The 108,437-nt window shown below is 49.7% G+C and overlaps 6 protein-coding genes across 12 annotated transcripts; 2 read left to right on the plus strand and 4 right to left on the minus strand.

The window, feature by feature from the left end:
- Positions 1–3,438: 3,438 nt before the first annotated feature.
- On the minus strand, positions 3,439–9,789 carry P3H4 (prolyl 3-hydroxylase family member 4 (inactive)). The gene is made up of 8 exons (XM_061144002.1): positions 9,263–9,789; positions 8,980–9,132; positions 8,672–8,843; positions 7,612–7,740; positions 6,579–6,724; positions 5,660–5,743; positions 4,161–4,305; positions 3,439–3,857 (listed from the first exon to the last, which is right to left on the minus strand). Exons 1-8 carry the CDS (start codon positions 9,737–9,739, stop codon positions 3,835–3,837), a joined length of 1,329 nt encoding a protein of 442 aa, XP_060999985.1. The 5' UTR covers positions 9,740–9,789; the 3' UTR covers positions 3,439–3,834.
- A 1,066-nt stretch (positions 9,790–10,855) lies between these two features.
- Positions 10,856–18,831, plus strand: FKBP10 (FKBP prolyl isomerase 10). Its single transcript, XM_061144003.1, has 10 exons — positions 10,856–11,175; positions 13,742–13,887; positions 14,210–14,399; positions 14,512–14,657; positions 15,393–15,582; positions 15,709–15,854; positions 16,427–16,619; positions 16,947–17,089; positions 17,333–17,496; positions 17,799–18,831. Exons 1-10 carry the CDS (start codon positions 10,928–10,930, stop codon positions 17,982–17,984), a joined length of 1,752 nt encoding a protein of 583 aa, XP_060999986.1. The 5' UTR covers positions 10,856–10,927; the 3' UTR covers positions 17,985–18,831.
- A 1,462-nt stretch (positions 18,832–20,293) lies between these two features.
- NT5C3B (5'-nucleotidase, cytosolic IIIB) lies at positions 20,294–28,483 on the minus strand. 4 transcript variants are annotated; one of them, XM_061144038.1, is made up of 9 exons: positions 28,409–28,483; positions 28,087–28,185; positions 27,413–27,482; positions 27,280–27,326; positions 24,760–24,845; positions 24,160–24,249; positions 22,939–23,101; positions 21,627–21,827; positions 20,294–20,495 (listed from the first exon to the last, which is right to left on the minus strand). In XM_061144038.1, exons 1-9 carry the CDS (start codon positions 28,418–28,420, stop codon positions 20,412–20,414), a joined length of 852 nt encoding a protein of 283 aa, XP_061000021.1. In that variant the 5' UTR covers positions 28,421–28,483; the 3' UTR covers positions 20,294–20,411. The 4 variants fall into 4 exon arrangements, with proteins under 4 accessions (XP_061000021.1, XP_061000019.1, XP_061000018.1 ...); XM_061144036.1 differs by having other exon boundaries at positions 20,294–20,816; XM_061144035.1 differs by having other exon boundaries at positions 20,294–20,987.
- Positions 28,484–29,394: 911 nt separating this feature from the next.
- Positions 29,395–41,779, plus strand: KLHL10 (kelch like family member 10). Its single transcript, XM_061144034.1, has 5 exons — positions 29,395–29,588; positions 38,266–38,755; positions 40,145–40,762; positions 41,046–41,195; positions 41,405–41,779. The coding sequence occupies exons 1-5, from the start codon at positions 29,395–29,397 to the stop codon at positions 41,777–41,779; spliced, it is 1,827 nt and encodes a 608-aa protein (XP_061000017.1).
- A 209-nt stretch (positions 41,780–41,988) lies between these two features.
- KLHL11 (kelch like family member 11) lies at positions 41,989–52,703 on the minus strand. The gene is made up of 2 exons (XM_061144004.1): positions 52,141–52,703; positions 41,989–47,523 (listed from the first exon to the last, which is right to left on the minus strand). The coding sequence occupies exons 1-2, from the start codon at positions 52,683–52,685 to the stop codon at positions 45,942–45,944; spliced, it is 2,127 nt and encodes a 708-aa protein (XP_060999987.1). The 5' UTR covers positions 52,686–52,703; the 3' UTR covers positions 41,989–45,941.
- A 1,315-nt stretch (positions 52,704–54,018) lies between these two features.
- Positions 54,019–96,881, minus strand: ACLY (ATP citrate lyase). Of its 4 annotated transcripts, XM_061144007.1 has the most exons (30): positions 96,761–96,848; positions 96,043–96,088; positions 92,089–92,275; positions 90,733–90,855; positions 88,826–88,888; positions 88,201–88,391; positions 87,659–87,738; positions 86,550–86,680; positions 85,669–85,787; positions 84,736–84,872; positions 83,991–84,052; positions 81,652–81,769; positions 79,557–79,711; positions 79,002–79,092; positions 77,992–78,021; positions 74,669–74,810; positions 74,217–74,385; positions 72,446–72,550; positions 71,340–71,536; positions 68,226–68,307; positions 67,632–67,742; positions 62,370–62,497; positions 61,726–61,819; positions 59,711–59,865; positions 58,267–58,417; positions 57,925–58,068; positions 56,296–56,409; positions 55,855–55,937; positions 55,521–55,597; positions 54,019–55,003 (listed from the first exon to the last, which is right to left on the minus strand). In XM_061144007.1, the coding sequence occupies exons 1-30, from the start codon at positions 96,846–96,848 to the stop codon at positions 54,909–54,911; spliced, it is 3,468 nt and encodes a 1,155-aa protein (XP_060999990.1). In that variant the 3' UTR covers positions 54,019–54,908. The 4 variants fall into 4 exon arrangements, with proteins under 4 accessions (XP_060999990.1, XP_060999988.1, XP_060999991.1 ...); XM_061144005.1 differs by lacking the exon at positions 96,043–96,088 and having other exon boundaries at positions 92,089–92,270; positions 96,711–96,881; XM_061144008.1 differs by lacking the exon at positions 77,992–78,021.
- Positions 96,882–108,437: the final 11,556 nt, after the last annotated feature.

A 108,437-nucleotide genomic window follows, 5' to 3' on the forward strand; every position in this document is an offset into this window, starting at 1 on the left:
TCAGGGCTCCCCCAGTGAGGTCATGCAGTTGCCTCCAGTGCCAACTGGATACAGCCTCTGACAAAGGAAGGGGTCATTCTTTGTCACCAGGGGAACCCTACTCTCCCAGAGAAAGGGAACATTAGGGTGAGACTTCAAGAGCTATTTCTCAAACCTAAGCAGGGAATTTTTTCCATTGGAATTTACAAGAATTTGGGGGGATCCCATGGGACTCCCCCACCCCACCCCCACTAACCCTGGCCATCATTTCTCCAGATTCAAAAAGAGGCTGGTCCAAATGACCCCGAGCTTCCCTGGATAGCGCTAATGGTAAAGAATCCTCCTGCATATTTGATCCCTGGGTGAGGAAGGTCTTCTGAAGGAGGAAACGGCAACCCACTCCAATATTCTTGATTGGAAAACCCCAGGGATAGAGGAGCACAGGCTGCAGTCCAGGGGGTCACATAGTTGGCCATGATTGAGGGACTGAGCACACACACTCTCTAAGTGATCCCAGCAAGTCTGTGTGATGATCCCAGGCCCACTAACATTTGGTCCAATCTAGGGAGCTGACCATGGGAGGTGGGACCCAGCTATGGAATCAGGCTCAAGAGTGAGACTGGATGGTCTACTTCCTCCCTTCCTCCCTACCCCTCTCTCCTTTCCTCTCTCCTTTCTGGAACTCTCTGCCTCCCTCAGCTGACAGCCTAAAGGGACAGAGAGACCAGAGCGTTCCTTCTCTCGCTCCCTTCTCTGAGCAACATGGATTTAGGGAGAAAAGTTTCAAACCCAGCTCAGTCACCCCTCACCCAGAGGGATCTTGGGCAGGTTGCTTCTCATTCTTCAGCCTCGCCTATGGCAGAAGGGAATTGATATCTATGTTGCAAGACTTTTTTTTTTTTTTTGTATGTCCTGCATCTTCATTGCTGCACGGGCTTTCGCTAGTTGCAGTGCACTACTGTTCACCGCAGTGCTTGGCCTTCTCACTGCGTTGGCTTCCCTTGTTTCGGAGCACCAGCTCTAGGGCACAGGCTCAGGAGTTTTGGCACAGAGATTAGTTGTTCTGTGGCAAGTAAGATCTTCCTGGACCAGGAATTGAACTTGTGACTCGCAGCCAGATTCTTTACCACTGAGCCACCAGGGAAGCCCCTGCAAGACTGTTCTGAGGCTGTAAAGAACTTGCCAAGAGCCAGGCACGCAGTATACATTTGATACATTGCAGCAGTGATTCTCTCTTCAGGATGGGGGCTTTCTGGGTCCAGGACACCTCGGTGGCATCTGAGTCTGGCCCTATTGTGTGAGGTCGTCATCCCCACTGCCCTTTTGGCCGCGTCTTTAACCTTCTAGCCACTGTGCTACATGGTAGGACGGCTGAGATGCCTGGCTGGGGAGTTGGGGGCGGGGTAAGGAGAGTGCCGAGGGAGGTGGAGACGTGGAGGAGGCGAGGGCAGGGCGTCTGGGCTGGGTGGGGTTAGGAGAATGAACTGCAGGGCCCCAGAGGGCCCACGCTGGGACTCACTGGAACTCGGTCTCACCGGTTTGGGAAGCTGGCTGGGCAATGGGGAGACGCTGGCATCAGAGAGAGGTGGGAGGGGCTGGTGGCTGCCTGGGATGGAGAAGCTGAGTAAGGCCCCCTGGAAGGGCAGGGCCTGGGCTAACGCAGGGATGGGGGTGAATGCTTCGAGAGGCGCGGCTTTCTGCTATCAGGGGACACACATACACAACCCCTCATCCTCAGACGCCACACTTCGATGCACACGGACACACACACATCAACACACTTTTTAAACTGCATTGCCCCCCTCCCCCCTCCCGGTTCCCCTGATCCTCTCACCGTGTTCTGTTTTTCCATATCATTTATCTTAGCCAGATAACTCATTTGTGTAACATTTATTGTTTATTACCTGGCTCCCCGCAGGGATGCAAGCTTCACGAAGGCAGGGTGCTGGGCTGGTTTTGACCACTATTATATATGCTTAGCACCTACGGCGTATCCAGCATACAGTAGGTGCTCAACAAATACGTGATGAGGGGGCGAACAAACCCTCTTGAACCACCGTCGCGAATGCACGCACCTTCAGGGACGCATGCGCAAACTCGCTCAGACGCCCACCCCGCCCCGCCCTCCCCACGCCCGCCCTCAAGCTGCCACGGACACTCTCAGACACGTGCATACAGGCACACGCTTACACTAACACAACACACAAGGACACAGTACTTCTCGCTGTAGCCACACAGGCGCTTTCAGACTCACACCCAGCCCTCTGGATTCCAGAGCTAGTAGTCACGCAGGCACGCTCCAGCTCGTCCCCGCTCCCCACCCTCCGCTGGGCCAGCCCCTCCCAGAAACAGGGGGCGGGGTCTCGGTGGAAGCTGACAACACAGCAGCTTGAGAGGGTGGGGTGGGGCGGGGCCGCCCTGGCACCTGGGAGCTCTCTGGAGACGCTGCCACTGCAGACTCACCTATGGGAGGGAAGAGTGAGATCACCGGCGCCCCCAGCCTTGACCCCGCCCGAGCTCCAGACTCAGACTCTGGCCTTCCTACCCTCATCTTCACCAAAGGCCCAGGGGAAGGGCATGCAGTGGGGCAGGGAATCCTCCTGGGCACCGAGATGGGCAGGAACCTAGGCCAGGTCACCTGGCACATCTGGGCAGGGGTGTAGAGGCCGAGAACCGGGCTTACCAGCTTCAGCTCCACCCTCCAGTAGGAGGAGAAAGCTCTTCCACCGCCCTGCCATTGGGAGACATATGGGCAGTGGGGCCCAGTGTCACCTAGCTGGCCCCAGTCTAGGGTCTCTCCCCAGAGAGACCCCCCTATTGCCCCCACGTCCCTGCTCTGGAACATGGAAACATGGATGGGTGGAGACACTGGTGAAGCATAGGGCTGGGTGGTAGGCACCTCCAGATGCTCTGCTCACCGCCCACCCCCCCAGTCAGTGCAAGTTTGGGCAACACGGTCTGGCAGCCCCACTGCCACCACGAAGTCTCATGTTATCAAGCCACGTTCCTAGGGCTCCTCTGGCCACTGAGAGGGCAAGTTCCCTTCGGTGTGAGCAGAGAGGGCAGGACAGGGCATGCTTGCGCTAGCTCTAAGGAACCTGGGTCAGTAAAAGCTTGGAAAGTAAAAACCGGAAGTAAATGTCCTTGGCCCCTTCCCCATACTCCCTGAGGGAAGTGATGCTGAACTAGGAAAATACCAGACATCCCACCTTAGATATCTGAAACGGGCATCTTCCCAGGACTCACGCAGAACTTCATCCTTACGCCCCCTAGCGGCAGATTGCTGTCGCAGGCGGATGCTCCTAGCAGTCACAAACACCCAGAGTCCATAGCGGCCAAATTATGGCCCCTCACCTGTCTCCACGTTTATTGATGAGGTGAGATGGGTGCAGAGGGCGGGAGGGAAGGACCTGCACCGTTACCACTCCGCCCAGTGAAGTCTGGACCCTAATTCTGTGATTCATTCAACAAGAAATGTTTATTGAGCACCCTCTGCCAGTGTGCCAGGAACCAACCGCGGGACTCCTGGTCCAGTGCTCTTCATGATGCCAGTTGCCCCTCTGCTGTGTGTGCAGTTCAGGCTGAGACCCAACTCGGGAGAGCTGGAATCTTCTCCAGGAGACTGTCCCCACTGGGTGGGGAGGACACTGGGAGGAGGGCAGGCCTTCAGCAGCTGCAGCACCACCATCCTGTGGTCCAGAGACCCAGAGAGGAGGCAGGAGGGGTCTGGGGAGCAGTGCTCACAGGTGGGACAGGATGGGGCCTGGTCAGCTCTGTCCATTTTACATGTTTAATAAATAGTTCTTGTTGGACCCAGGCTTCCCAAGCTCTTGAGGGGGGCAGGGGGGCCTCTTCTCATGGTAATTCAGGCTCTGGCTCTGAAAACGAAAGGAGAGGGCATTGGGGTTAGCCTTCCCATCGTCAACAGGTATCTGGGTACTGTCCTGGGGAGAGGTAGTGCAGGCAGGAGAGAGGGTCCCCGGGAGCAGGTCTCAGCTGGTTCCTGCTCCAGGAAGGATGCTCCCCCACCCCTCAACCAGGTGGGACAGGGGTTGCTAACAGGCCGGAAGCCCCCAAAGGAGGAGTGCCAGCACCCTCTGTATTCCAGTGCTCAGAGCCTTCTGTCCCTCACCTCCAGCCCAGGGTGCACCCCTACCCATCCACCAGGACTAGTCACTGACCAGCCTCAGCCTCGTCGCCCTTGGCATCTGGCTCCTGCCACCAGTCAGCATAGATGCTCTCCTCGTAGTCACCCTCCCCTTCAAACTCAGCATCAGATGGGGGCTTCTCAGGCTCCATGGGTGGTTCTGTCTCCTCCAGCTCCATCTAGAGCAGCCCAGGATGGGTGGAGAAACCAGGTCACAACAGGCACAAACCCAGATCAGCTCCCTTCCTGGCCAAGGGGCCCTCCCATCCCGTCTCAGTCCCAACCCCCCACCCTTCCCAGCTTCACTCAAGATCTCACACAGGAATGACTTGAGGGTTTCTCCCAAAGTCCTGATCCCAAGCCGCCCCCTCCCTGAACTGATGCATGAGCTCCACCGGCACAGCTTCAGGGTTAGTGGAAGCATCTCCCTCTCCACAGCCCACCTTTTAAGCATAAATACTTGGGCAATACCGCTTGTCTGTGAATACTGTCTGCTCAAGCTGTTTTGAAGCCAGGAACGCCTTTACTCCCCTGTGCTCTTGTTTATCCCTCCAACACCAGGCATCAGCTCCAGGATGTGGCCCTTGCTGCTGATGCTGGGTTGGGAGTGCCCCGAGCATCCAGGGCCCCAAGCTGACCTGTCTCATTGCACTACACTAACTGAGCTGCTTAGGCGAGGGGCTGTGCCTTTCAGCCCCAGTCACAAAGTCTGGCAAACAGCAGACAATAAATAACAGTAATCAAAATGGCTACTAGCCCCTGAGCACCTACCACGTTCCAGCTGTACACTAAATGCCTCACATCCTGGATCTCATTTAATTCTCACCACAACGGTATGAGACGGGCATTATTCTCCCCATTCAATGGATGAAGAAATGGAAGTTTGAAGGCTACTTAAGCCTGGCCTGGAGGCTGCCCAACTAGGATGTGGTGGAGTCAAGTCTGGTGAGCACCAAAGCCTGGGGACTCACAGTGCAGACCCAGCCCCCTGTTTGATGAGGGGTGGGGGGCATGGGTACATGAACAGTGGAGAGGATGGATGAATAAGTACTGGGCAGCAACGTCTCAGGATTCAGACTCTCAAACCCTCATTTAGAATCAATGTGATAACACACTGGGGGTCTTTCCTTCCTGGTGTACTGTGTTCATTCATTCATTCAGTGGTTCATTCAGATTCAGTTTCTGAGAACCAGCCGTGTGCCGGGTGCTGTGGGAGGACTGGGAATGAGGGCTGCAAATAACTCTGGTCCAGGGAGTCATAGAGGGCTAGAATGGCCACAGCAAACCCAGAAGACAGAGCCAGGACATGCAGCGAGGGCTTCCTGGAGGAGGCACCATCAGACCTGGGTCCAGGAGAAGTGCGATTCAGACATGTAGAGAAGTGGGGCATGAGAACATGGAGCAGGGAGAGAAGGGCAGGTATAAATAAGGCACAGGTGAAATGCCCCTGCCTCACAACAGCTGACTGCCAGGAGCTGTGGCTGAGCTTTGGCACAGCGGCCCACCAGGCCTGTAGGGCAAAGGCCGCCTTACCTCATCATCTGACTGCAGGTACATGTGTGCGAAGTCTAGCAGCTCTCGAAGCTCAGCTGTCTGGTTGTGGTAGAGTCTAGCCTCCTGGGAGGAGGGAAGAAAAACAGGTGAGCCAGGCCTCCTGCTGCCAGATGGTGGAGGAGCCAGAGCTCCTAGACTCTGAGTCCTCTGGTCCTTTTCCAGCTCCAGAGCAGGAAATGGGTGTCAGTTTACATGTTGATCAAAAAACTGCAGTTGCTTGATGCTGGGTTAAGAAGGATTCTGAGGGCTCAGGGAGAAAGAGCGCCTCAATCGCTTAGCAATGTCTGCCACTGACAAGGAAACCGAGAGGTATTTTTGCAAGTCATGCCCAGACTCCCAAGGGGTTTCCTCAGGTGGTTCAGGTTAGGAGGTCCCTGGGGAAGAAGGGCAAAGGCGAGCAGTGAGGGTGGGGAGGGTGGCGAGGCAACAGGCAGGGACAGACAGATACTTTTTTACCTCCCACATCCCAGGTGCTGTGCTGAAGAGGTAGGCTGGACCACGCCCATTTTGCAGGTGAGGCAACCGATTCAGAAAAGGTCGTAATAGGGGACTTCCCTATGATCCAGTGGCTAAGACTCCATGCTTCCCATACAGGGGGCCCAGGTTTGATCCTTGGTCAGGGAACTAGATCCCACATGCCGCAATTAAGAGTTCATATGCCATCACTAAAGATCCCGCATTCCACAACCAAGACTCGGCACAGCCAAATAAGTAAGTAAATAAATTAAAAAAAAAAAAATCAGTAGTGTTCTCAGAACCACACAGTTGGTGGGTCTGAACCTAAGACTCCAGCCACAACCCAAATTCTTTCTTTTTATTTCTGATCCTGCCATTGGAGTAAGCCAGGAATTTTAAAAAATCAAATCATAGGTTCTGAGAATGCCATGGCGATGCCCACCTCCCGGGGCTGGAAGTCCTCCTCCTCCAGGCCCCAGCGGGCCCTGTGGAAGCGGTAATACACCAGGTTCTGCTGCATAACATTATCTTCCGGGTCGAAGAGCATGTAGCTGGCGGCACTGCGGGCAGCCTGGCGCACATCGTTCACTGCAGGTGGAACAAGAGTGAGGAGTGGCCCCTGGCACGTCCCCCTCCTTCAGGGATGACCCTCACCTAACCCATCCCCAGCTCCCGATTTAGTCCAGTGCCCCTGGATCCCCAGCTGCCTCCCAGAATATCCTACTCAATAACAACACAAGCTAGAGTGTATTGAGCAATTACCCGATGCCCTGTGTAACTCACTCAAGCCTCACTGTTATTGTCATCCCCATATTACAGACAAGAAATCCGAGGCACAGAGAGGTTAGGTAAACTGGTCAAGTTCACACAGTTGGAAAATGAAGGCACTGGGGAATCAGAGGCTGTTGTCCCAGCCTCCAATCTCTTTGCCAACGGGACCCCAAAGGGTCTCCTGGCCCCTTGTCCTTCAGCTCTTCCTCTCCAACTCCAGCCTGTCTGAATTTTGGCATCTCTGAGTTGCAGACACCCTGGAGACTGACCTTCTTAGCCTCAGCTGATGCCAAAATCTCCCTCAAGTGAGAAGAGCCTTAGGCCCTGGTGCTACTTTTTATTAGCCAGGTGACTGACTCATGGCCCCTTGCCCTCTGTGAGCCTTGGCTTCCTCATCTGAAAAATGGGTCCAGTAACATCAGCTACTGGTGGATTGTGAGAGGATCCAGTGAGATAAACAGATGTGGCAGGGCTCTGTAAACTGTTGAGTGCTGTGCAGTTGTTGACTATCTAGTCCTTCATCTAAGAGGCCCTCGAATTCTCCCCAGAGAATTCTGTTCTCTGTTCTCCCAGGCTCTCTGTTCCTTCCTGCCAGCTTCTCACCTGCCCCCACCACCCTCCCATCACCAGGGATCCTCAATTCTGACTCAGTTTCACTCCTAGTGCAGTGCTTCCCCTCACCCCAAGCCCACCGGGAGGCTCACACTTGTAGTAGGCAAACTGCAGGTAGTGATACATGGTGGCCACGAACTTCTCCACGAAGTAGCCGCCCACATTGGGGGTCAAGTTGGCCTCACAGTCCACCTTACACTGCAGGGATTCTGCAAAGAGATCTTTGGGGGTGGGGGGGAGGCAGCAGTGAGGAGCTGGTGTGCTGAACAGCTCCAGCCTGCAGACGGGGATGACAGAGATGACCGCCAACCCCAGCTCTGTCCGCTGATGTCACAAGACAGGAAAGTGACAAGAGATGCTGAGGAAGACTACTGTGGACTGGGCTGACTTACCATGCCCACAGCTGACCTGCCACCCTAAGGCCACAGGAAGCCAGGGCTCTCTGGAAGAATGGCAGGTGAGGTTTGGAGGTGGGACTAAAGCCCAAATACAGAAGCTCAGGACAGTCCTTTCTGCCCCTGCTGACGGACTCCACCTTTAGGGATCCCCAGACCAGCTGTATTTCTGGCCCCAAACTGCTTTCCACACACCCCCGCTATGCTGATTGCCACCTTGGCACCAACATTGCCCTCTGTCTGGAAGGTCCATGGACCCAACCTCCCCAGATCCTTTTGGGAAGTCACTCCTCGCTACACCCAGCCTTGGACACTCCCCGCTGTGTCTTCTGTACCCAGGGTGGCAGGTGTCCTGTTAGCCTCTCTCAGCCAACTGAAGGCTCTGAGGGTCCGGATAACAACTTATGCCTGTCTGCCTCCCAAGCACTTAAGTGTTAGCCACTCCGTTGTGTCTGACTTTTTATAACTCCATGGACTGAAACCCTCCAGGCTCCTCTGTCCATGGAATTCTCCAGGCAAGAATACAGGAGTAGTGGGTTGCCATTTCCTCCTCCAGGAGATCTTCCCAACCCAGGGATCGAACCCGGGTCTCCTGCTTTGCAGGCAGATTCTTTACCGTCTGAGCCGCCAGGGAAGCCCTAAGCACTTAGGAGGCCTCTATAAATGCGTGTGTAAGGAATATTTGTGTCAAGGGGCCTCAGGAGTTCTGGGCCCTGTGGGTGTGAGGGATGCTCACTGGGGTCTGGGTGGGATGTACCTGCTATGGCTGGGTAGAAGTCCTTGAAATCCACCTGCTCGTGGGCCCCCTCGCAGCCAGCCAGACAGCGGGCAAAGACAGCCAGGTACTCAGCCAGGGCCCGCTCCATGTCCTCGGCACTCCCGCGGAAATCTCCGCTGTTGTAGAGCTTCACAGCCCGGAGGAACACCGCCTGGAGGGAGGGGACGCGCAGGGTGGTCAAGGGGATTCCAACATCCCGCCCCACCCCCCTCCACCGGCGCTATGCCGAGACGCAACGCGGGACTCAAGGAGTTACGTCGGGGCCGGTCCTACCCCCGCCATCCCACCTCGTAGGGCTGGGCCTCCAAGTCTGTGAGAGGCTCGTCGGCGGCGTCCAGCAGCCCGCGATAGTAGCTGAGATACTTGGCGGTGAGCTCATGCTTAGGGTTCCTCTGGAGGAAGGTGTAGGCCGCGGCCACAGCCTTCTCCAGCCGGTTAGCCTGCGGGGTGGGGACCGAGCGGGTCAGCAGAGCCGGAGTCCGCCGCCCGGAGCGCGCGCGAGGGATCGGCGGTCGGGCTGCTGGGTGAGAGCCGCGCTCCTCGCGACCCGACGGGGCGGCCGGCGCGCACCTTGAACTGAGCGTAGTGCAGGTACTGGTAGGGTAGGCGGCTCTGGAAGTCGCGCAGCAGCTGGCGCGGCGGGTAGGGCACCTGGAAGGCGGGCAGCGAACGCTTGCAGCGCCGCAGGCAGGCGGCGCGCTCCAGGACGTGGCCGAAGAGCCGCAGCTCGCGGGCCCACTCGTCGCCGCCGTCGGGCTCGGGGGGCTCGGGGCCCGGGGGCGCGGCGGCGGGCGGCGCGGGACCGCTGCAGTTGGCGTGGCAGAAGGCCTCGCTGTCCCGCAGCAGCCGGTGCAGCCGCAGCGCCGCCTCGAGGTAGCGCGCGCTCTCGCGCCAGCTCTCGCCCTCGTACTGCTCCAGCGCGTGCCCGTAGGCCGTGGCCAGGGGCATCAGGTCCTCCGGCGGGAAGCCCCGAAAGCTGTACTTCTCGTACTGCGCCCCGGCGCTGCCCAGCAGCAGCCACAGCAGCCCCCACGCCGCCCGAGCCATGCCCGCTCCGCGCCGGCCGGCTCTCCCAGCCGCGAGCAGGCGTCCAGGTCCCGCTGGCGGGCAGGCGGGCGGGCTCTGGGGCCCGGGCCTGGCCGGCGCGCCCGCTGGGTCTTAGCGCCGGGCACTGGGGGGCGGTGGCGTGGTGGGGGCTGCGAGGCGGGGTGTAGCTTGAGTCAGATCCCCCAAGGGGTCGAGGGATCTCCACTCTTTTCAGACAGCCGACACTATTCTGAGTCCCTGACCTCCTGCCCTTGGGGGTCCTCCCCTTGGCAGACGGTGTGAGTCTGCGGAAGGCTTCCGGCAGGGATGGGGAGCCCAGAAAGCCCCTCCCACGCAAAGGCGTTCCCCCACCCGGCCCCCGCCCTAAGATAGAGAAATTGAGGGAAGTGTCACCTCCCTCTAGTTTGCCCAAGCCCTGAAACCTGCTCTTCCATTCATCACAGTGGTCCTTCTGCTCACTCCCCACCCCCAGCCCCCAGGAAGTGACCCCAAGGGTACCCTCCAGCCCGCGACAGGGAGGCACATCCCTGGTTTTACCTACACACCCTCCACTCTCACCACCTCCTATTCGATCCCTATCCCCACGTCAGAAAGTCCTCTGGCAGTCCAGCTTTTGCAGGACAAAGCAGCGCGTTTCGGGAGCGTCTGTCCCTGGGACAGAGGGGTGGGAGGGAGCACTGAGATCGCCTCCCCGCCCCCGATTCTGGAGCCTCACCAGTCACCTGGAGAGGCCTAAATTGGGGGTTGCCTTCCAAAGAAACAAGGAATGCCTCAGCCCGGCTTTAGGACCCGGGGGGCTCCAGGGGAAAAAAAAAAAAAAGACTAGGAACTTTTTTATTTTTTTCTGTCGGCTCCGCGGTCTCAACTTTCCCGAACTTCCCTACCCTTGCAGGCCCCAGGTCTCTCGGCCCCCGGGGCGGGGGGGGGGGGGGTGGGCGCAAATCTGGAGGGCTTAGCGGTGCTTTCCTCCGACTCCAGCGGCCTGGGCCTCCTCCTCCTGTTCCACGCCTCTTGCCCCCGCCCCGCCAGCTCAACCTCCCCAGCCCCCATTCCACGTGGACCAGCCAGGGCGGGGGTGGGGATGGAGCGCAGGAAGAGGGGGAGCCAGCTCTGGGAGGAGGGGAAGGAGTCTGGCGGCCGTCGCGCTCTCTCTCGCCCTCACTGCCGGCCGTCCCAGCTCCAGGCACCATGCTCCGTGCGGGCCCCCCGAGCCACACCCTCCTCCGGCTCCCCCGGCTGCAGTTGCTGCTGCTGCTGCTGGTGCAGGCCGTGGGGAGGGGGCTGGGCCGTGCCAGCCCGGCCGGGGGCCCCCTGGAAGATGTGGTTATCGAGAGGTACCACATCCCCAGGGTCTGTCCCCGGGAAGTGCAGATGGGGGATTTTGTGCGCTACCATTACAACGGTACTTTCGAGGACGGCAAGAAATTTGACTCGAGGTAACGACTTGGGTGCCCCCAGACTCACCATTTCTCTTCCCCGAGCTTGGGGCCAGGATCTCTCAGTCTTAGGGTTCCCTTGTTGCCGCCTTTAAACTGTGTCTGCATGCGCCTCCTCACACCGCGATCCCCCAGCCCCAAACAGGACCCTGAGTGGGAGGACTCCTAGACTTCCCTCTCCCCTGATATCTCTGCCCTCAGTTTGAAACTTTCGCCTCTCAAAAGACCTCACTTGCTTTCACACCAGCCTCCTCTGTCCCCCAAAGTGCTTGAGAATCGATAGGAACTCGGCGTTTTATTTAAAGCCAACGAGGGGATGTCCTGGTTCATAGAGGTGGGGGAAGGGCATGGTCCCTGCTGCATGCGAATCGTCCAGGGATCTCAGCCCGGGACCCTCTACCTTTCCATCCACGTTGACTCCCTTTGTGGTTCCAGCCCCAGGTTTCAGTGTGTTTAGAGAAGGAGTAAGCAGAGGTTTTCGGGGAAAGGAGTGGGGGTTTTCAGCGGGCCAGTGGGGGTAAAGCAGGTGGGCCTTCTAAGACAGCAGGATGGATCAGGGAGTGCAGGGCACAGATTGGTGTGGGGACCTGTCCGTCTACGTGTCACACAGTCACACAGGCCACCCTGGGCTCCTCTGAGGGTTTTCATGCCTCCCTCTCCACCTGAACCCGCACCCCCCCCTCTCCCTCCATCTTGCCTCCACCAGGTCAGTGCTGCCGCCCATCTTGCCAGCTTTGGGGTTTGAGAGACTGGCTTCTCATCTGGTCCAAGCCTCTGGTCTACTCTAGCAAGTTCATTTTTCTTAGTGGGGGCAGGGCTATACACCAGGTCAGTCTGTTAAAATTAGGGTCCTGGTGGTCACACACACAAGCCGCCACACCACACCACAAGAAGTCAGTCAGTCCCTCTTAGAGACTTCACCAAAACACACACTTCAGCCTGCAGAAATTAGTGGCCCTGGGAACTTACCTCGTGGTCCAGTGGCTAAGACTCCATGCTCCCAATGCTGGGGGCCCAGGTTCTACCCCTGGTCAGAGAATTAGATCCCACCCACTGCAACTGAGTGTTCGCATGCCACAGCCTGCATGCTGCACCTAAGACCCAGTGTAGCCAAATTATAATTAATTAGTTAATTTTTTAAAAAAGGGCCATGGCTTCGGAGCCAGGCAGAACACGAACTCCTGAGACCAAGACCTTGAATTCAAACCCAGACTGTAATCATGGACAAGGAGTCTTGCCTCTTTAAGCTTTACTTCCCTCATCTGAAAAATGGATATCAAAAAGCGTTCTGAAAAAATGAGTCCCTACTTCCTAAGGCTGCTGTTAGAACTCAAGATGATAAATGAAAGTGAACTTCACACAGGACCTGATAGTCTGCAAGCAGCTTCAGCACACCTTAGCCTTGACTCTGGGGAGAACTCTGGTTTAACTGGTAGAAACTTCTTGCTGTGCTCAAGCTTTCATAAGGGCTCTGTGACGTGAGCAGGCCAGACATGCAACCATCTCAGTGGGCAAAATGAGGCCTGGGGAGTAGCCAGAAGTACAGTTCTGAGCCTGTGGCCACAGAGTGGAAGAGGGTTTGGGAGTTGGGGAATGACCTCCCTGCTGGGGACTCTGCTGGGCCCAGTTCATGAAGTGCTGAGTTTGGAATACTTTCACCACTCAGGACACCTTCCATCAAAATGCCAATCTCTCATCCTTCCTTAATTTTGGAAAACTTGTAAGTTAAAACTGTAACCAAAAACAAAAGCTGTGGCAATTTTAGAATAGGCCTTTTCAAAATTGAAAACCAATTCCTATCCCTGGCCAGCTCTGCTTCCCCTTCCTTTCCTCCGTGAATTGATGGTTCGGTGGCCCACATGTGGGCTGTGGAGGTCAACAGACCACACATGTGTGACCTTGGGCAAGTCACTTGGTCTCTCAAGTCTCAACTTTTCTCCTAAGAAAGATGACATCAATAAAGCCCATTTTGGAAATTCCCCACTGCCATGGCCAGGGTTCAGTCCCTTGTTGGGGAACTAAGAACCCACAAAGCATGTGGTGCTGCCAAAAATAATAATAATGCCCACTTCACAGGGGACAGGATTAAATAACATAATGAATGCAGAATGCCAAGCATTTTGAGACTTTCCTGGCTGTCCTGTGGGTAAGACTTCAAGCTCCCAGTGCAGGGGGCAAGGGTTTGATCCCTGGCCTGGGAACTAGGATCCCCCCATGTCCCCATGCCCCATGGTGCAACCAACAACAACTAAAAAGCCAGGCATTAGCATTTCTTCCTGCTGGATAACTGGTCTCCCCAACCCCAGTCCCCTGCTCCGCCATCCCCCACCCCCTCATGTCTGTACTTCCCACTCTGGCCTCCTTGGGGACCTCCTTTTGTCACAGCCCACCCTGTTGAGGTGGGAGTTGCGGCCGACCTAACAGGAAGGCTTGAAGAGGAGACAAAGAACCTGTGGATCGGCACGTGTGTGTAGGGAGGGGGATTGTGTGTGTGTATGTGTCTCCCTGGCATGTATGTGATCATGAGCAGAGGTCACTGCATCGCATCTGTCCCCTCCCTCCCCAGCTATGACCGCCACACCTTGGTGGCCATCGTGGTGGGCGTGGGGCGCCTCATCACCGGCATGGACCGAGGCCTCATGGGCATGTGTGTCAATGAACGCCGCCGCCTCATTGTGCCTCCACACCTGGGCTATGGCAGCATCGGCGTGGGTGAGGAGGGCTGGGGCCCGGACCTGGGGATGGAGGAGATCAGGAGGTAGAAGCAGGGACCCTAGGGCCAGAAAACGGAATCTCAGAGAGGGAGAGTGACCTTCCAAGGTCACACTGCATGAGCAGACTGAATAGCAACAAGCCTGGGACTCATGTTTGGGTCCCCTGCCCCTGGGGTGGGAGGAAGGACAATGAAAGGCCTGGGTAGGATCCTCGCTTGACTCAGGAGAAGGGGACCTATGGGTGTTGGAGGGCAAGGCCAAGCCCGGATGCTGAGACCTCCACTCTACCCCCTACTCTGGGGGCTGCTTCACCCTCACAGCGGGGCTCATCCCCCCCGATGCCACCCTCTACTTCGACGTGGTCCTGCTGGATGTATGGAACAAGGAGGACACCGTGCAGGTGAGCACCTTGCTGCGCCCACCCCACTGCCCCCGGATGGTCCAGGACAGTGACTTCGTGCGCTACCACTACAACGGCACGCTGCTGGATGGCACCGCCTTCGACACCAGGTAAGGGCTGGAAGGAGCCCCGGGATCCAGGGGATTGTGGCATGCAGTGGGAGTCGGGGCCATCCTGCCTCTCCCACCAACAGCAGCCTCACCTCTGCCTTCTTCTCTGCAGCTACAGTAGGGGTGGGACTTATGATACCTACGTGGGCTCTGGCTGGCTGATCAAGGGCATGGACCAGGGGCTGCTGGGCATGTGTCCTGGAGAGAGAAGGAAGATCATCATCCCTCCATTCCTGGCCTATGGCGAGAAAGGCTATGGTGAGGATGGGCAGGGACTCTGGGATTCTCTATAAGTGGGCTGCCATGTACAGTTGTCCAGGTTGAATACTGCACAAGGACACCCAGCCAAGGAGGCAGATTGGGATGAAATCTAGCCTTGGGTGATCGCCTCACTAAGAAGGGGTGCATCAGAATTCCCTGGTGGTCCAGTGGCTCTTTCACTACTGGGGCCCGAGTTCAATCCCTGATAGAGGAACTAAGATCTCGCAAGCCATGGAGCATAACCCCCCCAAAAAAAGAGAAGTACTTTATTCTCTTAAAATTTTATTTATTTATTTATGGTGTGCTGGGTCTTTCTTGCTGTTCACAGTCTTTCTCTAGTTGCCTCAGGTGGGCTTAGTAGTTGTGGAGCACGGACTTAGTTCCTCACAGCACATGCAGTCTTCCCGGACCAAGGATCAAACCTGTGTCACCTGCATTGGTGGCCAGATTCTTAACCACTGGACCACCAGGGAAGTCCCCATATTCTGCTTTATTCTGCTTTACACAAAGGCTCATATGGGCTGGTGGTGGCCTTGGGGAAAACCCAGCTCCAGTCTCACAGGGGAAGAAGCAGGGCTCCAGCCTCACAAGGGAAGAAGCATAGGAAGAAGCAGAAAGGGCTCTGGAAAGCAGGGTTGGCACCTTTTGGGGTGATGCTCACATAGGCCTTCCTGAGTCACGAAGCCCCGTTCTGTTCTCCACTTGTATGGTTCAACCCTATCCCTCCCCCAGGGACGGTGATCCCCTCGCAGGCCTCGCTGGTCTTCCACGTCCTACTGATTGATGTCCACAACCCAAAGGACACTGTCCAGCTGGAGACACTTGAGCTGCCGCCTGGCTGCGTCCGGAGAGCCGTGGCTGGGGACTTCATGCGTTACCACTACAACGGGTCCCTAATGGATGGCACTCTCTTTGATTCCAGGTCTGGGGTTGGGGGGCAGGCAGGGGGTCCTGAGGAGGATGGTGGGGGCTGGGGCAGCTTGGAGCTGCCTGGCAGGGTGGGGCCCCTGTGACTCCCTTGCTGGCTCCCCCCCACCTTGTATTGCAGCTACTCCCGCAACCACACCTACAATACCTATGTGGGGCAGGGTTACATCATCCCTGGGATGGACCAAGGCCTTCAAGGCTCGTGCATGGGGGAGCGCCGGAGGATCACCATCCCCCCCCACCTTGCCTACGGGGAGAACGGGACTGGTAGGCTTGCTCACAGTTCCCCAAGCCAACATCTCAACTCCTCCTGACCTACCCCTAATAAGGGTGGGGGGATTCCAGCCACTGCTCTGCCCCTCTCATCGCAAAAACTGGTTCCCCACCCAACTCTTGATGCAAGGACTTTATCCTTTCCTCCAGGGGCAGTCCCCTGCTTCTCCCCTTCCACAACTGGAAAAAGGCAGTTCACTTCTGAGCTTGGGGAGGGAGGGTGGTATAGCCCTAGGAAGCAAACAGACCTGGATCTGAGTCCCAGCTTTGCTGGAAACCTGTGTGCTCACTGGTAAAATGGAACTAATCACACTGATCAGCAGAGTAAGTCACTGGGAGGTTGCAAGATATACCTGTAAAGGGCTTTCTAATTGGCATGCCCCCTCCCCTCTCCTGCCCTGCCTCCTCACCCCTACAGTGTATATGATGAGAGTTGACCATGTGGACAAACATCACATCCCATCCTTGCTTAGAATCCCAGGACAGGGAAGTCTAGGGGCCTCTGTGGAAAGCTGGAGAAGCCCCTCCGTGACCCCAACTGATCCACGCCTCCATTCTGGCCCCAGGAGACAAGATCCCTGGCTCTGCTGTGCTGATCTTTGACGTCCACGTGATCGATTTCCATAATCCTGCGGATCCAGTGGAAATCAAGACGCTGTCCCGGCCCCTGGAGACCTGCAACGAGACGGCCAAGCTCGGGGACTTTGTTCGCTACCACTACAACTGCTCTCTGCTGGATGGCACCAGGCTCTTCTCCTCGTGGGTCCAGGGCAGGGCCAGGGCTGGGCAGGTGGGTGGGCATGGGCCAGGCGTGGGGGGGGGTCCTCCTAGGAGCACCCCCTAAGTTCCCACTGAAGCTGAAATTCCTAACTCCAGAGGCAAAGGGAGGGTGAAGTAGGTAGTAGGGGGAGCGGCTGGTTCCACTCTGCGGAGGGCAGCGGGAGCAGGGGCTGCCCTGCAGGACGGGGCCAGGAGGAGAAGGGGATCGCTCCTACCTCCGCTCGCCAGGCCCCAGGAATGACTCAGGAGCCAGGCCTGCCGGGGACCAGGGCGAATGCTGACCTGGGAATCTGCTCTCCCTACTAGCCATGACTACGGGGCCCCTCAGGAGGCAACTCTGGGGGCCCACAAAGTGATCGAAGGCCTGGACACGGGCCTGCAGGGCATGTGCGTGGGAGAGAGGCGGCAGCTGGTGGTCCCCCCGCACCTGGCACACGGCGAGAGCGGAGGTGAGGGGCCGAGACTGGCCTGAACTCTCCTCCCCTCTGCCCCTGCCCGCCTGGGGCCTTGCTGGCTGGTGGGAGGAGTGAGGGGAGCCTTCTGGGTGGTTCTGTAGGGTGGTTCTGTAAACGTGCCCTGCCCCACTCTCCAGCAACCCCAGCGGGCAGCTGAGGCCTGTGGGCCGGGTGTACGCTGGGCAGGCTATGAAGCGGGGCCCGGACCCTCCCCTTCTCTGCTCCCCACTCCTGCAGCCCGGGGGGTCCCTGGCAGTGCTGTGCTGCTGTTTGAGGTGGAGCTGGTGTCCCGGGAGGACGGGCTGCCCACGGGCTACCTGTTTGTGTGGCACGAGGACCCTCCTGCCAACCTGTTTGAACACATGGACCTTAACAAGGATGGCGAGGTCCCCGTGGAGGAGGTGGGTGACGAGTTCTCGCCTTCTCCTAACTGCACACTGTCACCCAGCAGGAGCCCCCAGCATGGTGGTGTCTAACGAGAACACAGCACGTGTCCACTGCACCCCTGGCCCTCAGTGGCTCACTGTGCCTTAAGCCCCTTGTCCCCGCCTTTTCCTCTGGCTTCCTGACCCCGAGCATGCCCAGCACCCCCCCCACGCAGCACCAGCTCCTCTCAGTCCTCCTGGGAGCCCATCCCAAGGCCAGCCCGGCTGCTCAGGCAAGACGCTCTCCCCCACTCCCCTTGGCTCTCCCCTCTCCGCAGTTCTCCACCTTCATCAAGGCTCAAGTCAGTGAGGGCAAAGGCCGCCTCCTGCCTGGCCAGGATCCTGAGAAAACCATAGGAGACATATTCCAGAATCAGGATCGCAACCAGGATGGCAAGATCACCGCTGAGGAGCTCAAGCTGAAGTCGGACGAAGACCAGGAGCGGGTCCATGAGGAACTCTGAAGGGCAGAGGCCTGGGCCTGGAGGCAAAGGCCCACGTCGAAGGGGACAGTGGGCAGTGGGCTGGCTTCCCAACAGCCACCCTCCCCTCTGCCGGGATGAGGTCTGGAAGCATCTAGAGAGTGGCCAGAGGGGACCACTCTGGTCTTCCCACTGCCTGAGAGTAAAATCCACAGCACAGACCTCTATTCGGTTTTTCTCTCCCAACCCCAAGCCCCTTCCTTAGAAGTTTTGGAATTACAAAGCCACCCGGGGGGATGGTAGACTATGGGGGTTGGCCGCCCCTCACTCAGACCTTCCCTCCTTGTCACCACTGAGCAAGACCAAACTCATTCATTTCCAACTTCCCCTTTACCTGTATTTACCCTCGCCATCTTCAACCCCCACCTGCAGCCTGCATTCCTCTGTCCTGGCATCTCCCCAAGAACATGAACCCCCAGCTTTCCTCCCTCAGCTCTGGCTGGTTCCTAGGGAAAGGGGGCAGTTCCAGGGGGGGCAACCCTACCTCACCTTCACCTGTCCCATCCCCCTTCACGGTGTGGTGGTGGCCGAAGTGCTCCCAGGGTGCTATACATCAGAGCTGGGCTTTGGGTCACCTTTCATCCCTAAGGAAGGTTGCCTTCTCCAGGGACCAAGGGCCAAGAAAAAAATGAAGGGGTGGGGATGAGGGAACCTACTTGGATGGATCTGAGAGCTATGAAACCCTTGGTTTAGGGCTGAAAGGTGGAAGAGGGGCTCATTGGGGACTGAGGGGTGACAGGGGGGGTGGGCAAAGCTCTGCACACTCTGAAGACTAAACTGTTGTCAGACCCCCCTTCTCCTTTGTGCCAAAATAAAACACTAAACCAGAGGCCTTGGCACGTAGTCTTTCTGGGGGAGGGGCCCTTCGAGCCACGCGTCCAGAGGAAGGGGACCAAAGCAGGCTGCCTCCATGGCCCTTCACTTCAAGACGCTGTCCCCGGGTCTGTGCCTCCTGCCTCTCTCAGGCTCAGCTGGGGCCCTCACCATGGAGGGCTAGGTGTCCAGAGGAGAGGAGCCTGTGGGCCAGGCCTGGGGATAGGATCCTGGTCTCCTCACTGCCCCAACTCAATGGGAAACAAAAAACAAGGTTCCTGAAGTAAAACACGATGTACAAAGCTCAGGGATTGAATTAAACCACACAGTTTGGGTTCTCCTTTTCAGATCAGTTCTCATACAATATTCCCACCTCTCCCTCCTCCTGGCTGCCAGCTGTTCCCATCTGCCTGACACGTCTTCCCCTCATTAGAAAGGTAAATGAGTTCAAATCTCATGTCTTTTTTTTTGACTGCTGTGGGTCTTAACTGTGGCTTGTGAACTCTTAGTTGCAGCCTGTGGTGGGACCTAGTTCCCTGACCAGGGATTGAACCTAGGCTCCCTGCATTGGACGCAGAGTCGTAGCCACTGGGCAAAACCTCATGTCGAGGAAGGAGTCGCTTCAGTCACCAGTCAGGCCATCTGTCCTCATCTGCTTGGCTGGACTCTGGCCAGTGCGAGAGATGACCCTAGCCATCTAAGGAGGGGGTGAGGTGCATGGGAGAGAAAATGAGCAGCCTGGACTCACACCCCACAAAAACCACAAGCACAGAGTTCTCACCTAAGACCCTCCGAGAGACAGCAGCTGCTCCCCACGGCTGCAGTGACTGATATTCCCTGGTCCCAGAGCATCCAGCCCTAGCCTTTGGGCAAAGGACTGGTCCTTCCTAAGTGGACCTGCACTCCTGCACGGTCACAGTGAGGATGAAACAGCACCTGTGGCTTCTGGGAGCATGCAGCCAGCTCTCAGTCAACACTCCCATTACTCTCCTTTTAGAACTGCAGATAAACATGACTTTCCAGCAGCTGGGCAGGCGGGAGAGGGAATGAAGTTGACTCTGCCCAGAGTACTGTCAGCTCCCCAGGCTCAACTCCTGGAAGTCATCTATTTCAGTGGCCCCAGAGGAGAAGGACAGGAGCCACGGGTACCAGGGAAAACCCACACTCACATGGATCTCTTTAGGAAATCCATAAAGACGGGGCTCTGCAGACAGTACCGGCCAGATCCAGCTGACCCCACGGAATCTCGTTTAACTGCTGCATGAGAATCAAGTCAAACCATCTTAGGTCAGAATCATACCCTTCCAACCCTGCCTGCGCCCCTCTGCCGACCCCCACAGACACACCTGGGTGTGCTGAGGGTCTCCTGGGCGAATTCAGTGGTTTTCAAACTGTGTTCCACGGTCTTGGAGATTCCTGCACCTTGGAGCCAAGAGGTACAGGCTCTGCTCCGCCCCAGACCCCCAAATCAGATCAGCTGTTTTTTCTTTTTTTATTTTTGATCTGTTTCGCATATTAGACTTAGACTTGTTTGAAGAACAGCTTCACATGTTTAAAAAATTCTGGGAAAAAAAGATTCCCTGGACCAGCTGATTCCTAAAGTGCTAACACTGCGTAGGTCCGCAGTTCGCCTGGAATAGCTTTCGCTGTCCTCCCTCCTGGCAGGGATCCCTCGAGCCGCTGGAGAACACAAAACCAAGGAGCCGGGGAGAGGAGGAGGGAGGGGTGTGAGCCAGCGGCTCCCGGCCACTGGCAGCCCAGAATGTTCTCTGGAGGACTCTGCACGCACAGGAGGAGCAGAGCTCAGAGCAGAGCGGCCTTCCAGGGAGGCCCCTCCCCACTGCAGCCTGCAGGCCCCGCCTGCGCTCAGGAGCCCTGCATCTCTGTCCAGTCACCCTGTTGCAGGATGTGCTGCAGCAGCCCATTGACCACGTCCAGCGTCTCGTCCCTCTCCAGCACGATGTCATATGAGTCCATGTAGCGCTCCCGCCGCTCCTCCACCTGCCCGGGGAGCAGACAGCGAGAGTCCCCCAGCACCCTGCCCGCTGTTATGCACCAGGGGCTGGGGAGGAGCACCTTCAAGCTGCGACTCCCCGAAAGGAGTTCAGGTTTACCGGGCCCTGTCCTTTGGAGACACACATGGTTGCGGGTGCAGTTTGCCACAATTAACCCCTGGGTCAGTGTCAAAAGGAGAGTCACAAGGATCAAGAGACAGAAAACCAGATGTTACCTCTAATCTATGAGGCAGATTAGACTGAATTTTTTAAAACCTTCAGCACCTGCTGGCCGAGCCTGACGCCGTCCTGTGCCCCTTTAAGATCTTGTTTTCATCCATTAACCCCTTGTCTGTTTCTACGTTTTCCTTCTCTAAATTATAAACCCACATCTTGAATACCAACATCCCCCATCTCAATCATGCCTTTACAGGTAAGATTTAGGACTGGTGATCAGCCCAACCACTTTCTAAACTATGTCACCTTGGGCAAGTTACTTAATCCCCCTGCCTCAGTTTCCACACTTGTAAAAATGTAAAACAGTCACTACCTCAAAGTATGACTATACAGATTAGCTGGATTGATGTTCCCGGCCCAAGGTGAGCACTCAGTAAGCGTGAGCTCTGATGATGTGCTCTGACCTCCAGATCATACCTTGTGCTGTGCATACAGCTCTGACCACTGGGTATCTCTTGTTTCCTAGGATACTATGGCTTGTGTCTGACCTCTGTGCCTCTAATACTTCACACAGTGAAGTACTATATCCTGTAACAGGAATGAAGAAGCCAGCCATGAAGAGCCCGGGTCTCATACCTACCTTGTCATTTAGGAAGCCAACTTTGAGAATGTTCTCCACGCCAGGAACCCCATCAGCCATAGTGAGGTCCCCCATGGAGTCTCCCAGCAGGAGGATGTTGGTTTTGCCCTGAAGCTGCTGGAAGTAATCGGAGTTCTCACACACAGAGCTGTTCTTGTTGTAGGTGTGGATGAGCTGGCCCTTGAATCCCTTTAGGAAGCCCTAAGTAATCAAGATGAGAGACAGACAGAAGGGCTACAGGGACCCATCCAGGGCCAGTTCTCCAGTCTGCCACGAAAGCCACAGATGGCAACACGTCACTGTGGTCCAGACTAGTGGTCAGCAAGCTAGGGTTCGTGGGCCAGATTTGGACTACTTTTGTAAATTAAGTTCTGTGTGTGTTAGTTGTTCAGTCACATCTGACTCTGTGTGACCCCATGGACTATAGCCCACCAGGCTCCTCTGTCCATGGAATTCTCTAGGTAAGAACGTTAGAGTAGGTTGCCATTTCCTTCTCCAAGTTCTACTGGAATTTAATTTATAGGCCCATCTGTTTACATCTTGTCTATGGCTGCTTTTTTGTGTGACAGAGTAGTTGCGAATGATCCTAGTAAGATATTTACTATCTGTTCTTTTACAGGAAAAGGTTTTTCCCTTTGGTTGGGTTTTTTTCTTTTGGCCATGCCACAAGGCTTAGGAGATCTTAGTTCCCCTACCAGTGACTGAATCCAGGCCCCCAAAGTGGAAGCACTGAGAATTAACCACAGGACCACCAGGCAGTTCCAAAAAAAAGTTTCCAGCCCCTGGTTTTAACAGAGGCCATCAAATATCGTAGATCACCCACTCTGGTGGAAGCAAGAAGCTGGGATACAAGCATTGCCCAGGCTACACGTGTGCTAACCTCAGCTGTGGGCCGCACCCTAACCACAAGTCAAAGGGACGAACATTCCAGCCTTGGTCTTAAGGGGAAGAAGTCAGAACATGGGTGAGTCAGTGTAGCCTACCTCTGGCTCAAGCAAAACAAGTCCAAGTCCAAGCTCCTGAGTACCTAGGATGGCACATGACCCATGACAGTGACACAGGGCCTGGCTGAGCTCTAAACTAGGTCCTCCCTGGCAGAGAGCCCACTGTCAGCCAGACACTCAAGAATGGGTCTTTCAAAAGCAACTATCTTTAGCCATGTTAATAAATAAATAGCTGCCAAGGGCAACGAAGCCAGCATACCTTCCCCTCCCTCCTCCTGCCTCCCATCCCGGTTAACATTCAGGGTGAAGCACACTGGCTGGCGGTCCCCACCCCTCTTCCACCTCTGCCCTAATGAGATGCGGCTCACATCTTCATCAAACTCCATGTAGTTAGACACGATGTGGATGTTGGGGTGGAACACTTTCCTCTGCCGGATAATTTCTTCCAGGACATCCCCAATGCCCGCAGAAAAGATGAAAAGGGGAATGTTGTTCTGCGAGAGGGTGTTGAAGAATGTCTTGTATCCATCCCTGAAACCAGATGAATGGTTCTGAAGCCACATCGCCTCTGTTACTGCCCTTTATTTTCTATTTGGGTTACATCTTTTAAATTTTTCTTTAAACATTTTTTTTTGGCTGTACTGCTCTGCATGCAAGATCTTAGTTCCCTGACCAGGGATCAAACCCGTGCTCCTACATTGAGAGCTTGGAGTCTTAACCACTGGACTACCAGTTAAGTCCCTCTAAAACATTTTATTTTTATTTCTAAAACATTTTAAATTGAGGTATAAAATACACAGAATAAATGAGTAAAGTGCACTAATCTTAAGTATTTAGCTCAATTAGTACTTACAACATGTGTACATGCGTGTGATACACACCAGGTCAAGCTTCCTTCATGTCCCTTCCCAGTTGATGCCACCGCCCCCATTTTGACTTCACATCACCATTGATTTGCTTTCCCTGTCCTGAGCTTCACATAAACCATATAAACACATTTTTTTGTTTGTTTGTTTCTAGATGATTTTGCCTGAGCAAAATACAACCAGGTGGCTTTCCTAGGATGGCTTCACTGGGGAGCACCCCCAACCTACCCGGGCACTTACTGGGTCTACACGTGCCCACTCTCCTGGCTTTCCACAAGCTAGCCTCTCCCCCCAGTCTGACTCTTTCCTCTACGTGCCCCCATCCCTCCTCCAGTAAAGAACGCTCCAGCAGAGACAGCTGAGCTCTGAAGGTCACTGATGATCAAGGGTCCCAGGCCAGCCAACTCCCATGTCTGAACACCAGTTACCACAGGAACCCCATAAGTCTTTTTACCACTGGGAAAAATTACCAAGACACTGTTTGTTCTAGGAGATGGAGCATCTTCACCACACCCATTACCAGCAGTGTGTGTCCTCAGACACACCCCAGGATAGAAAATTCCCTGGCTGAGTCCAGAGAGGAAGAGCAAGACCTTCTCCTCAAGGAGCTACGTCACTTCTGACTCTTCCAGAAACTAACTCCTCTTCACTCCTTTCCAGCCTCTCTTTGTAAGCAAACCCATTCCAGTCTGGCAGAAGGGTTTCCCAGAGCAGGCAGCTCACCTGAGCATTGCGTTGGACTCTCTTACCACCTGGGCTATCTGAAACTTCTGAATCTTCTGCTGACACAGGAGGTCGTGTGCTTTGGTCCACCTGGAGAAAGACCCCCCCCACAAAGCCCTAAATTCAAACCACTAAATAAAGTGCCCTTTCCCATCGCAGGCCTGAGTCTCCTTCGGAAGTATGGGCAATCAAGGCCTCATCCTCTTCCTTGGAGCCACTTCCTGCAGGACCCTGGTTGTCCCTAAAGGAGGGGGGTGAGAGAGCAATGCTGTAGGCCACAGCCGGGTGAGTTGCTGCTGATGCCAAAGTTCTTCTGAACCTTTTCTCTGGGACTCTGTCCAGTGATACCAGTTTTTCTGAGGAGGGTTATTGCCCCAAAGCACTGATTCCCCCAAACTAAGGGGCTTCTAGTTTACTCCAAGGACTCTCAGTGAGCCCCCTACTTCATCCAGCAGCAGCCATGAGTGACCTGTCTATGTCTGCACAATCTGTTCTAATAGCTGGGACTGTGGCATTCAGCTGAGCATTCAGTAAGGTAAGGGAGCCTGCATCTGATTTCAAAGCCAGACCAAGCCATCATTCACCACTACCGGCACTTACCATTCTACCATGTGGGGTAACTTCTCTTTGATAGTCCGGTGTGGGTCAATCTCAATCGGGTAATAATGGTGAAGGAGCGCTTTGAGCTGTGACATCCAAAATGAAGAGAAAAGTCATCAGTCTATATCAAGTTTTTCCCAGCAGAGTTCTACAGTCCCGCATGAGAAAAAAAGTCACCAGTTACCTAGAAGATGGAATTTCATATAAGGGAGTCACAGGAGCTTCAGAGCTGGCCATCCTTCTGCATTCCAGCCCCCCGCACCCCCTGGTCCCAAAGAATGAGGTCTAGGTATCAACAATACAAAGAGGTTTTGTAGTGAGGTAACATCTAGAATTTTGTTGCCGTTGTTGCTGTTATAAATTAGCCCAGGCATCAGTACTTAATCAGTAAGAACTGAGTTAACGCTGTATTTCCTAAAATGTGGTATGCTTTCTCAGGTAGTAGGCAAGATAACTTAGGGGCAGGGGAGCACATGGATAAAAACACATTTCATTTTAGTGGTTTGGGACTCATTTTAATGCTATGTCAGAAAAAGAAAGAAAACAAACCCATCAAACTACTGCTTTCACAAAAATTGTTTCTTTTGCAAGTTTAGTAGTAGGAGTAGTGTTAGTTGCTCAGTCATGTCCAACTCTTGGTAACTCCACGGACTGTAGCCTGCCAGGCTCCTCTGTCCACGGAATTCTCCAGGCAAGAATGCTGGAATGGGTAGCCATTCCCTTACTCCAGGGTCATCTTCCTGACCCAGGGATCGAACTCAGGTCTGCTGCACTGCAGGCAGATTCTTAACTGTCTGAGCCACTAGGGAAGCCCAACGGCTCTGCTTTTAAAGATTTAAGTGCTACGAGTTGCACTTAAATCTTTAAAAGCAGGGCAATTTAGATAGATCTGGTTAAAAAAAAAAAACATGCTCTAGTGGAGCTAGGATACTGTAGTATGTTCAGGGATAACGACTGCACTGCCAACGTCAGGTAGACAACCTCACCAGGAGCATCTCCATGTGCCTCCTCTGGCTAAGGTCACCTTCCACGTGCCTGGACCCTCCAGACTCTAGGGAGGTTGCTTCAGGGATCATGTGTGTCACATGTTTCAGTTAGTAACAGTGCCCAATAAAAATGGGAATGGACAGAGTGAAGAATTATAATTTTTATACGTGCATGGTCTCGGAATATTGAGATCAAATGGAGTCCCCGACCATCAGTCCAAAAGAGGGTTAAATTCAAAGACAGGAAGCCCCTAAAATGTATTAAAGATTCTTAATTATTTGAATGTGAGAACATTCTTCTGAAAGTAAAACAGAACTCAACAGAATATAAATTTTTAAAAAGAAAAAAGATTTCTTTACATAAATTTTGCTTTATGAATTTCTTCAGAAACCCATCAACACCAGAAATCCTAGTTTTCTCTAGTTTCTTTATCCTAGAGAGGGCATCCAAACCTTTTATTTTATCTGTGGATGAAGCTCTCTGGAAGTTGCTATGATGGGGGATGTGAGGGACCAAAAAGAGTGACTTCCCAAAGGTGATCAGTGGTAGAGCCAGAGTCTACTTTAAGCTATAAATGGCATCTCCAGAGACACAGGTGTAGAAATAGAAAGGTTATCTATAATTCACTGCCCATCCTAATAACCAGTAATCATGCAGAGTACTAGAAGAGCTGACCAACCATGGCCAGCCAACAAACTGCTTAGTTAGTACACAATTGGGTGAATTTCATCATCAAGTGGAATTAATGATAGTTATTTATTAGAAAGAGCTCAGAAGAGAAAAGAGCGTTAGCACAGCTCTGCTCTGGCAAAAAGGACATTGATGAGAAGAACGTGGAACAAAGTAAAATGAACTCCAAGGCTACAGGGATCGCCTTATATTATCTGTATGCATCTTATGGAAATGGGGGATTTCATACATAGACATTAATTCAGAAGTCTTTCTTGGTAACTGCTAATGCACCAAGAAAATGTATATTATCAAGGAAACAGCATAATACAGTTAAAAAGAGTTTGGGAACAGAATCAGATCTATGGGAAAACCAAGCTCTGCATCTTGCTGTGTGACCTTGGGTAAGTTGTTCAAACCTCTCAAGTCTCTGTTTCCCCATCTGTTAAATGGAGGCAGTAAAATGTCTCCTGTAAATTCTTTTTTTTTTTTTTTCCTGTAAATTCTATAGCTAGCAGTAAGCATAGTCCAACCATCCATTATCACATGTCTTGGCCAATAAGGAAAAGCTTTCTCAGTGTATAAGACTAAGTCCACCTGGGAATTCCCTGGTGGCCCAGTGGTTAGGACTCCTCCCTTTCATTGCCAAGGGCCCTGTTCAATCCCTGGTCAGAAATCGCTACGATTACACAAGCCACACACACACACACACACACACAAAGACTAGGTCCACCTGAGGATAACAACAATTTTTTTTAAAAATTAACCTTCTATGGTCTTGACCCTGGAATCTTTGGTCCTAACCAAGAACCACTGGACGTCACATATGCCAGCCATTTCTGAGCAAAGAAGGGAGTAACCCACCTCTTTTCGGCACTCCTCACTGATGATCTTGCTGTTATCCAGAATATCTGCAAAAATACAGAACTCCTTTTACTTGTCCCTTAGAAGCCATCATCCTGTCAAGTCCAATAAAGCAAGCTTGTGTATGACTTACTGTAAGAAGAAGGGCATCGCTTTCCATTATAAGCAAACCTGCTCAAGGTCATGTCAAAATCAGAAATGACCTGAAATGCAAAAGAGAGATGATGCCTAGACAGGCACCTTGCAGTGTAGCCCTGCATCAATATGAATACGGAAATCCAAACAGTTCCATGCCCAGCCTGCAGGCACAGCCCTGGGGGAGTCAGGAAGGACTGGAGAGGGAAGGAAGAACTAATTCTAGTTAGTACCTGTACCAACCCTGAGAAGACCCAGTCTCGTGGAGGGTGGGGATGGGGACTGCAGAATCAGGACCTCTTCTACCCTTTCAATAGCACCCATCTCAAGGCCCTGGTTTCCTTTAAGATGCCCCCTCCTTCTGGCTCATCTCCACATCTTCACCTTCTTGGGGAGCCCACCAACCTCGGCTAGTGAGGACAACAAAACCCGGAGGCCTGGTGTGGGGTACTTTCTGTCTAAAGAAATTTGAGAATACTGAAATCTAGGTTTTCGGGCAGGTGGGCTCTCCTCCAAGGCAAAACAGGCTTGCCCTCAAGTCCCTGGCTATTTCTAGAGGCTGAAGGCTTGCCTGAACGTTCTCTGCAGCAACGCGGTAAGGCGCCCAGGGCAGGCCACCTCCCCAGCCACCGGCACCCGACCCAGCCGCCCCGACCTTGCCCCCCGCGATACCTGTAAGCGGTCTCCCCCGCCCTTGCGGAGGGCGCCCACGATCTCCTGCACCCGTCCGGGCTGACGCATCAGGACCGTGGCCTTCATCAGGGTGCTCACCTGTCCCGAGACCCGAGAGAACCGCTGATTCCAGCACCGCGCAGGGCCCAAGGGGAGCCCCGCGAAGCCGGGCCGGGGGCGCAGGGGGCGAGTGGGGGCTCTGGCAAGGCCTGGGCGTCTACCGGCCGCACTGGCGAGGCGGGGCCCAGACGGCCTGCCGGGGGTCTCGGAGCGCCCGGGGGTTCGGGGCCAGCCCCACGCCGGTCTCCTCTTCCCAGCTCACCTCCTCCGCCATTGCGCTCGCGGGCCGGTCGGCGGCGTGGACACAACGACCGCCCTCGCGGCTGCACTGCGCAGGCGCCGCTTCCGACCGGGGCGGATCCGGGGGCGGATCCGGGGGCGGGGGGTGGGGTGCAGGCGGCGAGCCCGAGGGTGGTGGGCTAGGTGCAGGGTCGGCAGAGGCAAGCGGCCTCCGGAGGGCCGCGCGGCACTGTGCGTGCAGACTCTGCTTGAGAGCCCTGTGTTAGAGGACGGGGAGGGTCCCAAGAGGTGGAGGGTACGTGGGTGCCATTCCTTGTAGAGCAAAATCCCTGACCAGAATGGTCATTTCCAGGCTTACAGTTTGCATGATCAAAAGACCACAGGAAGGGAGGGGATGTGAAGGAGACATAAGTGAGTTGTGTTGAACAGCCGGAAAGTGCTTTCTTCTCTGGACTCGCTCCTCATCACAGAAGATGGGTGACTCACGTCCAGAGGGCAGGAAGGCCCTGGACAGGTGGACCAGAATGAAAGCTCATCAGCTTTACTTCTTCCTTCTGCCTTCTCTGACTTAGCTTCCCAGAACTCTGTCTGGGAGTCAAGTGCCGGGCTGTAGAAGAAGGTAGATGGATGCTACAGAGATGCCCAACTGAACACCTGAAGGGGGCCACAGGAGTTAGAGTGAAACAGAACTCTGATGTGGTGGTTGTGGTGGTCACCGGCCCCTGTTCTTCTCGTTGCGGAAGGTGTGGGGTGGTCTTCAACCTGAGTGGTGCCTTGGGGGATGGGAGAAGGAAGAAGGACAGGGACAGGAGAGAGTTCCAGAACCTGAGAACACAATCCTGAGAGTGACCTCACTGCGGCCCCAGGATTCTGGAACTTGGGCTGCCTGATGGGCCCTATATGAAAGATGTAGTAGGGAAAAGGAGCGACAGCTGGCTAAAGGGCCCCCCCCACAATCCTCCCCGACACCCTAGGAGAGCAGCCTCTCTCCGCTGATCCCAGGGTGCCATGGAGATGGAGAGCGCGGCGGCCTCCACACGGTTCCACCAGCCTCACATGGAGAGGAAGATGAGTGCGATGACCTGTGAGATCTTCAACGAGCTTAGGCTAGAGGGCAAGCTCTGCGACGTGGTCATCAAGGTCAATGGCTTTGAGTTCAATGCCCACAAGAACATCCTCTGTAGCTGCAGTTCCTACTTTAGGTATAACAGGGTTGCTGAACTAAGCCAAAGGGGGAACTGGGCTCATTCTGAGACATTGTGGTTCATTTCATGTTTCCCATCCCACAATCTTACGTTTAGGGACCCTATCAAAGCCCTGAGCTCCTGTAGACTGGCTCCTTTGTTTTCTGAAGATGCCCAATCAGGGCCAGAGCCTCTCTGGTTTTCAACTGAGTTTCAACCAGCTGTTGGTGGGTCAGGTGCTTTTTTTCTTTGATTTGCACCCACACCAACCTTTGGGACAGTTGGACACCTGTACTGGATTTCCTACTTAAACCTTGGTTGCGTGCCACTTCAGCTACCCCTTCAGCCCCTATCTGAGACTGTTTCAGGCAGGGTGATAAATTAACAAGGATAGAGAGGGTGGGAAGAGGGATGAAGGGAAAGAACCCAGGAAATATTTATCAGAAGAAAAAGGAAGTTTGAGCCGAAAGTGTTGTAATCAGGAAGGTAAAGAGCTATCTTGCTTATGAGCTGAAAATATTTGGGTACTCAGTTCCAATGAAGATATGGTAAGTGTGTCCCACCTGTTGCTAAAAATTCTCATTCATGTAAACCTAGAGCAGGGTATGCAAAAAGGTGGTATAGCACATATTTTAAGTGGAGTTTTGCAGGCCACACAGTCTTTGTCACAACTACTCCACTCTGCTTTCAGTGCGAAAGCAGCCATGTTTTGTTGTTGTTCAGTTGCCCAGTTGTGTCTGACTCTTCATGACGCCATGGACTGCAGCACGCCAGGCCTCCCTGTCCCTCACCATCTCCCAGAGTATGCCCAAGTTCATGTGCATTGTATCGGTGATGTCATACAGTCATCTCATCCTCTGATGCCCTCTTTTCCTTCTGCCCTCAATCTTTCCCAGCATCAGAGTCTTTTCCAATGAGTCGGCTGTTTGCATCAGGTGACCAAAATATTGGAGCTTCAGTTTCAGCATCAGTCCTTCCAATGAGTATTCAGGGTTGATTTCCTTTAAGATTGACTTGCTGTCCAAGGGGCTCTCAAGAGTCTTCTCCAGCACCACAGTTCAAAGACAACAATTCTTCGGCGCTCTGCCTTCTTTATGGTCCAGCTCTCACAACCATACATGATTACTGGAAAGACCATAGCCATGACTATACAGACCTTTGTTGGCAAAGCAATGTCTTTGCTTTTCAACACACTAAATTTGTCACAGCTTCCCTGCCAAAAAGCAATTGTCTTCTAATTTCATGGCTGCAGTCACCATCCACAGTGATTTTAGAGTCCAAGAAGAGGAAATCTGTCACTGCTTCCACCTTTTCCCCTTCTATTTGCCATGAAGTGATGGGGCTGGATGCCATAATCTTAGTTTTTTTAATATTTAGTTTTAAGCCGGCTTTTTTTACTCTCCCCCTTTATCCCCATCAAGAGGTTCTTTAGTTCCTATTCACTTTCTGCCATTAGAGTGTTATCATCCACATATCTGGGGTTGTTGATGTTTCTCCTGCCAATCTTGATTCTAGCTTGTAACTCATCCAGCCTGACATTTCTCAAGATGTGCTCAGCATGTAAGTTAAATTAACAGGGTGACAGCAAACAGCTTTATCATACTCCTTCCTCAATCCTGAATCACACAGGGTTCTAACTGTTGCTTCTTGACCCACATACAGGTTTCTCAGGGGACAGGTAAGATGGTCTGGTATCCCCATCTCTTTGAGAGTTTTCCACAGTTTGTTATGATCCACACAGTCAAAGGCTTTAGTGTGGTCAATGAAACAGAGGTAGATGTTTTTCTGGAATTCCCTTGCTTTCTCTGTGATCCAGTGAATGCTGGCAATTTGATTTCTGGTTCCTCTGCCTTTTCTAAACCCAACTTGGACATCTGAAAGTTCTCGGTTCATGTAATGCTGAAGTCTAGCATGCAGGATTTTGATCATAACCTTACTAGCACGAGAGATGAGTACAATTGTCTGGTGGTTTGAACATTCTTTAGTACTGCCCTTCTTGGGAATTGGGATGAGGATTGACCTTTTCCAGTGCTGCGGCCATTAGTGGGTTTTCCAGATTTGCTGGCAAATTGAGTACAGAACTTACATAGCATCATCTTTTAGGATTTTAAATAGATCTACTGGAATTCCATCACATTGACTAACTTTATTTATTTTTAATAATTTATATTTTTATTTTTGACTTTGCTGGGTTTTCATTGAGGCGTGCAGGCTATCTCTAGTTGTGGAGAGTGGGGGCTACACTCTAGTTGCAGTTCACAAGCTTCTCATTGCAGAGCTCAGGCTCCGTAGCTATGGCACACAGGCTTAATTACTCTGCAATATGTGGAATCTTCCTGGACCAGTGACTGAACCTGTGTCCCCTGCATTGGCAAGCAGATTCTTAACCTCTGGACCACCAGGGAAGTCCCACTAGCTTTACTGACAGCACTGCTTTCTAAGGTCCACTTGACTTCACCCTCCAGAATGTCTGACTCTGGATGCCTTTTTGGGGACTCGCATAACTCAGTGAAGCTATGAGTCATGCCGTGTAGGGCCATCTGAGATGTGTAGGGTCACAGTGGAGTGTTCTGACTAAACGAGGGACTGGCAAACCACCCCAGTATACTTGCCATGAGAACCCCATGAAATGTATAAAAAGGCAAAAAGATACAACACCGAAAGATGAGTCCCCAGGTCGGAAGGTGTCCAATATGCTACTGGGAAGAGTGAAGGACAACTACTAATAGCCCCAGAAAGAATGAACCAGCTGGGCCAAAGTGGAAATGACACTCAGTTATGGATGTGTTTGGTGATGAAAGTAAAACCCAGTGCTGCAAAGAACAATATTGCATAGGAACCTGGAATGTTAGGTCCATAAATCAAGGTAAATTGGACATGGTCAAACAAGAGATGGTAAGAATAAACATCGATATTTTAGGAATCAGTGGACTAAAATATACAGAAATGGGCGAATTTAATTTCAGTTCCATTCAGTCACTCAGTCGTGTCCAACTCTTTGTGACTCCATGGACTTTAGCACACCAGGCTTCCCTGTCTATCACCAGCTCCCAGAGCTTGCTCAAACTCATGTCCATCAAGTTGGTGATGCCATCCAACCATCTCATCCTCTGTCGTCCCCTTCTCCTCCTGCCTTCAGTCTTTCCCAGCATCAGGGTCTTTTCCAATGAATCAGTTCTTTGCAACAGGTGGCGAAAGTATTGGAGTTTCAGCTTCAGCATCAGTCCTTCCAGTGAATATTCAGGACTTCTTTTAGGATTGACTGGTTTGATTTCCTTGCTGACCAACACACTCTCAAGAGTCTTCTCCAATGCCACAGTTCAAAAGCATCAATTCTTTGGCACTCAGCTTTCTTTATAGTCCAACTCTCACATCCATACATGACTACTGGAAAAACCATAGCTTTGAATAGATGGACCTTTGTTGGCAAAGTAATGTCTCTGCTTTTCAATATGCTGTCTAGGTGGTCATAGCTTTCCTTCCGAGGAGCAAACGTCTTTTAATTTCATGGCTGCAGTCATTGTCTGCAGTGATTTTGGAGCCCAAGAAAATAAAGTCTGTCACTGTTTCCATTGTTTCCCCATCTATTTGCCATGAAGTGATGGGACCAGATGCTATGATCTTAGTTTTTTGAACATTGAGTTTTAAGCCAGGTTTTTCACTCTCCTCTTTCACCTTCATCAAGAGGCTCTTTAGTTCTTCTTTGCTTTCTGCTATAAGGGTGGTGTCATCCACATATCTGAGGTTATTGATATTTCTCCTGGCAATCTTGATGCCAGCTTGTGCTTCATCCAGCCCAGCATTTCACATGATGTACTCTGCATATACGTTAAATAAGCAGGGCATCCTTGACGTACTCCTTTCCCAATATGGAACCAGTCCATTGTTCCATGTCCAGTTCTAACTGTTGCTTCTTGACCTGCATACAGATTTCTCAGGAGGCAGGTAAGGTTGGTCTTGTATTCCCATCTCTTGAAGAATTTTCCACAGTTTGTTGTGATCCACACAGTCAAAGGCTTTGGCATAGTCAATAAAACAGAAGTAGATGTTTTTCTGGAACTCTCTGGCTTTTTCGATGATCCAACATATTGGCAATTTGATCTCTGGTTCCTCTGCCTTTTCTAAATCCAGGTTGAACATCTGAAGTTCTCAGTTCACATACTGTTGAAGCCTGGCTTGGAGAATTTTGAGCATTACTTTGCTAGCATGTGAGATGAGTGCAATTGCGTGGTAGTTTGAACATTCTTTGGCATTGCCTTTGATATTGGAATGAAAATTGACCTTTTCCAGTCCTGTGGCCACTGCTGAGTTTTCCAAATTTGCTGGCATATTGAGTACAGCACTTTCACAGCATCATCTTTTAGGATTTGAAATAGCTCAACTGGAATTCCATCACCTCCACTAGCTTTATTCGTAGTGATGCTTCCTAAGGCCGACTTGATTTCACATTTCAGGATATCTGGCTCTAGGTGAGTGATCACACCATTGTGGTTATCTGGGTCATTAACATCTTTTTTGTATAGTTCTTCTGTGTATACTTGCCACCTTTTCTTAATAACTTCTGCTGTGAGGTCGATACCATTTCTGTCCTTTATTGTGCCCACCTTTGCATGAAATGTTCCCTTGGTATCTCTAATTTTCTTGAAGAGATCGCTAGTCTTTCCCATTCTGTTGTTTTCCTCTGTTTCTTCACATTGATCACTGAGGAAGGTTTTCTTATCTCTCCTTGTTATTCTTTGCAACTCTGCATTCAGATGGGTATATATTTCCTTTTCTCCTTTGCCTTTCACTTCTCTTCTTGTTTAATCTATTTGTAAGGCCTCCTCAGACAACCATTTTGCGGTTTTGCATTTATTTTTCTTGGAGACGGTCTTGATCACTGCCCCCTGTACAATGTCACCAACTTCCGTCCATAGTTCTTCAGCCGCTCTATCAGATCTAATCCCTTGAATCTACTTGTTACTTCCACTGTATAATCATAAGGGATTTGATTTAGGTCACACCTGAATGACTTAGTGGTTTTCCCTACTTTCTTCAATTTAAGTCTGAATTTTGCAATAAGGTGTTCATGATCTGAGCCACAGTCAGCTCCCAGTCTTATTTTTGCTGATTGTATAGAGCTTCTCCATCTTTGGCTGCAAAGAATATAATCAGTCTGATTTTGGTAGTGACCAACTAGTGATGTTCATGTGTAGAGCCTTCTCTTGTATTGTTGGAAGAGGCCATTTGCAATGACCAGTGCATTCTCTTGGCAAAACTCTGTTAGCATTTGCCCTGCTTCATTCTGTACTCCAAGGCCAAATTTGCCTGTTACTCCAGGTATCTCTTGACTTGCTACTTTTGCATTCCAGTCCCCTGTGATGAAAAGGACATCTTTTCTTGGCATTAGTTCTAGAAGGTCTTGTAGGTCTTCATAGAACCATTCAACTTCACCTTCTTCAGCATTAGTGTTTGGGGCATAGACTTGGATTACTGTGATATTGAATGATTTGCCTTGAAAACGAACAGAGATCATTCTGTAATTTTTGAGAATGCACCCAAGTACTGCATTTCAGACTCTTTTGTGGGCTATGAGGGCTACTCTATTTCTCCTAAGGGATTCTTGCCCACAATAGTAGATATAATGGTCATCTAAATTAAATTCGCCCATTCCAGTCCATTTTAGTTTCCTGATTCCTAAAATGTCAATGTTCACTCTTGCCATCTCCTATTTGACCACTTCTAATTTATCTTGATTCATGGGCCTAACATTCCAGGTTCCTATGCAATATTGTTCTTTACAGCATCAGACTTTACTTCCATCAGCAGTCATTTAATTTAGTTGACCATTATATCTAGTACTGCAGGCAAGAATCCGACAGAATAAATGGAGTAGCCCTCATAGTCAACAAAAGAGTGTGAAATGCAGTACTTGGATGTTACATCAAAAATGACAGAATGATCTTGGTTCGTTTTCAAGGCAAACCATTCAACATCACAGTAATTCAAGTCTATGCCCCAACCACCGATGCCAAAGAAGCTGAAGTTGATCACTTCTGTGAAGATGTAGAAGACCTCCTAGAACTAACACCAAAAAAAGATGTTCTATTCATCACTGGGGATTGGAATGCAAAAGTAGGAATTCAAGAAAACCTAACAGGCAAGTAACAGGCAAGTTTGACCTTGGATTACAAAATGAAGCAGGGCAAAGACTAACAGAATTCTGCCAAGAGAATGCACTGGTCATAGAAAACACCCTTTTTCAACAACACAAGAGACAACTTTACACATGGACATCACCAAATGGTCAATACTGAAATCAAATTGATTACATTCTTTGTAGTCAAAGACGGAGAAGCTGTATACAGTCAGGAAAAACAAGACTAGGAAATGACTGTCACTCAGACCATCAGCTTCTCTTAACAAAATTCAGTCTTAAACTAAAGAAAGCGGGGAAAACCACTAGGCCAGCCAGGTACAACTTGAATCAAATCCCCTATGAATATGCATTGGAGGTGATGAATAGATTCAAGGGATTAGATCTAGTAAACAGTGTGCCTGAAGAAGTATGGACAGAGGTCTGTAATACTGTACAGGAAGCAGCAAACAAAACCATCCCAAAGAAAAGCAAGAAGGCAAAGTGTTTACCTGAGGAGGCTTCACAAATAGCTGCAGAAAGAAGAGAAGAGAAAAAGCAAGAGAGGAAGGGAAAGGTACACCCAACTAACCACAGAGTTTCAGAATAGCAAGGAGAGACAAGAAGGCCTTCTTCAATGAACAATGCAAAGATATAGAGAAAAACAACAGAAGGGGAAAGACTAGAGATCTCTTTAGGAAAATTGGAAATACCAAGGGAACATTTCACCCAAAGATGGGCACAATAAAGGATAGAGACAGTAGAGACCTAGTAGAAGCAGAAGAGATCAAGAAAAAATGGAAAATAGCCATGGACAATTCTAACTGAAAAGACATGACTGTGTTCCAATAAAATTATTTGATTATTAAAATTTGAATTTATTATAATTTCCAGGTGTCACAATATTTTTCCCAATTTAAAAATGTAAAAGATTCTTAACTTTTGGGCAGGACAAAAATAGAGGAGATGGGTTGAATTTGGCCCAGAAGCTATAGGTTTGCAGACTTCTTTGACAGAGAATTTGATCTCTGAGCCCATATTTCCTTAAACTTCCTAGAAAAAGGATGCAAAAATATATTAGAGCAGGGCCTTCTGCAACACCTAGAAAAGTACCTAGCTATTTAGAAGGTACCCAATAAATAATTGTGGAATAGTCATTTATTCATTCAATAATTTCTTATTGAGTGCCCATTTTGTGACAGGTACTAGAAACAAAACAACACATAAATATTCCTGTTCTCATTAAATTTACCTTTGAATAGGGGGAATAGGCATTTAATAAAATATATATCAGATCATAATTGCTAGGGGAAAAGAAGATAGGGAGTGGTTGGTAGTCATTTTAAATAGGATTATCACTTTGCTGACAAAGTGACATTTGAGGAAAGACTTCCAGGGGGTGATGTCTTGGAAAATACAGAAATCTTGGTGGGAGGGGGAGCCTTCCAGGCTGAGTAGAAAGCAAAGTGCAAAGGGCCCAAGATGGAAGCATCTCTGGTGTATTCAAGGAAAGCAAGGCCAGCAGGGCTGGAATAAGGTGAGAAGGAAGGCAAGAGGAAATATGATTAGAGAGGTATTCATGGTCCAGATCTCAGGGGTCTTTTGTAGTCCCTGATAAGGATTTCGTATTTTACTCTGTAAATAACAAGGGAAGCAAGTGGAAGTTTCTGAGTGGAAGAGGAGCATAAACTCATAAGGATCACTTTGGGGGCTGGGATAAGACTGTAAACTCTGGAGATGTCGAGGGCAGAAGCAGAGATCAGTTAGGGCAGGGGTCCCCAACCTCCAGGTCATGGACTGATACCGGCCTATTAGGAACCAGGCTGCACAGCAGGAGGTGAGTGGCGAGCAGGTGAAGCTTCACCTGTATTTACAGCCGATCCCCATCACTCTCATGACTGCCCGAGCTCCACGTCCTGTGAGATAAGTGGCAGCATTAGATTCTCACAGGAGCGTGAACCCTACTGTGAACTGTGCATTCGAGGGATCTAGGTTGCAGGGTCCTTATGAGAATCATCCTGAAACCATCCCCATCTCCCAGTCCATGGAAAAATTGTTTTCCACAAAACTGGTACATGGTGCCAAAGAGGTTGAGGACTGCCGGGTTACGGGGTTTATTCGCAGTAATCGAGGCAAGAGATGGTGGTGGCTTAGACTAAGAAGACAGCAAGAGGAGTGGTGCAAAGTGATCAGATTCTGGATATGAATAATACTTGTTTTAAAAGTGTATTTGCTCAAGTTTAATTTCTTTAATTGAGGTAGAGAATGGGCTGAGACAGAAAAGAGCTGGGTCGTACTACCAGCTGTAGATCTCAATTTCTCCATCCCTAAAATGGGGAAAAGGGCTGCTGATCATGAAAATAGGAATAAAAGTGACCAAAGATCTTGGAAAGGTTCTTTTGCCCACTATGTAAAGCCTACTCTCCTCCCTCTCACCTGACACCAATGTATTTCCAATATACTTACTGTGCGCTATTTAGAAAATGTCCAAGCTCTCCACAAAAGGTTGGTGGGCAGGGGAAACATGGCAGATGGGAGAGAAATATTTCAGTGACTGCTAGTTTTTTGTCTCTCTTCCAGAGCTTTGTTTACAAGTGGCTGGAACAACACTGAAAAGAAGGTATACAACATCCCTGGCATTTCCCCCGACATGATGAAGCTGATTATCGAATATGCATACACCCGGACGGTCCCCATCACACCAGATAACGTGGAGAAACTCTTGGCTGCTGCAGACCAATTTAACATCATGGGTATTGTCAGGGGTTGCTGTGAGTTCCTCAAGTCGGAGCTGTGTTTGGATAACTGTATCGGCATCTGCAAGTTCACAGACTACTACTACTGCCCTGAGCTGAGGCAGAAGGCCTACATGTTCATACTGCACAACTTTGAGGAGATGGTGAAAGTCTCAGCAGAGTTTTTAGAGCTCTCAGTCACTGAACTTAAGGATATCATTGAGAAAGATGAGCTCAACGTCAAACAAGAAGATGCTGTATTTGAGGCCATTTTAAAATGGATTTCTCATGACCCCCAAAATAGGAAACAGCATATTTCAGTTTTGCTTCCCAAGGTCATTTAGTTATTTTTTGTGGGATGCTTTAATTGTTCACTCTTTTTTCTGGCTGAGCCACGTGACTTGTGAGATCTTAGTTCCACGAAGTGAAGTGAGTCCCTCAGTTGTGTCCGACTCTTTGCGACGTCATGGACTATACAGTTCATGGAATTCTCCAGGCCAGAATACTGGAGGGGGTTGCTGTTCCCTTCTCCAGGGGATCTTCCCAACCCAGGGATCAAACCCTGGTTTCTCACATTGCAGGCGGATTCTTTACCAGCTGAGCCACAAGGGAAGCCCAAGAATACTGGAGTGGGTAGCCTGTCCCTTCTCCAGTGGATCTTCCCAACCCAGGAATCAAACAGGGGTCTCCTGCGTGGCAGGTGGATTCTTTACCAACTGAGTCAGTTCCATGCCCAGGGATCAAAGCCATGCCCCTAGCATGGAAGTTCACTTGGAGTCCTAACCACTGGACCACCAGGGAATTCCCTTAATTGCTCACTTTTGATTCATTAATCCCAGAGGGATTGTCCCAAGAACTACACTCCGATGTTTGACAGAAGGCAGAGTTATATTTGTATATATACTTATATGTAATATATATATATAAATATATACTTATATATGTGGGCTTCTCAGGTGACACTAGTGGTTAAGAACCTGCCTGCCAATGCAGGAGATGTAAGAGACTTGGGTTTGATCCCTGGGTCGGGAAGATCTCTTGGATGAGGGCATGGCAACCCACTCCAATATACTTGCCTGGACAATCCCACGGACAGAGGAGCCTGGTGGGCTCCGGTCCATAGGGTCACAAAGAGTTGGACACAACTGAAACGATTTAGCATGCAGTCACTTATAGAAGCACACATGTAGAAGGCACACCCGGCCATTCTCTGGAATTTTGAAGCTTTCTTCACCCCTAGCATGGCTAGTTCCTTCTGCCCCAGTTATTTTCTCTTTGACCAAAATTCTGATATTGGGGGAAGGAGAAGGCAGGTCTTCAAAAGAATTCTAAAAGGTCTTCCTTTCACCTCTTTGCTTCTGTGAGTTTCCCCAACCAAAACAGGAGCTGGACTAGAAACCAGATCATGAGCATTGCACTCAATTGTAGCCATCTGGTGCTAATTCATGTTACTTTATATAGAGAGACATAGATATCCAATCACTCAACAATGACCACAACTTTTTCTGGTCTAAAAGTCCTGTCCAGGGGCCAAGGAATGGACTAGCCCTGTGACCACTTGAGGTGGCTTCTATCTCACTCATTCTCAGCATCCAAATATAAGTTACAAAAATAAAACATGACCCTAGTGCATTCAGTGGAGGCTGTGAAGTTGTGGGCTTAAGGACATGGGTTTTTTCAGACACCTCACCTCATCTGAATGACTTTCTGTATTTCCTTCTTAGGTTCGCCTGGCCTTAATGCATGCTGAATATTTCATGAACAATGTTAAAATGAATGACTATGTCAAAGACAGTGAGGAATGCAAGCCAGTCATCATAAATGCCCTGAAGGCCATGTATGACCTAAATATGAATGGCCCTTCTAATTCTGATTTCACCAACCCACTCACCAGGCCCCGCCTGCCCTATGCCATCCTATTTGCAATTGGTGGCTGGAGTGGTGGGAGCCCCACCAATGCCATTGAGGCATATGATGCTCGGGCAGACAGATGGGTGAATGTCACTTGTGAGGAAGAGAGTCCTCGTGCCTACCATGGGGCAGCCTATTTGAAAGGCTATGTTTATATCATTGGGGGATTCGACAGTGTGGACTATTTCAATAGTGTTAAGCGTTTTGACCCAGTCAAGAAAACCTGGCACCAGGTGGCCCCAATGCACTCCAGGCGTTGCTACGTCAGTGTGACAGTCCTCAGCAATTTTATTTACGCCATGGGAGGCTTTGATGGCTACGTGCGTCTCAACACTGCTGAACGTTATGAGCCAGAGACCAACCAGTGGACACTCATTGCCCCCATGCATGAGCAGAGGAGTGATGCGAGTGCCACAACACTCTATGGAAAGGTGAGACCCCCGGGGAAAGCGGAAATAACGCTTTGTTTTTTGAGGTGGTTGGAAAAGAGAAGTGGCGGTATTCACCTTGCAATACTAACCTCTTCATCCAATGACTGTGGCCCTTTGTAACTATCTTTTACTTATTAAAAAGCAATGTGTGCATGTGCGGAAAAAACCCAGACTGCAGACTGGCATCTGAAGTATCCTCAGCCCCCAGCCACCATCACATACACCCTCCTTCTACTCCCCATAAGTTAACAATTTTACTCATCTTGGAACTCTCTTCACACAGGTCTACATATGTGGTGGATTTAATGGAAACGAATGCCTGTTTACAGCAGAAGTGTACAACGCTGAGAGTAATCAGTGGACAGTCATAGCACCCATGAGAAGCAGGAGGAGTGGGATAGGTGTAATTGCTTATGGAGAACACGTATATGCGGTGAGTTTCTTTCATACAACAAAATTGATAGCCTAGGTTTTCTATTAGCAAATAGGTTTACACTACCAGTGGGAAGCATTTGAAAGCTTTTTATCCATGGAAGATAGTGGAAGAGGGAGGTATGAAATCACAGGTCCCTACAAGGAGGGGATCCTCAATGAACAGAAGCCATGGTTAACAGCCAGTCGTGTTTCCTCTGCTGTCCACAGGTAGGCGGCTTTGACGGAGCTAATCGACTTAGGAGTGCAGAAGCCTACAGCCCAGTGGCTAACACTTGGCGCACGATCCCCACTATGTTTAATCCTCGTAGCAATTTTGGCATCGAGGTGGTAGACGACCTCTTGTTTGTGGTGGGTGGCTTTAATGGCTTTACCACCACCTTTAATGTCGAGTGCTATGATGAGAAGACTGACGAGTGGTATGATGCTCACGACATGAGCATATACCGCAGTGCTCTGAGCTGCTGTGTGGTACCAGGGCTGGCCAACGTTGGGGAATACGCAGCTAGACGGGACAACTTCACGGGGCTAGCACTGCGAGACGAAGTAAAGTACTCTGCCTCGACAAGTACCCTACCTGTATGAGCCTCTTCATATTAGCTAATAAAGAGTCTAAGCAATAAGAATTAATTCTTTTTTTAAATAAATGCAGTGTTTAAACTTGTAAGAGTACTGGAAAATGTTCAACTTAAGGGAGCCAAGGGTTGGATGACGGAAGGGAGTACAAGGGGAAGAAGGAAGCAATTATATTCAATAGTCCATAATTAAAAGGAGAAATCACAGTGCAAATCAGCTCTAAAGAAATACATTTATTTAAAACTTACATCAAGACGATTAGTAGCTCTAACAGAACAAGGGAGCTTTAGGAACATAAAACAAGCTATTTTACAAGGTAATGTCTCAGACTGTCCTAAATTCTACCTCTCTGACTTAAATTAAAGGGAGACAGTCAAGATTATACTTGCGGTAAGATAGGGGCTCGATACTGCTAGCCCAGAAAACTCACTGTATCAACTTGAACTAAGTATTTATTTTACATATAACTCAATGAGCCCCCGCACATAGACCATAAGATCTTCAACCACATAGCAAGCACTACTCTTCAATGAGTGCAAGTGCATTAGGCTGAGGATTAAGTTAACAAGTGCTCTATTGTATGTGCTTCACAGTCAGACATTCGCAGTAATGGCCATATACAGTAAGACAAAAGCCCAACAAAGGTAATCAACAAAGAGCAGTTATTTGGCTATCTAATTAAATTCCTTGAAGCAAAATGACTACTATATTGTGTTACTGTTACTGTATTACATCACTGGGCTATAAGCTGTTTTGTCTCCAATGACCAAAACATGTTATAATGTAAGCATTATAACAAAAACAAAAATGGACTATTCTCAAGAAAGTAACAAGCTGGAGTGATAAACTGTGCCAAAATGTTTAATAATTTGAAAAAGGAGAGACTGAATTGTTTCTCCAAATGGTCTAAGGTTAAATGAGAACCTATAAACACCCTATTTTTCTAGTGTAGGCAGAGGACTGGCTTCACAATTCTACGTATTTGGAAAAGACATGAAATGTGGCTGATACACCCTTTTTAAGCTTAGTTTGAAGCAAGTACAAAAACCATCCCTTTGGTTATGCTTGATTAGGCCAAGTAACTAAAATGTACAATTTAGCTTACCTGTCTACCTATGTATAGTGTTCATATTAGAATTATGAAACAGAGAATGAAGTATTTAAACATACCACATGCTACACTAGTCAGAAACATAAAAGAGGAAAAAAAGTGTGCTCTAGAAACTGCCTTACTGGCAGCCTGAGGAGTTTTATATATAAAAGCACACAAATCTGCCATAAACATTATCTTTCCAGCTTCAAACCTCTGTTTTACATAAAAAAAGATTTCAATTTATTTTTTGGTCCCAGAAATACTATACAAAACCCAGTAATCAAGACAAAACTGATGTCCATACATTTTTAGGTTTTCTTTTTTTTTTTTTAAAGCAAAATTGTTTTAAATTGGCACAGCAAAAGCAAAGTTGTATATCAAGCTACACAAGACTAATCATGCAAACAACTGCAAGTGAGAGGCATTACTTAAACACTAAGCTCATGACTGACATTCTCAATATGTACACCGCTTTTTTTTTTTTTTAAACTGTGGTGGGGTAGATATACTCAAAGGATATCCATTCCAAGATCTAAGCAGCCTCACTTTAAGTTATATACAGTTCTTTTTGATATAATCAATTCCCCTCTTTTCCCTCTATAAAACAAAAGCAACAACAACAAAAAAGGTTTGCTTAAACACATGTTAAGCTGCCTTTTTAAAGCTGTATTTTTAACTTCTTAAATTGTCAAATGCAATCTTTAGTTTTCATTAAAAAGGAAATTTCTTTCCCAAAGAGCCATTTCAGGCTGGTCATCATAATCAGAACCTTTCCAAATGCTGAGGGATGTTATTTCTAGTTTAAAATGTCAGAATGTCAGCCTTGAACAGATTTAAGCAAATCTGGTTTCTTTCCTTATTAACAAGTTAGTTAGGATATTTTAGAAACACAAGTTATCGATGTGAAATCACACGTGAATTCAAATATGAAAATTAGGAATTCAGTGGTCAGGAACCCTGCACACATGATCATGCAAGGAAGGACTTACCCTCTCTTTCCAGCCATGGCCTAGGCTGCCTGCCGAGTTAAAAAACAATAGTTTCAATCACGTTTTCAAAACCAGATTATACCTAAATCTTATGAGTTGTGGCTTCTGCTACATCATGTGAAAAAAAGACAATCCTACAAGTAACTTGGTAAAGACTATCTCAGAAGGCATCTCTGAGACCAAAAAAAAAAAGCAATTAAAAAACCTGACATCACACCCTCCTGGAAAGAAACTGGTACCTTAGTGAGCTACTAAATTATTTCAACACCATCACTCAGAAAAGGAAGTTTGCTAGTATATCAGAGAGAAATGAGAACGCCATTCAATGAGCTTTTCTGTCTTGCACAGACCTCTCACAACTAATCAGCAATTCTCAGAATCTAATAACTTTTATTGAAATAGCTACAAATAAGCGGAAATTAAGGAAATGGTAGAGATGGGGTAGGATAATATATTCTCATATAGAAATAGACTTGCAGTTTCCCATCCCTACCCTGGGCTAAATTAAATGCATTTAAAGTAGATTTCCAACACATTTTTCAAAAATGTTCTTAGGCAAGGATACCAATTTAGAAATTTCAGGTAATTTCTTAGTATAGAGTCCAAGGGCTAAGCATTAATAGTCCTGCAGCACACTGAGAGCCAAAATTCCTGGTTGTGCTGCTTCTTTTGATGTTTGATCCAACTGGTAAGAACTATAATGAACTAACTGGGGGGAGGGGGGGAGAAATCACTGCACTTGGAATTTATCTTCTAGAATAGTATTCCACAATGTCTAAGAAGGTAGAAACATTCTGAAAAAAACAAGAAAAGTATACTGGACCCCACACTTCAAACCACTAGAGCAGGAGTTTCTTACGTTAACTGAGTGCTAAAGGTCAACCTATGTGATAATCTGCATACTGCCTGGGCACAGGTAAGAAGATCAGAAGAATGCATTAGAATAAAATAAAAGATAACCACAGTGATCAATTTTTAAGAGCCAAATGTTGTAGTCTAGGCTCCGGCAAAGTTCCAATGAAGGTCTAGTGCAAATGGATAAAACGTTGTAATAATCCAGGTTGAGAAATAATAAGGCTTCTCTTTAGCAACATTTCCCTAAACTGTTACTTCTTTCCTTCCTATTTTGAAAAAAGTTTCTTTTAGAAAGGAATGATGAGGATTCCATATAATATGCATTAGAGCAAAATTTAAAACTAAAGGCATTGAGTGTCGATTGTCATAGGCATTATTTACACTCAGTAACTTATCTTCAAATAACTCCTGAAAAAAGTGTTTTAAAATTTTTCAATGCCTTTGATTTCTTAATCTAGACTAGTAATATTTTTCTGCTTAGAGAAACAAATTTCAAAGATATAACTTCCTCTGTAATCAATTCATCAGCTAAAGATCAGTACTCTTGCTAACCACCATTATCTCAGAGTGATGGCCTGACGTTTACAACAGAGATGCTAAAGAAATGAAGAATACTCCATAAATGCCAATCACAAATTTCTCATCAGTCATGTCTTCTAGAAATAAACAAGATAGTATTTCAAAATAAACAAAGACAACAAAATAGCAATGCAAACATTGTGAAATTATCTTGCTGAAACATTGTGCTTTTTCCTTCAGACTTCAACCTCACTATTGCACATTCCTCCTATAGATGAGGGCTCAATGCATGTATTCTGATCTTGTCAAAACCAACCATTCAGGAAAAAAAATGAAAAAGATTATCAAAATAAATGTGCAAATAAAATCGGTGCTTAAAGCATGTTCAAAACATAAGTCCCTAAGACAAAGAAGTTATAAACTGTTGGCAGAAAAACAACCAAGTAACTACACCTGGTTTTTCCATTTATCTTTAATAAGATCTTATTTTGCCAACATACACACAAACCAACGACAGATAAAGACTGCAAACTAACAAAAATTACCACGTACTGAACTGATTTTCCCATTCTTCAGTTTTTAACTGTATTTCCTTTATATGAGGTGATAATCCATTCATGTAGAAAATAAGTTATTGACCTACTTTTTCAAGTAACAGTCTGGGTATCTTCAGTCTTATGAAAAGGTCTGTTTTAAGCTGCACACATCAAAGAACCTAGCATTCTATCTGAGAGCTTGGCACTCGCCGCATGTTTAGGGCATGTCGATGTATTTCTTGCATCTGTCTGATCCGGTCCTTCTGCCACATTAAGTTTTGAGGCATAGGATATCTCTGAGTGCCATGCAAGTACCGGTATGGAATTCTCACGTGGCAAGCAGTGGCTCGACAACGGGGTTGTGGCATGGGAGGAAGAAGCATCCACCGCTTTCTCTCAGCACAGTATCGGTAGGCTTCTTTCCGATACTGTTTGTCAATATCATCACTGTTTTTCCAGCCTCCAATAATGAAAACGTCATCTTTGTAGTAGCAAATGGCCGCTCCTTCAATGCTTAGGACTTCCGGGGGTAAACTTTCAAGGATCTCATCAGAAACCTGGCTGGCAATTTTTCGTATCGCCTCTTCATTTTCTAAAGAATAACTCTTGGGGCAGCATGAGGCTGTCTGATAAAAGTTTGAGTTGACCACAGACATTTGGAAAAAGCAGTAATTGTCAATAAGCGGCAAAGATTCCACATCTTGCCACTGTCGAGTCTCTGTGTCATAGCAAGTAATGACAGCCTTTAATCCATCTTCAGTGTCCCGGTCCACAGGAGTGCGGGCAGCAATGTACACAAACCGGTCTTCAATAGCGAGCGCTTTCACATCCCGAAGAATCTTTGGCGCTGATTCCAAGTTGTGCCATTTATCTAGCTCGGGATTATAAACAGTCACATCTTTAAAACCGGGACTGAAGTTGCCATGTCCTCCAATGCTGTAGAGCTTCCCCTTGACTTCTGTTAGCCCAAAAGAATGCTTCCTTGTCATCAGACTACAAACGTGTTCCCAGGTATTCAAATTTGGATTATACCTTTCCACAGTTTTAGCGAACCCTGGTTCCATTGACCCAGCAACATACACGTAGGATTCTGTTACTGCAACAGCATGTCCATCAAGGTGATTATGGATATGGGGTAGGTTTACCCATCTGTCCTCATCGACAAAATATCCCACACATTCACTTAAATAGTCCCCTCCTTCTGACACACCTCCAATAACCATGATCACGTCCATATTTTGCCCAAAGCGAGGTAATAATGAGACATGAGAAGCAGCATGCTGGAATGTGCCAGACTGCATGTTCTCAGCTCTCAGAGCATGCCTCTCCACTGCATCGGCCACCAACTTGACACAAACTTCATTATTGGCCACCAGCCTCTCTGGTTTGACATGACGAGTAAGGTAAGTAGGTTTCATCTGGGACAATCTGAGCAATTTAAAAAGTTCTTCAAAGTATCGCTCTCTCTCTTCAGCATTTCTCTGAACCCACTTCAAAACTGTTTCGAATAGAACCTCTTCGGAATCAACTGTGATCTCCAAGTCTGACAGCCAGTCTCGGATGAGGTGGAAAGGTAAAGTATAAAATTCCTCATCCTGAATTACTTTGTGGAAGTTTCTCCGTATCATATCCGCTGCTTTCAGAGCAAGCTGGCTTAGGGTATACATGTGAGCTAAGCTATGGATGGCCACACAATTAGAGAGATGAAGTTTTTTCTTGAGAAATTCTCCACAAAACTCTTTTAAACGAATTAATAGGAACCTAAAACCAAGAAAAAGAGGGAGGATTAATTTTCAAATGTGCATATTTTGAAAATGCTCTTTGAGAACATCTAAATTATACAAACTGAAATGTAACTTTCATCTCACTTCATTCACGACACTTGAGGGAAAAAAAGCAAATCCTCCCAAATTAAACAGGATTGTGTGGGAAAGTATGTTTAAAAGCATATGTAAAAATCATCTTTATATATTTTATTTACATTAGGTAGTTTATATGTAATTATATATTATACAAAATTTTGTGATACCCACAAAAAAATGAAGTTTTTGATTACGTAAGGTATTTCAGAACATATCCTTTAATAAAGAACAACAGTCCTACACTCTGTTTCCACTGTAATTTACCCTTGGCAAAGGCAAACCTCAATCCAAACTTGTCTGTGCCATCCTGCCCAAGTCCCTGGCCAGCCAACCAGTCCCTTCTTAGATGAGGCTGGGTCTCAATGAAGAGACTTCCCTAAGCATCAACTACATGGTATAAAAACTGTGACTCCTGGGAGGCTGTCTGGTCAGATTTCAGAGGGAATGGCAGTGCAGGCTTTGTGTCAGAGGTTTTAATCTTCTCTTCACCAGAGTTTTCTCCCTGAGTAACCTGGGGGAGGAGAGGGGGCAGGGGTGGTGTTCAGGGGCTTTGTCCTGAGCTGGGTTCTCATTAAAGCAGGAGTGGCAAGGCAAACTCGAAGATCTGAAGAAGCCAAGAAATAAACCAACAGAAAATGTGTAGGCCCGTCCATATTAAAAAGAAAAGCTGTTTGGCATGTAGCTGACTAGATGTTGTTGGCTCACATAAATTAATCTGGCAGAATTAAGCCCTAAGGGTGGCCAATTTGAGACCACTGCTAAGGAGTAAGGGCATGGCAACCCACTCCAGTATACTTGCCTGGAGAATCCCATGGATGGAGGAGCCTAGAGGGCTAAGAGTCCATAGGGTCACAGAGTTGGACACAACTGCAGCAATTTAGCACACACACTGCAGCGATTTAGCACACACACTAAGGATTAAATCTCCAGAATGGAGAACATAAACAATTTAAGAATGACTTCACCAGTCAGTCCAGGCCTCTCTCACTTCAGTAACCACTTGCTACTATGATTATTGTGCTTAATAACTAACTGACTAGTGATATGAAGATGAATTTCAAGACAGGCTCCCTTTACCCTCTTCAGGGAGCATACCATCTCAGACATAAGACAAAGACAAGGCAGAGTGGTAAGAGCTCTAGTGGCTCTCAAATATGCCTGGGTGCCAGGGTCACTCTTTCTTGGGTTTCCCCACCTTCTACTTGTGATTTTTGGCAGGTGTTCCAAGTAAGCCAACACATATTTCCTTGGACAGGTGTTTGGAAACACTGCTCTATGAAAACAATAGCTGCCTGTGGTATACTAGCCATGTGTCACGTGACAGGGATCATGCTGGGCACTTCCTATTATTGCTTTACAGTATAAGTGCCCTGTAAGGAAGGTATGATCAACAGACAGACTATATGGGGGAGAAGGGGTTGTAAAGGAATAATCCTGCCTCAAAGCTGATGGGTAAGACTGGCTGTGATGGTTGCAGGGCATAGTGTCAAACACAAAGTGGCTACTCAGCAACTGACATATGGAGAGAAGTTAAAGTTTTAAGTGAATTGTCTAGGGGTGTTCTCTCCTCTCCTCACCCAAGTCTCCAGTAAAGGAGGGGTAAATCTGAAAGAACACAAGCTCACATGACAGAAGAAAACAAAGCTGGAGTGAATGCAATGACCCTTCTCTATCCATCTGCATTCAAAAAACCACCCCTTTCAGACATCCACCTGCCACATTCCACCCCACCCTCAAATAGATGACCCAGTATCATGCTTTGAGAAAACAGAAGCAATCAGGCAAAAACTTTTTCCCCATTATCCAATCCTTTTTTTTTTTTCCCCAGCCACATCGAGAGGTTTGGAGAATCTTAGTTCTTCAACTAGGGCTTCAACCTGGGTCCCAGCAGTGAAAGCAAAGAGTCCTAATCCCTGGACCACCAGAGAATTCCCTCCCACTATTCAATCTGTCTGCCTACAGCTGTAACCTATACTCTGCCTTCCCAGTCCAACTTCTCCACTTTTAATATGGATTCTATCCCCTTGGATTCAAAGACTCTGGTCCTTATAACATCAATTTCTCCTCTTCCACAGATTCATTTTCATCAGCACACAAACATGCTCCAGGATTTCTCAGGGTGTGTGCATGTGTGCTTAGTCACTCAGTCGAGTCCAACTGTTTTGTGACCCCATGGACTGTAGCCTGCCAGGCTGCCCCGTCCATGGCACTTTCCAGACAAGAATACTGGAGTGGGTTGCCATTTCCTCCTCCAGAGATCTTCCCGACCCAGGGATCAAACCCAAGTCCCCTGCACCTCTTGCACCGGCAGGCGGATTCTTTACCACTGAGCCGCCTGGGAAGCCCATCTCCTAGCTTACAGAGGGAAAAAGACCTCCCTGGATGACTCCTCACACAGGTCCATGAGTATCATTTCTCTGATCCTCTTGACAGACTATTTCTTAAATACTATTTTTTAAAGATACTGTATTATTTGGCTGCTTGAGGTATCTTTTAGTTGTTGCATGTGGTACCTAGGGTCCCAGACCAGGGATAGAACCTGGGCCCCCTGCATTGGAAGTGCAGCATTTTAGCCACTGGACCACCAGGGAAGTCCCAATGGTCAGACTTAAATGACTCTTGTCAGTGCCATCAATGACCTTTATTATCACCAAATCCAATGATCACTTACAAGTGACAGAGTTGACATGATTGGACACTCCCTCCTTGATACACTCTAGCCTTCCATGGGAACAGGTGCTCTGCTGGAATCTCTTTAACATTCTGGAGAACCCCAGAGCTAAGTCCTTTGGTTTCTCTTTTCTACCTACACTCTCTTCCTATGTAATTTTAACCAGTCCCAAAGCTTTAATTACCATCTATATGCTAATTTCCTCCCAATCTCTAGTTCCCAATGCTCTTCCATCCAATGTCTTATTAGACATCTAGTAGAAGACATTTCCTGGATCAAAATCCAAACTTCTGATCTTCCTCCCAAACACCTTCCTGCAGTTTTCCACATCTTAATCAATAATAACTCCATCTTTCCAATGGGTCAAAAAACCAGCAGTCTTTTCCCTCATCCCTCACATCAAATCCAAAGGCAAATTTCTCTCCTCTGCCTTCAAATACATCTAGAATCAAAGCATTTCTCATCACGTTTACTTCTCCCTCCTCAGTCCAAGCCTCTACCACCTCTGTAACAACCTCCTAGTCTCTCTGCTTCTGCCCTTGCAGCCCCTTCCCGACCACCTCATACTTTTTCTCAACACAGCAGAATTCTCCAAATCAGACTGCACCATTACTCTACCCTAAACCTTCCCATGTTACTCAGAGTAGGAGCCCAAGTCCTTCCACAGGCTGACACAGCCCTGTGGGATCTGGATCCATCCCCATTACCACCCTCAGGCCTCTCCTACTTCTCTTGCCCTGCATCCCTCTGATCCAGCCACACTGGCCTTTTGCTATTCTCTAGCCTCCAGAGAAGTTCCATCTCAGGGTCTTTGCACCAGAGATGTCCCCTACCAGAAACACTCTTAACCACAACTCTTTCGATTCTTTGCAAATGTCTTTTTCTTCAGGAGGATTTCTCTATCCATTCAATTTTAAAAAAACAGCTTCTTTACATCAACATTTTCTGTATGACTTGCTATCCTTATATTTCAAAATAGCTACAGCAATCATCCAACATGCTGTTTTATTTGCCGTCCGTCTACTTATGTAAGTGCAATGCGGAAAGGGACTTTTGTCTATTTTGTTCACTGCTGAATCCCCAGATGCTCAGAACCCAGTGTCTGACTCAGGAGGTAGTTGTTGAAATAACAAATATGCACATAGAATACTGCCCCAAAAGGCTCCTCCCCATCTCCAAACTGCATTCACCTGCTTCCTAAATAGTTTCTGGAATATCCATCTGGGCCCTCTAAAACCCATTTTCCACAGTAGCAAAATCATCTTAAAAATATTTCAGTCAAATCATTTATTTAGCCAGTTTCACATCACCTTGTAAAATCCAAACTCCTTTTTCCAACTCATCTCACACACCCTTCTCCCCTTCACCCCCTAGATCACGCAATTTTCCTTTTTTTACTTCTCTAAGCCAAACGAGATGCGGGGCCTTTGCGCTATCTGCCAAGAATGGTCATTCCCCATCTTTGCATGGCCAGGATTCCCTTGCCATTTAAAGGTCGGTTTAAATGTCACCTCCTGAGAAAGGTCTTCACGCAATTACTATCCTTTTAAAATGTCAACACTGTACTCATTAAAAGCGGACTTTTTCATTGCCTTTGTCTCTTCACCTGGAGACACGACCCCTCGCCTGAATGGCCGGCTGCACCCTCTGTGCCCAGCGCAGTGGCGGCCCCACAACACAAGGCAGGCGCTCAATAAGTATCAAACGAATGCACTTCGTTAGGGCTCACTCGAGCCTACCCAGGGCACTGCCCTCCCCGCCTTTTCCCGCGCCCTCCCTGGATGCGGCCCGCGGTCGGCGAGCATCTCCACCCCCGCCCTCCGCATTCCGCCTCCGTGCCCCTACCTGTCGGCCAACTCCAGCACCTCGTGCACACTGCCCGTGCTGACGCGGATGCGCCCGGTGTACATGTATTCGATAACGGCTTCCACCGTGTCGGGTTCGGGCCCGGGCTCGGAGCTCCACTTGCGCATCTCCACCCGGCCCGAGCGGGACTCGGAGAACTGACCCGAGAGCAGGGGCGTGAAGTACTCGGTGGCGGCGGCCAGCACCGAGCGGTGGGCCCGGAACTCTCGGCCTCCCGCACCGCCGAAACACAAGGTGATGTCGCAGAAGAGGCCCTGGCGCCGCTGTTCGTTCTGCCTCCACGACAGCTCCGAGCAGTGAGAGCTGCACTCGAAATCCTCGGCCTCCGGGCCCGGGTCGCCCCCGCTCGCCTCCATTGCAGACAAACCAGGCCCAGGCCCGAAGTCCACCGTGCCGCTACCTCTGACTTCGGCGGCCAGCCCCGCGGAGCCGGCGGCGGCTGTCTCCATGCTCTCCATCTCCAGCACCTGCAGAGATGCCGCCGCGGCCGCCGCTGCCGCCGCCGCCACCGCCGCAGCCGCCATCTTGACGCCGCCGCGCCCGACTCCTCAGTCCCCGAACGATTCTGCCGTTCTGGTGCGACACAGAGGGATTCTGGGAATAAATAGTGGGCGCGGGGCGGAGCCGGCCGCCGCTGGGTCTGCGCACGCGCCGCCGCGCCTGTCCTACGGCGTCCCTCTCCAGTAAGGGGCAACTGTTGTGCTCCTGTTGTGACTGTCTTCCCCGGAGGCCGCCCATCCCCATGCCCATGGGGACGATGGCTCTTTCCTCCTCCTAGAGAGCAGCGTGTTCTTCGTGGTCGTTTTGTGAGACAAAAGCCACCTTAGACCCTCACCCATTAGTGTCTTGAGTGGCACCGTTGGATTTCTATTTAAAGGTTTAGATTGGCCTTGGAGTAAAAATGGAAAAAGAAAAAAGATTTGAGACTGAGGCCCAGTTAAGTGGATGAGGGTGAGCAAGTAACTTAGTCTTTGAACTAATTTTTCTTTAAAAAACGGGATACTGTCTAACTTGGCAGATAGCTGTGAGGGTTAAATGAGGTGTTTAACCTTCGGCTGTTTTTACATAGTGCTTGGTGACAAGTACTGTTCCATACATACTAGTTTAAAAGATGAATAAAAGCCACTTTGAGGCTTCAGGCAAGGGAGTGGCTTAATCAGATGCACCTTTAAAAATCTCTGGTGGGCTGCTTGGATAGTGGGCTGTAAGGAGACAAAAGTAGAACTAGGGGCACTAAGTTAGCAGACCCGATATGGACAGATCAGAGAGTTATTTAAAGGATAAATCTACAAGACTTGGCATTATCTGTCTGCACCTGGTGGCATGCTGGATCTTAGTTCCCCGACCAGGGATGGAACCCAGGGCTGCTGGGAGTGAGACTGGGCTGTCCCAAACACCCGACTGCCAGGGGAAATCCCTTGATTCTTTTTTAAGAGATGTACTTTTTTTTTTTTTTTAAGATCTTATTTGATTGTGAGCTATCTTTGTTGCTGCACTTGGGACTTCCCTAGTTGCAGCAGGGCTACTCTCCCTTCCATGCCATGGGCTTCTCATTGTAGTGGCTTCTCTTGTTGTGGAACACAGGCTCCAGGCACTCAGGCTCAGAAGTTGTGGCTCATAGGCTCTAGAGCGTGGGTTCAGTAGTTGTAGCATATGGGCTTTAGTTGCTCCTCACCATGTGGAATCTTCCCAGACCAGGGATTGAACCTGTGTCTCCTGCACTAGCAGGCAGATACCCATCTACTGTACCATCAGCGAAGTCCATGGATGAACATTTTAAAACTGCATGTAGTAAAACTTAGTAAGTACATTTAAAAGGAATGCAGATGAAAATATATGGATGACATGAGATGGTAGTCATTGTTACTATATAGTTTATTTAAACCAAACTATGATAATACAGAGGAAAGACTGAGGTGGCAGCTGCCTGGAATCTTTGTGGATTACAGATGCAAACTGGCTGGAGAAGAGTCAATAACAGACAAAAGTCAGTTGCATAAATACAGAGAACATAAGACACAAGACATTTCACAGCTTTTTGCTTTGCACTTCCATTTTAAACATATGTATGTTACAAGTTTACATTTTAAATTACCACTCCCCATACTCTGTAACAATGGCTAAGGATGCAGTGGGTCCCATTCCCCCTGACACAAGCAGACACTGGTCTGCAACAGGGAACATTCCGGGGGGGATACCAAACAAACTCCTAACACACAACATACAAAAAAGATTCTAAAAAAAAAAAAATCAGATTAATACAATGCTCTTTAGGTTATATGAGGAAGAAAAGGGAAAAAATAAGGTATTAGGGGTAGGGGTCCTTTAAATGGAAAGTATCTTGAGGTCTTAAAAGTGTCATTCCCTTCCTTCAAGGGAAAAACAATTTTTTTTTTAAGCTAATGGAAAAAATAAAGAAAGCAACATTGTAACACCCTCCAATGAGGAAGCACACTATCCTGACAGTGCTTAGATGCTTCCATATAATAAATATAGCAGGTAGCAGAGCAAATGTCACAAGTATTGGCTGGGTTCTTATTTCTATGCTTATAAAAAAAAATATTAAGCTTCTTTGTGTAGACTGAATAGTGTTAGCCTGTGGGTGTTGGTCTTCAATGTCTGTACACTGGGGGCTGTTTATACTCCAGGCCCATCCTTTAAGCAAGCTCCAGTGCCAGATGTCTGTGGCTATTTCTCAGGGGAAGAGTTCCCATCATCACTTTATTGTAATAGGGTTCCCGGCTCTGTTACATGCTCATGTGTTCCGGAAGAACATATGAAATATCATCCCATGGGTGACGGTAGAGCCCCTGCTTCAGCCTCTTCTGATCAAGATAGTGTCCTAAAATAGAGCAAATGCATCTTTTTGTTAAGAGCTGGTGAGTGTTCAATTTTGGTGAGGGAGAGAATATAAGGAAGGGAAATCTTACTAATACACACAAAAAATGGGGAAGTGCATCTAGAGCCATCCCACAGGTAGATGTTTGCATTGGTAAAAGGAACTGTTGGATTTCATTCTGTTTTCCTAGGCTAGCAATCAAACTCATTTCCAAGAAAAAAGGAACAAATATAAAGCGGAAGTTAAAAAAAGGAAGAATTAGCATCAGTGATCTTGTCAGTGATCAAGACAATGTGACATCTCTCTGATAGAAACTGGCCTGGGGAATTCCCTGGTGGTCCAGTGGTTAGGACCCAGATTTGCCCCAGCTTGAGGAACTAAGATCTTGCAAGCTGTGCAGGACAGCCAAAAAAAGAAAAAGAAAGAAACTGGCCACATAGGTAAGTGGTATACCTGAACCATGGGGTAAAACAAACAAACAAAAAACCGAAACCAAACAGAACTCTTACTACCAACTTACCAATGAAGCCCATACTCCTTCCCAGCACAAAGATGCCATTGAGGGCTCCAATGTCAATATATTCATCAGCTTCCTCCCTGTAACAGGCAAGTCACTTGTAGTTTTCAAATGGCTCACATGACTGCCCTCCTCCCCACAGACACTATAATTTCTGCCCAGGAATGAGAAGCTAGCTCTCTTTGGACTCTAATTAGTAAAGGGAGGGTATTCTGGGTGGTAGGCGTAGAGACAATTCTTAATGCTCTCTAATGAACGTGCACTGCTCTTGGAGTTGGGCGGAATCACCGAGAAAAATCAATAAACGTTAGGAGGAAGAAAATAGCTGCAAGCTCACCGAGTGAAGGACCCGCAGTGTCTAAGCATGTCTACAAATGCAACTCCAATTAAACCGTCTACATTCAGGATAAGGTTTGGTTTCTGGGAAGGCAAAAAAAAAAAAAATTCAATGCATTTTTCATTACTACTCATTTTTGTTCCGCATGATGTTCCACTATGACTACTAAAACTACTACTATGAATTCCTGACCGCTATTTAAAAACCTCCCACCAACACATCCCAGTTAACAGGAGAGACTGTCTTTCATTTCTAAGGTCTAGCAGAGGACTCTCGTTGACACTGAGTACGTGTCAACTTAGTTAAGCAACAGAAACAAAAATCTTTCAGAAAACCAGGTTCGATTTTAGCTGCACAATCAAACTGTGACTTGGCAGTCATTTTCTCCAGGAAATTCACCCAAAATCCTGATTTGGGAATTAGGAACATTTTTTTTTTTACCTTGGAGGTGGTAATCTTCTCTACTTCCAGCGCGTAGTCGAGCAGCGGGGTGGCAGGGAAGTGCTGTCTGACATAATCTTTGAGGATCTGCACGCGCATATCTGGGTTGTTGATCTAGGAAGTGATCCAAAGTTAGAGGAACAACTCTGATATGGCTGTTAAAAGACATGTTCCTGGGACTTCCCTGGTTGTCCAGCGGTTAAGACACCACACTTCCACTGCAAGGGGCATGGGTTTGATCCCTGGCGGAGGAACTAAGATCTCACAAGACACAGGACCAAAAAAAAAAAAAAAAAAGTTCTTGCTTGTGTCACAGGTAGACACAGCTGTACGTGTCATTTCCACTGCTGAGAGTTTTAAGGTTTCTGATGTCCTCTCATATTTGAGCCTCAAAACCACCTGAGACGTGGAGATGTTGGATAAATTAGCCATGGCTCCTACAGGGTCAAGCAGCAGGGCGCAGGACTTCCCTGGTGGTCCAGTGGTTAGAACTCTGCGCTTTCACTGCCGGGGGCCCAGGTTCAATCCCCCATTGGGGAACGAAAATCTCAGGCCGAGCAGCACAGCCAAAAACCAAACAACAAACCAAAAAAACCCCCCAAAAGCAGCACACACCTTCCAACGGGAAGTCTGAGGTTCTAGCCACTAGCCACACTGCACATCAGCAATCTAGTCAAGATATGACCAAGTTCTACAAAGTTCTTAGTATTTAACACAGGTTGGCAGTGGGACAGCAAAGTACCCCTGAAATTCCAAGAAACCCTCTGGACCTGCAATGAGTGTAGATGAACTCTCCGTTCAGAGACCCACGCCAGGCGGTCCCATCAGCAGGCGAGTGAGAAGGACTGGGTGCCAAGTCCCAATACCACAGTGACCTCTTCCCTTGGCCAAGACACCCAAGGCCAGGATGGACTCCAGGAAGGAAGGCACCCAAAGGCTGGGCATGGCCGCGCAGGCGTGACGCGAGCCAGGCAAGGTGCCCTGTGCTGTGTGTGCACCGTCTGCACAGGAGCTGGGGGTGGCTGGCACAGACGGAATGTCCCTCAGCAGAAACCACTGTCTCCGGTTCCGTCTCTGCCATCCAGCCACTTCTGGACTTACCCTGCACTGGCCCAGCATGGGGATGCCGGGATGAACGCAGGATCCTCTTGTATTAATCCGAGTCATACACCCCACTTAGGCCAGCAGAGTGACTAACTCCCTGAGGTTTCTGGAGCGGTGGAGCCACGGACCCTGAACTGTCCCTGTGGGGCTCCAAGCAGCTGCCACATCTTCTCTTGTTCCCTTTGATTTCTAAACATGACTCGGCCCCAGGAGCCACTGAGATTTTTGGAGTTGTTACCCCAGTCCGCAGCATTATCTAGTGACCGAAATGTCCCCTTAACCCTGACCTTAGTCCTTTCTCCTCTAAGAGTCACCTGGGAAGCTAAAGTTACCAAGGTCCCAGTTCATCACATTTTCACACCACAACTGAACATGACAGCAGCTGTTCATGGGCAATCTGATTTATAATGGGAAAGAGAGTTGCTCAGTGTTGGCATCTGTCAGCAAAGCTATGCCTGCTGGGAGCCGAGAGCCCGCCTGTGCCCCACACCCTGTTGACCCAGTGCCTGAAGAAGCACAACTCACCGACTTCACTCGGTGACCAATGCCCATGATAAGCTTTCCTTCCTTCTTCATCTTGTTCACAAACTCCATGGGGATGATGCCGCTGTCAAAGGCCTTGCTGAACATCTTGGCTGCTGCATCCAGGGCACCCCCAAACCGGTCGCCCTGTGGGAGGAGCCAGCCCATGTCACCCCAAGCTGTCAGTCTCCTTCGGCTTCTCGGGCTGATCCAGGGTTCCTCTCAAGGGCCCCCGGCACGGGGTCTCACACTCCACGGCTCCCTCTAGGACTGCAATGCAGCCAAGTGGCATGATGCCAAAGGTGGGTGTCCCCGCTGTTCACCTCCTAGGATGACAATACTCACGATGGTGAGCAGTCCCGAGGTGAGGCTGGAGACCAGGTCCTTGCCTGCCCGAGCGCAGATGATGGTGTTATGAGCCCCAGAGACGGCAGGCCCGTGATCAGCCGTCACCATCAGGCACATCTCAATGAACTGGCAGGAGTACTTGGGCAACCTGGAGGAGGGCGAGGACAGGGGAGGGGACATGAGAGCTGGAACAAAGGCAAGGGGCTGAACAGGAGAGACACTGACGAGGCCATGGTCCTCCTGTTTCCCATCTCCTTGAACAAGTCACTCAAACTCTAGAAGGGCAACAAGCCCCCAATCCAGGTCTAACACTATCTTACAACTCCAAGGCAGAACTTTTGGATCCCTGAGTGGCTCTGGATGTTGCTGATATCAAATACTGCTTTTAAAATTGAGCTTAGCAAGCAGGGCTTGAAACCTCTTCTTTAGGCAGTTTTTTTCAGCTGAGCTGCTGCAATAGGATGTGACCTGTGTTTGCAGTTACTACTCTCCACGTGCCAGGCACAGAGGAGGTGAGGGCCCTGGTCCCTTTCACAGTGCACAGTGATCAACCTCCCACTGATGATTAAGAACAAAGTCTGGGGAGTTCCTTGGTGGTCCAGTGGTTAGGACTCCACACTTTCACTGCTTGGGCAGGTTCCATCCCAGGTTGGGGAATTAAGATCCCGCAAAGTGTGTAGCACAATAAAAAAACAAAAAGAAAACCAACAAAATAAACAAAATCCCCCCAAAGTCTGGAGCTGTGGGCACACAAGAGCACATACAGTGAGGCCTGTCGAGTGTTACAAGCCTTGAACTTTTCCCAGGAAGAGCTCAAGGCAGGACCCAGACCCATCTCTCGGAGGTGAGAGCAGGACAGACACCAAGATTTCCAGCTGGCTTTCTGCCCAGGACCACTCCAAGGCAGACCTCTGTGACCACGTACTCATCGGCCTCCTTGCCCAGCTGTCAGTCCCATGGGAGAGCTGAGCTTGGGAGTTGCAGAGAAAACCAATTTTTCCCCCCATGTAAGCGAATGAGACACAAATTCAGAGGACACACAAGGTACTTTCTGCCTCATGAGCAACTCCACTGGGCCTTTAAGCCTCTTTAAGCCATTAGATGCATCCAGACATTCTGTGCTAACCCTGACCTTTCTCTCAACAGGTCTACATTCAACTCTGGCCCATTTCTTTAAAAGTTCCCAAGGGAAAGATCCTTGATCCAAGATCCTTGATGAGGTCACTGCTTTCTCCTTCTCTTGGTTCAGGCTGGCCTTTCCATCCCTTGCAGACTTAGGAACAACCTGTATTGCTTTCCTCTGACCTTTCCATTCATCTGTGGCCAGAAAGCTTGGCCCTGGACGTGTTCCCCAAAGTTGCCCACTCCCACTCCCTTGGCAGGGGAGGAAAATGAACACTGAATCACAAGGCCCTACCCTCTTCTGCCCTCCACGCCTCACCTTTTCTGGAACCAGAGGAGGCCGAGGACCCCGCCAATGCCCATCTCCTCCTTGAAGACCTCGGTGATGGGCATGCCTGCGTAGATGAGCTCCTGTCCTCGCTCATCACAGATGCTGGTCATGAACGAGGCAGGTTTGCGGATCAAGCCCAGCTCCTGAGCAGAGATGAGGGCAGAGACAAGCAGGGATGTGGTGATTGGAGATTCTCCCGGAATGTCCCCACTGTCTGTGCCTGGAACCAGTGTCCCAGGTCTTAAATACTGGCAGCCAAGCAACAACTCTCAAAGTCCTCCCGAGAAGGAAATGCAAAGCCCTTTGATTAGATCACTTGGGGCAAGAAAATAGGAGCAATCGCTCCACGGCACCCGCTAAGCCTGGGCTGTTCCTTGTCTTTACTGAATGTTTGTGGACTGAGGCAGGACACTTAGCTGTTGGCATCCAGAGGTTCCTTTTAACCTCACAACAGAGTAACCAGCCCTAGGTCACCTGGCTAAGAAATAGAAGAATGACTCCAAAGGGACAATTTTTAAATACTCAACACACAGCTCCCACTCCCCCAGCAAAGTATAATGAGGCACACGTGTCTGGGGAAGTGGGAGAAGCCCCTCAACACATCCTTTTCCAAGGGGAGGGCACTGAGATCCTGAATCTTCTGTTTTCAGAGCTGGGGCACAAGGTGGGTAGCATCAGCTAACTCTGTCCAAGCCCATTTCTTTAGTTACCCCTTCTGAACTTAAGAAATGCCTTTAATTATATTTTAATTACAGAAGCAACAGGAATACACTGTCCTTTGAAGAAATCTACACTAGAACAGATAAAGTCATGTTGCCTTTGACCTCCACCCCACCCACCCTGGTTTTCTGATTTTGTGTCTGTTAGTTTAGTGAACATTTTTCTGGACCTTTCTTTCTCTGATTTTATTTACACACATAGACACATTGAGAACAGATGTCATTTTGCATTCCTACATTTTTCATACTCATAATAGAAACACTGTTCTACAATGTGCTATTTACTCAATGAATCTGAGCGCTATGCATGTCAGCATATACCTAGATCTAATTTATTCCTTTTAACTGCTGTAGAGTATCCCCTCATGATAATCCCACATGTCGGCCATTCCTCCACCAATGACCATCAGCTCAAAAAATATTCTTGAACATATGTGTATATGCAAGCATTTCCTTCAAGGAGCTTTCCAGACAAGGAATTGCTGAGTCATACGATATGAGCACTGTTACACTGGATTGACATTACCCAAGTGCCTTTCAGAGAGGTTATGCCAACGCTACTCCCACCACCAACGAATCAATGTGCCAGCCTCATCATGTGTGCTAAGTCGCTTTAGTCGTGTTCAACTCTTTGCGACCCTACGGACTGTAGCCTGCCAGGTTCCTCTTTCCATGGGATTCTCCAGGCAAGAACACTGGAGTGGGTTGCGACGCCCTCCTCCAGGGGATCTTCCTGACTCAGGGATTGAACCCACATCGCCTGTGGCTCCTGCATTGCAGGTAGATTCTTTACCACTGAGCCACCGTGGAAGCCCCTCCAGCCTCCTCAAACCCACACAAACAATATATCAGAGAATTTTTTTTTTGGTCTTTGCTGACCTGTAGGAGATAACTGGTATCGCAGTTTCTACTTTGGTTGCTTTTATAAGGAGTGAAGCTGGGCATCTCTTCACGTTGAAAGAACATCTACCCATTGTTCTAATGGGTTATTGGTCTTTTAAAAATGCATTTTTAAGAAATCTTGTAGATAAGAGAATCTGCTCTATATCTATGTCCCTCCCTTAGACAAGTAGCCTGAAATCTCTTAGCAGGTGAAGATGGCTCTAGAGGACATTGTCTGTTCCCAGCCCCCGTTTCCAGGTCAGGCCATACCACTGTGGGAGATACACACTGCCCTTGCCCTCCTAGGCCTTGCATGCTTCTCTGGCTGGTCAGAAGGGGCCACCTCACAAGCTCCAGCACACCTCGGCCACACACACGGGCAGGGACACGCGGGGCACCTACCCGGGCCCAGGAGTAGTCCATGGGAACCGTGGGGGGCGGCACCTCCTGAGCAGGTACAATGACTCCTCTGGCCACGAGATCCTCGTACACGGACCTGGGAAGCAGGGGAAGCGAAGGAGAACAGACATCCACGTGGATCTCATTCTTCTGGGCTCTTCTAGGGCATCTCTCGAATGCTCTTCCCCCTGCCCTGTCAGCAGCTTACCCTTACCAGGTGGATTCCCAAGAACTAAATAAATGAAAACAGGTTCTACCCAAGACCCGCCCCACTGCCTCTGAATGGGACCTTAGAGAAGGCTGAGTATGGAGGCCAAGGAAGGCCAGAGGGGAGGAACGGGAGGAAACAACAACTTATGGAATGGATGAATGTTCCTATGCTTGTCTCTCATTCATGGCCCACCAAGTAGGTAGGCTCAGAAACTGAATGTTTTAACCCCAGTCTGAACAGCCTGTAACTGCTGCTTTTAGAAACAAGTTAGAAAAAAGGAAAGCCAAAAAGGAAAGATTCTGGACCATCTGAAGAGCTGCCTTAGACACTTGAGAGAGACCAGGCATATCGGACACCTGTATTTAGGCAAGGCTGCTGCCCTGGCGAGGGACTGGGAAAGGGGCAGGGAGATGCCACCCTCCCCACGTCCACTTACTGGATGATTTCTCCAAGCTCATCAAAGCTCCGGGGTACAAACACTCCGGCCTCCTTCAAGGCCTGGTTCTTGGCAACTGCAGTTTCGGAAGCCTGGTTGGCACAAGCTCCAGCATGGCCGAACTGGACCTGGAATGCAAAGGAGAACGGCTTTAGCAGGCCAGTCAATCCCCTGAGAGAGAGAAGGCCCCTGAGGATGTTGGCACTGATTACAGGCCAGATCCCACTCAATGCTCTATGTCAGCGGTCCCCAACCTTCCTGGCACCAGGGGCCAGTTTCATGGAAGACAATTTTCTCACAGACTGGGGTGGGGGGGAGGTCGGTGTGATAGTCTCGGGATGATTCAAGCACATTACGTTTACTGTGCATTTTATTTCTATTATTATTACATCAGCTCCACCTCAGCTCATCAGGCATCAGATCCTGGAGGTTGGGGACCCTTGCTCTACGTGAATCACTCAGGGCCCCAGAAGGGTCACTGAATAGGTGCGATGGCTGACTCTCAGGCACAGATGAGAATCTGAGGCACTGAGAAGTTCCAGAGCTTACTCAGGATCACACACCTGAGGCACCGGAGCAAGGATATGAGCCTGGTGCCCAACTCCACAAACCTTCCTCTGGCTTCCCATGGGGGCACTTACTGGGCAGGGATGGAGAGACAGAGAATAGCAGTCAGTCTGGGGCAACTGTGAGAAGTTACAAACTGCCAAGCTTAGCTAAGCGGAGCTCATAGGTGTGATCTGACTGTCCTGCGCATACTTTGTATGAAGTATGTACCCTTGCTAAACAAAACAGAACCCCAGAAAATTTCCTGCAAAAATCCAAATTTCCACTTTTTTAAAAAAAAAGCCACATTTTGCACCATTTGGCCTCTATTCCCACATAGCAACAATCACAGGGAGCTAATCAGCTATTGCCCTCTTCCACCTGAGCATGAACTAAGATTAAACTATAAACCCAATGGAATATGGGGTAGGGGACTGGTTATGGGGAGAGAGAAGGAAGAAAAAATCAATCAGAAGAGCTATGTGGTAACTGTATCTCTGATTAAGCGACAAGGAAAAGAGATTAACTTAATGAAATGTGGTACAAAACTCTTATCAGGGCAGGTGTGATAATATCTTCCCTGTTTAACTAACACTTCATAGGCATGCGCATGCTTAGTCGCTCAGTCGTTGCACTCGGACTCTTGCGACCCCATAGACTGTAGCCTGCCAGGCTCCTCTGTCCATGGGATTCTTCAGGAGAGAATACCGGCATGGGTTGCCATTTCCTTCTCCAGGGGATCATCCCAACCCAGGGATCGAACCCAAGTGTCCTGCATTGCAGTCAGACTCTTTAAACACTGAGCTACAAGGGAAGTCCAAAATAACACTGCATCCAGGCACTTATCTAAAAGCTTTACAAATGTCATTATTCAGTACCTACAACTGTTTCCTCTTAACAAGGAAGAGGAAGCAAAGAGCAAGAGTAACTTGCCAAGGTCACACAGGTGGTATGTGGCAGCATTTAAACCAGACAATGAATGTGGCCTCTCACTGTAGTCCTCACTCTGACATGTAACAAAAGGGGGCTGAAATGGGTTTTAAGTTTTGTTTTTTTATCATTATTTTATTTATTTTTGGCTGTGCTGCATGCATGGCATGTGGGTCTTAGTTCCTTGACCAGGGATCAAACCCACAGCCCCTGCATTGGAAGTGCAAAGTCTTAACCACTGGGATTACCAGGGAAGTCCCAGAGCTGAAGTGTTAAAAAGGTAAACTAGAACCACTCTCTGGTTAGCAAGGCTTGAAAACACATGCTTCAAAGCAAGTTCCCAGGGCCTTCTGAACAGAACTTAATCTGCGTGGGGAGATGGAGTGCGAAGGAAGAAGAGACTGTGCATTCACATAAACTCAACGAACATTGGACTTAAAGAGGTTAAGCAAGTTTAACTCAGATTTCTCAGAGCTAAAGCTTTTAAAAGGGAGATAATGAAATCTGAGTATGTTCAGAATTTATAGAAGCTTCCTTTTCATTGGTTTTTGTTTTGTTTTGTTTTGAGGACCATCACTACAGGACTCTGATGGCTCAGCAGTTAAGAGTCCGCCTGCAATGCAGGAGACCCGGGTTCAATCCCTGGATCAGGAAGATCCCCTGGAGGAGGGCATAGCAACCCACTCCAGTATTCTTGCCTGGAGAATCCCATGGACAGAGGAGCCTGGCAGGCTACAGTCCACGGGGTCACACAGAGTCAGACATGACTGAGTGAATAGGCGACAGCAGCAGCAGCTGTAGGACCAGCGTTTGGGACACTGCCATCTTACCACTGTCCTCTTATCTCTACTCCCGGTTTGTTTTTTTTTTAATATAACTGTTACGTTTTAATTTATTTTTGGCTGCCCTGGGTCTTGTGTTGCTTTGTGCGGGCTTTCTCTAGCTGTGACAATTGGGGCTACTCTCTGGTTGAGATGCGCAGGTTTCTCATGGCCATGGCTTCTCTTTTGAGGAGCACGGGCTCTAGAGCACAGGCTCAGCATCTGTGACTTCGTTGCTCTGCAACGTGAGGAATCTTTCCTGATCAGGGATCGAACTCGTGTGCGCTGCATTGGCAGGCGGATTCCTATCCACTGTACCACCAGGGAAGTCCCACCTCCCACTTCTCAGTCCATTTTCCCGAGGCATGGAACCGAGGATATTGTGCTGTGTACCTATCTCACCTCCTCTATGGGGCAAAGAGCTCTGCAAGGTCATGAGACCTGCTCAAGAAATCAAAAAACACTTATTAGCTGGACCATCACAGTACTACTCTATGTTCGTGTATTCTTGAAACTACATAAAGAAAGTTTTTTTAAAAAATGAATAAAAAGCAAAAACAAAACACCTTGAGGGCTTCCCAGGCGGCTCAGGGGTAAAGAATCCACCTGTCATTGCAGGAGACATGGGTTCCATTCCTGATCCAAGAAGACCCCACATGCCGAGGAGCAACCAAGCCACAGCTATTAAGCCTATGTTCTAGAGCCCAGGAAACACCACTACTGAGCTCACACGCTGCAACTACTGAAGCCCTCGCACCCTCGAGCCTGTGCTCTGCAACAAGAGAAGCCACCGCAACGAGAAGGCCACACACCGCCACTAGAGAAAAAGCCCATTCAGTAATGAAGACCCAGCACAGCCAAAAATAATTATTCTTAACCCCCTCCCCCACAAAAAGCAAAATACTTCAAGGACCTGCCCTACTTAGGGTGAGGATGAGCACCTGGCCAGAAACAAATGAGCAGGGTCCTCCTCTTCTTGGAGGGGTCCTTGGAAGGCTGGGGGCTGCCGCAAAGCAGAGCTGGTTAAGAGAAAGCCTGGAGGGGTGGGAGGAACTATTTTCAGCTGTTGTACTGGAACGGAGAGCAGCCATAAAGAAACAGACTAAGGAACGGCTTCATGGAACAGGTGTGTTGAAGACTAGGAACCAGTATTTGCTAAGACCTGTATGTGCCACACCTATACAATTACCTTCCTATCTAAGCCACACAGCAATCCCGAATCACCCCCCACCCCCTCTTTTTTATGGCTGCATCAGGCAGCATGTGGGATCTTAGTTCCCCGACCAGGTATCAAACCTATCGCCCCCTGCGGTGGAAGTATGGAGTCTTAGCCACTGGGCCGGCAGGGAAGTCCCTCAGAATCATCTCCTTTCTACAGCTCAGGAAAATGAGGTACAGAGAGGCGAAACGACTCGCCCCAGTCATACAGCTCCATCAGGAGCTAACTCTAAGGCCTGTGGAAGTGGAGCTCAGCCCGGGAGGATGGCCAGGACCCATGACCCGCTCCCTCCCCTTTCACTTATTTGGAAAAGATAGACACACGTACAGTTCACAGTTAAACAAACTAGATGCTATGGTAAGCATTTGCTGCATCTTGCACGTTTCTAGCATTAGAGAAGGAAATGGCAACCCACTCCAGTGTTCTCGCCTGGAGAATCCCAGGGACAGGGGAGCCTGGTGGGCTGCCGTCTATGGGGTCGCACAGAGTCGGACACGACTGAAGTGACTTAACAGCAGCAGCAGCAGCAGCACGTTCTTAGATCCCACATGATTTGACCCCTTTCTCCATCGACATCTCAAGATCCACCTTGTTCTTCTCCTGCTCGGTTTTCTATGACCTGGTCGTGCCGTGAGGACACAACACAGTCCCCTCCCAACCAGTGTTTAGGCTGTTTCCATGTCTCGCCATCACCACACAGCAGCAAGTATCCTCCAGGTACACATACTTCTAGACATTTCTGCACGCACATCCACCAAGTAAATTAGCAGAAATGGAGCTGCTAGTTCACAGGAGAGGTACAGTTTACAACCAGACAAATAGTGCTATTTGGAGGTAACAGGAATCTGAAGGAGAAAGGCAGTCAACCTAAGGGAAAGGATAGTGTGACAGGCTTACTGGAAGGAAGAACCGAGGGTGGCCACACCTCACAGCATGTGGGATCTTAGTTCCCCATCTAAGGATGGAACCTGTGTCTCCTGCAGTGGTAGCGAAGATTCTGAACCACTGGACCACCAGGGAAGTCCAAGGACTGAGGGTTTAAGTGTAGGAATTATCGCTGCTGCAGGAAGCCTTAATGGCTAAGTTTTATTTTATATACACACAGCAGAGGTCAAGGTCTGACACTCAGCTACTGACGAACTTTCCTTGGTTTGATCATTAGCCAGTGGGCCTTCTTTAAGACAGAGGATTCTCTAAGCTGGACTCCAGGGGCAGAGGTCTGGCCAGTCCCACCCAGCAGGAGTGGGACAGCTCAGAGCGTTTCTATCTAACATGCACTGCAGGCTGGACTTCTGCTCCCAGGCACTTTCATATGTATCAGGTCATGCTAACACATCCAGAGGTTTTCCTCTACAATTCCTCCCCACACAGGACTTCCCACCAGCCCCTCACCAGCTCTGAGCCTAGGTTATGTCCTCTCCCTCCCCGGCCCCCATCTCACTCAGCGAAATTCCTCATCCCTTAAGGAAAAGTTCATCTTCTCTAGAGGCCATCTCAACCAATCCAGGCAGGACGTTACTCGTACTCTGAAAAGGGACTTGAAGCCTTGCTCTGGCCTCAATCTGGGGATCAATTTGTCTCTTGCAACTGGACTTTAGCTTCTAGATAGGAGGGGCCCAGCTGGCCCTTGTGGTAAGCAAGCGGGTAACGAATGCTTATTGATGGAACTTGCCGCTTCCTAAGATGGTTTCCCAGAGATGCCCCCCTTTGGGCCCCCCGCCCAGCAGGGACCAGTCCCGGCCATACCTCGGAGGAGAACATGGTGGCACAGGTCCCAATGCACCAGCAGACCACAGGCTTGGTGATGCGGCCCTCCTTGATGCCCCGGCAGATCTTATACTCCTCCGTGCCCCCTATCTGCCAGGCAACAAGAAAAAGCCCCCAAGTCAGTGGAACCCATTCTGAGTTGCTCCAAGAGCAGCAATGCAGCAGGAAAATCTGTCCTGAGTCAGGCAGGAGCCCGGGTTATCAGGTGTCTGGAGTTCCAACTTGAAGATGAGGGAACAGGGGCTTTGGTCAAATAACAGCCTGGAAGATGGAGATGAGAGATGCAACAAAGTATTTTCAAAGGATGATGGGTATCCTTGGAGAGTTCCTAGAACTCCCCCTTCCTGATCTAAGGGTATGAGATAATTTAGGACCAGATCTGATCAGGGGCACACATCAAAGAGGTTCTTTGACTCCAGCTATCCACTCTACCCACCAGGGACAGACTGGGGCCAGCCAGGGCCTGTCACTTTCAGTTTTATACATAAACAAAATGCATGACTTTCTTAAAAACCAAAACACCATGACTTTTAGAAAAAGAAAAAAAATTTTAACAAAACAAAACAAACTTACCTCTCCGAGAACCACAATCATTTTGACTCCTGGAGTGTCCTGATAACGTAACACATGATCCATAAACGTTGAGCCGGGGTACCTGGTGAGAGCAGGAGATGCAGTGAGGTGAGGTGTGAGTACAGGTGTGGGAAACACACGTGTACTAAGAACACTGGAGTTTTTTGTGGGTGTGGATGCTCAGTGAGGGTCTGGAGATGCCTCAGGAATAATGGGGAAGGGGAGGTAGTAAATGGAACACAAGGGAAGGGAAGGAAGAGGAACTAATAAGCGCAGAGAAGTTCATACGGCAGTAAGAGACACGTGGAGGGTGCATGTGGCTGGTGATTTTAAAATACGTCCACAGGGACTTCCCTGGCGGTCTAGTGGTTAAGACTCTGTGCTTCCACTTCAGGGAACACAGATTTGATCCCTGGTTGAGGAGCTAAGATTCCACATGCTTCTCAGCATGACCAAAATAAATAAATAAATAAATAAAATATGTCCATAAGTTCCTTTAAAAAGGTGGAAACTCATGCCTCTCTTCCTGAATTTGGGTCGTTCAACACTCTCCCCTGCCTAGCTCATTTTGGGGGAAGGCAGCCAAGAGCAGTGGCTGGGGGAAGGACTCTCAGACATCAGGGCAGAGGCCCACCTGCCAGCCACCTGCAGCCTGCCCACCTCTGACCACCTCAACAGAGACCTCCCGTGCACCTGCCAGAACCTCCCAACCAAGCCCTGGATCCTAAAGCACAGGAACCATGAGGATACACGTTTATCACTGCAGTCACTTTGTTTTGGGGTGATTTTTAAGAAACACAGCAATAGATGATGAATGCCGCGTGCCACGCTGCATCCCAGGCTATTGCTAGAAGGTCTATGTATAGGCCGAAATATTTTAATTTTCTACTGTCACATGAGTTTGCAGAAGGACTTAAGGCCAAGTAGGCTTCAGATCTCCAAGGTCCTTTTGACATACTCAGCAGCATTTAAATCCCAAGAGGACAGTATAACTGGCAGCACGGCCCAGGCTCGTCAACTTGCAGCCTTCTGTCAGGGAGCACCAGGGGGCTAGGGGTCCTAAGACCACCTCCCCAGAGACCTCAGCAAAAGTCCCTTCTCACTCAGGTGTTCCATTCGGAATGATCTGGGAGGGCCAGCAGGGTTGACAAGGTGGCTCAGTCTTAACAGCTTTTGGTTTCTAGGCCGAACAATAGCAGCAGTAATGACAGGACAGTAGACAGTAACAGCAAACATTTATCATGGCAGCAAGTACCAGGCATTGCTCTAAGACATTACTCAACTGATGACCTACTATTGTTCCTACTAACAAAAAATAATAAGAACACGATTTGCAACATAGTAAGAAATATATATATACACGTCTCTGCTCCCAGTTCCTGGCACAGAGCTCTGAAAACCCTCGCTATCTGAGTGACAGGGGTACTAACAGCATCTTTTGTTCTAATATTTGGTCTTTGGCACTGGTTCTGACCCAGCACGCATAAAACCTTTGTCATTTCCTGAGTCACGGGGGTGGAGAGCAGTGTGTTTTGTTTTCATGAGGCAACTCTTGGCAGGCTGGTACAATGTGTTCAACGGAGAAGGCACAGAAGCTCCACGCACTCTCCACGCCATGACCTATCTCCCTCTTCCACCTCGTTGCTCCTTAGTTACATACTTTTGTAATAACCCGGGAAACCTGTGAGTAAATTTTTCCTGAGCTCTGCAAGCCCTTCTAGCAAATTATTAAACCTGAGGAGGGAGTCATAGGACCACCCTTCCCCCTCCCCACCCCCCACTGACTTATAGCCAGAGCTCAGAAGTACCAGAGGCTGGGGTTTGCAGAGTCCTAGAGGACCAAGCCCTGAACCTGTGGGACCTGATGCTATGATGCTACTTCCAGACAGACAATGTCAGAATTTAACTGAACTGTAGGACCCTGAGTTGGGGTATCTGCATAGAATCAGAGAACTGCTCAGTGCTAGAAAATTATTCTTATATTTGTGGCCAGAAGTGTTAAGTGCAGTAATGAATAAAAGAATAGTTTTCTCTTTCCCTCTTTTTTTAATTTGGCTGCCCTGCATAGCTTGTGGAATTTTAGTTCCCAGACCAGGGACTGAACTGGGCCCTTGGCAGTGGGAGCTTGGAATCCTAACCACTGGACCACCAGGGAAGTCCCCTCCTTTTCACTCTTATTAACTACAGTTAACACCAAGTATTTACTAAGCACCAGGCCCTGTATTAGTCTCATTTAATCCTCTAAACCCAGGAGAAGGAAATGGCAACCCACTTCAGTATTTTTGCCTGGAGAATCCCCGTGGACAGAGGAGCCTGGCAGGCTACAGTCCATGGGGTCACAAGAGTCGGACATGACTTAGAGACTAAACCACCACCACCACCACCACCCATCCTCCAAAAACCTCCAGTGGGGGATATTACTCTACTCATTTGCTCTATAAGGTTGATGGAGGTCTAGGGAGGGTTGGTAACCTCCCCAGGATTGTAGCAGCCACCCCCTCCCTGAACCCTGCTACCCCAAACACAGAAACTAGGATTTGAACCCCTTGGGCCCGATTTCAGAATAGGCCCTGCTAAGCACTGCCCTCTGCTGCCTTCCTCTGGCCACAAATCAGACAGAATTACCCCCAAAGCCCAAACGCCTTTTGAAACACCTTTTTAGGGAGTTTGGGATGGTCATGTACACACATCTATATTTAAAATGGATGACCAACAAGGACCTACTGTATAGCACATGAACTCCGCTCAATGTTATGTGGCAGCCTGGGTGGGAGGGGAATTTGGGGGAGAATGGATACATGAATATGTATGGCTGAGTTCCTTCAATGTTCACCTGAAACTATCACAATATTGTTAACTGGCTATGAAGGTGGAAGTGTTAGTTGCTGAGTTATGTCCAACTCTTTGTGACCCCATGGACTGTAGCCTGCCAGGTTCCTCTGTCTATGGAATTCTCCAAGTGAGAATACTGGAGTGGATATCCATTCTCTTTCCCAGGGGAGCTTCCCAAACCAGAGATCGAACCTGGGTCTCTGGCATTGCAGGCAGATTCTTTACCATTTGAGCCACCATTGGCTATATCCCAATACAAAATAAAAAGTTAAAAAAGATCACCTGTCCCCACCAATGGCCACACCCTCGTAGACGCCATCCGTGGTCCGAGAGATGATATTGTTGAGCTCGTTGGACATGCCGCCCGAACGTGAGACGTAGGCCACGCTGCCTGGGCGGTACAGCTTGGAGGCCAGGATGTTGTCCAGCATCCCGCCGGTGTTCCCGATCTTAAAGCACCCGGGCTTGATGCCACCAACCTGCCGGGGTGGAAACTTCAGTCAGGGAGGAGGGCAGGCTGAGTGACCAGAGAGCTCTGCCGAGTCACAGAGCCCAGGATCGCCCACCCAGCCCACCCTGGCCGGTACCTGCACATGTGGTTTCCTGCTGAGGAAGATTCTTCTCCCCCTCAAGAGACATTACCCAGAAAAAAGGAGCCATGTGTATACAACGTGGCTTATAACTGCAGATTCAGATGTGCACACTCAGGGTTAGGTAACCTCTTTTGCTCCAAAAGGACAACCTCATCCAATAAAGGTTTCTGATGCAAGCGAGTACTTTGCTCAAGATCACCCTCCACCTCTGAGACAAAAGGTCCCTAGGTCCCTGGCTTAGCTCAAAAATCTTAGCTTCAACCAATTTTTTAGTGTAACAACTAAATAAAAACAAACAACAACAAAAAACATTCACAGGGCCATTTTTTGTTACAAGAAGCAGCTTTGTGTCAAGAATAAGGCCCCTAGGTAGATTTCTCTTTGGTTCACAGTTGCAGGAATGAATAATCAGAAACCATTGTATGGTTGTATGAGGATGGACAAACACTTAAAAGAAAAAAAGCTTGTTAGTCCCTTGAAACTATAAAGGGGATCTGGTCTGGGGAGACAGCCCTTTAAAAAATTAACTGGAAATGGACAGGGAATTCCCTGGTGGTCCAGTGGTTAGGACACAGTGCTTCCACTGCTGGGGCCTGGTTATGATCGCTTTTTGGGGAAGTAGGCTCTCTCAAGCTGCAGGGAGCAGTCAAAACAAACAAGAAAACAAACAAACAAAAACTGGCAATGGACAGACTGACTTTCAGCAGATACTCTCTCAATCTTTTCAAACTAGATGGGAGATAGAAGAGTCAACGATGAGCTTTCTGAGAGCCTGGAAGCAGAAGGGACACTCACAGTGGCAGGTCCAATGATGGTCACTCCCTTCTGCTCTGCCTTCTTGATCAGCTTCCTCGTGAGGGCCTCAGGGATGCCTTCGGCTATGATGGCGATGGTCCGGATCTAGAGCATGAGGGACAGTTACTGTTTCACCACGTGAGACGACGAGGCAGCAACCTTTCCTGAACCCACCTCCCAGACCCCTCCCAGGAATAAACATGACAATATGCACCTCCTTCTTCCCACCAGCATCTGGTCATCCAACCCTCCCCCAAGAGAGGCACCTGAAACTGCTCTCCATTGGTTACCATCACAGTGAGTCCGTAACCAAGCAGAAGCAAATGTTCCAGAAAACTTGCTGTAGTCAAAGCTGTTATATTCTCGCCCATCCAAAAACTGACATGACTCAGCCCCACCTGTCCAGGTGCCTGATTATAAATCAGCTATAGGAATAAGCTGCATGACAGAAACAGGCTGTTTCCACACTTGGACCAGAGAGTAGGCTAAGGGAAAAGCCAGAGCGGGTGGGGTTGAGTGAGAAAGATCCCACACAAATCTTTTCTATAAAGGGTAAGATAGTGTATGAGGGTTTCTTGGTCATATGGTCTCTGGGGATAACTAGTACATTTTGCCTTCAAAGCATAAAAGCTGCCATGGACAATGTGTAAATGAATGAGCTTGTCTGTATTCCAATAAAACTTTATTTACAACAACAGGCAGGGGGCTGGGTTTGGCCCTTGGGCTGTAGTTCACCAACCTGTACTCCAGATTAGAAAAGCTGCTCATTTTTAACAGGTATGTTTGGTTTTTTTTTTTTTGCTTCATCTAGATAACAAAACAAGTTTATGTTCTCTAGTCATAAATAAGTCAGTTCTGTATCAGACAATAATTTTGAACAGAAAAATGACTATCTTAATCTGTAAGAGCTCTTACAAATCAGTAACATAAAAAGATAAACACCTCAATAGAAAAAATAGAAGCGAGGCCACATCACAGAATGCAAATGGCCAACACATATTTTCAAAAGCTCATTTTAGTTAATAATCAAAGATATGCAAATTAAATAGAATGCCTATCATTCTGTCAAGTATATATGTTCTTTAAATCCAAGCATTCAGTGTTGGCCAGGGAGGCCTGGTATGCTGTAGTCCATAGGGTCACAAAGAGTTGGACACAACTTAGCAACTGAACAACATCAACAGTGTTGGCAAGCAGGATGGATCAAAGGCTTTCAAAGCTGCACATTCTGGTGCAGCAGTGTGACTTTTAGATATTCACGTGGGAAGCAATGAAGGACATATGCTCATCACGAGACTTGAAAAAGCAAAAATGATGTTGCTGGTAAATACTGATGTGGAAAGCATCACTGACAGAGAGGGATTATAAAATAGATATGTTATTCCATTTGTTCAAATCCAGAAAAAGGTACGGATAAGGATGTACACCAAGTCAGCAACCATGTTTCTGGAGATATTCTTCCTCTTCTTACTTATCACCATTTTTCCCGACAACAAATGTGTAACAATCCTACAATAAAAATAATGCTTTTGATCCTGTTTTCAAAACCAGTCTCAGCATGAACAGCACCTGGTGGGGACGGATGATCCTGGACTCTGCCAGCCCGGGTGAGCAGCCACCTACCCTCAGTGACCACCTCGCCTCCTAAAGATCAAGTCTCCCCCCACTTTCACCCAAATCGCTGGCCAGTTCTGAGTCCCAAGGCCTTTGTCCCAGGTGGACACCATTCAGGACGCCCCCGGCCTCCCGCCCCCAGGGCGCAGTGAGCTACCTGAGCGTAATTCATGGTCTCCATGGTACTGTCGTAGGCTGAGCGCAGGGAGGCGAAGTTGATCAACACGTCCACCTCCGGGTGCTTCTTCATGGCATCAGCCATGTTCTTGAAGACGGGGATCAGGATCTCCTTGTGACCCCAGTAAAACTTCTGTTTGTGGTCCCCGCTGTGAGAAAGGCAGAGGAGGGCTGAAGACACGGTCAACCTGCCGGGGCTCAGGAGGAGCTTCACCCAGAAGGTAAAAAGGCAGGGTCACCAATTTCAAAGAGTTTAGTTCATGGGAAAGAGATCCCCCAGAAACATCAACCGCCCCCATGTGAGATGGGTAGATGCCTCCCCAGCAAGGGGGCATAAGCCAAGGCCCCCCAGCTGTGTCGCTGTCAGAGGAGATGTGATGAGGACCTCCCACTCGGTGGTTGCATCCAGCCTCCCTGCCCTGAGTGACTCACGTGAAAGGGTAGACCATGGCGGCCACCGAGGGCTCGTCGCGGGAGCAGACGTAGTCAAAGTCCAGCATGCCCTGCACAGCCCGGGTCTGCATGCCCCACACGATGGCCTTGGTGTGGCGGCTGAAGAGGGTGGCGCTCTTTCCTGGTGGGCAGAGACACAGCGAGTGCACCCAGTACACACACCCCCAGGGGCTACCTGCCAGACCCCTCCTTGCCCCAGGTCCAGGGAGAGTGACTCATCAAAACTGCAAAGGAAGGCAAGAGGATGGAACTCGGACAACCTGGGGGACGACGCGCCTGGATTTGTTCTGCAAAGAGGTAGCAGAGAGTGAGAAAAGAGCAGAGAAGTCCTGCCTGGCTGGCAAAGAACTCAACAGTGAATAGACAGCAGAATTCCTACAGGAAAGGTGTGTATATGCAAATAAGGACTTGATCAAATTTTTTTTTGGCTGCGCTAGGTCTTCGTTGCTGAGTGCAGGCTTTCTCTAGTTGCGGGAGCTACTCTCGGTTGTGGCGCATGGGCTTCTCATGGCGATGATTTCCCTTGTCGTGGCACACAGGCTCTAGGGCACAGGCTCAGCAGCTGCCATGCGTGGGCTTAGCTGCCTCATGGCATGTGGAATCTTAGTTCTTGGCCCAGGAATCCCCTGCACTGGCAGGCGGACTCTTAACCACTGGACCATCAGGGAAGTTCTGATCAATTATTTTTAAAGTCATCTGAAAAAAAAAAAAGTTAAGTTCTCCCAATCAGAGTGACTGAAAGACATGTTTTTTTCTAACTTTGGTGTGGGGGCGGGGGAAGTGGGGGTGGCGGGAGGCGCGGCCATGCTGCTCAGCATGAAGGATCTTAGTTCCTTGTCCAGGTATTGAACCTGTGCTCCCTGCAGTGGAAGCATGGAGTCTTAACCACAGAACCACCAGAGAAGTCCCGTGGACTTTTTATTTTTTAATTGAAGCACAGTTGATTTACAATGTTGTATTAATTTCTGCTGTATAGCAAAGTGACACAAATACACACACACACACACACACACACACACACAAGTACATATATGTCTCGCAGGACACTGAATATAGTTCCCTGTGCTATACAGTAGGATCTTGTTGTTCACTATAAGACTTCAAACAGATCCCCAACAATCCTTACCACCTGTGAACTTGGACATAAGCCAGCTCATGTCAGGATTTGAACCTCTAGATTCTAGGTCAGTGTAGGTGCAACGAAGAGGTCTGTTGTAGGCTTATCTCATCCAGCGTCCACCTGACCTTCCCACAGCCTCCTCCCAGCGGCTTTTTCCTGCTCCTAGAGGGGTCACCAGAAGGCAGGAAAAGGCAGAGGGGATCGGAAGCTGGCAGTCACCTAGAGCAGGCAGGTCACCTGACCCTCCCGCTCTCAGCTGGCAGAAAGTAGCCCTCAGGGGAGGTTCTCAGCTCTCCCCCAAGAAACATAATGCAGAGAGCTCAGGGGCATTTAGTATTAATTAGCCTGCTGTACCATCACTGGCTTGGCTAACCAAGTTCAAGGTCTAATTAAATTAAGAGGGAGTTTCCCTAGTGGTTCAGTGGTTAAGAATCCGCCTTGCAATGCAGGGGACACAGGTTCGATCCCTGGTCAGGGAACTAAGATCCCACATGCAGAGGAGCAATAAGCCCAAACGCCACACCAGAGCCCATGCGCCACAACAAAAGATACCGCCTGTCGCAAGGAAGATCCCAGATGCCACAACTGGGACCTGATACAGCTAAATAATTTTTTCTTTTTTTTTTTTAATGAAATTAAGAGATCACCTTCCCCAGGCACGGAGGATTTACATCCCCGTGCAGGCTCGCCTCTTCCATCACAGCCATAAGCTTCTCATGACAGAAGGCTCCCGATGGTGCCAACACCCAGGATTTACTGTGCCCTGGATCCATCTGGGTTCAGTGAGACATGAGATCACAGAACAAGTGAGGCCACCTCGTCTAGTTCCCTCACTTTCCAATTCCTGCAAACTGAAGCCCAGAGATGCCAAATGACAGAAACTGTAGGTCATCTAGCATCAAAGTCAGGATTACACAAATACTAACGTGAGATGCAGCTCAACTGTGCAAGTGAGGAGGGACACAAGCCAGCATTGCCCCACCCAGCCCCCCATTTCCAGGGACCCCCAGGACAAGGTCTGGAATCTGTACCAACCCACATGCACTCCTAGCTTGAAAAGGGCAGAACTGGAGCACTCAGCACACAGAGAAGACAAGCTGAAGGTGGCGATCCTCAGCCTGCTAGAAGCACAGAGGCCCCAGAGAGAGCCTGTGCTTTGGGGCTAGGCCCCCACAAAGCTCCTCCACTGGCTCCCCTGTCCAGGCCCAACTGCCCCCACCTCCTGCCCTCCTTTCCCACATAGCTCAGGACTGACAGTAAGACCAAGCCCATTTCTCCCTCCACCCCACCCCCACCCCGGCCAAGAGCTCTCTCACTGAGAGTCTATTCAGGGCTCAGCCTCAGGTCTGGTTTTCTACGTAAACAAAAAATGTTGCCAGAGGCTGGGAGGAAGGGCTACTTGACCTCCTCTAGTTACCCCTTTCCTCTTCTTAGCAAGGGGTCACAGGTCATCCTTAAGAGACTACCATTCCCCAGATTTTCCACAGCTGTGAATATCAGAAAGTTAAATGGGAGACCTGACACTTTGCACTGATGCATCTATCCACCTCAGTGAACCTAGTCACATGCGCACGCGAGTGTGAGCATGCACAGATCATGTCCCTGCTAAACAGTGACCTCACACACACACAAAGCCCAGCCTACATGGACTGTGCACCCTTCCGGGTCTCTCTCTCTCCTTCTCCATCCTGTGTTCCACTCAAACCCCAGAGCAATCTGAATTTGTCCCAGGTGCTAGGAGCTCTGGGATGCAGTTGGCGGTGGTGAGACTGAGATGGGAATAGAAAATGAAGCCGTCATGGGATGCAGAGAATCAGGTGGTCAACGGCTCCCCTCCTGGCCCGCTGGCTCCGCCACGCCCCCTTCAGTTTCCATGGCTTCCTCCTGGGCTCCACTCCCCTCTCCAAGGCAGTGGGCCTGGCTCCTGCCCCTCCTGCACTGTCCACTCCCTCCCACGTATGAGCTGGCAACAATCCCCAGAGCAAGGAAAGCAGGGGCGTGAAATAAAACAGGGGTGGGAAGGGAGAGGGAGCGAAGACCAGGACTTGGGGGAGGCTACATGGAGGCAGGGACAGAAAAGATACCAGACAACGCTGCAACCCACCAGGGACGGGGAGACAGAAGCACACAGTAAAGACTGTAACCCACTAAAAAGCCACACGCGGAGCTGGGGGCATCCTACCTTGCAGGGGTCTTGGACTTGGGACTGAATCTGTCAAAGAAAATGACCAAGGCGACTGAGTGACCCGTTGATGGCCGGAGGCTTTGGAGGGAGAGGGTGGGAACAGGGAGGGGTTGGTGGACAAGCCTCACCGGGCTGCCACCCTCACCATCTCTTGTCTGTTCACGACAGACAGGGGCCCAGCCAACAGAAGAGCGAGCCCCGACCAGCAGAGTGGAGGCAAGAAGGGGCAGAGGGCCAGAGGGCGCAGAGAGAGGAACGAAAGCACCGAGGCTCAGAGGGTGCATTGGACACCAAAGGCCCAGGCCTGCCCTCCTAATCCTGTTTTGTCCCCGGGAAGCAGGGGACATCAATGAGATGATGAGGCTGAGAGGATGGACCTGACTGTGTGCTGGGGACAAAGCAGACGTTTTAAGGACTTCCAATGCTGAGAGCCTGGAGCCAGTGCCACTATTTCACAAAACACCTCAAGCACACTCTGTCCGTCCCAGGAAGAGACCCAGTGGTAACTGACATGGGCTACCTAGTCCTGGTGGCAAGGGCTGGCTGGCAGGGATCAGGTCTCTGATGAATCAGAGGAGGGAGAGATGAGCGGGCACATCAGACGGGAGGGCAGACAACGTGTGCCCTTGAGGTGCACTCCCAGGAAGGTGAGACCCAGGATGGTGTGGGCAGGCATAAGAGTCTTCTGCCATCCTGAGCTTTGGGCTCCTGCCATCTGCTCAGGGGGAGGGCCTGAGGGACCTTCCCGCCGACCTGGTACTCCTGTAACTGTCTCCTCCACAGCCCACCAGCCCAGATCACACACCTCATGGGAGGGGGCAGAGAAGACAACTGAGGAGTGGGCTGACCCTGCTCGCAGAGAAGGCTCCGGCCACCACATCTTCGTGTCCCATTCCTATCCCACGTGCCAAGCCCAAAGCAAAGCCCAAACTGCTTCCATCCACCTCTGCCGGCCCAGTGGGGTCTCAGAAAGGAACAGAGGGTTCTAAAACCACCCTGGGAGTTACCTTGGGGCATGGCAGGTTTGGCCTTCTTGGCAGGTGCCACCTCATCAGTCCTGGACTCAGAAAAAGATGCCGTCCTGCTGGGGGCCGGAGTCTGGGGGGATAAGCGGGAGAGAGTAAGGGTCATGGAGAATAGCTGGGAAAAAAGCCAGTGGTCCTTAAGGCCCCAGAGAACTCAGGTAATAAGGACGACGCACAGCTCTGTTCTCCACAAGATGCTTTCAAAAGTACTATGCTAATAACCCTCTAAGATAGGAATCAGTAATGTTCCCAAGCTATAGACAAGCAAACTAAGGTTCTTGGTGATAACTGCCGAGGTCCCTCCCTCCGCAGGATTTGAACTCGGGTCTGATTTAAAAATCCCCAATCTTTCCACACCACCACCTTTACTAGGGCAGGAATAAAACCAGCAGAGATACAGAAACTAACCACACACAGCCTTCTCCCTGTACCTCCCCAAGGTCCCCAAAAGGTGGGGACTGGGCCCCGGATCGGATGGGGTATGAGGGGCAACAAAGATGACTGCAGGCTTTGCAGCAGAGGAAGACTGGCACCTACTGAAGTGCTCCCGCTGGCGTTGAGGAGGAAGTTTGCGGTGTGGGCCGCTGTGGGCGGCTGATTGGGGATGGGCCGATGGCCCAGGGCCATGCCCACGATAGCCGTCATGTGAGTCTCAGTGCCGAAGACATGAATGGGGATCCCAGTGGTCTTCCCTGTGAGGAAGGAAAAGCATCCATCACTTGAGTCTCCTAAGAAGTGCCCATGGCTGCAGGACTCTGCCAAGGCCCCTTCTGAGCCCTGGCCGTGTCTGGCACCTTCTGTGCAAGCCCAATTATCCCAGGACAAGTTGGTGGTCATTTTCTTCACCGCCAAACAAATCTCTGTAAAGACTACCTGCCAGCAAGAGCATGAAACGGCTTTATGGACGCCCTCCAATGACCACAGCATCGTGAGAGCCTGCCCTCCTCCTTCTCTGCCCCTGTCGCCTGTGGCCATCGCCCCACCGACCCCAGGCCCGGCCTCTGTTCTTGAACACCTGGGCCCCTCTCCTCTCCCCAGGGCTCTGCCCTGCTCCTTCCTCCACATGGAGCTGTCCCCTGGCTGTCACCCGGCTCAGCTCAAGTGTCACCTTCTGAGAGAGGCCCTCCCTGATCTGACAGCCGCTCCCCTCCACGCCGCCCTGCCTGGAGATCCCCGGCAGACAGCATCTTGTTCCAGCCACTGTTTACTTGTCTTAATGTCCCCGGAGTTTAAGGCCCCAGGGGTGACTGGGTGACATTCACTGAGCTGTGAGCCCACAGCATGTCTTCAGTTTTAGGTGAGAACTAGGACTTGATACCACTTCAAGTGATCCAGGTGGGTGTAATGTTTGCCATGGATCCCAGATTTGAGAAACTGGGAAGGTGGAAAGGTCTGGTCTCTCAGTCAGAGGGCCCACTCACTGAGCAGGAGTGTCTTACATCCACCTCCCCTCTGTCTTGTCACCTGCCCCCCAACCCCCGCCTTATCTCCCTCCACCCCCACCCCCTCACCCCTACCCCCACCCCCCACCCCTCACAAACTGCTCTTGGCACCAGAGCTGCGCTTCCCTCAAGACCAAAGCCCGCTGGTTCGATCAGGTCAGCTCAGAGAGACCTAATCTTAGTCCTCGCTGATGAGACGTGGTACCCCAGTTCTTGAAAGCCCCGAGTCTGAGGTCTCTGGAGCCTGCAGGAGGCGCCCAAAATGGAGAAAGAAGAAAGGAAACCCAAATGGACCCATGCCCTCACTTCCCTCAGCTCAGCAAGGGGGCAACTCCTTCCTGTTCTACCAGCTATTGGATCCCTACCTCCATCCAGGCCTGGACACTGACCCGTCTCCCTCCCTTCGCCCCTCAGTCTGGGCCACTGCTCTGTCCTGGAGCTGCCACAGCCTCCTGGGTGGGCTCCTTGCTTCAAGCTGGCTGCTCTGGCGGCCTTATCTCCACCTGGCAGCCTAAATAGCTCTCAGCCCTAAGTCAAATGGTGTCGTGCCTCTGCTCAAGTCTTCCAGCAGCTGCCAGGGTCATGCCCAAGCGCCCACGGGACCTGTACTAGCCCCACATGGCTTCTCCCTTGGCCTCTCTGCCTCCAACCTCCGCCCCAGACCCCTCAGTTGGCCCCACCTCAGGGCCTTGGGACCTGCCCTTTCATCTGCAGACACCCACCACCAACTGCTCCCTCTTCTCCTCAGATTTCTGCTCAAACGCCACCTTTCTGGCCAAGCGCTCTCTGACTGCCTCATTTAAAACTGCCCTGTCCCCTCCCAGAGGCCACCCCTTCCCAACCTGGTCCTGCCTCATGCCTCCTGAAGCTGCAGCCACTGTCCTCGATGACACAAGGGCCTGCTGCCTGTCAGCTGTCGTCTGTGGCCGTGACCTCAGGGCTCAGCACAGGGCCAGGCGTGCTCAATGAACAGCTGAATAAACTGCTTTCCTGCCCATTCTGAATTTAGGTTTTGGTCAGGTGCTGTGTGTCAGAGGGCACAGAAATGCAGCAGAAGCCAGCTGTCGCTCCGGGGAGTGAGGTGGGTGGTGGGAGGAGCATGGAGACATTAGAAGACTGACTTGCTTAGGAAATCCCGAGGAGGCAAGACACTCGGGGTGGGAGGAACAGAAAACATTCCCCCATCTTACCGACTTCTCCCATGACCCGCAAGCCCTCCTGATAGTTGGGGCCACCTCTTCGGACAAAGATCGTGACCTCGTGCTCCTTCAGGGGACCCTGGTAATCTCGAATTGCTCTCACGATGCCCTAGAAGGACCAAGGGACAACACTCAAGTGATTAGAAAGAAGGCAGCAGGTGGGAGGGGGGATCGGGATGGGGAATACGTGTAAATCTATGGCTGATTCATATCAATGTATGACAAAACCCACTGAAATGTTGTGAAGTAATTAGCCTCCAACTAACAAAAAAAATAAAATAAAATAAAAAATAAAAATAAAAATAAAAAAAAGAAAGAAGGCAGCAAGAAAGCAAGCACTTACAACCATGGGAAACAAAAGTCCCAGGGCTGCTGGGACTTTCCTGGTGGTCCAGTTGTTAGGACTCAGCGCTTTCACTGCCAGGGCCCCAGGTTCAGTCCCCAGTCAGGGAACTGAGACTCCATTAGCTGTGCTATGCAACCCAAAACAAAACAAAAAAACCCAGGGCTGCTTCTCATGGACCACAGAAAGACCCCGGCAGTTAATAATTCTGTGAATAGACTGGACTATCCCCAAGCAACCCAAAGGCCCAGGACTGGTGACCACTGGTGATGGTGCTGAGGTGAGAACAGGGGGTACCCAGGGGTGATACCCCTCAGTGCACGGGCCACTGGGCCTCCAACGCTGCTGTTGATCAGTCACTAAGTCGTGTCCAACTCTTTGTGATCCTGGGAGCTGCAGCACGCCAAGCTTCCCTGTCCTTCACTATCTCCAGGAATTTGCTCAAACTCATGTCCACTGAGTCAGTGATACTATTACCATCTCATCCTCTACCTCCCTCTTCTCATCCTGCCCTCAATCTTTCCCAGCATGAGGGTCTTTTCCTTTTCCAGTGAGTCGGCTCTTTGCATCAGGTGACCAGAATATTGGGTTCTCAGATGCCAGTGGGGCTTTGCTGGTCTCTCACCCCATCTACAGCTGTTGTTTTCTTACTGTAATTTTGGGGGAAGCTCTATACCAAGATCCTATGCAAGAGCTGTCGGGGTTATCAGGACAAAGTCTATTTCACTATGTCAAAGTTCTACAAAAGCTTTTCCAAGTGACTTGGGAACAGCTGTTGCAATGGGCGTAACTTTCGAAACGTGGGCACATGCACAGGTGTGGACCAGTTTTGTCTGGGCAGATGGAGGGCGAGTTTATGGAGTCTAAGTTCCGTCATTCATGGCATTTCATGGGAAGCTCTATACACAGTGCCTGCTCCAGACATAACTGCCCTTATCACTGGTGCTGCCTTTATGACAGGCCTGCTTGGAAGTTAAAACAAAGCTGTTGAGATCCACCTGTGTCACATTTATTTGTTGAAGCAGGTCCAATTAGGGACCTGTTTTAGGTAAGACTAACAAGGCCTTGTCCTCTATTCCTTGAGAGCTCAGACTTGCAAGACTAACATTTATTTAAGCATTCTTCTTTTTTAAAAATAACATATACTTCTGATTTTTTTTTTTTTTTTTGCTTTGCCAGGCCTTAGTTGAGGCACATAGGGTCATTGATCCTCATTATTGCAGCATGGGGGGATCTAGTTCCCCGACCAGGGATCAATCCCGGGCTCCTTGCTTTGGGAGCACATAGTCGTAAGCCACTGGACTGCCAGGGAAGTCTCAATCTATGTATTATTCTCCAAGCTTATATGGAACTACCAGATGGCGGACGTTCTTCGGAACAGCTGCCCTAAGCACCTGACAGTATGGGATAGTAAGTGGCCTCCTAAGGCAGCCACCTTGAAGGGGAGGAGTCTGGAAACATGTGAGCTCTCATTCTTCTTACTGGCAGTCACACTCTTTAAACTGGTGCCCACGGCCCTGACCTATGGACAGAGACCCAGGATGACTGGCCTCTGACTGGATAAGCAGAAGGCCTGCACCCCAGGGCATCAAACACTTCCTCATGCCAACCTTTTGGGGAAGGGGCAGATGACTGGGAGACAAAACACCAGGAGGTGCAGAGAACCCAGTCCTACCATGGAACATTGGAAATGGGGTCAATCAAGCCAGTTCTTTTAAGAATTGGTCCTGAAACAGGAAAGGCAGAAATTCACCTTCTCCCCATATTGCAGGTGAGAGAATTACAGCTCAGAGAGGGTCAGCTGCTTGTCCAGAGAGACACACAGCTTCAGAAAATCCATCCCAGGGTCTTCTGCATCCCTAGGTCAAGACCGCCCCCATCCTGGCCTGGGTAACTCATGGGGACCTGCTTCTGCCCCAAATCTTCTTACAGAAACTTCCCTTCCCTGCTTCCCCGCAACCCACCACGTTCCCCTGCAGCTCTTTACCTTGAATGTGGCAGCCACGTTGGTGAAGTTTGCGATGCTGCCTCCGATGATGAGGATCTTGCCTGGATTTGGAACAAGAGAGAAGTCAAAAAAGGGTTAGAAAGGTAGACTTGGGCGTCGTATCAGAAATCCAACTGAGGTCCCCCAATTGTTAGGAGATACCAGTGCAGAGGTGGGGAGCAAGCTGGTCTCTCCTGATATAGTTTTATCAGCTCAACCCTACCTTACCTACGTCTCCGAGCAGGTGCTTAATCCAAACCTGCATAATCTCTGCAACATTCCTAGCTGGCATCGAGAAAGCCAGCATGGTTTCTGGACACCCCTGGTGGGACTCTCTGTCTGGCTCGTGGGAAGGGGAAATGGTATCTGTAGTCCCAAAACACAGCACAGGTGGTAAGGGGAAGTTGGGAACCACACAGCCTGAATAATAAAGGTGTAAGCAGGCCACGAAGAACTGAATTTATAGCAGTCAGCAAAAGCATGCCGCTGCCACACCTCCGCTGCAGCCTCCCTTGCACCTGCTCCCAGGACTTCATGTATCCACCCCTTCCTCACCTGCCTGGAGCCCCCAGAATGACAGGTGCTGTCACTGCCTGCCACAAAGTCAGGGCAACCTCGGTCCAGAAGTTAAATGATGAGCCCCAGGTTGCAAAGGACCAGGACAACCTCATGCCTCCCAGCCCAGCCAAAGCTCTTCCCACCCCAGGACACTAGGCCGGGCCAAGGAACAGCTCGTGTGTCTCACCATCTGGGTGCTTCTCACGGGTCATAAGGGAGAGGATCGTCTTGGCATAGTCATAGGTCTGCTGCTCACTGGGGGCACCCGAGTACTCCCCGTAGTTCGCCAGCTCGTTGACACCTCCCAGGTCGCAGATGGTGTCACTGCCAGGGAGATAGGGAAGTCAGAGCTGGCAAAAGGCAGCAGCCTGGTGCCTGGGGGGGGCCACACAGACACCCCTGAAGCCTTGAGACCAGGCCGCCTCTGGAAGCGAACTCTCAGCCCTGAGACCCTCAAGCCCCTCACCAGTCATAGTTGAAGGTTAACTGTGCTGCGTCAGACCCTCCTAGGGGAGCACCCTGCCAACCCTACATGACATTCTACGAAGTATGAAAATATAACTATTGCTGTTGTTTAGGCACTAAGTTATGTCCGACTCTTTGCGACCTCATGGACTGTAACCTGCCAGGCTCCTCTGTCCATAGGATTTTCCAGCCAAGAATACTGGAGTGGGTATCCGTTCCCTTCTCCAGGGGATTTTTCCTAATCCAGGGATCAAACCCGAGTCTCCTGCATTGCAGGCAGATTCTTTGCTGCTGAGCCACCAGGGAAGCCTGTGACTACTGATACAGGTGCTAAAACACCTGGAAGGAGACACACCGCGGTGACACACTGGGGCGTGGGCTGGGGACACGACCTGGTTCACTTCCCTGATCTGTGGTAGCTTCGTATGGAGCACCTTATTACTAACGGCAAGAATTAAAACTAAAAATTTAATTCTGAAGCAAAGAAGACGGTTTTGGAGACATTATGGGTAGGCCTTTCTGGGATGCCCTGAGGGTTCCTGCTCTGCAACCAGAGAGGGGGATCAAGCTCTGTGGTGAGGGGCTTGAATCAGGCCACACGTGGGAAGCCTGTGGGGGACCCGACCGTCAGCCCCTTAGCAGCCCCTTCGGTCACCTGTACACGACAGAGGCACCCCCTCCGGCCACCATGGTCCAGATTCTCCCCTTGGGATTCAGCAAAGTCAGCTTCAAGCTTGCCCCACTTTTGGCGTCCAGATCTGCGATGTAGGCTTCCTGGGGACCGGAGAGCAACAGGTGGGCCCTGGGGGCACCTCCTTCACCAGGCTGCAAGACCCCAGGACCCCTCCCTTTCCCCTGGAGCAGTAGGAAAAGGGCCTTCATTGTCCTCACAGGGTCAGGCAGAAGGGTTTGTGTGGGGCCTCATGGGCCTGGGACAAAATGGGATGCTGTCTATAAGCATCAAAACCACTGCCTGGAAACAAACTTCCCAACTCCTTTCTCTCTAATTTCAAGTCCCACTAAGTCACTTGCTTCTACCCTGGCCCCACTCCCAGCATCTCCCTGCCTAACTCATTACATGCCACCCTCCCCCAGCCGGCCAGGCCCCATCCGTCCCCCCAGCCCAGACTCTTCCCCTGGCCTAGGTTCTGTCACACGTGCCTGATCCTGCTGTGAGGATCTCTCCGAGGATGGGGTGGGAAGCAGCAATTAAAATTCTCAGCAAGTGGCCAAGACAACTATCTTCCTGACAGGATCAGGGGGAGCCACTCGGAATTACTGAGAAACAACAAATCAAGTTATGAGCCCAGGGAGGTTGATTGAGAGAGGAGTCTAAAAGGATTTCTGGCCAGGATTCAGAGGCTTGGCTCTCTCCTACCCCCACCTCCTTTGGGGTTTTAAGAAAATTAAATGGCTCGACCTTCCTTTCCTGCCAAATATATAGCTCACAAGGGGGTGGGGGGAATGCTCATCTGAGATTAGTCACCCCGCCCGGGCCCCCCCTCACTCTCAGTCTCCTCCCCATAGCAGCCTTACCTCTGGGTAAGCCTCCCGCCCAAAGGGAGGCGGGAACTCTATGTCACCCCACTTCACTTTGCAGATGTAGTCGGCAGTGGCATCCACCTTGGCGGCCAAGTCAAGGACGTAGACGCCATCTTTGGTCACAACTTTAAGAAAAGCAGAGGCGATCGGACATGGGTACTAGCAGAGGTGACCGTCCACCTCTAACCCCCTCCTGGCTTTCCCACACACCACTCCCATGGGGGCCCACCCAGGCCTCACGACTCTCCAGCTCAACAAGAAACCAGATTGGTTCTTATGGAGACACAGCTCTTCGCTCATTCAAGGAAAAACAAATTCTACAAGACCACCCCTACTCCCTGATCTTGTATAGGTACTAGGGCAGAAACCTCCGCTTTAATTGCCATGGCAATTTTTAAGCATTAGCCATTCACCCATCCACAACTCTGCTATTTAAAAACAAAAAAAGTGTTTCAAGCACAATGTCTAAGGCCCCTGGGTGGGCACCTCAGGGTCCCTTAGGGTCCAGTGAGAAGTGGGAAGAGGGGGAGCTGTGGGTGCACCGGGCCCCCCACCAGCAGGATGCATTTACCACCACCTCGCTGGAGTCCACTTCCCTTTACCCAGGGCCATTGCGCTAATTTAGTTAGCACAGAGCCATCTGGTCCATGAGAGGGGCTACATCTCCCAGATGGAATCTGAATCAGGAGTCTGACCTCAGAAGCCCTGGGCAGAGCCAGCCCACACCACCTGCCTCTTGCACAACCCGAGAGCCTTCACCAAGGTCTTTCCAGCTGTGGGGGTCAATGATTGACTAACTCCTGGAGTGGGTGGAGGGGAGGGGGGCCTCTGAGACACCAAGAGGAAGGGAGGGTCTGACTGATCAGGTAAACGCAGGGGCAGCCCAGCTCACGGGAGAACAGCCTGATCCACTGGCAGGAAGAGCCACCAAGCAGAATCAGACCATAACCAGGACTTCCCCATCACAGAAGAAACTGGAGTTGGTGAAACAGAAGGATGATCACAGCCTCCTGAGAGCCTGGGGAATCCCTCTGCCCCCACACACCTGTCTGCTCTGCCCTCTGCAAGCGGTTGTGTGGGCCCACCCCAGCAGAGATAGTTACCAAGGGGGTTGATCTCGAGGTAGGTGAAGTACAGATCCTCATAGAAATTGAAGAGGCCGGAGATAAAGCTGGCCAGAATTCTAGAGGGGGAGACAGAGAGGGACCATCAGTCCACGAGGGAGCGGGCTCAGCAGCCATCTCTCACTGCTATTGACAGCTCCACTCCCCAGCACCCACTCTGCTGACCCCTCCCTCTCGTCTCCAAACCCTGCTCCCCAGATGTCACTCTTCAGCCACTGAGGCGGAAAGAGGCTGTCAGGCACGGAACAGGAGGGGGGCCCACGCCAGACAGACAGGGGCAAGGAGGTGAGGAATGCTGACGGACATTTCAGTCTGAGCCAGCCTCGCCACTGCCCCCACCTCCCTCCTGGGGACCGGGAAGGACTGTGACTGCTGGCTGCTCCCCATCTTCCAGCCAAAGGCTGGTGTTGGGTAGCCAGTGCCCAGACAGGGAAGACCACTCCGCTTGCCCCCCTCTACCCAGAGCTGTCAGCCTTCCCCGTTCCTACACCACCACCACCCTGCCATCCTTCTCACTCAACTCTTTCTTGTCTTCGGGGGCGTGGACAAGCAGGTGTTTCTTGATGTCCTCGGGATTCAGCTTCTCATCCACGCCGACGAGTAGTTTCTGGGCTTTGGCATCCACGTCGCCCACGTCCACCCCACCCTCGTGGTGGAACAGCACATAATCCCCTTCCCGGGTAGCATAGATGCAGACGTAGAACTCCTCATCCTTACGAGGGAAGAGGGCACCATATGGGTGAGGGGCCCAGCCCCAGTAGTATCATTTCTAAAACCCCACAGACACCTCCCCCCGGGTGAGACCTCAAGGACAAAGAGGCCACTGCCTTGCTGGCTGACAGTCCAGACTGGGCCAATGTGACCTGCTCTGGGGCAAAGGTCCTCCCTTCAAGTCCTTCTCACTCCAGCACTGGGAAGTCCCCTCTGTTACCAGCGCTGGTTCCTTTCTGCTGCAAACTAAGCCCTTCCCCTCATCTCTGAACTCCCCACTCTGCAGCACCCTCAGACCCTAAAAACGCAGCTTCAGAGACTCTGGTTGCTCTGACTTTTCTCCAGCAGCTTGATTTCTCCTTTCATCAATTGAGGATCAACAGGCACAATGCTCCCAGAGGGCGAAGACCCAGCTGGGAGCCACCTCACACATACCTGAGTGTGGGGGACAAAGGGCTCGATCAGGAAGTTCTTGAGGAAGCCTGTGGCCTTGCCAACCTATGGAGATTGAAGGAGATACAGCTCAGGCAGATGGCACACCTTACTCGCGGGGCAAGAGGAGGAATGACCCTCTGCTCCTTCCACCTCACCCGTCCATCAGAGGTGGGGCCCCAGCACTACTGCCACACCACCTGCCAGAAAGAGATCTTTCCAGAAACTAGGGCAATGGGGTCACAGACCCTTACACTAAAGAAGTCTTCATGAGACCCCCTCTTCCACCCCCCGCCCTTGTGCCAGCCACACTCTGACACTTCTAAAATGTCTCGCACCTTCTGTTCCACCTCCTCTGGAGGGTGACAAATGAGCTGGAATGTGGTCCCGCCCCCCAAAAGCATCGATCCGGAGCCTCTCCCCCTCTGCTGTCCCACAGATCACGTGCTCGGACAAATCAAGGTTATCGATCCCAGAGCTCAGGCAGGGAGACCCAGCCTCAGGCGCAAGGAATGGCTGGGGAAAGGAGAGAGAATGGAGCTTGACAGGGAAAACTTTTCCTCACAGACTTTCCCTGTTGACGACAACAAGCCTGCAGAGCTAATCAGTTTGAGTGGGTCCCTGGCGGCAGCCGAGGCGAGACAGTCCTCACCCTCCCTCCCTGCATGTCCCGAAGCCCCCGCCCGCCCATGCGTGCGTCATTGCTGAGTCAGGGACCAGTGATCCATCAGAGGTAATGAGCTGCTGCTGCCCGGGCCAACACTGCTGCCAACTCAGAAGTCCCCAGTGTCTCCCCCCGACCCCTGACAAAGCCAGCTAAGAAGGAAGCATGAAGACCTCCCTGGGGGCACTGCTCAGCACCCCCCAACCCTGCTGTCCTCTCCCCAAAGGCCTGGGGGTGTGAAGGTCAAGATCCCTCCACCCCCAAGCCCATGTATAACTTCAGGGATCCCTCTTTACCCAGGAAAGCCAGAAATGGGAAATTAACAAGAAGAGTTGATTTGAGGAAGCCCGGGTAAAAAGGAAGATGGCTCCATCACCACCTTCATCCTACTCTGGGGAGATCAAGTTAGAGAATAGCTCAACCCTGATCCACAGTCACCCCAGATGGGACAAAGCCAGGTGTGGACAGCACATCCCCGGCTTAAGCCAAGCCTTGGTCCACTCCCTCCCTTCAATTCTCCAGCTCCCTTGGGGAGAAGAAAAAGAAATGCAGTTTTATTTCTGGGCATCACTTAGCCTTCCTAAGCCATATTTCCCTTCAACTCTCTTACCTACAGAGTTGAAATTAATCAACAAGCTGGGAGAAGGCAAGAACTGAATTGATTCTTCAGTGTTGATTGTCTCCTCCTCGGTTCTTGGCCCAAGAATGTTTCTGCCTAAACGATTCTGCATCTCCCTTCAAGTTTGTTTTTTTTTTTTAAATCGTTCCCTCTTCTGTATGCAGGTCATGGTGAGCTACCCTACCCTTTCTGGTAATTGAAAAGAAAGGAGCTCCCAAAGTAGGTCTCAGAGTCCCATTTCCATGACTGTTGTTAAAGGAACAGACTATTTTGTCCTGGCTCGGGTTCCTTAGGCTTAGCTGCCCTGCAGCATTTGGGATCTTACTTCCCTGACCAGGGATCGAACCTTCATCCCCTGCACTGAAAGGCAGATTCTTAACCACTGGACCACAGAAGTCCCTGTATTACTTCTACTGGTACAGCACATCTCACCATTCCCTGTAAGGGGAGCTCAGAATGAGCATCCAACTGGCCCTACTACATAAGTCAGCTCTGCAGGACTCCTGCCCTCCCCAGCTTGCAATCGGACCAGTCGTGGGGGTGATCCATAGGGTTGCAGATCTGGAAGCAACCATGTTTGCTTCTACTACTACAGCACACCCACCCCAACCCTACACCCAGACTCACTGTAGCCTCCTGTCCCAGGCGTGGCTTCAGCCAGGACTTGACTCCATCCAGAGTGAGGTTGACCCCAACTAGGCCCAGCTTTCCACGCCGTTTGATCAGCTGGTCTGGCTTGACCACCAAGCTCTGGAACAAGAGAGTTGGTTGGTTGGTTCTGTGTTTTGGCTGAGCCATGTGGCTTGTGGGATCTAGTTCTCCGACCAGGAATTGAACCCAGGCCCTTGGCATTGAGAGCCTGGAGTCCAAACCCCTGGAACACCAGGGAATTTCCAAGAGGGGTTTGTATTTAGAGCAAAGGAGAGGGGAGAGTTAAGAGGTAATAGTCTAGGGCCCCAAAGCACAGGATAGCCTGGGTGGCTTCCAATTCACCCCACTCCCAAAGTAAATTCCACCCATCTTCAAGGTCAGCTCCCAGAAGCTTCTTCACCTATCCCAGCCAACATCTTTGACAACCGGGAATCCAGAGCTGTCCTGGCTCAGGATAGAGTCTGGCACAGAGTAGGTACTCACTGAATACCTACTAAATGAGTAAAGAATTCCCTACCTTCCCTATGTGATATCTTAGCTTCATTCAACAGCTCAGAATATGGACTGGCACCCATGTTCCAAAAAGAAAGAATAGAGAGAGAGAGCCCTGGGGTGACAAAGCACCGTAGAAGACATCTGGTCAACCCTATCCCTGTGCTTGAACCCCATCTACAAGATCTACAAGCAGCCCCTAGCCACTGCTCACACACCTCCAGTACCAGGAAGTTCACCAACTCCCTTTGTGGTTTGGGGTTTGGGCTGCCTCATAGCGGAAGGAAAATTGCATCCCTGAACACCCTCCCACTCACCCCCCTCACTGGTCCTAGTCCTCTGCGACCTGCCAGAGATGTCTAAATGGATCTACAGAGAGGATTCTATCAGCCATTCTACACAAAGTACAGCATCACACTTCCTCATGGCCCTGACATTCTCCTGATGGAGCAGGTGCTTTTTACTGAGCATTTACCAAAGGCCAGGCAGCAGACCAGAGACTTTCCAGGCATTATTACTAGTCCTTAAATTCACAGGGTGAGTGGTATGCCCATTTGACAGATGGGGAATCTAAAACTCAAGAGAGGTGAAATGGCCTGCCCCAGGCCACATGGTTGAGAACCAGAGAGCCGCCAGCCGGACTCCAGTTTGTCCAGTTCCAGTCCAGGCTCTGTACACAGTGCCGGGGGACCTCAGCATGCGGCACACAGGGCTGAACACAAAACACGCTCAGCCCCCTGCACCCTGTGCACCCAGGCAGGCCATCTGCCATCACATGTTCTGAGGGAACATCTGGGCCTGGAGAAGGGGCCTGGTGGGGGGCAGGGGGGTAGGGCTCACCTGGCTGAGCAGCCACGGGTGGTCCTGCAACACGTGGGCCCAGTCTGTGTCAGCGGTGACCCGGGCGTACTTGAAGCGGTTCTGGATGGCCGAGGTGGTGCAGATGTACTTGTAGAGGAGTTCTTTGCCTGTCTGCTCGGAAATCGCCTTGGCCGACATGGCTACAGAAGGCCCTGCGCTACCTGTTGGGGAGAGAGGGGCTGGTCAGAGGGAGCGGGGAGATGGAGGCGCTATCTTCTCCAGCAGGACAGACCCCGACCCAGCTGCCCCCAGACCATAAAACCTGATCTTAGCGCTCCTCCAAAGGGAGAAGAGGGCTGCCCCAGAAGGAAGGATGGAAGGGAGATCTCAAACAGCAATGACCACAGACAGTGTGGACTGGGAAATGATGGGTGAGGACAGAGGGTGGAGAAAAACAAAGGTGGCATTTACCTCCCCGGGGACGCGTGGCCTCTACTCTCTAGGCAAACTAGCTCACCCAAGAGCACATTCACGCACATTCACCCTGGGACAAAGAAAGCTGGATGGCAAGACCATGAATAGGAGGGATGTGACCCAAATCTGAGTGCCTGTCCCACCCGAGATGGGCACACAGACCCTGAAATGCACCCTCCAGTTCTATGACCTGCGGGGAACACAGTTAAATAGTGTAAAACTAGCCCTACTCCTCCCCCATGTCTGGTCTCCAACACACTCAGACTCACTCATTTCACACACTCACACACATCACCAGCCCAAAGGCTGGGTAAGCAAGTCTATTTAGCCTCACACAGGACCAAGGCCCCCAGGAGTGAAGAGGAAGAGTTATGTCAAAGCCCATTTCTCCCAGGACACCAGACTCCCACCCAAGTTTAGAGCTGACACAGGGCGGGGGAACTGTGACCTTCAGTGCATCCCACCCACCCCGCTGAGTCATCCAGCTACTCATTTAGAGCAAAACAGAGTCCTCTCTGGGAACCACCCATACCGGTCACTTCTAACTGAGCCAGAACTGGTGGAAGAGAGGCAAAAGCCATCCTGGGAGATGAGCCCTGGGAGATGCATGGAGATTGAGAGTCCTCTGTCTTAATTTTATTTTTGTCCACACCACGTGGCACGCGGGACTTTAGTTCCCCAACCAGAGATCAAACCCATGCCCTCCACAGTGGAAGCACAGATTCTTAACCACTGGACCGCCAGGGAAGTTCCCACAGCCCTATTTCTTAGATAAGGAATAAAAGCTCAGAGGGGTTAAGACAACTTGCCCAAGAAGCCTAATTAATATGCAGGGGTCCCAAGGCTGGAACTCAAACCCTCTCACTCCTGGTCCCCAGAAAATCCCACAGTCAGCCCGAGAGAAAAGACCACTTGTCCAGGAGCCAAGCCATTCCCGCCCCCCCCCCCCCCCCTTCACCTCACAGAAGGGTCTATGATGACAACTTTACCTTCCCTCCCTGTCACTTGTCCTGACACACCCCTTCTCCCCTGAGGGAGCAACTGCCTGGAGCAACTTGGGAAGAGAAAGGGTGGGGTGACAGGAAGGGAAAGTCATTCATGTCAAAAGTTTGTCCAGATCAGGAAAAGTCACTCCTGTCTCTCCAACAAAGATCCAGAATTGAGGTTGTTGAATTTACTGGGAGAGAAAAGCCAAGAGTAAATAAAGGAGGGTGGAGCTGAAGGGCTGGCTGCTTTACATACTCAGGAAGGTTGGTCTCTCTCCATTCCCAGCTCAGGGAAGGCCCGAGTTTCCAGGGCCACTCTGCACCTCCTTTCCAATTCTCCAGGCTGGGCTTCAGGTTCTAATCCTGGCTTGGCTGGCTGGCTGAGCCTCCCAGCTATCCTCCAGCAAGGCACAAAGAGTACATTCAGTCTGGTGTCTGGCCCAAAGGCAGGTAGCTGGGAAGGGGCTCAAAGGAAATGTTCCCTTTTCTTGCCTTCCCCTGGGATGACTTCCGGCTCCTTCTCAACATGAGTTTCCAAAGGAGACGCCTCAACCAGTCCCACTGCCCCATACCCCTCCACCCCCCACCCACTCCAGCTCCATTTCCCAACCTTCTTTACTCAGACCAGAAAAACTGGTCCTGAAATCAGACAGGTACCTGTGCCCCTACCCGCTCCCAAACAGAGTCCAACCCAGGGCAGATCAAGCAGATAAAGGAGAGGGCAGCTGCTGACCACCCTTAGTGGTTAGGACACATCAGTCACAAGCTGATCACAAATTCCAAGAAAAAGGAAGCCCCCCTCCACCTCCCCAACCCCAGCTAAGCCTCTCCAGCAGAGAGACACTCCCAGAACAAGCACCACCCCCCATACAAAGACCCAACTTTGGAAAGAATCTGGATGAGAAAAGGGACCTTTGGCAGCTGGAAAAAAAAAAAATCACAATTTCCTTGAGCCTTAGTTCAGATCTCAGATCCAAGAACTCATCTCTGTCTGGTGCTCAGGAGAGGGATGGGAGAGCAGACAACAGGGGAATGGCACAGGATAGAAAAGCTTTGCCAGCTCACCAAAACAGACTGGCCACTAGAGCACTTTAGCATAGATGGGGCAGGCCCTCTCAAGGCCAAGACAGAGAATTTATAGGATAGAGTAAAAAGACAGGGAAAGAATCTGGCCTCTGCATATTTACCAAGATAGGGTAAGAAGGCTCACAAAGCCAGGGAGTGGACTGGGTGGAGATAAATCACAAGTTTAATCATTGGGGGAATCCCTTGAGGGTAGTGGATCTTAACCTATTTGAGGTCTCAGACTCTTTCAAGCACCAGAAGAAAAACCCAGAAAAATGTACCACATACCCGATTTTGCTTATCCCTTCAAGACCATGACCTGTGACCATGATCTGACAGCCAAGAACACTGGTTCAAGTGACAAAAGGACTTAAAGTGTAAACCAGTCTGGGCTGGGAACACAACACACACCCCCCACTACGGAGTCTTGGGCTGCCTCCCCAGTAACTGAATAACTGAATGTGCTGTCAGACTGGTCAGAGATGGTTTCAGGGCAGAGCTAAGATCCTAGGGGTCCACTTTGGGGTCCCAGGAACTGTTACCTAGGTAAATTTGGGGAAAATCATGCCAGGGGACCTGAACACACATGTTCTCTCAATCGAAAGGAGGGCCCTTCTGAGCTGAATGGGGTCTTTTCTGCAGACAGGATAAGTGACCCAGAATTGAGTTCATCCACAGCTGCCATGGAGCGCAGAAGTAGCCCACAGGGAAGGCTGAAAGAAAGGAGTCTGTTCCCCAGGACTGTACCCCTGGGACACAGCCAGAGGAGAGGAACCATTGGGGATGCTATGTAGGGTCTCTGTGAGAAGGACAAAGAGCACTTATTTTAAGGTTAGTATCCACAGGAGTGGTTTTTTGTTGTTTTTTTTTTTCTGGAAAGGCCAGGCAATCTCTGGAGTAAAGAGAGGGACAGAATTCTGAGGGTCCCCTACTGCAGCAAACATAGTGGAGAATGGGGGTGGAGACACCTACCACCCAGCTGAGCTCAAAAGCTGTTCCCATTACCATCTTCCAAGCTATTTAAGAAGCTCTTTAAATATTAAAAAAAAAAGAAAAGAAAAAGAAGCAGCAGCTCTTTAAGAGGTGAAAACACCCCTCTGGGCAGCTGGGTCTACCAGCTGTCCTTCACCCAACATTTCAGAATTTCAGAAATCTAATGATCTGAGCTGGCTGAAACACAGTGCAAAGTTAAAGGGTGGAGAGAGGAGTGGGCTGGTTGACCAACTGTGCTATGCACTGCTTCCCCCCGCAAAATCCTCTTCCCAGGCAGACTCCGGAGGACCACCTAATGGCAGAACTCCTTGGTATCCGCCAAGGTTGGGGAGGGCAGCAGGCGCTGGGACTGGCCCTCTGCCAAGCCCGACAGGAGGGTGGCGGCAGCATCCTCCAGCCCCTGGAGGACCTTGTCTCGGCCAAGCTCGGCATCACCGCCAAGGGTGGGGAGAGAGACGGGCACCCCGGCCATCTGTCGCTTAGCGGCTGGGCCTGACGGCACCCCCAGAGCGAGGAGGGTCCTCCCTGCGCCGCCCATCCAAGGATAGGTCCTCGTAGCGAGGCCTGGGGCGGCCCTGCCAAGTGTGGTCCTCGGCGGCTGCGCGCCCTGCTCACTCCCTCCACTTTGGCGCGGGGCTCAATCGACTCTCCACAGAACTAAAAGGAAGGGCCTGAACTGACTGGTGAGGAGTAGGAGTAGGGAGATTAGCCACCGCTCTACCTCCTTTGCCCGGCATCCGATGGCGGGGGTGGGGGGACCAAGATGGGGGCAAGAGGTGACCACAGAAAGCCCGATGAGGCTCGGCGACTAGTCCTGGGGAGGGGATGAGGGGAGCCAGTTAGGGGCGATGTAATACGGCGGAGGGAAGGCAGGCAACAACGGCGGCCAGCCTTGTGCAAACTCCGGGAACTAGAATGTGGAGGAGTTGGGGCGGGGGAGGGGAGGGCGACACGAGGCCACCGGCCGGGATCCCAGCGAAGGCTAACCTAAAACTAAGACCCCCCAAACTCCAAGCAGGTGCACGGAGCGCTCGTGAGCCCCAAGCCGGCTTCGAGGGAGGCGGTTCCGGGTTGGGGGAGGGAAGCAGGAAGCTCCTTGACCAAGTGGGGTCCATCTCACGAAAACAGCCGTCCGCCACTCACCTCTCCGAGAAAGTCAATGCGCGGCGTTCAGTCTACAGGCCCCAAGTCACCGCCCACTGCTAGGAGCGCTCCAGCCTCCCGCAGCCGCCGGGGACCTGGCTTTTGTCCGGGCGCTGGCGGGCTTCTCCCCGCCCCCATCGGCTCACAGCGCGAGCCGCCGGGCCATTGGCCACACGCATTCCCTAGCCTGAGCGCCAGAGCTCCTCCCAATTCGCTGCCTGATATAGCCCCGCCCCCGAGGCCAGGCCCCAGGGTTTGCTGGGACTTGTAGTCCCGCTGGTGCATCTGTCCCGGACGGGTGGCGAGCACCGCCTCTCCGGAGCCTGCCGAGCCAGGGAGGGGTCGGGGGCGGGGCCTCCGGTGGGGAGATGGGCCGGGCTACGCTGGGAGGGGAACATACGAGGCTGGGGGCCATGGCCTGATCGCTTAGGAGGTGGGCCTAGAGCCGCTGCGATGGGGTGTTGGGGAGGGGGGGCTGGGCTGTTGGCCGAACGGGCTGTATCGCCGCCTTGGGGACCCAGAGTCTCCTTCCTATCTCGCTTTGGGAGAAACTGACGTCCGTATCCTGGCAGCTTGAAATCGGCCACATCGAACCCAGTAGCTTAGACCTGCTTTTTGCAAGACTGCTTGCCCATTTGCACGTCGACCCTCTTCCTTAAGCTGGCGGAGCGAGGCCGAGAGCAGAGACACATAGATGAGACCTCCCACTGTGAGTGGGATAGGGCGGAGGACCGCGTGAGCAGGTGGGGCTAGAAGGGGTCAGTCACCTTGCGTCAGTCATCACCACCCATCTACTCACCTGGGCGCACGGAGAATTCAATGAGAGACTCTAGCGCAGGGTTGGGGCCATCTCTGCTGCTCGTGCTTCCCGCCCCGCCCCCACTATCTCGTGCTTAGACAACAGGAATGAATGAGCTGCTGCCTTCCCCTTCTCCATTACCGGGGAAACAGTGCATTTTCCAAATAAAAAACTGGGACACCCAGTCTGACAGGTATTGGTGAACTTGTGGGACAGAATTTTTTAAATCAGACAGTCCTAGAAACCAAGACATAGATTTACTACTGAGACATCCTGGAGCTTTCCTATGAACATCCCAGTCCTCTAGGTCTCTGGAGCTGCTCCCTGACCCTAACAGCTGTCTAGCTTCAGGAAGGATCATGCGCTGAGCAGCTCAGGTGAAAGAGTCAGCGCAGTGTGCAAACAGACCACATGTCTGTGTTCTTGCCAGGCCCTGGGGTCACAGAGTAACAGTGTTACCACATTGCTGTGCACAAAACCTCGCCAAATCCTTCTCCCGCCACTCCTGCCAGTCCAGTCCCAGCCAGGAACAGGGCAGCTACAGTTGTTGCCCATGCCTGAACAAAGTGATCCCTGATGATGTCAGTTTCTGGTCTCTTCCCTCACAGGCATCTTTTTGAAACAGCATTTCCTCAGCTCCTCTCTCCTGTTGGTCATAGAGAGCCTTCCACTCCTACATGGAATGAGCTCCACCCCTACTCAGAATCTCCCCAAATAGCAACCATCTTGGAGAAGGATCACCTCTCAGTAGCTAAAGAAAACACCTCCTGTGAAGATACTCCTTTTCTGGCCTTGGTGGACAGCAACTCAGGATCTTCATGGGTTTGTGGGAAGACTGCAGTCAGGGAGAATCCACTGTGTAGCAATTATCCCCCTGGTTACAGAGATACACCCATCCAAATAACAAGGTCCTACTGTATAGCATAGGGAATTATATTCAATATCCTGTGATAAGCCATAATGGAAAAGACTGTAAAAAAATATATATATGTATAAAAATCACTTTGTTGTAAGCAGAAATTAGCACTTTGCAAATCAACCATACTTCAATAAAATTAAAAAAAAAAAAAAAAAAAATACAAATCCAGAAACAGGCATCCAGGCTGTAATAAACTTTGTACATCAATTTGACAATATTGAGAAAATTTTTAAATGCACATGTCCACAGCCCCAGCAATTCCATTTCTAACAATTTATCCTTCAATATATTGCGGATGTACGTATTTTCCTGCCACTCTCTCCAGCACTTTCAACAGGGCCTGGTATGTAGTCAATGGGCTTGTCAGGTGGTGCTAGTGGTAAAGAACCCTCTTGCCAAGGCAGGAGATGTAAGAGATGCGGGTTCAATCCCTGGGTCAGGAAGATCCCCTGGAGGAGGGCATGGCAACCCACTCCAATATTCTTGCCTGCAAAATCCCATGGACAGAGAAGCCTGGCAGGCTATAGTCCATAGTGTCACAAAGAGCCAGACATGACTGAAGCGACTTAGCATGCATGCACCTAGTCAATAAGTATTTGCTGAGTGATTAAGTTCCTCATCTTGATGTTGCTGGACCCAGGTTTGACTAATCCTTGGCAGAACAACAAGGAAGTTACTATCCAAGGAGTGAAGGAGGAGAGGTGCTGACCAGAGGATCCATGAGCCAATCATGGAGGTTTTTCAGTTCCTTCAGTGGGCCCATTGCAGACCCCCCAACACTCCCCAGACTCCCTCATTACCCCACCGTGCTGCCACAGAGGCTCCTCTGCCTCAAATGAATCAATCTGGACCCCCTATTCTTACCTTTCTGTTCTCTGACTTAAAAGCTTTAAACTCTTCTGATTTCCCCATTTGAATCACCTCCCTCCTCAGCTTGGCAGAGGACAGGTCCCTGTCCCTGGTACCATTAATGGCCTTAGGCTGCAACGGCTTGGAGCAAGTCTTGGTTCCCAACCAGAGGTTGGGGTTGGGTCGTGGCAGTGAAAGAACCAGATCCTAGTCACTAGACCAGTGGTCGGTGACAAGGGCCCTGGCCCTTTGGATTTGCAGAAAAGAATTTCCACAAAGTAGTGAAGCAAGTAAGTATTTATTGGGAGGAAAAAGAGTACAGTACATGCTGGTAGGCACACCAGCAGACTCAGAGGGAGAGTCCCTATGTTGCACCCTTATGGCAATTTAAATCACTTAAATGGGGCAATTCTTCCAGTTTTCCCTTGGCCAATCATTTTGATTTACCTGGTTCACAGTCCATATTTGGTATATCTCAGTGTCCTTCCATGTGTGCACACATCTCTTGGCCAAAATGGATTCTACCGCAAAGGCCTATGGGTACAGCATCGCTTGACATCACTCCTCCTTTGATTCCCAAGGAGCCTTTCTGAGTACCTGTGGTCACGGAGGTCTCCTGACTTTGGGAATGAGAAATATGTGGTCTGAGCAGGGCTCAGCCTCCTCCCTTAATTGTCCTGCTATTCTTGTATTAAAGTTTTGGTTCATAAGGAATGAGTCTCCAATTTTTAATGTTGGGGGCAGGGGGAGGCAGCATCTACCTCCTGCCTCACCATCTTTGTGCCCAGGCTTTGGGCATTCTATCTCAGTTACAGAAGCTTTAGTCTGGGGACTTCCTTGGTGGTTCAATGGTTGAGAATCTGCCTTCCAATACAGGAGACTCGATTTAGATCCTGGTAAACTAAGATTCCACATGCCACAAGGCAACTAAGCCCCAACTAGAGAGGCCCAGGCTTGGCAGCTACTAAGCCTGCACTCTCTGGAGCCCTGCTCCACAACAAGAGAAGCCCTGGCAACCCAACCAGGGAAGTCCCCATGCCACAACGAAGACCCAGGGCAGCCAAAAAAAGAAGAAGCTTTAGACTGCCTAATGACTCCTCCTTGGATTTTAATCCATTTTAGCTAATATTCATTGAGCACCTACTATGGGAAACCCAGTCCCCTACAACCTGCTTCAGGTGAAGAGGAGGGGAAGATAATCCTATCCAGTGCATCTCCCCATTGGCTGATGAGATCCTCAAGACTTGGCTGTGTGCCTGTTCCTTATGCCATCCCCTGTGCCTCACAGGGGGCTAGGCACATATTAGGCACTCACAGTATGCCTGACCGAATATCAGCTGGATTGAATATGTGAATGAAGGAAAGGAATCGTAGGGGAACAGTAGGGGGGAGGAAGGAGAAGACGCAGCCAGGAGGAGGGTCTATGAGAGCCTGCAGTTCTAAACCCACTCCTATCATGCAACAGCTCTGGGTCTCTGACTACAGAGACCTGTCATCCTCCTCCCTGTGGAGAACCAGGGGGAGTTCTCACTCCTGCAACACTCAGTTTTTCCCCCACAACAGTTGGAACCAAAGGCAGGTGTGCTCTGGGGAAGTGCCCCAGGGAGGGTCCACCAGAGCCAGCATCTGTGCTCAGGAAATATTTCCCAGCCAGACCAACTGATTTGTGACTGGCCTCTTTCTAATCATCCTCAAATTTACCCTCTATATGCTTAGTTGCTCAGTTGTATCCTACTCTTTTTGACTCCATGGACTGTAGCCTGCCAGGCTCCTCTGTTCATGGGATTCTCCAGGCAAGAATACTGGAGTGGGTTGCCATGCCCTCCTCCAGGGGATCTTCCCAACCCAGGGATCAAACCCAGGTCTCCCACATTGCAGGCGGATTCTTTACAGTCTGAGCCACCAGGGAAGCCCTCACCCTGTCTAAAAAACTGCTGCCACTTCCTCCCTACCACGTGTTTTTCTGTGACATTCCCTCTTCTTTCAGGAAACTTTCCCCTAAGAAGGCAGTTGACCACTTCCTTTTCTAAGACAGAACCTGTACAACTTCTCCCCAACAGATCACTCACCCTTGGCCTTTACTTGCCATGTTTTACCTTATCTCTGAGTGGATTCATCATTTTTGCCTCTTGTCTCTCTTTGTCATGTTCTGTTTGGGGGATGTCTCTTAAACGTAGGTAGAAGCAGAGGTCATGATGTACAGATAAGAGATATCAAGTTCCATCAGGGCCACAGTCTCTACCCTGACACCAATCTTTTTTTTTTTTTGGCTGTGCTGGGTCTTATTTGTGGCACACTGGATCTTCGATCTTCATTGTGGCATTTGGGATCTAGTTCCCTGACCAGGGATTGAACCCAAGCTCCCTGCATTGGGAGTGCAGAGTCTTAGCCATTGGACTAACAGGGAAGTCCCACCACCAATCTTAAGAGACATCCGGGATGGTGGGAGGACTCATCTAAAGCATGGGTTGTGTTCACCGCTTTCCCTTACAACTTAGGTGTTGCCTCAAGGAGGCACAGCCCCAAGTGCTATGTATTCAAGGCTCCTTGATGACAGAGCCAAAAGAGACCTCAGAAGTACCCTAGTCCAGTTCTCTAATGTTACAAAGGAAGTACAGGGGGAGTTGAGGTCCAAGGAGGTGACCTTATTGCAGACAGGTGCCCTTATTGCAGATGGGAGGGCAGATTGATGCAACTAGCTTGGGAACCGTTTGACATCATCTTATTAAGTTGAAGAGTCATATACACCAAGACCCTGCAGCTCCACTCCTGTGAACGTATCTCGTAAACATATATGCCAGTACACACATACGAGATTGTCCAAAAACTAGACAGAGCCCAGATGTCCTTCAACACCTGGCTGGGTGGATAGACTGCAGTGTATTCATACTATGGGAAACTTGACAGAAGGAGAAAATGAATGAACTGCAGCTACACACAACAACATGAATGAATCGCCTAACAGAATATTAAGCAAAAGAAAGTGGAACATACAAAACACAGCTATAGTAGGATTCAAATCACACGGAACCCTGGAGAAGGAAATGGCAACCCACTCCAGTGTTTTTGCCTGGGAAATCCCATGGCCAGTGGAGCCTGACGGGCTACAGTCCATGGAATGAGTTGGATATGACTGAATGAGCACATACACAGCACACAATAAAAGGACCAGCTTCTGCCTTTAACCAGTTCTGCCACTCCTCTGGAAAGTCACTTCTGACAATGTCTTCAAGTTTGAATTTATTGCTACGAGTTGAGTATTTACTAAAGGTCTCTTTTTTTGTTACCTTTGCTAGAGACTTATTACTCTGGGCAGATATTTTGAATAATCACATAGAGTTAAAACAAGAAAAACTAAATTGTATTATTTGGAAGGGATACATAGTTGGAAAAACCACCAAAAAAAGCATGGAAATGATTACTGCTAAAAAAAAAAAAAAAAGAGGAGAAGAAGGATGGTCCTTCTTTCTTTCTTTCTTTTTTTTTGGTCCTTCTTTCATTCACTGAGTACTTACTGAACTACCATGTGCCAGGTACTGTTCTGAGCACTTGAGCAACAGTGAATGAAACAAACAAAAATGCTCACCCTGTGGAGCTCACATTTTATCAGGGGAAGCAGCAATAAACAATCCATAAAATAATGAAAGAAGTTATTATATTGAAAAGTGGGGCTATGGGAAAAAGAAAAACAAACAAACAAAAAAACAGAGGAGAAAGAATTCCCAAATCAGGGAAGGATAAATTAGGAGACTGAGATTAACATATACACACTACTATATATAAAATAGATAACCAACAAGGACGTACTGTTTAGCACAGGGAACTCTACTCAGCATTTTGTAATAACGTATAAGGGAAGAGAATCTGAAGAAGAATATATATATGTGTGTGTGTGTATGTATAACTAAATTTCTGTGCTATATTACCTGAAACCAACATGATATTTTAAATCAACTATACTTCCATACAAATATTAATTAAAAAATAAGTAAATGAATAGTTTCCTCATCAGAGGTTGAGGGCAAGTAGGTTGCAGTATTAAATAGGGTGGTCAGGGTTTGCCTCATTGCAAGGGAGAGATTTGAACACATACACGAAGGAGGGGAAAGAGTCAGTTAAGTAGTGGGGAGGGAGCCTTCCAGCCCAATCCCAGGCTGACTGGGGCTGAGAGAACAGGCAGCGCGAAGGTCCTGAAGAAGGAGTCTAGCGGGGGTCTTCCTGCGCAAGGAACAGTGAGGAGGCCAGGTGGCTGGAGCTCAGGGCGTGATGGGGAGAGTAGCTTTTACATTGAATGAAATGGGGGACCACTGTAGGGTTTTACACAGAGTGACATGATCTGACATATTTTATAACTCTTGGATTTTGGGGGTGGTGCTGTGCTGAGTCTTCATTGGGGTGCACGGGCTTCTCTTGTGGTGCACGGGCTTAGTTGCTCCAAGGCATGTGAGATCTTAGTTTCCAGACCAGGGATCAAGCCCGCATCCCTTGTATTGGTAGGTGGATTCTTAACCACTGGACCACCAGGGAAGTCTCATCTGAGCTATTTTAGAAGGAATATTCTGACTCCAGCGTTGAGAAGAACAAGGACAAGGATAGAATGTGGAGACCTTGTTCGAAGGATCTTGCATTAATCCAAGAGAGAGACCATGGGGCTCCATCCACGGTAGTAACTGGAAAGATGGTGGTGACCTGTGCAGGGGGTGGCAGTGAAGTGGTGGGGCTGTGGCTGGGGAGGGGCCTCACAGGGAGCCCTTGGTTGACAATATGGTTTTCGACTTACCTGGGTGATGTTTATGTGGGCGTTCATTTTATAATTATTTATTAAACTGCACGTATGTGTTTTATTGTTTCCGTTGTTGCTGTTCTTCAGTCGTTCAGTCATGTCCGACTCTGTGACCCCATGGTATCTATATTCTAATTCACAATAAAATAAGAAATAAAGAAGTAACCTAACGAGATCAGCTAGTAAATGGCTGGGACTGATTGGGATCCAATCCCAGTGACTTTTACTCTACCAATCCAACCCAAGGTATGGGGCCCAGCTCAACTTACCTATATTCTGGTGTTGTAGCTTAGGGCAAACCCTGTCACCTCTCCCAGGCCCTGTGTTTCATCTGGGAAACCAGGCAAATACTCTGCTTCCTCCCTTCTTCAGGTGCTGTGAAGATCACAAAGTGTTTTGTAAGCTGCCAAAAAGCACACATTACTGTTATTATTTTATTGGGTATTTAAAAGCATCTTTATTGATGTCACTGAAGTATGATGAAATTTACACATTTAAGGTACACAATTTGATGAGTTTTAACACACATGTACACGATGAAAATGTTACCACAATCAAGATCATACACATAGGGAATTCCCTGGCCATCCAATGGTTATGACTCTGCCCTCTCACTGCCGAGGGCCCGAGTTCAATCCCTAATCAAGGAACTAAGATCCAGAGAGCTTGGTGGCCTGGCCAAAAAAAAAAGATAATACACACATCCTTCATCTCCCAAAGTTTCCTTCTACTCTTTTGTAATCAATCCCTCCCTGTCCTAACTCTGTGTTCCCAGGATACATCATTTTTCTTTTGGGCAATAAAGATTATGTTTCCATTTTCTAAAATTCTATATAAATTGAATCATATAGTCTTTTATGTATGAATTGCTTTGTTCAGCATAGTTTCTTTGAGGTTTATCCATATTATGCATGTATCAACAGTTCTTTCCTTTTTACAGCTAAGTAGTATTCCATCCGGAGAAGGCAATGGAAACCCACTCCAGTACTCTTGCCTGGAAAATCCATGGATGGAGGAGCCTGGTAGGCTGCAGTCCAATGGGGTCGCGAAGAGTCGGACACGACTGAGCGACTTCACTTTCAATTTTCACTTTCATGCATTGGAGAAGGAAATGGCAACCCACTCCAGTGTTCTTGCCTGAAGAATCCCAGGGACTGGGGAGCCTGGTGGGCTGCCGTCTATGGGGTCGCACAGAGTTGGACACGACGGACGCGACTTAGCAGCAGTAGCAGCAGCAGTATTCCATCACGAAGATAAACTATGATTTATCCGTTCACCAGTTGATTGGAAATGTTTCCACTTTGGGGCTATTACAGATAAAACTACTGTGGATGTTCTCATACAGCTTTAATTTCTCTTGGGTAAATTTCTAGGAGCAGACTGGCTGGGTCATATGGTATGTGTGTTGAACTTTTTAAGAAGCTGCCAAACCATTTCCCACAGAGGTTAAACCATTTTACATTCTCACCAGCAGTATATGAGAATTCTGGTTACTTACCGTCTTCATCAACACCTGGTAAATTCAGTCTTTTTTCACTTTAACCATTCTAGAAGTATGTATCGGTGTCTACTTGTGGGACTTATTTTGTATTTCCTAATGACTAAAGACACTGGAGCATATTTCATACGCTAATTGACCATCCATATATCTTCTTTGATGATATAGCTATTAAAATCTTTTGCTCACTTTTTATTTGCCTTGTTATATGGAGTTGTAAGAGCTCTTTATTTATTGTGCATACAAATTCTTTGTCAGATAGATGTTTTGCAAATATTTTGTCCCAGTCTGTGGCTCACCTTTTAATTTTCTTAACTTTGTTGTTTTTAAAAAAATATAATTTTATTCATTTATTTTTGGCTACACTGGGTCTCCATTGTTGTGTTGGCTTTTCTCTGATTTCAATGAATGGAGACTACTCCCCAGTTGTGGTGTGCAGGCTTCTCACCGCAGTGACCTCTCATAGCAGAATACGGGCTCTAGGGCATGCAGGCTTCATTAGTGTGGCACGTGGGCTCAATAGTTGCAGCTGCCAGGCTCTAGAGCTTAAGCTCAGTAGTTGTGGCTCCAAGGCTTAGTTGCTCCTTGGCACTTGGGATCTTCCCAGACCAGGGATCAAACCTATGTCTTCTGCATTGGCAGGTGGATTCTTTACCACTGAGCCACCAGGGAAGGCCCAATAGTGTTGTTTTGAAGAACAAAGAATTTTCACTTTGATGACATCACATTTGTTTTTTGTTTTTCACTCTATTACATTCACCTATTTTTCTGGTTTTATAATTCTACCTCTTATATTTAAATCTTTTGAGTTAATCTGTCTATATTGCATAAGATAAGGGTCAGACTTCTGTTTATTTTGGCATAGTGAAAGTTGCTCAGTCATGTCCGACTCTTTGCAATCCCATGGACCATACAGCCGATGGAATTCTCAAGGCCAGAATACTGGAGTGGGTAGCCATTCCCTTCTCCAGGGGATCTTCTCAACCCAGGAATCGAACCCAGGTCTCCCGCATTGCAGGTGGATTCTTAACAGTTGAGCCACAAGGGAAGCCCTTTGGTCACCCAATTTTTCCAACACTATTTGGCCAAAAGATGATCCTTTCCCCAATGAGTTTCTTTAGCAACATTAATTAATCAAATATGTGTGAATCTATTTATGGACTCTATCATGTTCCATTGATCTATTTAACTATCTTTACACTGATATCATTACTACAGCTTGAAAGTAAGTCTGTCCTCATCTCCCTCACAGGCCCACGGAACTTTGAATAACAATATCACTTTGGGTAGTTATTACTGTTTATGTATCTCTCTCCCTGATTAGACAGAACTCTTCCAGGAAAGGAACTGTGTTATATTTTTTATATTGGTACTAAAGTTATTCTTTACAAAACTAAACTCATTTTGAGATAACTACATCACACTGCTGGTGTAGTGGTATCATGGAAGATTCCCATTCTTGCAACCCAGGTTCGAGTCCCTGGAGGTGCAGACCATGTTTGGGTTTCCCTGGTGGCTCAGATGGTAAAGAATCCACCTGCAATGTGGGAGATCTGGTTTCAATCCCTGGGTTGGGAAGGTCCCCTGGAGGACAGCGTGGTAACCCCCCACTCAAGTATTCTTGCCTGGAGAAGCCTCGTGGACAGAGGAGCCTGGTGGGCTACAGTCCATGGGATCACAAAGAGTTGGACATGAGTGAGTGACTAAGCACAGCACAGAGATAGCTACAGATTCATATGCAGCTTTAAGAAAGGATATAAAGACATCCCATGTACCCTTTATCCAGTTTCCTTCAATGGTAACATTTTGAAAGACTTTAGTGCAAATATCATAGCCACAAAATAGACACAGATCTTATGCATATGTCTCCAGTTTTACATGTACTCATTTGTGTGTAGTTAAAGATATCTTCTTAATATTTAAACCTTAATAATTATTTTTTTTTGAATGTCCACTAATGTACACAAGGCTAAGACCCTCACAATTTCGTTGGCTTGGAAGTTGACCATTCTAAAGTTAATGTAGTAAGGGGACTTACCTAGTGGTCCAGTGGCTAAGACTCTGGGCTCCCAATGTGGGGGTAGGGGGTAGGGGGGTTAGAGGGGTTGGGGGGGGGGTGTCCCAGTTTCATCTAGATCCCACATGCCACAACTAAAATGATCCCCACATACCACACACAACAAAGATCAAAGATTTCTAGAGCAGCAACTAAGACCTCTGGCAGCCAAATAAATATTTTTTTAAAATAATGTAAAAATAAAGTGTTTCTTGGAACTTAGAAGAACCTGGCCCACCTTTTATTAGAGGGGAGCAGGGAGAGTAGGGGAATGGGGGAGGATGTCAGTAAAGACCCTGAAGATGTGAGAGCCCGCCACTAGCAGGTGCTCACTAAATGTGTTACACTGAAAGGTTGAACTCAGAGTTATTTTCCATGTAGCCTAACGCATATCCTCACCCCTGGAAGGTTCATCTTCACTTTCACTTGGCAAAAGTGAAAATTTAAGGCCTGGTGCCCTACGCTGTGACAGCCCAAGGACTCTGACTTCGGAGCCCAATGCTGTCCCCCTTTGATGGTGTTTGTGTTCAGTCGCTAAATCATATCCTTGCAGTCTGGCCTGTACAGGGACTGAACCCAAGACTTTGGCGTTATTAGCACCTCGCTCTAATCAACTGAGCTAACCAGCCAGGTGCTTATGTATCCAGCAGCTTTTGTAGCTCAATGGGATTCCCTTGTGCTCAGACAGTAAAAGAGTTTGCCTGCAATTCAGGAGAGTGGAGTTCGATCCCTGGGTCGGGAAGATCCCTTGGAGGAGGAAATGGTATCCCACTCCAGTATTCTTGGCTGGAAATCACATGAACGGAGGAGCCTGAGGGGACTC

The sequence above is a fragment of the Dama dama genome, chromosome 5 (assembly GCF_033118175.1).
Source record: "Dama dama isolate Ldn47 chromosome 5, ASM3311817v1, whole genome shotgun sequence".
Taxonomy (NCBI): domain Eukaryota; kingdom Metazoa; phylum Chordata; class Mammalia; order Artiodactyla; family Cervidae; genus Dama; species Dama dama.

Bases quoted from the DNA above. Each gene is read 5' to 3' on its own strand.
- P3H4 (XM_061144002.1), bottom strand. From the start codon at position 9,739: ATGGCTCGGGCGGCGTGGGGGCTGCTGTGGCTGCTGCTGGGCAGCGCC. The intron at 8,844-8,979 runs GTGGGATGGCGG...CCCTCCCTCCAG, and splicing joins TGGAGGCCCAGCCCTACGAG to GCGGTGTTCCTCCGGGCTGT. The intron at 6,725-7,611 runs GTGAGCCTCCCG...TTCCACCTGCAG, and splicing joins GCAGTTTGCCTACTACAAGT to TGAACGATGTGCGCCAGGCT.
- FKBP10 (XM_061144003.1), top strand. From the start codon at position 10,928: ATGCTCCGTGCGGGCCCCCCGAGCCACACCCTCCTCCGGCTCCCCCGG. The intron at 11,176-13,741 runs GTAACGACTTGG...CTCCCTCCCCAG, and splicing joins GGCAAGAAATTTGACTCGAG to CTATGACCGCCACACCTTGG. The intron at 15,583-15,708 runs GTCTGGGGTTGG...CTTGTATTGCAG, and splicing joins GGCACTCTCTTTGATTCCAG to CTACTCCCGCAACCACACCT.
- NT5C3B (XM_061144035.1), bottom strand. The intron at 27,483-28,086 runs GTATCGCGGGGG...TTTGCATTTCAG, and splicing joins GCGGGGGAGACCGCTTACAG to GTCATTTCTGATTTTGACAT. The intron at 24,250-24,759 runs GTAAGTGCCGGT...GTCTTTCTCCAG, and splicing joins TTACCCCACATGGTAGAATG to GTGGACCAAAGCACACGACC.
- KLHL10 (XM_061144034.1), top strand. From the start codon at position 29,395: ATGGAGATGGAGAGCGCGGCGGCCTCCACACGGTTCCACCAGCCTCAC. The intron at 40,763-41,045 runs GTGAGACCCCCG...CTCTTCACACAG, and splicing joins CCACAACACTCTATGGAAAG to GTCTACATATGTGGTGGATT. The intron at 41,196-41,404 runs GTGAGTTTCTTT...TGCTGTCCACAG, and splicing joins ATGGAGAACACGTATATGCG to GTAGGCGGCTTTGACGGAGC.
- KLHL11 (XM_061144004.1), bottom strand. From the start codon at position 52,685: ATGGCGGCTGCGGCGGTGGCGGCGGCGGCAGCGGCGGCCGCGGCGGCA. The intron at 47,524-52,140 runs GTAGGGGCACGG...TCTTGGTTTTAG, and splicing joins GTGCTGGAGTTGGCCGACAG to GTTCCTATTAATTCGTTTAA.
- ACLY (XM_061144007.1), bottom strand. From the start codon at position 96,848: ATGGGGGCGGGGAGAAGCCCGCCAGCGCCCGGACAAAAGCCAGGTCCC. The intron at 78,022-79,001 runs GTAACTCCCAGG...TTTCTTTGACAG, and splicing joins CAAACCTGCCATGCCCCAAG to ATTCAGTCCCAAGTCCAAGA. The intron at 55,004-55,520 runs GTAAGTTGGTAG...GCTCTATTTTAG, and splicing joins AAGGAGTATGGGCTTCATTG to GACACTATCTTGATCAGAAG.